Source organism: Amblyomma mixtum, chromosome 10, assembly GCF_055824585.1.
Source record: "Amblyomma mixtum isolate Tamu chromosome 10, ASM5582458v1, whole genome shotgun sequence".
Taxonomy (NCBI): domain Eukaryota; kingdom Metazoa; phylum Arthropoda; class Arachnida; order Ixodida; family Ixodidae; genus Amblyomma; species Amblyomma mixtum.
The window spans coordinates 22,779,871-22,924,049 of record NC_143021.1 but is presented as its reverse complement, the minus strand read 5'-3'; the positions used below and the strand labels follow the sequence as shown (position 1 = coordinate 22,924,049).

At 47.4% G+C, this 144,179-nt stretch overlaps 2 protein-coding genes, 1 long non-coding RNA gene and 1 pseudogene across 4 annotated transcripts; 1 reads left to right on the top strand and 3 right to left on the bottom strand.

The window, feature by feature from the left end:
- Positions 1 to 16,110: 16,110 nt before the first annotated feature.
- LOC149325347 (uncharacterized) lies at positions 16,111 to 18,319 on the bottom strand. The gene is made up of 2 exons (XM_089564239.1): positions 17,603 to 18,319; positions 16,111 to 16,129 (listed from the first exon to the last, which is right to left on the bottom strand). Exons 1-2 carry the CDS (start codon positions 18,316 to 18,318, stop codon positions 16,111 to 16,113), a joined length of 735 nt encoding a protein of 244 aa, XP_089420365.1. The 5' UTR covers position 18,319.
- A 20,955-nt stretch (positions 18,320 to 39,274) lies between these two features.
- On the top strand, positions 39,275 to 105,960 carry LOC149325345 (uncharacterized; annotated as a pseudogene). The gene is made up of 3 exons (XR_016286067.1): positions 39,275 to 39,691; positions 102,421 to 104,803; positions 105,224 to 105,960. The product of XR_016286067.1 is annotated as an uncharacterized LOC149325345 (transcript).
- LOC149325346 (uncharacterized) lies at positions 63,703 to 75,195 on the bottom strand. The gene is made up of 3 exons (XR_016285968.1): positions 74,771 to 75,195; positions 74,005 to 74,095; positions 63,703 to 64,159 (listed from the first exon to the last, which is right to left on the bottom strand). It is a non-coding gene; the product is annotated as an uncharacterized LOC149325346 (long non-coding RNA).
- A 19,413-nt stretch (positions 105,961 to 125,373) lies between the features above and the next one.
- On the bottom strand, positions 125,374 to 129,699 carry LOC149325344 (uncharacterized). Its single transcript, XM_089564238.1, has 3 exons — positions 129,229 to 129,699; positions 128,847 to 129,141; positions 125,374 to 125,378 (listed from the first exon to the last, which is right to left on the bottom strand). The coding sequence occupies exons 1-3, from the start codon at positions 129,697 to 129,699 to the stop codon at positions 125,374 to 125,376; spliced, it is 771 nt and encodes a 256-aa protein (XP_089420364.1).
- Between the last annotated feature and the right edge of the window lie 14,480 nt (positions 129,700 to 144,179).

The window sequence follows — 144,179 nt, the reverse complement described above, 5'->3', positions numbered from 1 at the left end:
TTGTAGCTATACCTGTAATAGTCACTTCTTTCATTGAATGTGTGTTTGTTTTTTTGAAATGCGGCATTGCTAACCCTTTAATTGGAGTGTTTTACCGTCCTCCTGACATGTGTGACGGTTTTGCTGAAGAATTGCATCGCCTATTAGGTGAAGTGTGTGCGCGTTCCCCGAATTCTATTTTGCTCATACTCGGTGACTTTAATTTTGCTAACATCAGGTGGGATATGTTGTCTGCCCCTCCTAGTGACAAAGAAGCCCATTCCTTCATACAGACGTGTCTCGACTTTTCGTTATCTCAAATTATCTCTCAACCTACTCGGTCATCGGTGCATTCTTCAAACATTCTGGACCTCTTCTGAGCCAGTGACCCAAATATTTGTTCAGATGTCATTCATCATGAAGGCCTTTCCGATCACGACATTATCACCGGGCACATCAACTATCTGTTCAGCGAAAGGAAAACTGTTCCAAAAAAGATAAGATGCTACAACAGGGCTAACTTTCACAAAATGAACTCCGAATTAACCTCCTTCTCAGTGCAATACCTTTCTGATTGGTCCTCTCATTCTGTTGAGGAGAACTGGATGCTGCTCAAAACTACACTTACTAACCTCATCAATGAGTGCATTCCTCTTATATCGATAAAGTGCTACCCAAGTGTACCCTGGTTTGATCTCAGGCTTCGTAGAGCTAATAACAAGAAAAAACGTCTGTACAGGCAAGCCAAAGCGCATCGAACTACTCATTCTCTTGAAAGGTATAAGCGAAGCGATAAAGAATACCAAGTATTACTAAAAAAAACCCGCAGGGAATTCTTCAGCAATATTTTGCCAACAATCATCACCAATAACCCACGAAGATTCAGGCGCGTTAGTAATCCCCGCAGCTCTGATGACATTATCCTTACTGACTCGAACAACACTCCAATTCCTGCATCCGAATGTGCTCAGATGTTTCTTTCAGCATTCTCATCCGTATTTACTTTAGAAGACATCGCTACAGCTCCCAGCCTAGATCGAATTCTTGAGGTTTCTATGCCTCAAATAGTTATTAATGACGAAGGAATTAAAACCCTCCTGAATAATGTTAAATTAACTTCTAGCTCTGATCCGCTGGGCTTTAACAACAAGATTCTGAAAAACATTTCTGAGAGCATTTATCCAGTATTGTCATCACTCTTTTCTCAGTCATTATCATCTGGATCGATTCCTAGCGATTGGCGCGTAGCTAAAGTAATACCCATATTCAAATCTGGTGACCACTCTAATCCCCTCAACTATCGTCCAATATCCTTAACTAGCTCCATATCTAAGCTAATGGAACATGTTGTTTACACTAATATTATCAGCTATCTTGAGCACCACAACATCATATTCAAATACCAGCATGGATTTCGAAGGGGTTTTTCATGTGACACTCAACTTTCCGGCTTCACTCACGACCTCTTTTCATCAGTGGATGCAGGCAAACAAGTCGATGCGCTATTCCTTGACTTCTCTAAGGCATTTGACCGGGTCCCCCATCACAGACTTTTGCTCAAACTAACCCACTTGAACATTCATTCCGATGTTATTGCCTGGGTTAAAGCTTTTCTTGCATGTCGATCTCATTTCATTTCTGTCAATAATCATCTTTCGTCCTCCTCACCCGTTTCGTCCGGTGTTCCCCAGGGAAGCGTTTTGGGACCTTTACTTTTTCTAATCTTCATAAATGACTTACCCGCCTGTGTATCATCCAAAATCAGATTATTCGCTGATGACTGTGTTATATCCCGTAGCATTTCTAACGACTCTGACCGCCAATCTTTGCAAACTGATTTAGATTCCATTAGTAACTGGTGTTCTTCTTGGTTAATGACCCTTAATTCCTCTAAAACTAAACTTGTCTCTTTCACTCGCAAGTCTTGCCGCATCTCGACATCTTACACTCTCCTTAACAACCCGGTTGAACTTTCTACTTCTTACAAGTATTTGGGACTACACCTTCAGTCCAATTTAACATGGAATTACCATATTAGCCATATTCTTGCAGCTGCTAACCGCTCTCTGGGTCTTCTAAAACGTAACCTTAAACAAGCGCCTTTTCACCTAAAAAAACTAGCATACGTTACCTTAATACGGCCTTAAATCGAATATGCGTCGGCCATCTGGGACCCGGATCAAGCATACCTTATAGATGACTTGGAATCTTTGCAAAACCGTGCCGTTAGATTCATCTTTTCTGATTATTCTCGTCATACTAGCGTCACCGCACTAAAGGCTCGCGCCGAACTTGATACGTTATCACATCGCCGCAAACTATCACGCTTGACCCTTTTCCATAAACTTTACCATCATGTTCTGCTCCATAACGATTTTTTTCAATCACCTGAATCTTTTTTTCCACGTCGCGACCACCCGCTGAAAGTTAAACGCATATCATGCCACACTTCTTCTTTTGCTAACTCTTTCGTACCACGTACTATAGTCGACTGGAATAATCTACCATCACACATCGCTTCAGAAAGGGATCTTAACAAGTTTCACGACCTTCTAACCCAAATGTCTGTTTAGCTTTACTAATTGATTGTACCACTTTCTGCATTGAGCTGTTTTATTATTTTGTTTTGTTCCTGCGATTGTTATTGCCTCTAAAACGCTATCTGTTCTTTTTTCGTGTAAATTACAATGTATACTACAGGTTTTTGTTTGTTTCTTGTTTTGTTTTCTACATGTGCTTTTTGTATTTATGTTTTGCACCTTGGTGCTTGCTCATTCTTATTTTGCGTTGTGTGTCAGCGCTCGTCTTTGTGTCCTCTTCCTTTGTCCGTCGTTTTGTTTCGCGCTGTTCCCTCCCACGATGTATCATTGCTCCCCCCTATGTAATACCCTCGATTGAGGGCCTTTAGGGGTTTATTGAATAAATAAATAAATAAATTATCAAATGCAGAGCTCGACTGATATCTTGATAAACATTGAGATGACACTGGCAGCAGTTATTTTTGTCACTCGTTTGGAGAGCAACCGGCCCTTGTATGCCGGTCCCGTAGGAGGGCTTAGAGAGTCTCGTTGAATCTCGTCAAGTCTCGTACGGTGCCCGGATGTTCTCGTTTCAGAGCCGGGATGAGTGGAATTCAGTGCCCGGATGAGTGGATTTCAGTGCCCGGATGATGGCTCTCGGTCTCGGCGTGACGTGACCACAATGCCGACAACGGGAGCTAAAAGCACTTCATGCTTAAAAGAAAAAAAAAATGCTGTTACCAAAATATGTTCGCTTCATGGAGTACTAGGGAGGCTTGGGAAAAATTAAACTCACCAGGCAATATGATAGAACCGATCACAAAACCTGCCCTTGGCCCAACTCGTCTGTCAGCGCATAGCAACTCACCGTCATCACGAAATCCTTTGCCTTCATGTTTCACTCCCGGCTAACGCGCTAATACTTATTTCTTGCTACCGCGCACCCGACTGCGATAATTCTTTCGTTGATGAACTTCACTCTGTCATTTTAAACTTGAATTCCCGCTTTTCTCGTGCGACCTACTTATTGTCCGACGACTGCAATTTCCCTGATATATTGATGAGATTCACTGGTCACTGACCATGGTGAAACAAAAACAAAAATGACGTTTCGGGAGCGCTACGGCTCCCTTGTTCAAGGGAGCCATAGCGCTCCCGAAACGTCATTTTTTTTTGTTTGACCATGGTCAGTGACCAGTGAATCTCATTATTCAAGGGAGCCGTAGCGCTCCCGCTCCCGAAACGTCATTTTTGTTTTTCTTTGACCATGGTCAGTGACCAATGAATCTCATCAAGCCATGATTCCTGACCAGACGGTATGCCGTCGAACCCTTGACTACATTCCCTGATATAGATTGGAATAATTTCATTGCTAAATCCACCCTATCAAAAAACTTTGTCGACCTTGCTCTCACGTTCAACTTCACTCAGATGGTCACTGTGCCAACTCGTGGTTCTAACATTTTGGATTTGTTTCTCGTCTCTAATCCCGAGTTAATTAAGTTAGTTCAAAGCATAAAGGGCGTAAGCGATCACAACATTCTCTTATTCGACCTCTTCATTACGTTACAACATCGCCAACCTGAAACCAAGTACATCAGGGTTTACAACAAAGCCAATTTTAACAAGATAAATATAGAACTAGATGTCTTTCTTCAACATTTTAGCCCCCTTCGCTAATTATAGAACAGTTGAACAAAATTGGTCCTCATTCAAACACAAAATACTCTCTCTCATCGACAGGTGCGTTCCCCTGGTGCGCATTCGAGGGGATGCCAGCAAACCTTGGTTTTCTAATTCATTGCGAAAACTAGCCAGAAGAAAAAAGCGTACTTTTCGGGAAGCTAAGCAAGCGGCTTCTCCCCAGAAGTGGTCTTCCTAGTTTAAAGCGCTACGCGAATACACACGGGCCAATGGAAGCGCTCTAAACAAAAGTTCTTCCACCAAGACCTTCTAACTATTCTACGCGACAAACCGCAAAAATTTTGGAGCATATTTATCCCGAAACGCTGCCCGCCACACATGTCATTCACCAATTCTGATGGCTCGCATGTACCAGGTAACCAGTGCGCTGAAGTCATGAATTCGTATTTCGATTTTGTGTTCACTCATGAACCCACTTCCGACGTTCCCTTCCAGCCGTGTTTTAACTACTCCGAAATGCAGCCGGTCACAATCACATTTGAAGGCATAGCGTAACTAATAGATTGCCTTAAGATCTGTAGCTGTCCAGGCCCTGACAACATATCGCCTAAAATTCTAAAAGGTACCAAACTGGTTTCCAGTTTGATTTTACAGATAATTTCCAGTCAGTCTATCGCCACAACATCAATTCCAAGTGACTGGAAAAATAGCACCGTAACCCCTGTACACAAATCTGGCAGCCGTTCTGACACTTCGAATTACCGCCCCATTTGTTTGACGTGCATCTCTTGCAAACTGCTACAGCATGTACTGTATTCAGCCATTGCATCACACCTTGACGAAAAATTCTTTTTTCTTTCCGAATCAGCATCGTTTCCGTCGAGGCCTTTCATGCGAAACACAGCTATTCGAATTCACAAGAGACCTTCACCTTAATCTCGACTCCGGCTTTCAAACTGACGTCATTTATCTGGACTTTTCTAAAGGATTTGACTGCGTACCCCATCGTCGCCTCATGGCCAAACTTTCGAGCCTCCATCTTGACCCGCTGGTTTTATCGTGAATCCACTGTTTCTTTTCTAACCGTTCGCAACGCACTGTAATAGACAGCCACCATTCTTCAGCTACAAACGTCATTTCGGGTGTTCCTCAGGGCTCCGTGCTCGGCCCTCTTCTTTTTTTGTTATTTATTAACGACCTTGCTTGCAACATATCATCGTCAATTCGCCTATTCGCAGACGACTGCATTTTGTATTTATTTATTTATTTATTTATTCATACACAGTACCTACAGCGCCCTCACTGGGACATTATTGTAGGGGGGAAACATCATAAATAAGAAGAAACATCTTGTACACAATAAATTAGGCAAATGATGCGGTCTACAGAGAAAATACAGAAAACCATTGTAGAAAGGCAAACATACCCTAAACACACACACACACACACACACACACACACACACACACACACACACACACACACACACACACACACACACACGCACACACACACACACACACACGCACGCACGCACACGCACACGCATACACACACACACACACACACACACAAAAAGATACATTTTAAAATACAGCCCTGCTTAAAGAATAAAGGTTTAGGAATAATCAACTTTGTAAAAGTTTCAAAAAAAGCAACATGATACACTCGGGCAAGAATTATTGCACTTATATTGACAGGTGGCTTTGCAAATCGGCCAGAAACGATGTAGGAGGAGCGGTAGCGACCCGAGAAGGGAGACAGTTCCAGTCATGCACTGTTCGTGGGAAAAAACTATATTTGAATACGTTTATACGGCTATTGCACTCGCGCACCTTAAGTGGGGGCGGAAATGTAGCTGGGTTCATTAATGTATTTCTCTTTTGGAATTCCAGTTTTATTATTAAGCACATTATAAAAGAAAGAGAGTCTCAAACATTTGCGCCTGTTTTCAAGTAACAGCCATCCGAACTTCTCGCGCGAACCAGAAAAACTTTTTTGGAAATTGTAATCGGCAGACACAAACCTAGCAGCCCGTTTCTGGACGCGCTCCAGCTCCTCAATATTCAGTTTTGTATGCGGGTCCCAAACCGTGCAAGCATGCTCAAGTATTGGACGTACAGTAGACATGTATAATGTCTCCTTCAGCGTAAGGGGAGCGTCCTTAAAGTTACGTCTGAGAAAGTTTAATGTGCGGCTGGCTTTAGCAGATATGTAATTTACGTGTGTATTCCATGATAGGTCAGTAGAAAAAAAGACTGCCAAGTACTTATAAGTTGAAACCGTGGATAATTCAGTGCTACCAAGGAAATAGTCTGTTTCGAAGAATTGTTTCTTGTTTGTCAACCGGACCAGATTACATTTGGAGATATTTAGCGCCATATTCCAGTTGTTGCGCCAAGAGAATACAGAGTTGAGGTCATGCTGTAGTGAAATTGCATCTGCTTCAGAAGAAATGTTGCGGTAGATACAACAGTCATCAGCATAAAGTCTGATTATACCTGAAATGTTACTAGTGAGGTCATTTATAAAAATGAGAAAAGAAGAGGGCCCAAAACCGACCCCTGCGGAACACCTGAAGTTACACCCACACTTTCCGAGCTGACACCGTCGATAACCACGCACTGTTTCCTTTCCGCAAGATACGCTTCAATCCAGGATAAGAGTGAGGTAGGAATATTTAATTCTGGAAGCTTTTGTAGCAATAGGTTGTGAGCAACTAAATCGAACGCTGTTCGAAAATCTAAAAATATACAATCTACCTTACCGGCAGAGTTTAAGGAAACAGAAATGTCATGTGTGAATTCCACGAGCTGTGTTTCACATGAGAAGCCGGACCTAAATCCATGTTGTGTCGAACAGAAAAAACTATTGTTTTGTAGATGGCTAATTAACTGAGTATAAATGACATGTTCCAGTGTTTTGCACGACACGCTCGTCAGCGATATGGGCCTATTGTTTTAGTTTTGTCACAACTCTTATGAATCAGAACGACATTGACACTTCTCCAGTCAAGGGGTAAAGAAGAATTCTCTAACGATTTCTGAAATAATGCAACTAGATACGGGGCAACCGAAGTCGCACAATTTTTCAAAACGTAATTGGAAATGTTGTCAGGCCCTGGTGCTGATGTAACTTCAATTTTCTGTAATAAAAGCATGATCCCCCGTTCAGAAATTTCTACGTCATTCATTCTGGTCAGGGTGCTGGAAGATTGAAAGTCAGTATGTATATTAATGGGATCGGAAAACACCGATTGGAAATAAAGATTGAAACTTCTCGCTTTACCTTTTGAATCCCTTCCAAAATCAGTTTCGTCTAGTATATCAGGCGCAGAGACCCTGCTGTTTCTCTTATTTTTAACATATTTCCAGACTGCCTTCGGGTTTGTCTTTAGTTGTTCGCCTATATAGTGTGCTGAAGTATGCCCTTTCTGCTTTACGGATTTCTTTCGATAAGTTCTTAGTTTGCTTTTTCATCTCGGAGTGCAAAGTTAGTGCGGGCATATCACAATATCTGCGAAACAGCCGTTTCCGCCGGTTGATCATTGGCCGCAACTGTCTATGCATCCAATGCATATCGTCACGACGCTTGGTTGAAATCAAGCGGGATGGGATGAAAGTCTGCGTCAGTGACAAAATTTTAGTTTTAAACAAGTTCCAGAAGGAATCAATATCCAGAGATGGCCGATGTGAAAGAAACTCAGGAAAAAATGCGTGGAGTTCCCGTGATAGCGAAGCATAATCCCCTTTTTCATAAAAATACACTGCGTGGTTGGGTGTCGTGGGTCTACATAGCATTACAAGATACTTTTGCTAAAACTACATCGTGGTCGCTTATGCCTGGCAGCGTTATGACAGACGAGACTAGGCTAGGGTCATTGCAGAAAAACAAGTCTAATACATTAGCACTGCTAAGGCCGAGTCTGGTAGGGGTTTGAACAAACTGGAATAATGAGTGTGCACCAATTACTTCACGGAAAGCGGTATACAAGAGCGATGCAGTGCGAATTACTGGTTTAAAAGAAGACCATTCTACGCTGGGCATATTAAAATCACCGGCAAGGATAATATATGTTGCGTCTAAGGCTAATAATGTGTTGCTAAGTTCAAAAAATGGCTGTGCGCAGGTTGAACCGGGCGTCCTATAAAAAGAGCCAATTGCGAAAGAAGTACCATCGCCCAGCTGTACCTTGCACCAGACACCTTCACAGGAATCGTTTTCTAGGTTAACAGACACGCTTCTCAAACTGCTATGAACGAGTATGAACACACCTCCACCGCGTACATTGCGATCCTTCCTATACGTGGTATAGGATGGAGGAAATATTTCACCATCGCTTATGTTGCTGTCCAGCCATGACTCGGTTGCAATCACCACATGTGCGTTTGTCATTTGTAAGAGTGAGGAGAATTGGACAGTTTTGTTTTTTGACTGCGACAATTAACGACAATACAGACAAGTTCATTTTTAAAAGCAGTTTGTGGGCTAGCTAAAAGCCTCGGTGATGGCTATTGGTTTACGCAAGTGATATAGTCTGTCTCAATGTTGTACATATAGGTTTTGTTGTCCAGGTTTAGCTTATTAAACCGCAGTTTCAACTTTCCGCCGCATGCCTTAGCAAACTGCATGAGCTTTTTTCTTTGTTGCCGTACCTTGGCCGAATAGTCCTCGCTTATCGCCGAGTCAGTATCTTTTAGTTTGGCAGCATTTGAAAGAACACGATTCTTCTCTTTAAAGGACAAGAATTTAACGATAAGCGGTCTGTGCTTGTCAGGCGCATATCTTCCTAGTCTGTGCGCTCTTTCAATAGCAGCGGCGTCAACGGAAAGCTTTAACTTTTCAGCGCAAAAAGAAATAATTTTAGTCTCAGACTGTTCCCACGATTCGGTTTCTTTGTCATGGATGCCGTAGAATATTGTTATTTCTTCGTGATTGGTTCTCCAGGTCATTGTGCGATGACTGGAGAGCCGTGCACGCAACAGCAAGTTTCTGGGAACTTTGAGATAATCTTTCTACTTCAGGCTTTAGCGGGAGCACCAGTGACACATTATCTTCAACGCTCTTGACTTTTTCTGCGAGTTTTGTTAGTTTTTCTTCGAGATTCTTTTGCTCAAGCCGAATGGAACGTAGTTCGTCCAATATTTCGGTCTGTTGCTGTTGTATGACAGGTATTGTCATGATAGTATCGAACATCTGCTTTTCCTGCTCAGCAGACAGAGGCCAAGGGTTTTGCTCTACGTCTCCCGCAAGCAAAAGCTTTCTTTTAAACAAACCTATGTATCCTGAACAGCTCGCGGACACACCGTACAGAGGGCGTAAAAACATGTACACAGCAAAATTGGGATCTGGCGTCGACTTCCTATATGGTTTGCCATTAACAGAAAGGTAAGAGTAACAAACCTGAAGAAGAACAGGATGTAAGCGTCTGGCTGCCATGTCGGCGCCAGATCCCGGTGTGGCTGGGTACAACACCTGCTTATGTAGGTCATGTTTGTGCTGAAGGTTCCAGGGTTGCCAGTCGATGAAGCGTTCGAGCGCCGGTAGCGCTGTGTGGTCCAACGGCGAAGCGTCACTCAAAAATGCCAGGTCAGCAGGACAGACTTGCTCGGTAGAAGCGGCCCCGTTCATTGGAAGGCACGTCGACATCGCGGCAGGATCGAAAATCGCCATCATTTGCAGCATCTGTAGAAGAACTGGATGAACAGGATCGACGCATATCATCAAACAACGATCAAGTCCTCCTCCAAAATGACCTCAACGAAATAACCAACTGGTGCACCCGTTGGCTGATGACATTAAACTTTTCAAAATGCAAGTACATGACAGTATCACGTAAACGCAATAGCTTAAATTACCAGTATTCTTTAAGGTCAATCCCCCTAACAGAAGTCGAGTCCTATCGGTACTTAGGAATAACAATCACTAGCAAACTTTCATGGTCCGATCAAATCTTAAACATATTGTTTACACAATATGTTTAAACAATATGTTTAAACATATTGCCACGCGCCTAACGCGCCGCGCGGCCTCCGCGCTGAATCGAAGACGACGACGAAGCGGCGGTGGACTCTCGCGGCGCGCTTGTTCTGTTTGGTGTCGTGGAAGCTGGCTCTATAATTAAAAGAAGGCTCCCGCTCCCAGTCTTGGGTTCTTGCCGACGCCTACCTTCGCGGCTCCTCTGGTCGTGACACTGGTGGAGGTGCGACCGATGCTCCCTACTCCTGAGGACGACTCGACGCGCCCGCCTCTTGTGACCACCCCCGTCCATCGTGCCAGCCGGAGGATCCGAGGCCTGTCCCCCGAGGCCCTCCGTGTTGTCAGCGCGCCTTCAACTACCATTCCACTCATGGCGACGCCACTGCCCGCCCTGCCTACAACCGTCCCTGCAGCCAGCCCCACCTATCTCACCCTTCAGACTCCACGCACGCCTAAGCCCTTTCACGGTGACCTGTTTGAAGATGCCGAAGACTGGTTGGCTCAGTACGAACGGGTCGCGACCTTTAACTGCTGGGACGACGCTACAAAGCTGCGTAACGTGTACTTCAGCCTTGAAGACTCCGCACGAACGTGGTTCGAAAACCATGAGACTACTTTCTGTACGTGGCCGGACTTTCGACGTCAGCTCGTGAGTACGTACGCCAACAGCGACCGCCGGGAGAGCGCAGAGCGTACACTGTCCTCTCGAATTCAGCTTCCCAATGAGGGTGTTGCTATGTACGTCGAGGATGTGACGCGTCTTTGCCATCGCGCCGATCCGGCCATGCCTGAAGAAAAAAAGCTGCGGCACCTGATGCGCGGCGTAAAAGACCAGCTCTTTTCCGGCCTCGTGCGGAACCCACCCAACACCGTCGCGGAGTTTCTGGCCGACGCCGTGCACATGGAGAAATTGCTGCAGCAGAGATCCCATCAGTACGACCGGCAACTGCGTGAAACTTCGACTCTATCAACGTTGGACCGGTTCGACCATGAACCCAGGCCGAATCCGGACTCCCTTCGCGAACTAATCCGTTCCGTGGTCCGCGAGGAGCTGCAGCACCTTCAAGCCACCTTTGCCCCTCGCGTCGATTCCGTCACCAGCGTCATCCGCGAGGAAGTCCGGCAGGCACTCAGGGCACAAGACTCTGCAGCTGTGCCGGCGCCGCAACCGACCCCATACGATCCCGCGCCGTACCCGACTCCTGTCCAGTCAGTCACGTACGCGGACGTCGTGCGCCGCGCGGCCCCACCTCCTGGGCCTTCGCCTTACACCGCACCATTGGTCGCGGTGCACTCTGCCCAGCCGACTCCTTACTGGGCGGATCGGCGCCAGGCACCGCGGAAGACTGACCTCTGGCGGACTCCGGATCAACGCCCGCTCTGCTACCACTGTGGTGAGGCCGGCCATCTCTACCGGCGGTGCCCCTATCGCGAAATGGGACTACGCGGTTTTTCCATCGACAGCCCCCGTCCACGCCCTGGCGAGCGCCCTCAAGACATCGCTGAGTATGTCACCCGCCAGCGTAGTTCACCGTCTCCTCCGCGCCGCGAGTCGCGATCGCCCTCTCCACGCCGGTCTTCGCCCTCTGGGTCCCGTTTCGCCCCAGGACAACGTGGTTCCTCGAGCCCTCGTCGGGAAAACTAGCTCCGGCGGCCTTTGGAGGCGAGGCCGCCGAACGCCGTTCCGACGCAAAGCTTCCACCGCCGCAGCAACTGAATCGCCCCGACGTCGCACGCCGCATCGCTGCACAGTTTTCCCCGACGCGCCTTTCGTATCGCCGCGATGCCGCAACCCCGATCGCCGACCCGCTTCCGCGGCCGCACCGACCCAATCGCCCCGACGCCGAACGCCGCATCACCGAAGAGTTTCCCCCAACGCACCGCTTGAATCGCCCCGACAGCGCAACCCCAGTCGCCGACCAGGTTCCGCCGCCGCACCGACTGAGTCCTCCACAACAGCCATTGACGGGCCGTGCTGAAGGCAGGGTCTCCTTGGATATCCCTGTTCTCGTCGACACAAAGGAGGTCAGTGCGTTGGTCGATACGGGCGCAGATTACTCTATCCTTAGCGGACGGCTTGCGACGGCCCTGAAAAAAGTGACGACACCCTGGGACGGCCCCGACATACGCACGGCAGGCGGACATCTTGTCGCACCACTCGGCATGTGTGCGGCCCGGGTTACGGTTCGAGGCTGCACATTCGTTGCCACTTTTCTCGTTCTCCGCGAATGTTCTCGCGATGTCATCCTTGGCATCGACTTTCTTCGCGAGCACGGTGCTATCATAGACCTGCCGAACCGCTTGGTGACGTTTTCTACCGCAATGGCCACAGAAGAACCTGCGCACCAGGGTTCTCGGTCCGCCCTGCGAGTCGCCGACGATAACGTTACGGTGCCACCACGTGCCAGCATTCTCGCTAGAGTTACCTGCGACGAGCCACATAGGGGACTCCGGGTTGTCGAGCCTAATGTCTCCCTCGTGCTCACTAAGGGGGTTGCGGTGGCACGGGGCCTTGGATCCCTTCATGACGGTTGTACAGAGGTCCTTGTCACCAACTTCTGCAATGAGCATCGACATCTGTTCCGTGGCACAGCCATCGCTTACGTCGACCATGTTCAGGAAGTGGCCGAATGCTTTGCTTGTGCGGAGGACAAACCTGGAGCTGACGCCGAAGCGGTCACCAGCGTAGACATAAATCCTGGCCTTCCACCCACTGAAAAGAGGCAACTCCAGGACCTCTTGCGGGAGTTTGGTGCGTGTTTCACGTCGTCGTCTAAAGAGCGCCAAACGTCGATAGTTAAACACCGCATTATCACGCATGAAGGAGCCCGCCCCATCCATCAGCAGCCCTATCGTGTGTCCCCTCGTGAGCGAGATGCTATTCAAACACAGGTCGAAGAGATGCTCACAGACGGCGTCATCCAACCGTCAAGCAGTCCGTGGTCGTCTCCTGTCGTCCTCGTGAAAAAGAAAGACGGGACACTACGGTTCTGCGTCGACTACAGGAAGCTGAACAGTGTGACCAAGAAAGACGTGTACCCGCTCCCGCGTATCGACGACTCCCTCGACCGACTTCGTCAAGCCAAGTACTTCTCTTCGGTCGACCTCAGAAGTGGTTATTGGCAGATAGAAGTTGATGAGAGGGACCGTGAGAAAACCGCCTTCATTACACCGGACGGGCTGTATGAATTTCGCGTCCTCCCTTTCGGGCTCTGCTGTGCTCCTGCCACGTTCCAAAGAATGATGGACACCGTTCTCACCGGTTTGAAGTGGCAGACCTGTCTTGTTTATCTTGACGATGTCATCATTTTTTCCGCAACGTTCACGGAACATCTGCACCGCCTCAGGACTGTCCTCAAAGCCGTTCGATCCGCCAACCTCTCCCTCAAACCAGAAAAATGCCACTTTGGGTTCACCGAATTGAAGTTCCTCGGGCGCGTCATTAGTGCTGACGGAATCCGCGTTGACCCAGAGAAGCTTGCTGCCGTTGCTGCCTTTCCGGTCCCCTGCCACAAAAAAGCAGTCCGACGTTTTCTGGGCCTGTGCTCCTATTATCGCCGCTTCATTAGAAACTTCGCCCAGCTCGCCAGCCCTCTGACGCTCCTAACCCGTGATGACGCGTCATTTTCCTGGGGCAACGAACAACAGACTGCCTTCGACGAGTTACGACGCCTACTCCAATCACCGCCCATCCTGGCACATTTCGACGAAGATGCCGACACGGAGGTGCACACGGATGCGAGCAACGTCGGTCTTGGCGCCGTTCTAGTTCAGCGGCAAAACGGCGTCGACAAAGTAATTGCCTACGCCAGCCGCGCACTGTCGCGTGCTGAGTTGAACTACTCTACCACGGAAAAAGAATGTTTAGCGGTAGTCTGGGCCGCCGCCAAGTTCCCCCCATACCTCTATGGCAGACCGTTTTGTATCGTCACCGACCACCACTCGCTGTGCTGGCTGAAAAATTTAAAGGACCCTTGCGGCCGCCTAGCACGTTAGGCATTACGCCTGCAGGAATTCGATTTCACCGTCACCTACAAGTCAGGCCGGAAACACACCGACGCTGATACCTTGTCACGCGCTCCCGTCGAACCTCCTCCGCAAGACACCACCGACGATGATAGCTTCCTTGGAGCGGTCAGCACATCTGAGCTCGTTTCCAGACAGCGTGCCGACACTGAGCTCCGTCTGCTCATCGAACATCTCGAAGGTGGTTGCCCTGAAATACCACGATACCTAGCTCGTGGACTATCGTCGTTTTGCCTGCGGAGAGGGGTGCTTTATAAAAAGAACTCTACTTCCAGTCCGACAACTTACCTGCTCGTCATACCGTCTGATCTGCGGGATGAAGTCCTCCTTGCCTGCCATGATGAACCGACTTCCGGCCACCTTGGAGTTACCCGCACCTTATCCCGAATCCGGCAGAACTATTACTGGCCCAACCTAACTTCAAGTGTCAAGCATTATGTCCGGACATGCCGGCAATGCCAGCGGCGAAAAAAACCTGCGCTCAAGCCTGCTGGACTGCTTCAGTGCATCGAGCCGCCACAAATACCTTTCGACAAAGTCGGCATGGACCTTCTGGGGCCATTTCCTCTCTCGTCTACCGGCCACAAGTGGATCGTAGTCGCCACAGACTACTTGACCCGCTACGCTGAAACGAAGGCCCTTGCGCGAGGTACTGCCGCCGAAGTTGCCCACTTCTTTATGCACGACATCGTGCTTAGACACGGTGCCCCATCGGCCATCATTACTGACCGAGGCAAGGCGTTTACAGCCCGACTACTACGTGACATCTTAGCGCTTAGCCATACTGCTCATCGACCAACAACAGCGTATCATCCCCAAACCAATGGTCTAACGGAACGGCTCAACAAAACATTGGCGGACATGATCTCGATGTACGTCGACGTTGAACACAAAACCTGGGATGAGGTCTTGCCGTACGTCACCTTCGCATATAATACCGCGACGCAGGAAACCACCCAGTTCACCCCGTTTCGTCTCGTGTATGGCAGAGAGGTCCGCATGATGCTAGACGCCATGCTGCCGTACGGCGACACAGAGCTTCCCCCTGAAGCTGGCCACTTCGTGGAGCAAGCAGAGCAGGCCCGTCAGCTGGCCCGCTTGCACATCAAGGACCAGCAATCCGCCGATGCCCGAGACTATAACCTTCGGCACAGGGACGTGCACTACGAGCCCGACGACCACGTGTGGGTGTGGACACCCGTGCGCCGCAAGGGATTGTGCGAAAAGTTTATAAATAGGTACTTTGGCCCGTACAGAGTCCTGCGCCGTTTGAACAGCGTCAACTACGAAGTTGTACCCCATGGAACTGTGATCGTCGGCCCTCAGCGTCAACGGCCTGAAATTGTGCATGTAGTGCGCTTAAAGCCGTACTTTTCGCGTGACTGAGCGCTGCGTTCACGCTGTGTTTCTTACCTTTTTCCCCTTACCCCACGTGTGACCTTGACTCTCGCCGCATTTCATTTAGCGCAAGTTGTATAGTTCACCTCACCCCTATTCTTCTTGTTTTTGCTCCTCCTCCTCTCACTGTACATACCCCATTCCACATCGAGACGATGTTTCCTTTCGCGGGGGGGGGGGGGGGGGGGGGATAATGCCACGCGCCTAACGCGCCGCGCGGCCTCCGCGCTGAATCGAAGACGACGACGAAGCGGCGGTGGACTCTCGCGGCGCGCTTGTTCTGTTTGGTGTCGTGGAAGCTGGCTCTATAATTAAAAGAAGGCTCCCGCTCCCAGTCTTGGGTTCTTGCCGACGCCTACCTTCGCGGCTCCTCTGGTCGTGACAATATTGTTTAAACATATTGTTTTGTGGACTGCAGGACTCTTGTATAACACCCTTTTGCAGCATATCCCGAACTTGTTGATTGATGACCTGTCGTTCTGTTGGGGACACTCTGTACGGCTTCTGTCGAATGGGGTGTGAGTAACCGGTGTCAATCCTATGCCGTGTACGTGACACGGGAATGCTACGGGTACCACTGGGCTCTGAAAAGTCAAAGATAGACGAGTATTTGACCAGCAAGGCTTCTAAGGCATCACGCTCGACACTGTTCAGAGACTTGCTGATCATCCGACGCAGCTGTGAGTCAGTGGCTGGAGTAGCAGCTACTGCGTCTGGTGCGTCAGCAACCAAAGCCACTGAGGCAGGGACATCTTGATTGCACGTGGCGATCTTCATGTGAACTGGTAAAACAACTGGTTGCGAAGAACAGTTGATGGCCCACAACTGGGTCCTGCCTGGAACACTGACACCAGGCAATGTGGAACCAGAATGAGTTTCTTAGCGCAGTTAGAATATAGAGGCGCCACTGTGGCATCGAAGATATCGGAAGCACGGCTGGAGCATGAAACTGGGACGCACTTGATAGAAAGCGGGGGCACACTGGTATCCTCGGATACACAAAACACATCTTGTCGAGCCGGCGTCTCTTCGAAGAGTCCAGATGGAAGGGAACCATCAACGCAGAGTTCCCCAGAGCGACAGTCAACAGTTGCGCCACACATTCGTAAAAAGTCAATACCTAAGATAACGTCATGCGTACATCTCGGAAGCACTGCAAACTCCGCTGTAAAAACGGCTCCGCCGAGGTACACCACAGCACTGCATATCCCCAAGGGGCACAATAACTCACCGCCCGCGCCATGAAAATTAACACTGCGGTCCCAAAGAAACATAACTTTGCGGCCTAACTGGTTCTTGAATGACAAACTCATAATTGAGACAGTTGCACCCGTATCCACTAACGCCATTGTGGGCACACCATCTACAAGCACATGAACTGTGTTCTTCAGCATAACAATTGAGGGAGGAATTTCTAAACGCAGCGCACAGTCTCCAGCGGCCTCACCTCCTGCGGCCGCGCTGACTAGTTTCCCGGCGAAGGCGATGGGGAACGTCGCCGGGGTGACGAAAAACGGCGCACAGAAGAGGAAGGGGGTGGTGTGAAACTTCGGTCGGAGACGGGAGAGTGGCTGCGTTGTCCGTCGGGCAGAGGATAGTCGCTCGAGGTCAAGGGCCGTTGAAAAGGAGGGTCGTACGAATTGTTGACCGGCGGAGGAGGATGGACGGGCCGCTCGTATCGAGGTGGTGGACGGCGGCGGCAATAGCGAGCAATGTGCCCCTCGATGCCGCAGCGGCGGCAAACGGGAGCGGTGCGACGAAGAGCTTGTTCTCTTGAAGACTCTGACGAGGCGGGAAGCACTGAATACCCACGCGCGTCCTCAGGCCTTCTGGCTGGGCGCCGGAAGGAGGGTGCAGGCGGTCTTGAACGATGTTCATAATCTGGATCGTAGTTCAATTCGAAGTCCGCCGAGCGTGGGTAGGAGTGATAGGGATGACTGGGTCCACCGAACCTGGACGTGTGTGCAGTGTTTACAGAACTCAGCCCAGGCATCGAGGGGACTACTAATGGAGAACTTTGATAAACGGGAACTTCAGACGGCACAGTTGGAGGACACCGTGCATGGGGCTCGAATCTCAGAAGTTCCTCGCGAACGATCTGGCGGATCGTCGTTGAGAGATCCGTAAAACGCTCTTCGACGCTGGCCACAGTTGGAACGTTAGCCAGTCGCCCAAATTTAGGCGTAATACGACGAGTCTTCAACGTCTCGAATGTGCGGACGTGCCGAATGACGTCTGAGACGGCCCCCAAGTCATCTTTGGTGATTAGAAAATTGTACACATCTTCTGCAATTCCTTTCAGAAGATGGCCTACTTTATCATCCTCGGTCATATTAGCGTTCGTTGTTTTGCATAACTTAAGTATTTCTTCTACATAGGTCGTGCAAGTTTCGCCCGGTAACTGAGCCCTGTGTGCCAGCGTTTGTTCGGCCCGCTTGCGGCGCGCGAGGCAATCGCCAAAACACTGTCGCAGTTCAGTTACGAAGCGGTCCCAGGCGGTGAAGGAGTCCTCGTGGTTCTCAAACCACACCAAAGCTGTATGGGTCAGAAAGAAGACCACGTTGGCTAGCTGAGTGGCGGCGTCCCAGCGGTTATAGCGGCTCACCCTTTTGTAATGGGTCAGCCATTCCTCCACGTCCTCGCCTGCTGCTCCGGCGAAACTGCGAGGCTCCCGATAGTGCTGCGTTGAACCGGTCGCTGTGGCCACACGCTGGTCTGAAACTTGGATCGCAGCGTCACTTCGTGCTGCGGATGGCTCTTCGGGAGACTGCATGGTTTCGGTCAGCGGTTTCAGCGCCGTTTTGTTGCTGAGATCGTTACCCGGAGCCTCCACCAAGATGTTACGGCTATAATCTTTATAGCCGGGGTGTTCTAGCTGGTTCAACAGGCCAGCGGCGAGAGGTTCGATCGGCGAGCGGGAATCAGCGTCCAGCGGGGCACAGCACTCTCAACCTCTTCTTCTTTTGTTCTCCGGCCTTGCCCTTCCTGCGTTTCTCCAATCCCGTAACAATATTAGCTGAAAGTTCAAAATCGCTCAACAGACTGAGAAGGTACCTAGCCGTGTCCCCTCCATTCATCCGCAAACTCGCTTATGAAACATTCATTCGTACTAAACTAGAATATGCCTCACCCATTTGGAATCCGCACCAGTCATACCTAATTGAAACATTAGAATCAGTACAAAGTCGTGCAGCCCGATTTATTACTTCATGTTACGATCGCAGAACCAGTGTTTCTGGCATAAAATCATCGCTTGACATACCGCCACTGTCTTTTCGCCGTAAAATTTCCCAACTCTGTCTTTTCCACAAGCCGCCGCGGTGGCTCAGTGGTTATGGTGCTCGGCTGCTGACCCGAAAGACGCGGGTTCGATTCCGGCCGCGGCGGTCGAATTTCTTTGGAGGAGAAATTCTAGAGGCCCGTGTACTGTGCGATGTCAGTGCACGTTAAAGAACCTCAGGTGGTCGAAATTTCAAGAGCCCTCCACTACGGCGTCTCTCATAGCCTTAGTCGCTTCGGGACGTTAAACCCCATAAAACCAAACCAAACCAAACCTTTTCCACAAGATATACTACAGTTTTCCTCAATTGCACTGCACACTTCTACTCCCTCCCAATAGAACATCTCGTCGTCTCTTTAACAGCCTGAGCCTACAGCGTTTACATGGTTCCACCAATGCCTTTCAAAAGTCCTTCCTGCCATCCGCCATTGAACTGTGGAATGAGCTGCCTGAGGCAGTTGTAACTGAGCGCGATGCAAATAAATTCAAAACCCTGCTTTTATCTCACCCTTTTCGTTAGCGCACTTACAGTGTAATGCCCGACAATTTTCAGTACCACCTCTGCACATGTTACAATTTTGCACCCTTGTCTGCTAATCAGTGTTCCCGTTTTCTTCCTGTATATATAGCGTGATGGCCACAGTGTAGCTGTGATTGTTCCCTTTTTCATTTTCAATGCTCTTTTAACAATTGTTTTGCCTTCTTCACTGATATATTTCAAATGTTCCTATTGTTTGTGATTTCGTATTTTTGCTCCCCCTTTATGTAATGCCCCACCTAAGGGTCCTTAAGGGAAAATAAATGATGATGATGAAACTCGAAGGACGTGAGCTAGCTGATGCTCCTGTCCTGTGTGCAGTTAAACCTTCGTCGTACTGCCCTGACTTTACACCCATGCCATTTTGAAATAAGTTTACCATACTTTTGGATCCGGTTTCAAAAGGCGAAGCCTTAACAAGAAAAGGTATGCCTGTGATGCACGAGCGTCGAAGTGTGCGCTAAAGACATGAATTTCACGTGCGTCTACTCACCGCGATGCGAGTGCCAGCCAGTGTGTGTGCGTCTTTGCAGACGTCACCAATGAAACTCATTGTATTATGCCATCATCAACCTTCATTCGCGCTTTCCCTTTTGCTCCCCTTCCTTTTCCCCAGTGCGGAGCAGCAGGCCAGGGCCATGTTACCACCAGGCCGACCTCTCCTCCTTTTCCTCTCATTAAAATTCCTTTCTCTCATAACTCACGAGCGACGTCACCAGCTACTGGGTGCCATTTGGTTGTTCTCCAGGCGTCGGTACAGCGTCGGTCAGCTCGGCTATCTGTGCTTGTGTTTTCGTTATTCTGAAACCAATGTGATGGCGGTTCCTGGCTCCAGCGACTGTCCGTGGTATTTGGCTAGTTTGTGCGATGCGGAGAACAAAGATATTGCGCAACAATCAAGGCGTGGATCTCTTGTCCCTCGACGTCGATCTGTGGCCCCGCGTCAACATGTGCGATATCCACGAATATCTTGTTCTGAGGACAAGTTAAGGCTTGCAAATCCCTGGAAACGCGTAATTATGTCACAAGCTGCTGTGTGAAGCAGCCGTGGCTGAAAAAAAAGCCATCGTCTTAAGTATGGCATTTAAGCGTGCATTATAACCTGCCTAAAACATTTCATGTCCACCTCTTCACCGATGGCTGTGTTGTTTATCAAGCCTATTGAACCCCACTGACCATTTAACATTATAAAATGACTTTACTCGCATACAGGATTGGTGTAACACTTGGCTCACGTCGCTAAATGTCTCTAAAACTGTCTTCATCCCCATCCACGTTGTCGTCAGTACGTTGTCACTGATTATAACATTTATAGCATCCAAACTGCAAAACCTCAATCATTTAAGTACCTCAGTGTGCATATCTCGCGAGATCTAAGGTGGCCGCGTCACGTTAAGCACATAATAAATTCTGCTAGATGTGGTCTAGGTTATATACGCTGTAACCTTTCCCTCGCCACTCCCTACATTAAGCATTCTGCTTTTTATATGTCTGTGGATTGTAACCTGAAGTATGCGAATGCTGTCTTTGACCCACACCACAGTAACCTTACTAACGCCCACGAGTCGATTCAGAACTGTGCAACTCAAATCATTTTGTTCAGTTATTCCTGCTATTCCAGCAACTGAGCGCTAAAAGCTCAAATAAACTTTCCCTCTCTAGCCTCACGCCTTAAATAGCGCGTCTTAGCCTTTTTACATTTGTTTCATTATTTTCCTTCTCATAAAAGGTATATAAAAACAACCCAGCGCATCACCAGCTCCAACCACTGTAATGCAGTGCATCCCCCACAAGTGCATACTGCAACTTTCCAGCAGTCATTCTTTCTGCCCACAGCACGTGACTGGAATGGCCTGCCCAACGAAGTTTGCACCATCACCTACCCAGGAACATTCAAGCTGATCATCGATAAAAATTTATCGTGCTTTCATAAATTTTTTTTGCCTTGTAACGACATCATGTATTGTCTCAACCTTTGAGGAATCAAATAAACAAATAAACCTGCTGAACGGCGAGAAGAGTTGTGTGACAGGGTGACGAGGAGTTTGCGTTAAAGAAAACTCACTGTTACTATTGACAAGTGCAGATTATTGACACGTAGTGGTGACGGCAGTCAGAAAGGCAGCGCAAAGGGCTTCTAGAGGAAAATGTTCATTGGGCAGACCTGCGCCCAAAAAGAACTGATTAACTCGGCCCCGGTGGAGCACAAAGTTTTATTGTGTAATGTCACACTAGGTTTATACAGACTGGTTGGTTCCCTCAAAATCAGACATGGCTGACAAACTCAAACAAGGCGGGGAGAGGAGATGGTCTCCGTGAGCGTACAAAGCATAGAAATACCATGAAAAGGCACATTTTCACCCTTTTAAGAACATAACAAAGTATACATAGAAAACGTGTACACGAACAATGAATATGCAGTGCCTGAACCGTCTGCAGTGAATACTGAAGAGTATCCAATGTCTGAACAAAATGCTCCCACCGGAGCTTACTCAAGAGAGAGAGAGAGAGAAAAATTCAGGGGGCACTTTGACTGTCTAAAGTGCGTAGAGGCGGAAGCCTTTTCCGCACCACCCTCGCTGTTTCTGTGGCACTGGTGGCGTCACATATATTTGAGTACTAATACTAAGTGATGACAAATCACTAATTAATTGTTAATTACTGATTAATGCCTGAATGCTAATTAACTGATAATTAATGACGCTTAAGCTTCGCCTTTAGAAGTGGAACGCGACAGCGCTTGTAGCGCTGCCAGGGAGTCCACGGAACGCCACCACCCGTTCGGCGCGATGCCTTGCCCTTTGAACGCAACGCTTTTTGAGGAAAGGAAATGGCGCCAGTAATTCTCTGTCATCTCGGTGGACACCTGAACCGCTCCGTAGAGGAAGGGAGGTGGGAGCGAAAGAAGATAGATAAAGAGGAGCCGTAATGAAGAAAATGAAAATTGTATTTGAGGAAAGGAAATTACGCAGTAACTGTCTCACATATCTCGGTGGACACCCGTCAAAATTCAGGGGGGCACTTTTTTGACCTAAAGTGTGGTCACTGATGTGTGGTTAAGATGTTAAGCTTCGCCCCTAAGAGTGGAACGCGACAGCGTCTTGCAACGCTGCCAAGGAGTCCACAGAACGCCATCGCCCATTCGGTTCTACGCCTCGCTCGTCGGTAAATTGGTTTTTGAGGAAAGAAAATGTATCTGTCTCTCATTTGTCGGTGGACACCTAAACCTCGCCGGAAGGGAATGGAGGAGGATGAGAGTGAGTGAAGACACCGTATTCACTAGACGCGCCTTTGTTCATTCCAAACCATCGAGCTGGCATGGCGGAGTGGATAGCGTGCTCGTCTCTCACGCCGAAGACCGGGGTTCGATTCCTGAACTCGATCAATTTCTTAATCGCTTTTATTTATTTATATGGCCTGTCTAGTAAAGCTAATTAGGCTAATTTGGTAATTAAGCAATTAACTCAGTCCCACTTACTTGGAGCATCACTATACGATCCCTTCAATTGGTTGTATGGTTACTAGCCAAAGTGCAATTGGCCCCGTTTGAAATTCGCGCACTGTGACGTCACGACCATTTCCACCAATTCAAAAAGGGTGACATTTTCTGTCGACAACTGCTGCTTACAACGATGAGACATTGGGTGCGTTCCAATACTCCCAAGTAGACGTCTACTTAGACGTCTTGCCGGACAGCGGCCATTTTGAGACTCGTTCCAATTTTCACGAAGCCGTCCAAGAAGACTGCTTCGCCGAAGTCCACATCGATGCAGGCTAACTTCCTGTCTAAAGATGGCGGAGCAGTTGTTGCAGTCAGAGCTGAGTGAGCCGTGCTCTTGGCGGGCACTGGAGCCCGGAGACGCACCATCTTTCAAGTGTCAGTCATTCCGTTAAGTTGATTTTTATAGGAACTGGTGGCAAATAAAGCCGTCTTTGTGGACCTACGATTATATTTGTGAATCGAGCGAGAGGAAATCGTGCGGGTGAGATCGTCTGCTATGCAGGTGAGATCGTCTACTGAAGCGGTAGCGATGAACGCACCATTATTGCAGAAAAAAAATAAAATAAGAACTAGCAAACTACTAACAGCGCGTTTTTAACTTGTTTTATTAAGAATTTTTAAGAACATAGGAGTGCAACTATTCCCAAATGTTAGTTCAGTTTATATGCCGCAAGGTGGCACGTGAAGTAGACACGTTCCAATATCTAGACATGTAGACGGCTTCCTAGACGTCACACTAGACGTCTTGTCGGACGTCTAGAGAATTGGAACGCACCCATTAAAGGCTTCCGCTTTAAAACTTTATTGTCGGAAAAGAAGGGTTCCTTGACGCTTAGCAGAAGGGCCAGGTAGCCGTTAGCTGATAGCTGGCGGCGACCTCTTCGGCGCGCTCGATGGCTCCTGCCTGTACGGCAGGGTCCGAGCTGCGCAGCACTTGTTCCCAGGCGTCTGGTGAGGGAGCTTCTATAAGAGCTTCCGGAGGAGGATCCTCCGGGCAGTCCCATAGCATATGATCGAGGGTGGCAGTGCTACCGCAGTGTTTGCAGGTGGGGTCTATGAGATCGGGGTGGATGTGGGCGTAAATGTACGGGTTCGGGTAAGAATGGGTTTGAAGTCTTCTCCAAGCCACCTCTTGATGTTTGGAGAGTGACTTGTGCGGGGGAGGATAGATTATTCTAGAAAGTTTGTAGAATTGGTAATTTCGTGGTACGAAATCACTGCCTCCATCTCGGATCCCCCTGGACGAGAGCCCACCGCTCGGACGACAAAACCTTGGGCGTGTTGGTGGGCTGCTTCGTTCCCTGGGTTCCCTGAATGGGCAGCAGTCCATACCAGTTCTAGTTCTCGTTGCAGTGTAATATTTGTGAGGATCTTTCTAGCAGTTAGGGATATTCTACCGCGCGAGAAGTTGCGTATGGCAGTCTTGGAGTCACTGAGAATGATGTCAGCGTCAGTATTTGCTATGGCCAAGGCTATGTCTGCTTCTTGTGCTTGATCCGCGTACTTGACCGTGACTGAGGCCGCAGAGATGCACTCGCTTCTTCCTGCTATGAATTTGTATGCGCAGATAGCGAAGGCCCCTTGGCTGAAATTGTAATCGGCTGCATCGGTGTATACTGCTCCAGGATGATTGAGGTACTTTCTATGCAGAGCACGCGCTCTGGCTCGTCGTCTGCCATCGTGGAAGCCCGGTACCAGGTTTTTGGGGGGCGGTTTGATGACTAGTTTGTCGCGCACTCCTCGTAGTAGAGGGCCCGGTCGGTTAGACATGGGTTCAGCGTTTACGCCTATTCGATCTAGAATCTCCCTTCCCGCTGTAGTGTTGGCCAGTGTTTGGATGTGCATCGCCTTCTGTGCAGTGATGAGTTCTTCTAAGGCGCGTTCACACTAGGCCACGAGACCCCGATGCCGACGCGACGGCGACGCCGACGATCGGCGGTCGCGTCGGCCAACCTGGTCGTTTCCCGACTAGCCAGTCACACTGCACCGACGAGGACGACGACGCCCCCAATGTTCAAGCTTCGTCCTTGTGTGACAACGTCGCCGACCAAAGATGCCGACGAGACCCGTCAGCCGACGTGTCTTGGGCAGATCGGTGGCCGAGCGAAAACATTCGCCGACCAAAAGCGAGTACCGAGCTCACAGCGCGAAGTGCAATCATTATGTAGACAAATAATGCACGCGCAGCAACATTCATCACGCCATATGACTACTTGGCCGACGTGCAGCACCGATCGTCGCTTGCGAACTGCCGCCCCACTGCAAGTAGGGACACACGGAGCGGTGAACATCGCTGCCCCGCTGTACCCAAGCTCCGCCCACAATCGGTGTCGCACTTCGCCGGCGTGCAGCAGTGCCTGTGCGCTGCTTGGGATGGTGTACAAATGTCACAAGAAAAGACAAGATCGCCTTGTCGTCAGAAAGACTGCTCGAGCAGCGATAAAGCATGCCTGCTTATGTTTCGAGCTTTCGGCAACGGCACCGCTCGCGGGAGCTCCGGGCGGCGAGCTCTGCAGCTGCCTGGCTGCCGTGGTCGTCGCTAGGCCTATAGCCTCTTTCGCACCGGAGTCGCAGCGGCCGGCGCTTCGGAAGTCGCCTGAGCTATAATAAAAAGGCCTACTCTACACATCGCTTTACTGTCAACAGCATCATCTCACAATAAAATAATAGTATGGTAAATTTCCGCGACGTCTTCAGCAACGAAGCGAGCGGGCGCAAGGCGAGCCGGACCCCAACGTCAGGCCAGCGGCAGCTGCGAGGCGGTTGTGGGAAGAAGTTTGCTCGTATCACAGTCGTTACCTTTGCCAACAGCTCAGTATTGGTCAGCGATCCTCAGAAATGAAACATTTTTCACATTTCTTATCACAGGGTTTAATATTTACGTCAAGAACACTCTTCAGCTCGTATTTATGACGCCGGCAGACGGGATCCAGGCTGGCCGGCCGGCCAGCCTGGATCCTGGGTTTTAACCTGGAGCATTAAACGACAGGTTAAAAACGCGGAAGTTAAAATTTGGATGAATTCAATGGAAAAGAAACATAGTGTAGAACTATATCGATTCTGGAAAAGGCAGATCAGGAAAGAATTTTTCTATGATAACTCAAGAGGCAGTGCCCTACTTTTTGAAGCTAGATCAGGGTGTCTTAGAAGGCGCAGCTACAAAAAGAAATTTAACGAAGAAGATGACACATGTGCAGTGTGTGGTAGATCTGTGGAAACAATTGAACACCTCATAATCAAATGTGATGGTATCCATCCGGATGTCGATGCAGGCACAGTCACTCTTTCTGAGGCCCTAGGGTTTAAAGATAACAATGGTCATGTAAATAAATCTGCAGTGGAAGTCAGCAAAAAGCGATTGGAGGATTGGTGGCTGAAAAGCAGAGATTTGCATAAGGTTAGAATTGTAGGAAACCGTAGGCAAAGGTGATGGAGAATCTTGATGAGAATTGCCAACAGAGTAAACAAAAAAAATAATAAATAAAGAAACGCTGAGCATGGTGGCAATTGCCACCACCCCGTTTCAAAGGGGGCGCTCCTATCTATCCATCCATCCATCCATCCATCAGCCGGCATGCTCGGCGTAAACATGCACTTCACGTTCGCACAAAAAAATACGAAACAGCCGTGAACCAGAAAGGATGCTTCCTAGATTAGAGCAACGATCATGTGCCTGTGCAAAAGTGGATCTTTCGGCAACGACACCGCCTGCGGCAACGCCGGGCGACGAGCGGCGCGCTGGTCCCAGGCTGCCCTAGTCGTCGCTAGGCCTAGGTGGTTTCGTATCGACTCCGCAGCTGACGGCGCTTCGGAAGTCGCCTGTGCTGTAATAAAAGGCCTACTATTCACATCGCTTCACTGCCAACTCGTCCCATAATAAAAGGTGTGTTCGATTTCCACGACGCCTTCAGCAACGGGGCAAGCAGACGGGCCGCGCGCACGAAGCAGCAGCGTCGAGCTGTCGGGATAGGACAACGTCGGCGTGAGATCGGCGCTGTTGTCGGCAGAGTGTGACACGCGGGTCGGCCGACGGCTGCTATGTCGCCGACGCGACGGCGATGCGCTCGTCGGGCGACGATCGGCGCTCGGTCGGCGTCTGCGCAGTGTGACAGGCGCGCCGACGGCACGAAAATCGCTGCCGCCGACCATCGCCAGACTGAAATCGGCCGATCGTCGGCCTAGTGTGAACGCGCCTTACAGTGTTGTGTATACCCAAGGATAAAAATCTGTCCGTGGGTGTGTTTCTAGGAAGCCCTAGACCAGCTTTATATGCCTGTCTGAGTAACCTGTTTAATCTGTCGATGTCCACCTCACCTTAAATAGTTTGAGGTATGGTAGAGGGTAGGTGAATCTGCTAATGACGAATGCATGTATAAGGCGACAGATGTCGGCCTCCTTCATACCTCTCTTCTTAGCAGTGATTTTTCGAATGAGCCTGACTATCTGGTTGACCGTTGTTTCCAGACGGGTGTTTGTAATGTTGCTCTTACAATTATTTTGAATGAGCAGACCTAGTACTCGAATGGTTTCGACCTCCTTTATTGGGAGACCTTGAAGGTTCACCTCTATGGTGTTTTCTCTCTGGTTCTTATGTCTGATTAGAAGGAGTTCAGACTTTGGTTGAGAACATTTGAGTCCTATGCTACTCGCATGCTCCTGGACTACTTGTACTGCATTCTGAAGAGTTTCTTCTATGTGAGCATCGGAGCCATTCGCACCCATAGGGTAATGTCGTCCGCATAGAGTGTATGACGTAAGTCCTCTATGAGAGAAGCCAACAGCCACAGAAACGAAGGAGCACAGGGGATTTTTTATTTAATTTATTATGTTTTTGTGGTATTGATCAAGTAAGAATATTACTGAATATGTTGTCGCTTAAATCTAATTGATTAGAAAAGCAGAAGTAAAAACAACCACATGCCGCCGGTGGGATCCGAACCCACGACCTCCGAATTACGCGTCCGGTGCTCTACCTCTGAGCTACGGCGACGGTTGTCAAACCTTCTGCTTTCGGGGGTATTTATGTTTACAAATAACCTAACCTTCAGAGTGTTCATCAGCGCCACCCACGTTCGTAAGCGGCGGACGTGGAACGTCCTGAGTTACCGCTGGTGTGACGTAGAACGCCATCGAACGGCGAGGGTGGAAGCTGCGTGAGAACCCTCTTATGCTTCCTATGACGTCAAGGCTGCCAGAACCGAGGCCCTCGCTAAGCAATTAAGCAAACAAGGGAAGGGGAATGAAGGGCTCGTTATAAATATGAGAGAAGCCAACAGCCACAGAAACGAAGGAACACAGGGGATTTTTTATTTAATTTATTATGTTTTTGTGGTGTTGATCAAGTAAGAATATTACTGAATATGTTGTCGCTTAAATCTAATTAATCAGAAAAGCAGAAGTAAAAACAACCACATGCCGCCGTTGGGATCCGAACCCACGACCTCCGAATTACGCGTCCGGCGCTGATGAACACTCTGAAGGTTAGGTTATTTGTAAACATAAATACCCCCGAAAGCAGAAGGTTTGACAACCGTCGCCGTAGCTCAGAGGTAGAGCACCGGACGCGTAATTTGGAGGTCGTGGGTTCGGATCCCACCGGCGGCATGTGGTTGTTTTTACTTCTGCTTTTCTAATGAATTAGATTTAAGTGACAACATATTCAGTAATATTCTTACTTGATCAACACCACAAAAACATAATAAATTAAATAAAAGATCCCCTGTGCTCCTTCGTTTCTGTGGCTGTTGGCTTCTCTCATATTTATAACGAGCCCCTTATCCCCTTCCCTTGTTTGCTTAAGTCCTCTATGGCGTTTAGCTTGCTAGGCAGCGATATGAGTGATAGGTTGAAGAGAAAGGTTGGCAAGACGGAGCCTTGCGGCGTGCCTCTATCTCCCAGCTGTATCCTATCCGACCTGATTCCCCCGATTAAGAGTTCTGCCGTTCTTCCCGATAGGAAGGAACTGACATACTTGTAGGTTCTGGCACCTACATTTATGCTCGAGAGGCCTCTTAGAATTGCTCCATGCGACACGTAGTCGAAGGCCTTTTCTAAGTCAAGTCCAAGAACGGCTTTGGTGCCGGTTTTATCCGGGGATCTATGACGTCGTTATACAACTGGAGCATGACGTCTTGGGTTGATAGGTGGCTCCTGAAACCTACCATAGTACTGGGTAATAAGCCATTATCCTCAGCATAGCCTTGCAATCGGCTCAAGATCACATGCTCCATGAGTTTGGCTAAGCACGAGGTAAGAGATATGGGTCTGAGGTTGGCAATGCTGAGCTTCTTGTTGGGTTTAGGAATGAACGTTAATATCGCGTGTTTCCACGACTGAGGAAGTTCTCCTTTGCGCCAATATCCACTCATTAAATCAGTAACTTGCAAGAGAGATTTACGATCTAGATTTCGCAGCATCTTATTCGTGACTCCGTCCGGTCCCGCGGCTGATATGCGAAGGTGACCGATTGCAGCCCATGTCTCCGCGTCCGTTATGTCTCTGTCCAGCTCCTCGCTGGGAGCACCCGTGTAGCTGTTAAGGGCGTCGCTTTTAGACGTGTTCAGGTATCTCTTTCGAAGTTCGTCTAGGAGCTCCGCATCTGTTCCGGGGAATCCGTGTATGATATCGCTCATGTGAGATCTGGTAGTAGATTTTGTTTGAGTGGGATCTAAGAGGTGCCTTAAGAGGAGCCAGGCTCTTTTGTTGCCTAACTGACCGTTTAGGCTTTCGCATATCTGGCCCCATTGTTGCCTAGATAAGTCGTATGTATGCGCTTCGATCTGCCTCTGTAGTTTGGCTGCCTTTAGCTTAAGTGCCCTGTTGTGTTTTTGTTTTTGCCATCTATTGAGGATGCTTTTGTGCGCTTCCCAGAGATGTAGAAGCTTGGAGTCAGCCGTCGGCTGATCTTCCGTCACTTCCACCTCCTTGGTCGTCTTGCGCACGTCATTTTTAAGCTGCTCTATCCAACTATCTATGTTTTCGATGTTGGTGGGAGCGGTATCTTCTCTAAGTTTTCTAAAGTTATCCCAATCCGTGAGCGTAGTGCTTGTTGGAATTGACTTGTGTGCGGACGTATGAAACGAGATTGTTATGATGCAGTGATCGCTGCCTGCCGTATTTCTGGTGTTATGCCATTTGGCTTCAGTTATATTCTTGGTGAAGGTCAGGTCGGGTGTGCTATCCCTGCTGACGCTGTTGCTTAGCCGCGTGCAGGAGTGGGGATCATTAAGTAAAGTGAGGCCGAGATCGCGTGAAGTTTCCCATAGCTTCTTGCCTTCCTTGGTGGATTTAACGTATCCCCATTCAGCATGGGGTGCGTTAAAGTCTCCGACTACGAGGAGTTGCGCTCCTTTAGTGAAGTGCATAGTCTTACGCAATAAATTTGGGACGGCTAGCCCTTTATCTTGGAGAGAGCTGTACACATTTAGTATGAAAAGATTTCTGTCTCCTCTATTGCGAGGAACAACCTCTATCAGAGTGTAATTAGCGGTTATGCCATCGAATTCGTGCTGGATAGGCGTGATGTTTCTTTGTACTAGAATTGCGGTTAATTGTTCTTTTTTGGTGTCCGCGCCTTTCTGCATGAAGCTTTTGAATCCCGCTAATTTGGTTTTTCCTCTATTCTCCTGGAGCGCTATTACATCCGGATTTTCTTCAGTATTCTGGATTAGAAGCTGCAGGTGATCTTTCTTGGGAAGAAAGTGCCTGCAGTTTCACTGCCATACGCTAATTCTCTGCGGACGGGGGGCCATATTGCCCATAATTTGGTTGCATTCCGTGTGTAGTGAACCTGGCCGCTAGGTTGGCCATTTCTTTCTTAATTTCGTCGATGATAACACTTTTGAATTCTGCCAGTGTAGCCGCGAATTTGGCATCTAGACGTTCTAGATCGGCCTTTCTGTCGGCCTCTACTTTGGAAAATCTGAGGTCCACTTTGTCCACTAAATCTGCTACTGTCGCTTCGGTTTTTTTCTTTGGAGGTGTGAGAGGAGTATCTGCCATCGAATTGGCCGTCCTTTTAGGTCTAGATGCCACCTCCACGTCCATAGCTTTATCTCCTAGCTTATCGTCTTGCTTGGGAAGAGCAAGGGATGTGTGTTTGATCACTGAGGGGCCTAATGGGGAAGGTGATTTGGGTTCAGGTGGAGTACTTGTGGTTGCAGGCTGCTGTAACACTGCCTTGTAGGATTTTGGTTGATTAGAAGTAGTTACGGCATGTTGGCCTATTAGCTTCCTCAGCTCGTCTATTTGGGACTGCAAGCGCTGGTTATGCATTCGAAGCTCCCTCACCTGTTTCTGAAGGGCTTCTTTTTCGGGGTCTGTGTGCCAGGTCACACTCTTGCGTCCCGGGCTTTCGCTGCGGTCGCGATATCGGCTGCGGCTGGCGGATCTGCTGGCGCTTCTCGACGAGGCGTCGCTGCCTAAGGGAGGGAACGATGACGATCCGCTGCGGTGGCGTCCCCCGGGTGGATGCTTGCTCCTGGATCGCGATTCTCTCTCGTCGGTTTGGTTTTGGCCCTCGCTCTTGTTGGCCCTCTTCATGTTGGCTTCTTTTACTTGCTTTTGAAAACGGAACTTGCAGTTGCGGCTGCCAGTGAAGTGATGGCCCCTGCAGATGATGCAAGTGGAGTTGCACGTACGTTGTTCTCCCTGCTTGGGCTGAGCGTGGTTGACTCCACATCTGCGGCAGAGTTCGCGGAATGGTTGTGGGCAGACGTCCATGCGGTGTCCAACCTTCCGACAGTTGAAGCAAGCTTCCACTCTGTCATGGTATGGATAAACGATTTCATCGAACATCAGATATCTGATGGATCTTGGGAGCTGATTTCTGGCAAATATGATGAAGACGTGCCTGGTCTGCCCCATTCTTCGAGCGTGTATTATGTCCTTGTCGGGATTTCGGGTGCGAAGTTCTGCTAGGATCTCGTCGTCCGTTTCTCTCGTGTAAGTGTTGAAGACGATACCTCTGACAGAATCTTCTGGCTTTGGTACGTAGGACTTAACCTCAAACAGCTGGTCTGCCATCTGGAAAGATGTCAGGCGACTGTAAGCTTCGGCACGTTGCATGTTTGGCGTGCAGATGGTCAGAGTGTTGTTCGACGGATGTACTCTGAACCTATCATTCTGGACTGTCTCCGCTGGAGGCAGTTTTAGCGCAGTACAGATGGCTTCGGCAATCTCCAATCTGGATGCCGTCTTCAGATCGAGTGGCGTTCGTGGTCGTACGACGATTATGTAGTCGTCTTGCGGGAGTTTTGGCAGCGGTTTGTCTCGAAATAGAGGCGGCGGACGCGGCTTGGGTGTAGCAGAGTTTCCATTCTTGGACGCCTTGCTGTGATCAGAGCTACGCCCCGGCCCGTCAGCGTCTGCTGCCGGCGTTCCGTTGGCGGCTTGCCTATTTTTCCTGTATTTCTTCTGCGCGGCGAGGGCGGCGGGGATCCATCCGTCATCCCGAAGCTCTGCCTCCGTTACAGCTTCGCCTTCTACGGCGTGGATCATCTTGCGTGACCGTACTCGTCACCGGCATCGCCGTTAGGCCTAGCCGGCTCGGTCGATGCCGTGGTCGCAGCTATGCCTAGCTGTCAACACGGCGTCCGAAAAATGTTTCCGTCGATTATTCGGCAGAGGACCCACTTGCCTGCTAGCGAAAGATATCCACGGAATCCGGATGGTGTTCCGCTTCGTCTGGTACCAGTCTTGGGTCAATGCGCTGTTTCGTTTCGCCGTGGTAGCGATAATTTACGGAGCCCATGCGAAGCGCGTCCGCATGGCTCGGAGTCTGTATCTTGCTGGGTCATGCCGGCATATGGCACGTGATGCGCACAGTGTTGCGCGTCAACCGAGAACGGCCTATATAAGCGCTCACAATAAACCCAGCGGCAGCATTGCCGCTCCCGGATTCGTAGTCGATTGTCAGTCCCTTATCAGCCTGTCTGGTGCTGATACATGGTGTCAGAAGTGGGATACATGGTGGAAGCAGCTACGACGCTTGGTTCGTCCCGGCAAGCATGGAACTACTGAAGCCACCGGACCATCTTCGTCTCACGGGAAATGCTCAGAAGAACTGGGAGCTTTTCAAGCAAAAGTTCGAACTCTACGTACAAGCAACACAGTCAGCAACGCCACTGACAGAAGCTGCTAAAACCGCCAGGCTCCTGACTGCTGCCGGGGACGACGCACTGGAAGTCTTCAACAACTTTACGTTCGCCGAAGGTGAAAACAAGCAAGACTACAAGACTGTGGTAAAAAAGTTTGAAGAGAACTGCGGAGAACAGCAAAACGATTCTACGAAAGATACGTCTTCAGAACAAGGACGCAAGATGAAGGTGAACCAGTGGAGCACTTCATACGAGACCTGCGCAAGCAAGCAAGGTACTGTGACTTCGGACTGCTTTCCGATTCAATGATTCGCGACCAAATCGTGTTTGGTACCTGCAGCAGTAAACTAAGAGAAAAAATGCTGAGAGAGAAGAATTTGACGCTCCAAAGGGCAGAAAAAATATGCAAGGCCGCAGAAGTGGCGAGCAAACAAAACGAAGCATGGCAAAGTAACGAGGCAAAAGTGGACGCTGCCGAAAAAGGGTATCCACGTCGCAGCCAAGGGCTGAAAAAAATACCGACGATTACGTTACTTCCTAATGCGAAATTTGAGCGCAGCAAATAAGCTGTTTCACCTTTTCGATAGATTGAGGCAAAGAAATCGAGCAACACATGTATGCGCTATCACAGAACGTAAAGTAACGTAATCGTCGGCGCTATCACAGAACGTAAAGTAACGTAATCGTCGGCGCGTCGACAACTGCGCGTCGGCAACCGGCGCGTCGGCAACTGAAGAGCACCCTATCCGCCACACAAGAACAGGGGGGGGGGGACCCTTTCCTCCTCTTTCTGCATGGCGGCGACGGTGTTCTATGCAGTCACGTTATCTTGACTCTCTAGCGGCGTCAGCGGCATCCAGCGGTATCAGTCGGTCGCTGCTAGCGCTGGGGGGATGAAAGGGGGGCGGAGCTGGTTACGAGGCCGACGACGACGCGAAACCCAGGAACGGACGCCAAAGAGCTGCGCTCTAAAATGCGTTCCAGTGCTGCAAGTGTAACAGAAGACACGAGCCAAGGAAATGCCCCGCCTTTGGCAAAATCTGCCGCGCTTGTGCAGGCAGAAATAATTTCGCGCTTTGCTGCAGAAAGCATGAGGTTGCCGGAGTGCAACACGAAAATGAGGATTTCACAATACTGGACGTCACCGTATGCGGAATCTAGGAAATTTACTGGATTGTTAATGCCCAAGTTGGAGAACAGCAGGTTGCATTCAAAGTGGACACTGGCTCCCAAGCCAATCTATTGCCACTGTCTGTGTACAACAGATTCCAAACGAAGCCACGCCTGAGGCCAAGTAATTACGTCTTGCGGTCCTATAGCGGGAATGCAATCATGCACTGCGGAGTGACAACTCAAGTAGTCACGATCAACGATCGTCGGTGCCTAGCAGACTTCTTCGTTGTGAAGCGGGGCCAGGCCATCTTAGGTCTGGGACTGGCCGAATCCCTTACACTACTGTCCCGTGCTGTGGATTCCGTGACCGCAGACAAGGTTGCCCCAGCAGTACAGCAATTCGCCCACCTTTTCGAAGGCACTGGTTGCGCGAAGCGAGAATATCGGATGGTGCTTCGTGACGATGCAGTTCCGGTGATCCACGCAGCGCGTCGCGTCCCCTTGGCGTTACGGGAACCCCTGCGGAAAGAACTCTTGCGCATGGAAAAGGCGAACATCGTCTGCAAAGTGGACGAACCCACTGATTGGGTAAGTCCTCTTGTTAATGTGAGGAAAAAAGATGGTAGCCTCAGGGTGTGCATGGATCCAAGAAATGTAAACGAATGCTTGAAACCGGTGCACTACCAGATGCCACAACGCGGAGATATTGAGGCGGAGCTATCCGGCGCAAAATTCTTCAGTCGCCTCGACGCTAACGCGGGGTTCCACCAAATTCCACTCGACGAGGCAACTTCAAAGATATGCACGTTCGCCACGACGTTTGGTCGCTACCGCTTCCCTAGACTCCCATTTGGAATCGAGTCCGCACCCGACGTCTTCCAGAAAACGCTTAGCGAGATTTTTGACCCTTTACCAGGAGTAAGGGTGTACATAGATGACATTTTGGTGTGGGGATCTTCTAAGCAGGAGCATGGCGATCGCCTGAAAGCCGCTCTATCTGCAGCACAACAAGCAGGGCTAAGATTTAACTTGGCCAAGTGCAACTTCGAAGTACAGGAAATAGCTTTCTTGGGCGATGTGCTTAGTCAAGCGGGAATTCGTCCGAACCCAGCATTGGTAGACGGTGTAAGCAAAATGCCCGTGCCAAACGATAAACTTGCCATTCAGCGCATGCTCGGCGTAATCAACTATTTCGGCAAATATCTGCCAACACTAGCTGAGAAAACAAAGCTTCTTAGAAGCCTCATACGGAAGGACACCGTGTTTAATTGGACAGAAAAGCACGCACAAGAATGGGAAACCATCTGCGACGCACTGCGCACTGCCCCGCTGCTGGCGATATTCGACCCCGCGAAAGAAACGAAGATAACGTCAGATGCTTCTAAAGATGGCCTAGGCGCTGCTCTGCTTCAGCGACACACCAGTGGCTGGCGTCCTGTCACCTACGCGTCGCGAGCGATGACCGAAGTTGAAAAACGCTATTCCCAGATCGAGAAAGAGGCCATGGGAATTGCATACGCCTGTCACAAGTTCCACCAGTTTGTGTACGGCAGGAAAATCGTAATAGATACCGACCACAAACCATTGATCGCCATTGCGTGCAAAGACATTGGCAGCATGCCCCCCAGGCTTGAAAGGTTTTTCTTCGTCTGTTAATATACGAGTATGCTCTACACTTTGTGCCAGGAAAAGACTTGACACTTACTGATATGCTGTCAAGGGCCACACCGGCAGAATGTGGAGACACTAGTGATTTCGGCGACATTCAAGTTCACGCAGTTGCTGTTCTGTCGTCCTTGGTAAGCGAAAGAACGAAACGGCTTTTGGCACAGGAGACCTATAACGACCCGGAGCTGCGTGCAGCAGCAGAAAACCTGTCTTCAAACAAAGCCATCGAAGGAACACTCAAGCCATTTGCGTCGGAGCTTTCAGTGATTGACGGAATTCTGCTGAAGGGCAGCAAAGTAGTTATTCCAAAGAAGATGCGTCCAGAAACGCTCAGGCGCATTCACGAGGGCCATCTGGGTCTAAATAAGAGCAAAGCGAAGGCAAGGCGTTTAGTCTTCTGGCCCGGTTTGAACTCCGACATTGCAGACGTTGTACGCAAATGTGCGGTTTGTAAAACCTATGCATACAAACAGCCGAACGAGCCTCTCATGTTACGACCCCGTCCGGATCACCCCTGGTACCGAGTCGGCTTAGATCTCTTCTACTATGCTGGATCCATGCATCTTGCAGTTTTTGACGCATATTCAAATTTTCCAGAGGCCGAAAAACTCCGAGACACGTCTGCAACTGCGGTCATCGACAAGTTGGCAGCCATATTTGCAAGATACGGAATCCCGGTGGAAGTCTGCACCGACAACGGCCCCCAGTTTTCAAGCCACCAATTCACCGCCTTCGCGAGACGGTACGATTTCAAACACATTACTTCGAGCCCCGAGTTTCCACGTTCCAACGGGCTTGCGGAAAAGGGTGTTCAGATCATCAAGCGGCTTCTTAAGAAGACCGGGAACACACATGAAGATTTTTGGTTAGGTTTACTCGCATACCGCTCTGCCCCATTGCAGGATGGTCGGTCACCGGCGGAACTTCTGCAGGGCAGGCGCCTACGCACCAGACTACCAGACTTCAGCCAGGAGCCCAAACCACCCGTAAAGAAGCGCCAGCAGCAGTCGTCGGGCAGGCCGCGGCACCAACTGCAACCAGGACAGATTGTTCGCGTGAGAGGCCAGGCGTGGACACAAAAAGCGAAAGTATTAGAAAAAGTAGCACCTAGATCCTACAACTTTGCAACAGAAGAGGGCAGAACGCTGCGACGTAACCGTCAGCATCGGCTGGCCACCTCGGAGGCATTCAGGCACTCCAGCTACAGCGACGACAGTGACAGTGACGTGGGAAACGCTGATGCCGAAGAGCCTCCGCATCGGTCTTCACCTCGTGCGACTACGCCGGCACCTAGAAGATTGTCAAGGACTACGGCTGAACCACGACGTTTAGCATACGGTTCCAACTTTGAACAAATCTCTTAGTGTCGCTTATCTCTGTAGCGTTTGTTTCAATATTTTATTGCTTGTCGCATTGTACTTTCTTTGCTGTTCTGGTAAAAAAAAGATGGGAAGATGTATCGTGCTGGGTCATGCCGGCATAAGGCACGTGATGCGCACCGTGTTGCGCGTCAACCGAGAACGGCCTATATAAGCGCTCACAATAAACCCAGCGGCAGCATTGCCGCTCCCGGATTCGTAGTCGATTGTCAGTCCCTTATCAGCCTGGGTGGGGCTGATACAGAGTCGGAGTTTCTCCGGAGCTTACTCAAACAAAAAAAGGGAGAGAGGGGGAGAGTGCCCCGTAAGGCACTGTGGGCGTAACCAGCCTGCCCCCGCCCCCCTCCCCCCCGAACCAAAAGGAACCGTATGTCCCAGCGTCCAGTTCCAGCCGGTCAGACAAGTATGACCAGAGGAAAAGACGCACGTTCTGTGACACCGGGTACATAGTACGGGCCGGCTGCCTGCGGGCTTCAGCAAGACACCGGCGCCGCCACAAAACAAACAAAGAAGAATAAAAGGTAATCTTCCCGAACAAACCCCGCGGGCTTCGGACTCCTGGTCCGGTGCGTACGGACACATGTGAAAAACCAAACGCGACATATTGCGTGAAACAGAACACTCCAAGAACACATGGCGCCTGTCATCCCTCGTGCCGCAGTTGGGCCCCACCTGCCACGACGCGAGGCGCACACTTGTTGGCAGCACGGCCCAGCGCCAGTCAAAATGGCGGACTTCGGAGGCCAGGCGACTACCTGCCCAAGAGGACCATCTCGTTGCGGCCGTTGGTCTTCCTCTCCGAGGCTAGCGAACATTTGGGCGATGCGGCACGCCGAGACCTCACTGACATGTACACCCGGTCGGTCGGCGTCTGTGGAAAGTGTTAGGCCTGAGGTTGCCCTATAAAATGGTGCGGGGCCTCTCGGCTCGCGGGCCAATGTGGCCGCCCGGGGGCGAGCGCTCGTCGGGCGGTGCTCAGCTAGTTGAGCAGCAGCGAACGCCCCGGGTACGCGTCGCTACCTACCAGCGAGGAAACTGGTTTCGCTCTTGAAAGGCGGCCATAGTAGCTGCGCAAGGGAGGCAGCTGACAGATGGTCCCCGAAAAAGGATCCCGCGAGGAAGGCCAGGCGGCCTGCTGTGCGGCGCGGCATAACCGCAACGCGAGCTCTGCGGCATATTATTAACGGGGTGAAATTGGCATGAGCAAACTCGAGTACATCAGACAGTGTGGAGGCGAACCACCCGACCGCACCATAGTAAAAATTAAAATTTTATTCATGTCATACACACCAAACTCATTCTTTCCGAAGACAATACGTGAGTGGAATCAGCTGCCAGCCAGTGCTGTGGAAAGTAGAGGTAATGAATCATTCGTAGAAAGCCTTCAGTTGTACTTGTAGACGCTTTGAACTCAGCCACGTCTAACTAAAATATTTTGTTATTCTATTTTTGCCAGTCCGCTCGTGCATTTCCTCGTTTTTTTTCGGTGACTTTCTGGAGGCAATCTTGTTGTACCTTTGTTTTTGGCATGCATTACTTTTGTCTATTGTTACGTTTCGCTTTCGTCGTGGGGAAGAAAACGGCATGGCTGCAGCGGAACGCCGACTGACCCCGAGACGCGCGTTGGGTGAGCGCCTGGATTGCCCACGGAAGCCGCGTCCGTCTGCACGGATGAAGTTCTGAGCGAGCGTCTCCCCTACACCGCGTGCGAACGCACGTTCGAACGCATGAAATGCGCGGGAACGCGGCTCGTGGACATTCCGGCGTCTGCGCTACGTGGATAGCATCGTTCCCCCTCTCCCAGCGCGTGCGGGCGGTGTGATCCCTCGGGAGTGTGTGTGTGTGTGATTGGTGCTACAGAGAACTTCCTTCCTCGGCAGGCCCGACCCCTATCTAGGGAACCGAGGGAAAGGGAACACTTTAAAACCTTGTCCCGCTTGTCCCGTCCACGTCTCCACTTTTTTTTTTGCGCTATAACTTCCTCATCATGAACTACCAACAGGCCCAAATTACTACTCTGCTGAATTTAAAACCTCGGCAGCGGTACGGCCGGGGGGGGGGGGGGGGGGGGGGGGGGGCTTTTTCATCAGATGGTATATCATGTGCTCTCCTCATGCAGAACTTGCTTTGGGGCTAGTTGGTTCATGATTGAAGTTCAGAATGGCGCAAAAGACACACACACACAGGTCATCCCCTATTTTTCCTGTGTGTGTGTCTTTTGCGCCATTCTGAACTCTACTCATGCAGCGTTCCAGCAGTGAGCGTCTCGTTACCGAGCTCCCTTGTAAATAATGTAAATTTACTTGTATAAAGTCTTCTCTCCATGTCTTTTCCCGCATCCTCGACTCCGACGTCCTTCATTCCCTCTCCGGCGCCCGACCATGCTACCTCATCTTTAACTAACTGGTTGGCAGCGGTGGGATACGAAACAACGGACGCCAGCGGAGAGATCTGGTTCAAGGGACGCTGAGCAGCTGAACGGCGAGTCGGAAGCAGTGCAACAAGCCCTGTGTGTTGACTGGTTGCCTGCAGCGGAACGACTGCGCTGGATTCTTGGCTGCGAGGTTTGGTGAGTGCGGAACTTTCTTCTGCTGAGTTTTGCCGGGCTTTGTTAGGGTCACAAACAGAGCTGGTAATTGGGGTTGTCATTGCTGCCGGGTTAGTTGCGGCAAGACAATAGCGGGCAGTAGAGAAAGCAGCACTCGGAGCAGCCATGGATTTGAAGACGCTGCGCAAACCGAAATTACTGGAGCTTGCAAGAGAGTTGAGTCTGGATGTCTCAGACATACTCAGAAAACCAGCACTGCTGAAGGCTATTCTTGCGTTGTAGGCTGAAGATAACCAGCTTGCGGAATGCCTTGAGACCATTAAGGAGAGGGAATTGGCAAAGAAAAAGGAGAAGGGACGCGAAAGAGAGCAGTGAGAGCAGGAACGCGAAAGAGAGCAGCGGGAACAGGAACGCGATAGAGCGCTGCGGGAACTCACGCGTGAACTTAACGCGATCAGAGGAATAAGAGCGCGATCTCGCTTAGGTTTTTTCAGAAAAAGCTAAAATTTCAGAAATTTTCTAGAAAATTTTGAGAGAATTTACATGGAGGAGCAGCTAGACCAGTGTGATTGGCCAGTTGTGTTGATGGGAACTTTACCGCGTGAAGCCGCCAATGTATTAGCGCGGTTGCCTGACGAGGATACCCACAACTATCCGATAGCAAAAAATGCGCTTTTCCGATACTTTCGAATTCCCGCGGAGGCAGATCTCGAAAGCCAAATTGACGGTGGTAAGCTACACCGCGAGGGTGTCAAGGACCGAGTTAGGAGCTCAGCTCAGTCGCCGGATGACACGACTGCTGCTCAGAAGTGGCGGCATAGGATAGGTTTGGTCCAGGAAAGAAAGGCCACTTCGGCAGCGAGGGCCGATGATTTCGGTCAAGAAGCTAGCGAACAGTGCAGATCTGCAAGCCGTGAGGGCTCGGGGGATAATGTATGCACTAAGGCTAGCAATGAGGAAGAGTGCAGATCCGCAAGCTGTGAGGGCTCGGGGGATAATGTAGGCACTGCTAGGAATAAGGAAAGGGGCAATTCGTTGGTTTTGTGCCCAGAGAAGCATGCACTTTCCGGGAAGGAGGCTGATTGCTGCGATAAAGAAGGTAGTATCCAGGACAATAACGCTACGTTAGCCGAACAGCGTCGCACAGTTCAAGTTCCGGGCAAGAGCGTTAGGGTAGTAGGTCCGAATAGCAAGCCTCAGGAGAGCAAGTTATGCTCAGCAGGAGGTAAAGTGCTATTGGGACAGCTGGCTACTGCGACATGCGGGGACTCACCGAAAGCACGAGACGATAATTCGAACTTAAGCGGGAAATACGGCTCGGTGCTGCATCACAGAGAAGATGCGGAGGGTGAGGACACCGCGAGAAAGGGAGGCGCGTAGGGCGATCTGCTAAGAAAGTTTCCAGAAGGCGGCCGTGCGAAGGGAGAGCCAGACCAAGGGGTGCTTTCGAGAGAACAGACAAAGTACCGGCCGAGGGCACTGTAAGGTTAAAGGCCGGCCAAGCAGTGTACTCGTCCAAGACGGTCACCGCGGCACTCCAGATGCGACAGGCACCGCACTAGGGCCAGACTGCCTAGGCGTGTACAGACAGCGCGAAAGCCACCTAACCCATTGTGGCGACGCTGCGGTAGCAAGACGCGTGAAACTTGAAGCGGCCCACAGAGGAGCGCGCACTGCTACCTCACGAGGGAACGCAGCAGAGCGCGCTCCAGTCAAAAAAATCTCTACCTCTCCCGTAACCGAGAGTAGAGTAAGCATGAAATGTTTACGGGCATAAAACGAAGCGTACGCGGACACGACGAGACGCAGGCCTGACAAGAATGTACTACATGCAACGCGTTCGAAACTGTCTAAAGTACGTAGAGGCGAAAGCGTTTTGCGCACCACTTTGCCTATGTGACACTGGTGACGTTACCACTGAATTACGTCACACATAATTGATGACGAAGTAATGACAAATTACTTATTAGTAACGAATCAGTGACTAATTACTGATTAATGGCTAATTAATTAACTGCTAATTGATGACTTAAGCTTCGCCTTTAGGAGTGGAACGCGACAGCGTGTTGTAGCGCTGCCAGGCGGTCCACGGAACGCCACCACCCGTTCGGCGCGATGCCTTGACCTCTGAACGCGACGCTTTTTGAGGAAAGGAAATTACGCAGTAATTCTCCGTCATCTCGGTGGATATAGGCAGGGAGGAACGCCACCACCCGTTCGGCGCGATGCCTTGCCCTTTGAACGCAAGGCTTTTTGAGGAAAGGAAATGACGCAGTAATTCTCTGTCATCTCGGTGGACACCCGAACCACACCGTAAAGGAAGAGAGGAACGCCTTCACCCGTTCGACGCGATGCCTTGCCCTTTGAACGCAAGGCTTTTTGAGGAAAGGAAATGACGCAGTAATTCTCTGTCATCTCGGTGGACACCCGAACCACACCATAAAGGAAGCGAGGAACGCCTTCACCCGTTCGGCGCGATGCCTTGCCCTTTGAACGCAACGCTTTTTGAGGAAAGGAAATGGCGCAGTAGTTCTCTGTCATCTCGGTGGACACCCGAACCGCACCGTACAGGAAGAGAGGAACGCCACCACCCGTTCTGCGCGAGGAGGAGGAGGATAAACTTTATTTTCGTCGACAGATGTATCTGACGGTGTGGGGTTATAGCCCCATCAAGTGGCCATGAGCCCGTGGCGTTCGGCGACTTCTAGGGCTCTTGTCACAACCCGGATCTGTGTGTCCGAGTCGGAGCTGAGCAATGCGGCCTCCCACTGGTCTGGATTCGAGAGCTGCAAGCCTCTAGGGGGGTAGTCCCAAGGGCAAGCCCAGAGTATGTGGGATAGAGTGGCATGTTGGCCACACATTTGGCAGGAAGGGGAGTAGACCCCAGGGTATATGCGGGCATATATCGCGGGGTTGGGGAAGGTGTTCGTTTGGAGTTGCCTCCACGCAACTTCTTGGGGTTTGGTGAGAGAACTATGTGCGGGGGGATATAGAAGTCTACCTAAGCGGTAGTGCATGGTTATGTCATGAAATGTGACCATACGATCTCTCGCAGTCCGCAGGACGGGCGACACCACAACCCGGTCGACGAATCCTCGGGCATAATTGTGGGCCGCCTCGTTGCCTGGATGCGATGAGTGCGCAGGGACCCAGATCAATTGGATCGGGCGGAGTTGAAGTTTGGTGAAGTGGAGGAGAGAGAGGGTGACAGGGGAGACCCGGCCTTTGGCGAAACTACGAATCGCCGATTTAGAGTCGCTGAAGATGGTTTCTGCAGAGGTGGAGACCATCGCCAAGGCTATGGCCGCCTCCTCGGCCTCTTCAGGCGATCTGACGGGAATGGAGCACGCAACTAGCGGCCGTCCACAGTAGTTTACAACCGCGAGCGAAAAAGCTTCGCGGTCGGGATATTCAGCAGCGTCGACATAGACTGCTGCCTGATCTGTTAAATATGTTTTGTGCAGAGACAGCCCTGTGCTTGCGGCGAGCGACATGATACTCTGGGTGCATATTTTTAGGAAGAGGGGTAACGATAAGGTTACTGTGGATATGGTGTGGAAGCTGGACCCTGTCGGGTGCGGTTGTTTCGAAGCGTATTCCAAGCTTGTCGAGTATGTGACGTCCCGTGGAGGTGTGAGTGAGACGCTCGTACTGAGAAGTGAGATGAGCTTCCGAGAGCTCCGTCACAGTGTTGTAGACCCCTAATGCCAGTAGTTTACGTTCGGCGCGAAGCTACCGGCGCTTGTATGCCGGTCCTGTAGGCGGGCTTAGAGAGTCTGGTTAAATCTTGTACGGTGCCCGGATGCTCTAGTTTCAGTGCCCGGATGAGTGGAATTCAGTGCCCGGATGTCGGCTTTCGCTCTCGGCGTGACGTCACCACACTGCCGACAACGGGAGCTAAATTTCTCAAAGCGGCCTTCTCTCAAAGCCCCTAACAGATCACGTATGACAACGAAGTGTATTGTGGCATCTATGTGCTTTTTGCACGCGTTATTAGAAGTCGGAAATTATAATTCCGTGCATTATCAAATGCATAGCTCGACAGATATCTTGATAAACATTGAGAAGACACTGGCAGCAGTTATTTTTTGTGACTCGTTTGGAGAGCAACCGGTGCTTGTATGCCGGTCTCGTAGGAGGGCTTAGAGAGTCTCGTTGAATCTCGATAAGTCTCGTGCGGTGCCCGGACGTTCTCGTTTCAGAGCCCGGATGAGTGGAATTCAGTGCCCGGATGAGTGGAATTCAATGCCCGGATGAGTGGGTTTCATTGCCCGTATGATGGCTCTCGGCGTGACGTCACCACACTGCCGACAACGGGCGCTAAAAGCATTTCATGCTTTAAAGAAGCGAAGGGTATTCATGAATCGAGAGAGTACACGCAGGCGTTTCTTTCATACGCGACCGTCAAACCCCTCGCATTCAACTGTTCAGACGTTGCTCGGATGTTGAAGACGCGCGACCGGGGTACAGTGTACTAGAAAGTACACTGTAACCGGGGTGCGGCGGAACAAATCATAGTTGCATGGCGTCTGGGGCTCGCAGGTGTCAAAGCGCAGTTAACGATTTTTGTCGATTGTCAGCTGCTAAAACCACTGTTAGTGTCCGACCGCGCAGGGCGCGGTTGAAGAGTAGGCAACCCCTTTGAGCCACGGCGCGGCTCGTTAGCAGCGGATTCCGAGAATGTCTCTGCTGTTTGCTTTTATGCGAAGCATATTACTAGAGGTACACTACAGCCCTTTGCCGTGGTTACGCGCCGTGCACACCACGTGGTACAGTGACGTCACACCACGTGACATACCACGTGACACATGACGTCACTACAGAGAAAGGCAGAGGTACACTACCGCCCTTCGCCGTGGTTACGCGCCGTGCACACCACGTGGTACAGTGACGTCACACCACGTGACATACCACGTGACTCATGACGTCACGACAGAGGAAGACGGAGGTACACTACAGCCCTTCGCCGGGGTTACACGCCGTGCACACCACGTGGTACAGTGACGTCACACCACGTGACATACCACGTGACACATGACGTCACGACAGAGGAAGATGGGGGTCCACCTCGCGGCGACGCTGTGGTTGCACGCCGTGCAGACCACGTGGTACAGTGACGACACACCACGTGACATACCACGTGACACATGACGTCACGACAGATCGCCGTCACGCGCTGGGAGAGGGAGAACGATGCCATCACACAGACACCGGAATGTCCTCGAGCAGCATTCCCGCGCATTTCGAACGCGCGTTCACACTCGGTGTAGGTGAAACGCTCGCTCCACCGGGCAGGCGGACGCGGCTTCCGTGGCAATCCAGGCGCCCACCCAACGCGCGTCTCGGGGTTAGTCGGCGTTCCGCTGTAGCCATGCCGTTGTCTTCCCCAACGACGAAGGCTTCTAGTGGTTGTATTAAAATGACCAAGTATTCAACCAAGGAAAGCCATGTATTACCAAGCCTAGCCATCAATATGCTTCGCATCTGACCAGGGTTAACCAAGTTAAGCCTCAGCCATTTTTTCTTTTTTTTTTTGCTTTCCTGCAGAAAAAAAGTTTTGAGCAGGAATAGGTTTCGGACGCATTGTTAACATTGGAAGCGTTTCTTTTGATAAAGATTGTTTTGAAACATGCACTAGTGGTGCCCATGTATAGCAGCGTCCACTAAAACGCGAAGTGCTAGCCAGAGGGGCCATTGAAGGCCACTAGCATAAGCGCCTGGAGTCGCTTGATTTTATGGCATTGTCTGATTTTGAGCGAAGCCTTGCGGGGTTATGCAAGGTCTACAAAAAGGGGAAGTCTCAACGGCAACGCCGATGGCTCAAGTCGAGGTTCCTAAAGCGAGAATCAGCACCAAAGTTGCTGTTTGCTGGTGTTGTTTTTCGTGATGTAGGATTTTGAACCAATTGGTTTGTTTTGTTTAGTGTTCCAAAGTAAGACGGGTTTTCTTGTGTAATGTGCAAATTTGTGGACACTTCCTAAGTGCTGCTGGACTACTCCCTGGGATTAGATGACTTTGTAAGGGGAGAGAGCCTGGAATTGCTTAGTGGGGATTGTGTCGTGCTTGCTGACTGAGCGGTTGGGTTTTCGGCGAGGTTCTTACGCTAGCGGAGCACTAGTCACTTTGCAGTGCCGTTGGTGAACATGGACATCCGAAGGAAGCCTCCAGGGTGCGCTGAGTTTCAGAACCGCCGAGACTAGACCGACTCCGGTTAAGAGCAGCCTTAGGCGACATCCCTCCGGGACAGCGGATGCAGTCCCCTGTCCATCGGGATCTCCTTCCCCCGGCGGGGCAGTCTGTTACGTTTCGCCTTCGCCGTGGGGAAGAAAACGGCATGGCTACAGCGGAACGCCGACTGACCCCGAGACGCGCGCTGGGTGAGCGCCTGGATTGCCCACGGAAGCCGCGTCCGTCTGCCCGGATGAAGCTTTCAGTCGAACGCATGGATGGATGGATGGATAAATGGAGTATGTGACGTCCCGTGGAGGTGTGAGTGAGACGCTCATACTGAGAAGTGAGATGAGCTTCCGAGAGCTCCGTCACAGTGTTGTAGACCCCTAATGCCAGTAGTTTACGTTCGGCGCGAAGCTACCGGCGCTTGTATGCCGTTCCTGTAGGCGGGCTTAGAGAGTCTCGTTAAATTTTGTACGGTGCCCGGATGCTCTAGTTTCAGTGCCCGGATGAGTGGAATTCAGTGCCCGGATGTCGGCTTTCGCTCTCGGCGTGACGTCACCACACTGCCGACAACGGGAGCTAAATTTCTCAAAGCGGCCTTCTCTCAAAGCCCCTAACAGATCATCCCTCCGGGACAGCGGATGCAGTCCCCTGTCCATCGGGATCTCCTTCCCCCGGCGGGGTAGTCTGTTACGTTTCGCCTTCGCTGTGGGGAAGAAAACGGCATGGCTACAGCGGAACGCCGACTGACCCCGAGACGCGCGTTGGGTGGGTGGGTGGATGGATGGATGGATGGATGGATGGATGGATGGATGGATGGATGGATGGATGGACGGACGGACGGACGGACGGACGGGAGCGCCCCCTTTGAAACGGGGTGGTGGCAATTGCCACCATGCCCAGATTTTCTTTCTTTACTATTTTTTGTTCACTGTGCTGGCGATTCTCATTAAGATTCGCCATCATCTTTACCTACGGTTTCCTACAATTCTAACCTTATGCCACATCGCTGCTTTTCAGCCACCAATCCTCCAATCGGTTTTTGCTAACTTCCACTGCAGATCTATTTACATGACCATTGTTATCTTTAAACCCTAGGGCCTCAGGAAGAGTGACACTGCCTGCATCGACATCCGGATGGATACCATCACATTTGATTATGAGGTGTTCAATTGTTTCCATAGATCTACCACACACTGCACATGTGTCATCTTCTTCGTTAAATTTCTTTTTGTAGCTGCGCGTTCTAAGACACCCTGACCTAGCTTCAAAAAGTAGGGCACTGCCTCTTGAGTTATCATAGAAAAATTCTTTCCTGATCTGCCTTTTCCAGTATCGATATATTTCTACACTGTTTCTTTTCCATTGAATTCATACAATTTTTAACTTCCGTGTTTTTAACCTGTCGTTTAATGCTCTTTCTTTCTCTGTCCTCATGACCTGCATACTTACTGGTTAGTTTTCTAGTTCTTTTCCGCCACTGTGAGTCAACGCTCTTTCTGTATAAATATTTAAATACTTTAGCTGCCCACCTGTTATCGTCCAATTTCCTCAGGTGTTGTTCATATAGTATTTTACTCTTAGCTTCCCGTGCTTCGAACGATGCCCAGCCCATATCCCCTTGTACTGCCTCGTTTGTGGTTTTGCCGTGGGCACCTAGTGCTAATCTTCCAACAGCTCTCTGATTTACGTCTAATCTCGACTGAACTTCTGCCCTTAAGCACAGAACCGCACTGCCGAAAGTAAGTCCCGGCACCATTATTCCTTTCCAAATATCTCTTGGTACTTCATATTTGTTGTACCTCCATAATGCCCTATGTTTCATTATCCCAGCGTCTCTTCGTCCTTTTGCCCTAAGAGCCTGTTCGCGCTTTTCCGTGTATATCTGCCCTTCGTTTAGCCATATCCCTAGGTATTTGTATTCGGCCACTTTGGGTATTTTGTGGCCTTGCATTGTAAGCACCTGGTCAGTAGTATCGTTAAAAATCATCAGAGCTGATTTAGTTGCGCTAAAACTCTCCTAGAGCGTCTCCTTCTTTTCCACAGCAAGTAACCAAAGTTTGTAAATCTTCCTGGCTATCTGCTAACAGTACAATATCGTCCGCATGCATTAAACCCGTGAGTCGCTGCTCAACTACATTTCCGCCTAATCTGTACGACAGATTATAACCTAGATTACTTTCTTCTAGCCTTCTTTCCATATTTATCACGTAAACAATGAACAGCAGCGGTGATAGAGGACAACCTTGCCTTAATCCTTTGTGCATCCCCACAGTTGTGGTACTTTTTTTCCCTTCCCATGTAATTTCAACTTCATTATCTCGGTAGATTTCCTGTAGAAAATCAATTACCTCATGACCGTTAGCAAAATATTTCAATATGCTCCACAGGAGTTCCCTGTTCACGCTATCGTATGCACCGCTTATGTCCAGAAAGGCTAAAACAGAGGTCTGTTTTCCGTCTTAGCTATTTCTATACATTGGGTAAGCACGAACAGGCTATCATCTAAACGCCTACCCCTTCTGAACCCATTCTAGAGCTCTCCGAGTATCCGATTACCTTCTACCCATGCCTGCATTTTTAATTTCACCGCCTGCATTGCCAGCATGTACATAACAGATGTTATCGTAATGGGACGGTAGGATTTGATGTTCATCTTATCTCCTTTCCCTTTATAAATCAAATTCATTTTACTCTATCTCCAGCTGTGCGGAATTTGCTGATTTGTTATGACTGTCTCCATTTCTTTTATCAGCGCTTCTTTGCTTCTTGGTCCAAGTTCATAAATCAGCTTAATTGGAATTTCTTCTATCCCTGCGGATGTGGTTTTAAGAATATTCGCTTCCGCCTTTTCCCAGTTAAGACTAGTCAGTTCTAAGCTGTTCTCTATTGTGCTGTCCTGTGTCGCCGCCTCACTTCGGGAGATCACCCCATTGTCGTTGCTAAAAGACGCAGCTATAAATGATGTAATGTCATTCACAGCATCGTCTCCCTCTAAACATTTTCCCTCAGCATCCCTAATCAGTTCCTGCGTTCTTTTATTTGTTTTTCCCAACCAGCTTATAAGGTTCCAGAATTTTCTTGGCGCCCTTTTATTTGCCTCGCGAAGCTCAGCCAGCCATTTATCACAGGACTGCTTCATTTTAGCCTGCACTAGGACCTGAACTTGCTGTTTCTTTTGTCGATAAGATTCCCATTTTTCGCCTATTTCCTCTTCAGATAACTGCGCCTTCTTTGCTTCTCTGTGTTCCCTTGAAGCCACCCGTCGTTGTTCGATGCCCCCTTAATTTCCATATTCCACCAGCTTCGTGGCTTCCTCTTTCCTCTCCAGCGGTTTACTCCTTTCACTTGTTTCATTTTTGTAGCGATGAGCAGTTCTAACTGATTATAATCCCACTTTTCCATGGGGCGTTTCTCGATTACTTCTTCTATTTCGGCTGATATTAGCGCTATTTGTTCATCGTTTAATTTTGCGTTGTCTTTTTGACTTTGTTGCATTTCTCTTTTGTCTAGGGCGCCCAACTGTAGACTAATACGTTTATGATCATTTCATAGGCTGTACTTCCCCTCTTCGTCTATTTCCATTATTGCGAGCTTGCTATAGATGGCCTGCGACATTAGACAGTAGTCAATGGTTGTTTGCCTGTTACGGGATTCCCACGTGATTGGTCCCTCACATTTAGTTTCGCTGTTGACAATAACTAGGTTGTGCCGCTCACACAAGTCTAGCATTAACTTCCCGCTACAATCTGTGTATCCATCCAGATCCTCGATGTGGCCGTTCATGTCTCCAAGCAAAATAATATCGACACCGTCTCCAATCTGCTTTATATCGTCATCCTTGTTTTCTAGATCCTTGTTTTCTTGCCTGAATTTGTCTCCGGTCCCTAAATAAACTACCCCTAGCCATGTCCTTTTGGCAGCAATTGTACCTGATACCCAGACATATTCTTTGCAAGTTGATTTTATTCTTTGCCAATTTGTTCCTTGATGTATCAGCATACCTAGTCCTCCTCCCTTCTCCGCTGTTGTTCTGTTGCACCCTTCCCAGATATAGCCATCGATTAAAGGTGGACCTTCTAGATCCCTCAGATGTGTCTCGCATAGAGCGTACACACCTACTGCTTCGTCCTTTAACTGCTGTTCTATTTCTAGCCATTTCGCTCTCTTTCTACCCCCTTGCATGCTTATGTAACTGATCCTGGCGTTAAATTTATGTTAGTGTTTATGTAACTGATCCTGGCGCATGAAAGACGCGGGAACGCCGCTCGTGGACATTCCGGCGTCTGCGCTACGTGGATGGCATCGTTCCCCTCTCCCAGCGCGTGACGGCGGTGTGATCCCTCGGGAGTGTGTGTGTGATTGGTGACACAGAGAACCTCCTTCCTCGGCAGGCCCGGCCCCTATCTAGGGAACCGAGGGAAAGGGAACGCTTTAAAACCTCGGCAGCGGTACGGCCACGGGGGCTTTTTAATCAGATGGTCTCATCATGTGCTCTCCTCATGCAGCGTTCCAGCAGTGAGCGTCTCGTTACGGTGCTCCCATGAAAATAATGTAAATTTAATTGTATAAAGTCTTCTCTCCATGTCTTTTCTCACATCCTCGTCTCCGACGTCCTTCATTCCCTCTCCGGCGCCCGACCATGCTACCTCATCTTTAACACTATACTTCATACCTCCCACTCCTGCTTAAAGCCTCACGTTGAGGCCTCACGTTGAGGTGGGCTGGGTGACTGCACCTCAGCGCACCGCTGATCTTTGCGATGCAGGTTAGTAAATCATATGCCTTATCTGCCACAAGATCAAGCAATTATGTTCTGGTGCAGTTCACGAGCCCACAGTGCTGTGTTGCCATTGCCGCCTAGTGTGCCACTGTTGTTCATTCTTTGCTCTTGTTATCAGGAGATATGAAAACTAACCCTGGTCCTAACGACAACAGTGCGGTACTCGCGGAACTCCAGAACCTAAGCGCAGGCCAAATCCAATTAATAGCCGAAGTACAGGGCTTCATATCCCAACTCACTACTATGGATAAAACCATAACCGACTTAAGCAATCGTATGGCCGAGCTCGAAACACACTACCAAGCACTACGTCCCCTTCGAAACGACATTGAAAAGATGCAGGCTGACACAAGCAACATTGCGCGCATAATACAGGTACTAGAAACCCGCATAGATGACGCTGAAAACAGGTCCCGCCGTAACGACCTCATATTGTATGGTTTCCCTGACACTACTGACAGCGAAACATGGGCTGAATCTGAAAAACTAATCACCGATGTTTGCCGCAATGCCCTTCATATAACTGTGGAACCTCACGAGATAGAAAAAGCTTGTAGCGTGCCATCGTGGTCCGGCAGCCGAACACAACGACTGTCCCAGTACGCCTGTCAAGCACGCGCAGACTGTATTTTCATGGCTGCTTAACTGCAAGGCCGGCGCAGCGCTGTTCTATCCCAGCCTGGCATTCGCCCCTTGCCGGCCCGTGTCACCGCCATCAGTCAGTTTCCCCGGCTCACCACCACCCGACAACTGCGCGAATTTCTTGGCCTCGCCAACTATTATCGGCGCTTCATTCCACGCTGCGCTGCAATACTGCAGCCTCTCCACGACCTTCTCTCGGGCCACGGCAAGCCGACCGCTCTTGTTGCTTGGACCGATGCCGCTGACCGCGCATTCAGCGGCATCAAAGCAGCCATTGTCGGAGCGACGCAGCTGGTTCATCCTAAATGTGACGCGCCCACGTCCGTCATGGTTGACGCATTGGACACTGCTGTCGGCGCGGTATTGCAACAGTTCGTCGCTGGTGTTTGGCAGCCAATTGCCTTCTTTTCCAAAAAGCTTGCGCCCCCTGAACGCCGCTACAGCACCTTCGGCCGAGAGCTGCTAGCCATATATTCAGCCGTGAAGCACTTCCGACATTTTCTCGAGGGACGCAGATTTCATATCCTCACTGACCACAAACCTCTGACGTCCGCGCTAGCATCCAGCAGTACCTCCTACGCTCCTCGCGAAATCAGGCAGCTCGCCTACATTTCCGAATTTACCTGCGACATTCGTCACGTCAGCGGCAAGTCCAACATAGTTGCCGACGCTCTTTCTCGTGCTGAAGTCAATGCGACGGACAATGGACGGCCAGTCATCGACTTCACGGCTATGGCTGCTGCTCAACGAGCCGATGCCGAGTTGCAACGGTTTCGCACGCGCGACACCTCTTTAGTGTTGCAGGACGTCTTGCTCCCTGACTGCGCCGTTCCCCTCGTTTGTGATACATCAACCGGTCGCCCTCGCCCCTACGTGCCTCCACCATACCGACGAACCGTCTTTGATGCCCTCCATTCTTTGGCCCATCCTGGCATTCGCGCAACACAGCGCCTTGTCACGGCTCGCTATGTCTGGCCTCGCATCAACGTCGACGTTCGCCGCTGGTCGCGCGCGTGCCTGAGCTGTCAGAAAAGCAAAGTGCATCAAAACACTGCGACGCCGCTTGGCACGTTCCCGTCCCTGGACGCCCGCTTCAGCCATCTGCACGTCGACATTGTCGGTCCCCTTCCTACCTGCGGGAACCACCGCTACCTGTTAACCTGCATTGACAGGTTCACGAGATGGCCTGAAGCGATGCCCCTTCTGGACATAACGGCGGAGTCGATCGCAAGAGCACTCATCACACTGTGGATAAGCCGCTACGGTGTCCCTTGCAACATTACGACTGATCGTGGTCGTCAATTTGACTCCACCTTATTTGCTATCCTATCTTGGCTCCTCGGCGTCAATCACATCAAGACGACCTCTTACCACCCGATTTTCAACGGTGTCATTGAGCGTTTTCACCGGCAGCTGAAAGCTTCACTTATGGCGTCCGCTTTTCCTTCGCCATGGATTGAGCGCCTACCCTTCGTCCTGCTTGGTCTCCGCACTGAACTTCGCAGTGACTCTTCTACCTGTGCAGCAGAGCTAACGTTTGGCACTACTCTCCGTGTCCCTGGCGAATTCTTCGAGCCCTCACCACCCACGCCTGCTGACGTGTCAGATTACGCCTACCGCCTACGTAGCGCTATGAGCAGTGTAGTTCCACCACGTCAACGCCAGTATTCCCGTCGTGTCCACGTCCCCTCCGACCTTCAGCGGTGCACTCACGTCTACGTTCGCCACGACGCCGTACGCCCGCCCTTACGGCCACCATACGATGGTCCGTACCAAATGCTGCGGCGTGCTCCTAAGCACTTTCTCCTGCTCATCAACGGCCGGCAGGACACAATCTCAGTTGACCGCCTTAAACCTGCTCATCTTGACACCGACGTCATCGCTAAGTGTGCCGCTGCATCCCCTCCCGACCGTGCCAGTCCTCGTCGCGTACGATTTGCGCCAAGCCTATCCGCTTTTCGCCATTCACACCTCGCTCATGGCTTCATCGCTAGAGGGGGGGGGGCTGTAGCGTGCCATCGTGGTCCGGCAGCCGAAGACGACGACTGTCCCCGTATGCCTGCCAAGCACGCGCAGACTGGATTTTCATGGCTGCTTAACTGCAAGGCCGGCGCAGCGCTGTTCCATCCCAGCCTGGCTGAGCGCGTCCAGCCCAATATATTTGTGGAGATCTGACGATGACTGGTGCCCACGATTCGTCTCCACAAGCTCATTGCCTCTGTCGTCTATCGAAAGATAAAAATCGTCCCATAATCATGAAATTAACGAGTAGAAAAACTAAACAATCCTTCCTGTCAAATGGGCGAAATCTTAAAGACACGGTTTATAGTGTTGGAGAGGACTTGTCGCATGCCGGCGTAACGCGCGAAAACAACTTGCTGCATTTGCTAAAGCCAGGCCTGTCAAGTTTTCCTTGCGATTTAAAACACTTCACACCGGCTCGAACCATTATATATTTGACACTTCATCTAACACCGTAAAGTAACTCCCGTAGCAATCGTCCCTTCACCCTGCACCAGTAAAACGCCAATGCGCGACATCCTCAAATCTTCTCTCGTTTTCCGTGATATTCAAAAACATCCGCAGCTTCCTCCGAAAGCGTGAACTCATATCTAACGTGATTTTGTCATCCAGGAGCAATATACTTATACTAACCGAAACTTGGTTGAACAGTAGCGTATCCGACGCTGAAGTTTTCACTGTCTTACCCGAATTCAACGTATACGGAAACGATCAAAAAGACTCGCAGGGGGGGGGGGGGGGGGGGGGGGGCGCTGTTCTTGCTCAGTAGCGTGGCTTGTTGGTACATAGTTCCAATACACTGTAGCGCAGCAAAAGACGAGGACACAAGAGACGAGAGCGCTCGTGGTGTTCGTCTCTCGTCTCTTGTGCCCTCGTCTTTTGCTGCGCTACAGTGTATTGGAACTATATACCATGCTCTATTGCACACGTCACATCTGATCTTTATTTATTTATTTCAATACCCTCAGGGCCCGAGGACGTTGCGGAGGGGGGTTGGGGTGACAATGCAGAGAAAAAAAAACACAAAAGTACAACGCGCCGATTTCTTAATAATCACAAAGGTGCAATTACAAAACATAGTCAATAAGTGCTGATTTGAAAGATGGTGTATCCACAGTTTAGACAATGGAGGGAAGAAGGCGGTTCCATTCTGTGCAAGGTTTGGGTAAAAATTAGTTGAAAAGAAAATTGGTGCGGGAACAGGCAATGGCGACCTTAAACCGGTGATCAATGCGGGATGATACATACGAAGGCTGAAAAAGAAGCTCGCTTTTCAGTGATGGGCACAAAAAAATTTCGATGGAACAGGCACAGACGAGAAAGTTTCCTGCGGAGAGATAATTCTGGGAGCCGAAGATTTGATTTAATTAAAGATACACTAGCTATACGATGGTAGTTGGAGGCAATGAAACGAGCGGAACGGTTTTGCACAGATTCAATGAGGTCACTTAACGTATGTAGAGCTGGATCCCATATTGCCGACGCGTATTCAAATTTAGGCCTTACTAGAGCTTGATACATTATCAGTTTGAGATGCATAGGTGCTTGAGTGAAGTTGCGGCGTGAATAGGCAGGAGTACGGTTAGCGTTGGTTAGCGTTGGGCGCCGCGCATGGACAGTGGGAATGTCGCCTAACAGACCCTTCTTCTGCCTTGTACGGGCTCTAGTGCTTATCTTTAACGGATCGCCGGGCAACTGCGATGCACAAGCTATCGACAGGTGGGTCTGGCAACCGTTCCCGCGGATGACGCACCGTTACCTGCGCACCAACATCACGACCGGAGCGCAACCGCCGAACTACCACGTGACATCAACAAATCCTGCTTTAAAAGACGTCCCGCAAGAATAACTCTTCAGTGGGCGCGGCGCATCGACAGTAGGCATGTCGCCTAACAGACCCTTCTTCTGCCTTGTACAGGCTCCAGTGCTCATCTTTAACGGATCGCCGGGCAACTTCGATGCACAAGCTATCGACAGGTGGGTCTGGCAACCGTTGCCGCGGATGACGCACCGTTACCTGCGCAAAAACTTCACGACAGGAGCGCAACCGCCGAACTACCACTTGACATCAACAAATCCTGCTTTAAAAGACGTCCCGCAAGAATTCCTCTTCAGTGGGCGCGGCGCATCGACAGTAGGCATGTCGCCTAACAGACCCTTGTTCTCCCTTGTACAGGCTCCAGTGCTCATCTTTAACGGATCGCCGGCAACTTCGATGCACAAGCTATCGACAGGTGGGTCTGGTAACCGTTGCCCCGGATGACGCACCGTTACCTGCGCACTAACTTCACGACCAGAGCGCAACCGCCGAACTACCACGTGACATCAACAAATCCTGCTTTAAGAGACGTCCCGCAAGAATAACTCTTCAGTGGGCGCGGCGCATCGACAGTAGGCATGTCGCCTAACGGACCCTTCTTCTGCTTTGTACAGGCTCCAGTGCTCATCTTTAACGGCCGCCGCGGTGGCTCAGTGGCTATGGTGCTCGGCTACTGACCCAAAAGACGCGGGTTCGATCCCGGCCGCGGCGGCTGGAATTTCTTTGGAGGAGAAATTCTAGAGGCCCGTGTACTGTGCGATGTCAGTGCACGTTAAAGAAACCCCAGGTGGTCGAAATTTCCGGAGCCCTCCACTACGGCGTCTCTCATAGCCTTAGTCGCTTTGGGACGTTAAACCCCATAAACCAAACCAAACCATCATCTTTAACGGATCGCCGGGCAGCTTCGATGCACAAGCTATCGACAGGTGGGTCTTGCAACCGTTGCCGCGGATGACGCACCGTTACCTGCGCACCAACTTCACGACCGGAGCGCAGCCGCCGAACTACCACGTGACATCAATAAATCCTGCTTTAAGAGACGTCCCGCAAGAATAACTCTTCAGTCGGCGCGGCGCATCGACCGTAGGCATGTCGCCTAACAGACCCTTCTTCTGCCTTGTACAGGCTCCAGTGCTTATCTTTAACGGATCGCCGGGCAACTTCGATGCACAAGCTATCGACAGGTGGGTCTGGCAACCGTTGCCGCGGATGACGCACCGTTACCTGCGCACCAACTTCACGACCGGAGCGCAACCGCCGAACTACCACTTGACATAAACAAATCCTGCATTAAAAGACGTCCCGCAAGAATTCCTCTTCAGTGGGCGCGGCGCATCGACAGTAGGCATGTCGCCTAACAGACCCTTGTTCTCCCTTGTACAGGCTCCAGTGCTCATCTTTAACGGATCGCCGGCAACTTCGATGCACAAGCTATCGACAGGTGGGTCTGGTAACCGTTTCCCCGGATGACGCACCGTTACCTGCGCAGCAACTTCACGACCGGAGCGCAACCGCCGAACTACCACGTGACATCAACAAATCCTGCTTTAAAATACGTCCCGCAAGAATTCTTCCTCAGTGGGAGCGGCGCATCGACAGTAGGCTTGTCGCCTAACAGACCCTTCTTCTGCCTTGTACAGGCTCCAGTGCTCATCTTTAACGGGTCGCCGGGCAACTTCGATGCACAAGCTATCGACAGGCGGGTATGGCAACCGTTGCCGCGGATGACGCACCGTTACCTGCGCACCAACTTCACGACCGGAGCGCAACCGCCGAACTACCACGTGACATCAACAAATCCTGCTTTAAAAGACGTCCCGCAAGAATTCTTCCTCAGTGGGAGCGGCGCATCGACAGTAGGCATGTCGCCTAACAGACCCTTGTTCTCCCTTGTACAGGCTCCAGTGCTCATCTTTAACGGGTCGCCGGGCAACTTCGATGCACAAGCTATCGACAGGCGGGTCTGGCAACCGTTGCCGCGGATGACGCACCGTTACCTGCGCACCAACTTCACGACCGGAGCGCAACCGCCGAACTACCACGTGACATCAACAAATCCTGCTTTAAAAGACGTCCCGCAAGAATTCTTCCTCAGTGGGAGCGGCGCATCGACAGTAGGCTTGTCGCCTAACAGACCCTTCTTCTGCCTTGTACAGGCTCCAGTGCTCATCTTTAACGGGTCGCCGGGCAACTGCGATGCACAAGCTATCGACAGGTGGGTCTGGCAACCGTTGCCGCGGATGACGCACCGTTACCTGCGCACCAACTTCACGACCGGAGCGCAACCGCCGAACTACCACGTGACATCAACAAATCCTGCTTTAAAAGACGTCCCGCAAGAATTCTTCCTCAGTGGGAGCGGCGCATCGACAGTAGGCTTGTCGCCTAACAGACCCTTCTTCTGCCTTGTACAGGCTCCAGTGCTCATCTTTAACGGGTCGCCGGGCAACTGCGATGCACAAGCTATCGACAGGCGGGTCTGGCAACCGTTGCCGCGGATGACGCACCGTTACCTGCGCACCAACTTCACGACCGGAGCGCAACCGCCGAACTACCACGTGACATCAACAAATCCTGCTTTAAAAGACGTCGCGCAAGAATTCTTCCTCAGTGGGAGCGGCGCATCGACAGTAGGCTTGTCGCCTAACAGACCCTTCTTCTGCCTTGTACAGGCTCCAGTGCTCATCTTTAACGGGTCGCCGGGCAACTTCGATGCACAAGCTATCGACAGGCGGGTATGGCAACCGTTGCCGCGGATGACGCACCGTTACCTGCGCACCAACTTCACGACCGGAGCGCAACCGCCGAACTACCACGTGACATCAACAAATCCTGCTTTAAAAGACGTCCCGCAAGAATTCTTCCTCAGTGGGAGCGGCGCATCGACAGTAGGCTTGTCGCCTAACAGACCCTTCTTCTGCCTTGTACAGGCTCCAGTGCTCATCTTTAACGGGTCGCCGGGCAACTGCGATGCACAAGCTATCGACAGGTGGGTCTGGCAACCGTTGCCGCGGATGACGCACCGTTACCTGCGCACCAACTTCACGACCGGAGCGCAACCGCCGAACTACCACGTGACATCAACAAATCCTGCTTTAAAAGACGTCCCGCAAGAATTCTTCCTCAGTGGGAGCGGCGCATCGACAGTAGGCTTGTCGCCTAACAGACCCTTGTTCTCCCTTGTACAGGCTCCAGTGCTCATCTTTAACGGATCGCCGGCAACTTCGATGCACAAGCTATCGACAGGTGGGTCTGGTAACCGTTTCCCCGGATGACGCACCGTTACCTGCGCAGCAACTTCACGACCGGAGCGCAACCGCCGAACTACCACGTGACATCAACAAATCCTGCTTTAAAATACGTCCCGCAAGAATTCTTCCTCAGTGGGAGCGGCGCATCGACAGTAGGCTTGTCGCCTAACAGACCCTTCTTCTGCCTTGTACAGGCTCCAGTGCTCATCTTTAACGGGTCGCCGGGCAACTTCGATGCACAAGCTATCGACAGGCGGGTATGGCAACCGTTGCCGCGGATGACGCACCGTTACCTGCGCACCAACTTCACGACCGGAGCGCAACCGCCGAACTACCACGTGACATCAACAAATCCTGCTTTAAAAGACGTCCCGCAAGCATTCCTCTTCATTGGGCGCGGCGCATCGACAGTAGGCATGTCGCCTAACAGACCCGTCTTCTGCCTTGTGCTAGTTTGTGGCTATTACTTAAGCATTGAGTTATTGCCTGCCCCTTTTTGTTTTGCCGTGCCCACAAAAGTGCTTAGAAATTGCCTCTGCTGTATATCGCGTGTGCGAATTGTTGCTCTGCGGCGCTGTCGATTTGAATCCTGGCCCTGATAAACCGAACACTCGCAAATTATTGGAACAGCTGGTGCAAGGTCAGGATAAACTAACATCTGAAATAACAGCGCTTAGGGAGCAGCAGGTTAATCTTCAAAAACACTCAGTTACCTGTGCTCTAATTTTTGGAATTTGAACAACATATAACTCAAACAGACACCCCTGAACAAACTGTGCGTTCACTGCAGAACAAGTTTGATGATTTAGAAGATAGGAGTAGACGGTCAAATCTGCTAGTGTTCGCAGTAAAAGAAGAACCCGATGAAAGCGACGATGATCTTAAGCAAAAAATACTCCATGCTATGTTTTCCGAAAAACGTGGAGTCTCGTGCTCTTCTGTAGGAAGAATCCATAGGATTGATAAATCAGGGAGAACACTTATACATGCAGGGAAATGCATGTATAAGCGCTCCTTCGCTAACACTACTGGAAAAAGAGCTGTCACTCCTGGGGGCTGATAATCTCCGCTGATTTCTAGCGCGCTTCTGTTGCTGTTGTCACATTTATGGCTTGTTTTTTTGTTTTGCACTTTGTATACCTTACCCTCTCTGCCGACATCTATGTATTTATACTTGTGTGATCAGCAATAAACCCTCAGTTGCTAGTCAGCGCTGTGTCGTCCATTTTCTTGTCTTTTGTGCTCGTCTTCATTCGCGCTGTTTATTCAAGATGCTTAACCAACTAGCCCGCCAAAACGTGTTAACGCAGCTAATTGTGTGTTACAGGAATAGTTTTTGCGAAATCCATGTTGTGCAGGGTGAAAGAATTTGTTACCATCCAGGAACTGCATGATTTCTGAGTAGATGATATGCTCCATGATTTTACACGGTACACTTGTGAGCGAGATAGGACGATATATTTAAAGGTGAATTTTTGTTACCGGATTTGTAGACTGGAACGACCTTTCCCTTCTTCCAATCATCAGGTATGGTGCCTGTGGAAAGTGGAAAGTGAATGATAAAACTTGTGGAAAAGGATGAGTCAGCAGATTTTCTGTCGCAGCTCGAGGTCAGGCAGGTTAGCTCTTGACTTCATGGTAGTCACACTAGGATGAAAACAGTAGTCGGATTGGATGAATCTAGCTGCACGGTTTTGCTCTAATTCAAGTGCCTTAGTTAGATACGAAATGTGAGGGTCCCAAACTGCGCATGCATATTCCAGCTTGGGACGAACCAACGTTATGTAGGCGAGAGTTTTAATAGACGAAGAAGCTACTGGAAAATTACGTCGTAAGTAAGACAGGACACGATTAGCTTCATTAGTAACGGCAGTGGTATGGGTGGACCAAGAAAGATCATGCGATATGTTAATTCCCAGGAACTCACATGTTGATGTCGGAGAAATAACGAAACCGCAAAGTACGTAGCATAGAGTTGGGTAAGTTCGTCGCCGATGAAAAGAAATTAACGAAGTTTTTCACTTTCAGGGACATTAACCATGTTTTTCACTAAGTTTCTATGTGTAAAAGGTCAGTTTGGAGGGCGTGAGCATCGGCTTGATTGTTAATAGGACGGTAATTAATGCAATCGTCGCCAAATAGGAGAATGGAAGATTGCATGTTTGAAGCTATGTCATTTATATATATTAGAAAGAGTAGAGGACCAAGGACAGTACCCTGAGGCACACCTGAAAGTACGGGAGACCTGGAAGAGGCGGTATTGTTAACATACACAAACTGCTGGCGGTTAGTTAAGAAATCACATATCCATTCATATATGCGCTTATCAAGGTAAAGACAAGAAAGTTTTAAAAATAGCCGTTTCTTATTAACCTTGTCAAAAGCCTTTTCACAGTCTAAAAATAAGGCATGAACGGGAATGTTATTATCGAGGCTAGAACTAAGATCATCAATGAATAATGCTAGCTGAGTGTCACACGAGCGACCCTTACGAAACCCATGTTGGTTGGGAGGAAATAAATTATTAGATAATAGAAAGTTTACGACATGCGAGTGAATTACATGTTCCATTAGTTTAGAACAAACGCAAGTGAGAGATATAGGACGATAATTACTGGGTGACTGTAAAGGGCCTTTTTTCAGGACTGGAATGACCTTGCCTACCTTCCAATCCTGTGGAACAGTGCTTGAAGAAAGGGACATTTGGAAGATATGAGATAAAATGATTCTTGAGATGTGCTTGGTATTAACTAATATTTTGGCATTAATTCCATCCACACCAGCAGAAGAAGTAAGCTTGAGTGATTCAATAAGTTTCAGGATTCCGCGAGGTTCAAATATTAAGTCAGGCATTAAAGGGTGATCAAGACACGGAAAAACTGGTAAGGTGGTATCAAGTTCACGCGTAAACACAGAGCAGAATGTTGAATTCAAAACTAGGGCAGCGTCTTGGTATGGTACAGTGGTTCCATCATGGTCGAGCAGAGACAAGGGCTTGGAATAAGTGGGGTTAATAAGTTTTCAGAATTTTTTTGGGTTATTACGTAGCATTGAAGGCAGGGTAGATGAATAAAAAGATCGTTCTCTTTCTTTTGCCAGGGAATCAAATGTTTTTTCGGCATCGTAATACTTGTTCCAAGCTCCTGTATTACAAGACCCTTTCGCACGGCGGAATAATCGTTTTTTCCTCTTATACAGACGGCTGAGAGTATTATCAAACCATGGGGATTGTGTTTTCTCGGCTACTGTAACAGTAGGTACATGCGCATGGATAAGAGCTTGCATTTTGTTCCTAAAAAGTTTCCAGTTGGTGTCAACGGAGCGCTGGTGGAAGTCGATTAGGAACCAGTTACAAAACTCAGAGTTCTTCATTAATTTTTCCATAATCGGCTTCACCGTACAAGGTAATTCTTAATTTTATCGGAATGTGGCATTCATAAGTTGCATGAATCGTTACATGGTCGCTAAGCATGGGAAGCTGCGGAACCGACAAGAAGTTATCTGGGTGTGACGTGAGAATGATGTTGAGAATGCTAGCTGATGTATTCGTTTGCCTGGTTTCGAAGTGTACCATTTGCGATAAACCAAACGTGAGACATCAATTTACGAAATCACTTTCAGAACTCTGTTTCGCTGTTGTTAGCGTCATATCCGTCCAGGTTATAGCGGGGAAGTTGAAATCTCCAACAATTAATATCGGGGCATGGGCGCGTAACCTAGTTAAGTCCTCGAGTGCGTTATGAAAATGCGCATTGAAGGAACTGTCAGCATCTGGCGGTCGGTAAATGCTGCTGTAGTTGTGGCTGGGAAAGTGGCGGAACAGGAGATCAAAACAGCCTCAACTGGGCAGGAGATGTCGAGGCTAGTGCACTGAAGGTTGCAATGTGCGGCTATAAGGACTACTGTGAGACATTCCAGCGGATAAAAAGAAAGGAACGAAGGTAGACGAGACAGGACGAACGCCGGACTTCAACTCAGGTTTATTTCACAAACAGCGATAATATACAAAAGGGGGCGCAAGGAAAAGTAATCCGTGACAAGATTAACCCATAATAAAAAAAAAATGCAGAAGGCTCCTTTGCCATGCCACTCATGTTTCCCACATCGGCGCACCTACTATTTATCGCCTACCTGGCTGAATCCACCCGTTTGCCTTCAGGTAATCTATTTCTTTTTTGCGTAGCGCCACAGAAGGGCTGCTGACGCAGTTTTCATTATCATTGAAAATACTGAACGCTTCAAAAATTTCTCGGCTCTTTTGAGTCTTAAACCTGCGTATCACACTTGTCCTTTCTAAAAACGCATTGCATGCTGACTTGTGTGAGCAACGGCGAATGTGGTCAGCTAAGTGACCTCCGCCAGATAACGAATGAGCTGTCCGGCGATGCTCTAGCAAGCGTTCGTTGAGGCAGCGTCCCGTCTGTCCGATGTACCGTCTGCCACAGGCGAGGGGGATGCTGTATACAACACCAACTTCACATTCAGATAACGAATGCCAGATAACGAATGAGCTGTCCGGCGATGCTCTAGCAAGCGTTCGTTGAGGCAGCGTCCCGTCTGTCCGATGTACCGTCTGCCACAGGCGAGGGGGATGCTGTATACAACACCAACTTCACATTCAACAAGAGGTTTGATGTGTTTAATTTTGCACATAGGCCTCTTTTTGGCATCATTCACCAGGCGGCACATGCGTCCCAGCTTTTCCGGAGCCGAAAATACTACACGCACGCCACACTTGTCGCCGACCTTCTTGAGGCGGTGTGAGACCTGATGCCATAGGGCACAACGACAGGGCACTGTTTGGTACGTGCATTTTCACTTTGCTTGCACCGCCCACCAGATTTCACCTCGCAAATCTGGGTTTCCACCACAGATGCCACATTTTCTCCTGGATACCCAGCTTTATCCAATCGACTTAGTTGGGCATGCACTGTAAAAAATAAAACACCTCTAAAGGAGTTTCCAGGTGTCTATAACTCGCACCCTTGCACCCGGCCCAGAAGGGTGTTTTGTGATTTCAATACACCTTTAACGTGGGGTGTTTCATGAAAGAACCAACCCGAAAATGATACAACTTGACCCAAAGGTGTTGAGGTGTATCACACGCTATTACCACCGAGCCACAGGAGTTTTATGCTTCTTACACCCCTACACCCTTCAGGAAAAAGCATGCAATGGGTTCATAATTTGTTCTCACTTTTATTACTTTTCTTAAGCGTTCTTTAAATTTACCATTATAATGCCTACGTATTGCAATATACCTGTATTACTGGAGCTCTTCATAGCAGTAAACAGGCTGTATGCACCTAAGAAAAACGTTTATTGACAAAACTCACAAAACTGCAGAAATGTTGAATGTTTTTATTAGAACAAAACACATCCATAAAACAATGCACAAGAAGCTTCTCCAATGAATTCCTCACTGCCATCCAAAGAACTTAAAATTTTAAGGTACAACAGCCCCATACCTGCTGTTATTGGGTTTATGGTGCTGCAAGAATAAGGTTCCATTGCACTTACTCTACCTCCTAATTTTTCAGAGCAAACAGAATGAAAAATTCATGCCTGTGCAGCCTTCTATACCAGCCTGAAGAAGGCTTGGACTGTGACGCTAACTCCCAGGAAAAACCAAAAAAGCAAACTTAAGGCAGCTTATGCTGAACACCCATATTCCTGACATTATGGCAGTTGTGGAGTGAGCCGCAGTGGTAAGCCTGCTGAGTAGTCATCCTCCCTCGACGAACAGGTTCTCAGTCACCTCAGGATTGTCTTCGGTGAACAGCATACATGGTGTGAGTCTGCATTTCAGACAAAAACAGTAAAATATTTCATATCAGTTTACACTGCTCAATGGTCCTTATAAATGCCAACATATTGCTCACTAACAATGTGTTTTATAATGCATGCTAACGCTAACAGAAAGAAGAAAATCTGTCCAAGTGGCAAGCAGGCGCCAGCTGTTATTTTTTGAACCATTCCAAAGAGTCCACTGTGGTTTAGAAAAAATAGCTCTAAATGGCATTATATAAACAATGTTTTAGCTAAAAAGCTAGATGTTATGAAATGGAATGAAGGTGGTCAGGCCATGCAATTCTGCACGAACTGCTACAAGCTAGTGCAAACCACTGGCCTGCCTGGCGGGTAAACTGATTATAAAAGGCACAAAACACCATGACAACAAAGGCGAAAATAGAGCACTTCAAAATGCTTTACAATAAACCGAATGACAAGTAATGTGCAACATTCACTGTAACAGAAAGCACAGTATCTGATCAAAGTCAGCAATACGACCCCTTCTATGAGAGTGGTCGGCTGCAACTAACGCAAAGCATGCATTCATTATTACACCAAGCAAGTGACATCTTGAAAGGCAGGCAACAGTGCTAAGTTAACATATCTCCCATGTCCGCAGCCAGTAAACTCAAAAATCCATGAAGAAAAATTTGCACAAGGCCACTAAACTACTACAAGAAAAAGAGCTCGGCCAGTTGGTGCATGAATCTTTGCAAAACCACGCAGGATAACAGGACACAGACAAGACAGGTGCAGCGATAACTTCGGAATTCATTGTTTAGTTTGCAATGAATACAGGAACCATCATCCAAAATACAAAGAAGGAAAGTCATGGAATCGTCATTTTGTCAAATCTGTCGTGATTATTTATTCAGGTAGTTGATTTCTTTTTCGTTAAAGTTAGTGATGATGTGCTTAAACAGGTTGAAAAATTCTTATGTACTATGCACGTCTCTTACATTTCCTCAGAATTTTACATTGTCAAAAGTGTGATATACACTCACAGTCCGATACGTGTCTTGGTAGCTTGCTACCATATCCTTTCTCAGTATTCCGACATGTTGCATTAGATAAATGTTAACATGCTGGCCTTATTTCCCAACACAGGACGCTCCGCGTGACGGAGGGATGTTGTAAACTAAGCCACTGTCGCATGCCATGAATTTGTCTCTGTGCTTCGTCTTATGCTGGGCTGTTTTTGAAGCACCTTTGCTAGGAGCATTGCATACTACGTTCAGCTACTTTCTGTGAAAAAGCAAATGAAGCCACTGCAAAGAACTTCCACAAGCTGCAAACGAACGTCAAGCCAACAACTTGACCAAACTAGGGCTGGTTGTGAAAAAGAGTTAGGGCCTATGCCTGAATGCCTTCTTTATGGCAACAACGCAATGATAACTGGCCTTTCAGAGTAATTGTCTCTGAACAAGGATCGTGGCAGCAACCCTTAGGGCAGTATCTGCAAGAATTGCTCTCCTTGCTCACCGTGGAAGACCTTTTCCTGGTAAAGAAGCCAGAAGTATCCGCATTCCTCTTGAACAGCCGTCTAGAAGGAGTGTCTTCTCATTGTCATCAAGGACTAACATTACACGCTGCCACATACCACCTTGTTTGAGACGGTAAGAGAAGGCATTGATTCAATGGGAGCAGCACGATTCCAGAACCAATGCAGAATTAATGCTGATAGATTCCTCGAGCTGCTAACCATCTATTATTTTAGTTTAATGACCTGCACACACAGTGGCAAGGAGTATGCACCAGTTCCTGTGTTGCACTAATTCTCATTGTCCTGCTAGCCTGTCAAGATAGCCAACTATTAAAAAGCTTTGCATGACACCAATTTGATAATGACCTTCGAATTCTTGGACGACTTCCAAGTAATCCACAAGCTTCATAAACAAGGGCAACACAACGGCATTGTTCACATATTCAAGACCTTCTCCGAAGTCCTTGCTGGAGGTACAGCTTCTCGATCTATGGCTGCACATCAGAGAGGCCCATATGTGCTGGTGTTATGTTCCACAGTCGAAAAAAAGACTGTTGCTACTGGCACACTAAAAAATGTCTCAAACAGATTGTGTACTGACTGTTGGCAGGAAAGCGTTGAGTCCCAACTAACATAGTTACCTGAAGCTAGTTTCCCGGATGACCTCGTCTGCAGCCTTCGCTTGAAGATAATGAAAGAAATTTGCTGATCCACCCCAACGAGGCTTCAGAAAGAAGAATGGAAGTTAGCTGTGACGGCATATGTATGTGCATGGTATCAGCCACGCGCAAGAGAAAGTGGTCAGGCGAGCTGGTGTGAACTTACTAAACAAGGTGCCTAAGTCACTGTCGCATGCTGCGGATTTGACAGCCTTCTTTTATACCAGGCTGTCTTTGAAGCACCCTAGCTGGGCGTGTTGCATACTAAGTTCACACCAGCCTGCCTGACCACTTTCTTTAGTGCGTGGCTGATACCATGCACCTATGACCTTAATCACCGTGTTGCCCACTACCCTACTGGCTTCCACGTACTCCTCTGGCTCCCTGCACACCATGTGGGCCTGGGTGAGAAGCTGCTGCCTCGTTGCGTGGTTCCTTACCGCGTCTTCTCTTCAGGCAACTGAGCAATGTGACCTATGAAATCACGTCCCTGCACTCCCGCACTCTTCTCCCGGCCCCCTCCACAAAGCTCGTGCACGTCACGTGTCTTAAGCCCTACCATTCACACCACCTTAGGGCGCCCAGGGGCTGTGCTTCCTTCCGCGAGGTGGAGGGGGTAGTGCTACAGTGCAAGTCGCAAGGCGAAGAGGACGTTGTTTTGACACTGGGCAGTTGATGACATCAGAGACGCTACAGCTAGCGCTCGGGGTGACTTGGTTTGGGGTGCCTTCTGAGTGCAACCTGTCGCGCCTGCTGCTGAGCTAAACCACATAATAATATGCTATGGCAGCTACGTTCCGTTCTTTCTGAAGCCTTTTAGAGGTAGATAGGCTAATTTCTTTAAACTGAAGCCAAGGCTGCAGATGAGGTCATCTGGGAAATCAGCTTCAGGTAGCCATGTCAGGTGGGCCTCAAGGCATTCTTGCTGACGGTCAATACACGAGCTATTTAGGATATTTTGCAGTGCGCCAGTAGCAACAGCCTTTTTTTCGACCCTGGGAAGTAACGCCAGCACATATGGGTCTCTACAAAGTACAGCCATAGATCGGGAAGATGTACCTCCAGTGGCATTTCTTTGGTCAGCTCAAAGTTAGCAAGAACTTCGGAGAAGGTCTTGAAGATGTCAACAATGACTTTGTGTTACCCTTGGTAATGAAGCTTGTGGATTACTAAGAAGTTGTCCACAAATCGGAAGGTCGTTATCAAACTGGTGCCATGCACATCTTTTTAATAGTTGGCTATTTTGACAGGCTAGCAGCACAATGAGAATTAGTGCAACACTGGAACTGGTGCATACTCCCTGCCACTGTATGCACACATCATTAAACTTTACATAGGTAGAACGGAAGTAGATGGTTAGCAACTCGAGGAATCTATCCGCATTAATTCTGCACAGGTTCTGGAATTGTACTGCTCCCATTAAATTAATACCTTCTCTTATCGTCTCAAACAAGGCAGCATTTAGCAGCGTGCAATGTAAGTCCTTGATCAGAATGAGATGACAATTCTTCTGTACAGCTGTTCGAGAGGAATGGGGACACTTCTGGCTTCTTTACCAGGAAGAGGTCTCCCACGGTAAACAAGGAGAGCAATTCTTACTGCCCTAAGGGTTGCTGCCTTGATCCTTGTTCAGCGACAATTACTCCGAAATGTCAGTTATTGTTGCGTGTTTTTGCAATAGCGAAGGCATTCAGGCATAGGCCATCACTTTTCTTCATAGCCAGCACTAATTTGGACAAGTTGTTGGCTTGACACAAGTTTTTAGGTTTCGTTCTTCACTGTTTGGCGCTTGACCTTCTTTTGCAGCTTGCGGAAGTTCTTTGCGATGGATTCATTTGCTTTTTTGCAGAAAGTAGCTGAACGTAGTATGCAACGCGCCCAGCAAAGGTGCTTCAAAAACAGCCCAACACAAGATGAAGCACCGAAACAAATTCACAGCATGCGACTGTGGCTTAGTTTACGAGATCCCTCTCTCATGCGGAGCGTCGTATGTTGGGAAATAAGGTCAGCGTGTCAACATTTGTCTAATAGAACAAGTTGGCAATACTGAGACAGGATATAGTAGCAAACTAGCAAGACATGTGCCGAACTGTGAGTGCACTCCACACTTTCGATGATGTAAAATTCTTAGGAAATATAATTAACAGCTCATGCCGAGATATAAGAGACGTGCATGACACATAAGAATTGTTTAACCTATGGAAGCACATCATCACTAACACCAACGAAAAAAGCAATTGACTATCTGGATAAATAATCCCGACAGATGTGACCAAATGATGATTCCATGACTTCCCTTCTTTTGTATTTTGGATGATATTTCCTGTATTTATAGCGAGCAAAGCAATAAATTCCTCAATTGTTAGTCAGCGCAGTACCTGTGTTTTCCTGTCAGTGCCCTGTTACCCTGCACGCTGCTTTGCTAGACTAATATACTATCACACATTACGAGATGAAGTCTACATCTGGAAAAAGACCACAAGGGGTTCCAAGCTGTTTCCTTTCTGGTGTGCATTCCCTTTCTTGGAGGCATACATGCACTACGTAGTGAACAAAAGTACAAAGTAGATAAATAGAAATGATCATCTTGCAAATATCACTACTGTAAAATGCTGTTCAGAAATGGCCACATTCATCCTTAGGACAGATCTGCATTTCATCTGTCACTACATATGAAACATGAAACTACCAAGCAGCCAGGTGAATGCATACATTTTTCCCAGAAATTTACCAAAGGTACACACAGTGATACCACTCCAGTGGATCAGTTGAGTATGCTGCTCAGGAGCAGCAATATTCATATGGGGTGAACGCTAGCAGCATAAAATATTGGCAACGCAATACAAGTTTGCATACAAGATGCGAAATAAATGGCATGATATGGAACCATTCCAATTATGCAAGCAGAAAAAATTGCATTCAACCTACACTGCAATATTAATCGAGCTACAAAAATAATATAAAGGCTTCTTCAAATCAGCGCACAGTTGGCATTTATATGCCATTGGGTCATTCCATGCCAATGTTCCAGGCTTAGCACTGAATCTTCGATTTCTTGAAAAAAATTCATGGCTTATTGCATTACTTAGGCAAACATTATCCCAGCTTGTTTTAGGCGGAGTAATTTTTTCGCGTCGTGGCCGCCATCTCATGTTTGAAAGTGATAGCCAAACGTAACCTTGCAAAAAAATTTGTAAAAAGAAACATTCTTACGCAGGACTATGAAGTTTCTGTTATATAAATTAAAGGTATTACATATCTAATGCAGTAAATTGAACTTATTTTGTTTTAAATAAAACATGTAATAAGTACAAAATATAAAAATTTGAAATCTTTTATCAAATTTTATGTTCTCACAGTAGTTATTCTATTTTCTAAGCTGTCGAGAAGGCAAAGGCGATAAAAATGTTTGAGAGAGCAAAACACGTAAGGCAAGCCAGCGAAAGCATTCTAAAGTCGAGAAAATTTGCTTTTTGTGACATATTCAGTAGTCTACTACATAATGAGGTGATCTTAATTAAATTATGAAAGATAGAAAGTTAAACAGTACTATTTAATGGCATTTATTTGGAGCTCTTTTTTTGTTTTAAGCGAGAAAACAACCTTAAAAGTTGAGTCCCTGCGTTCAACATCGACACTGCTCAGTGCTTCCTTTTCACTCCAGCACACTTTGCCACCAGCTGTAAATTACACAAAAACAGCACTCCGCTGCCCGAATACAATGGTGTGCTGGTCTTCGATGCCACCAGCTTCAGCAATAAAGAAACCTGCTGAAGGATAGATTTACAAAAAGTAAAAATGAAGTGGCCACATGGCAGGACGGCTCTCGTTCCTCGACACAAACAGTACTCAGCCGGGAAGCACTTTAACGGCATTGGTGGAAGTGTGACGCCCCCTGCAGCAACAGAAAGTATTCAGAGGCCATAGAAAGGTCAAATACTGATCCTCTATAAGCTGTTTACATGGGCGGAGAAAACCATTAAGAGTGTCGTAGCCCTCTGGGTGCTCCAACAAATGATTCAAGAAAATAAAGGTGAACTGACTAGGCAGTTTACAAAAGTGCTACCATTAAAAGGAATACGCATTTTTCACCACATCAAGCCTTTATCTTTCTCTCAATGGTGCATGCTGGACTTAAGTCATGCTCAAGTTTAAACTGACAAAATTTGAGCGAATATGCCAGCAGACTTCTCAAAACCAAAATATGAGGAGCATCCACATAGAGCACCGTGCAGCAAAGCTTTGTGTCTTCTTGATGCCGAATCTAGCATGCACCGCAGTGTCGAGCAAGCAGCCAGCAATGCTGGGGTTGAAGGTAGAGACTCAAATTGCGAAATTATTTTCTCGCCTAAAACGAAAATTGCTCCAATTAAAATTTTAGAAATGTCACAGCCATTAGAAAGTAAATGAGGCCAACCTCACTGTGCAACTGGTGGCTGAATATGCCTCAAAAATAGAATTTTTTTCAGCTGACTGACATGCCTCGAGTTTTTTTCATCTCTGAAACACTTTTATTCCATCCTTTGCCTTTTGGATAACCCAGAAAAATGGTTTAAATGACTTATGAGAACATAAATTGGATAAAAAATATCAATTTCCAATATTTTTGTACCTTCTTTCATGTTTTATACATGAGTCCAATTTATTGGATATGAAAGCACATCCTTTATTTACATGAAAAAGTTTCAGTCATGCGTAAAGCGTTTATTTTTAACATGTTTTTTTGCAAGACTTAGCTTTGCTATTGCTTGTAAACATAGGATGGTGGCCACGACATGAAACTTCTTTTTCTCTGCCAAGAACATGCTGGAAAAATCTTTGTCATGGTAATAAAATAAGCCATGATTTTTTGTTTCTTTAAGAAATCAAGTGCAGTCGAGTGCAAAAGTCTGGATAAGGTGGCGTGGAATCACCTTATTCAGTATTGCACAGCAACAAAATACACAGCCTACTTATCACTAGGCATATAGCAGCTTCCATATAGGTCAATATATTGGCTGGACTTTAAGAGGCTTCTGTAACACTAGAAAAATTACAATTGCAAGTTACAAAGACGACACCAATCTGAATCTTTACATTGTACAGATGTATAACCCTGACACTGAGAACTCCCACTCCCCTACTTCGATGGTGGCATTGTTCCTGCCAGTCTACCTAATATAGTCCCCGCAATATCATAATGAGTCGAGCATTTTGCCTTCTGTAGACGTGAGCAGCAAAGGAGACTTAATGCTGGTGATAACAAACATAAGCATCCGAAGAGTTTGGTAAGCTTGCAAAATTTAAGCTCGTTCGGTTCCAAAAAGATGCAATAGCAATCTGAATGGTCATTCATTCAAACCATGCGAATGCAATTGGTAAAATGGCTTCACAATGTAAAAAGTTACTTTCTTGAACTAGTCGGTACATGTTCGTCAGCATGAAGGGCACAGCATGGCAGTAATGGGATGAAAGAACTAGACAGACTCGGCGCTGACTGACGATCTAAAGATCGCCACAAAATAAACAAGTGAAAAAAGGGCACAACCAACATTTTTTTTGCAACAGTTTGCCTGCTTGCAAAACATGTGGCACTGCATTAAAGATTGTCTGCAAAGGGCAAAAATGCTGGCGAATAAAAACAAAAATAAAAGTGTTTAAAAATGTAGAAAAACCATTACTCTGCCGCCTAAATTGCTGAGGTAGCCTAGTTCTTTGCATGTGAGCACAACAGTAGGTTTGCTGATGCATTTGTCTTGCTCCTGACGGATCAAACGCATCAACAAATCTCCCGCGTGTGCTGGTCCTTATGTAAGTGTACAGTATGGTTGGCTGAAAGCAGAGGCGCAGTTTTCACACGACAGCCAATATATGACCATATTGCTTTCGGGAGGTGGTTTTAAGGAGCTCTTGTGTTCGCTCAGACAGTCGTTTAGGCATCTCCTGTTTGACTGATACAGCCCGTTCCACGGGATAGCTCACTTCTGTGCGCCACATTTTTGGGGCACGTGTACATAAGAGAATTCTTGGTTCTTTTCGCATTCTGCAGGTGCCAACCCTTCACAGTTGACACTCTTGCAGAGACGTTGCAATTTGCTTGGAGCTGAGAATACTACTCGCACACCGGCCCTAGCTCCTATTCTTTTCAAGTTGTGAGACACGTGTGAGACGAGATTGTTGTTGATGCGTTTGATCCATCAGGAGCAAGACAAGTGTGTCAGCAAACATTCTGTTGTGCTCACACGAAAAGAACAATACTTGGGGACAGCTTTCTGTGGCTATGCAGTGGAAGCTACGAGGGCAAGGCTTTTACAAGCGTGCCTCTTATCACACCGTCACGAGGGACAGAGATAGGTGTTTAAGCTGGCGGTGCATGCTCGTACCTTCCACTGCATAGCTACAGAAAGCTGTCCCAGACTATAGGCTACCTTAGCAGCTTAGAAGGCAGAATAGTGATTTTTTCAACATTTTTTATTCTTTTGTTTTTATTCGCCAATGTTTGTTTTGCTTTATGTAGTCAATCTTTGATGCAGTGCCACGTGTCGGTAGTGCTCGTTTTTCATCTATTTATTGCCCATGCTCTGTGCAGTTGAAATAATTGTGATGCCAGCTACTGCTACCTCAAAAAAAAAAGAAAAGTGGGGTTATGAGCCACACAGTTAGCTATTCTGCTTTAACATAGACCGGAGTGGCATAAGTGACTGTACAGGAAATAGAAGATGTATTAAATCCAAAAAGCCATTCAGCTTTCTCTTGCCTACATCTGTAAGTGTGCTCTTGGTGCCAGATGTCCCACAAACTAACCCTCTAGGCTTTCTATGCCACCGTTATCAATGGCTTTTAGTTGATTCTAGCTGCAGCTAACTAACTTGAATGCTGATGCTACAGTAAGGGTCTAGGTTTTTTTTTTAATTATCACTCTTGATTGTCTAAGTATTCATACCTGCTTCTGCATTGGGCTTCTGACTGGCTTATTTAAATGAGTGTACCTGCATTATATTTGTCATACTGAGACCCTTACATATGGCCACATATATTTAGTTACAAAAGCAGGTCTTAAAGTGAGCACCCAGTGAGTAGGGGTTCTGTTTTAGCACAGGATTTTATTTTGCAGCACTTTTTGTAACAACCCATTTTCCATTATCAACAACTGATAACGACAATGTTTAGAAATTCCCAACTTCATGACACACAAATAAAGATGCACCAAGAAGCTCTAGTTTTTGTCCTAATCCCATTCACATCATACAAAACAAACCCATCCACATTTGGCACTTCATTTGCCGTCTCTTGGAATCCACTCCGTTGGTCCTCAAGTGTAACGGAGAGGATTCTAAGAGAAGGCAAACGTAGCAGTGGGCGGCAGGAAGTTAGGTGGGTGGATGAGGTGAAGACATTATGCGGTAGCACACTTTTTATCACCAAATGCTAGTACCAAGTTCGCAGGGATATGGTAGCCGCAGCTGGCAAAGGCAGTCCTTTGCCCTGCAGTGGGTGTAATCAGGATGATGATGATGACGAGAAAACTATGTTCAACAACACTCAAACTGGTTTGCAATAACCCTATGCTGACAACGAACTAGCAAGGATGTACAAATAAATGAGGGCATGGTTAGGCTATGTACCCTGTTTCATGAAGCAGCTTGATGAAGGAAAGAAGGGAAAATGGCCCAAAAGAGAACCAAGCATACAACATAAAAAGAAGCTTGCAGCAAGAACTAAAATGCACCTTTGCTTCCATACTGCTCATGAATATTGCCCAGTGGCAACAAGGTGCAAGCTGTGGCTGTGGACTCCCATGTGGATGTAGATGTTTCCCCCTGCAGACATCCATTTAATACCATCACGATTACAGACCGCCAAAATTCAGAAATTAGGTCACTATGGCCAAACAATGAAGCTTTTAAAAACTTGAAAAAGCAAGCTAAATATACCTAGCTGGCACAGCACAGGATTCTTTTATCTGGATGACGTTGTAAAAACAATTAAAAACCAAAATAGATAGCAGCGTCAACAAATTTATGCAAAAACCTGGCCTGATGCAAAAACGACCAGCGGTCAGCGCCTGCAGCACACAAAATTGAAAGCTTATCTCAGACGTCCCGCTGACGCAACGCATTTTACGCAGAGATACAGAATAGACCTTACGCACGGGCGGAAAAATTACCATGTGCAGATAAACCGTAGGACAACGAATTTGACGAAATAGCGTTAAACGGCTATAAATTTGACAGAACACACATACTAGAGCTCTTAAGTAGCATGAGGCAGTACTTTGCAACATTCGTTTCGTCAAAACAAAAACAGCTCTGAGTAGAATGATTCTCGGCGAACTCTGTTCAGTGCTGCTTCTCTTCCTGGATACACGGAAAGAGCTGTCTGTCTGCAGATCTCGGCACTTTGGTAATAGAAGCGGCAAGCCTTGAGGCCGCTCTTCCGTAAAATATGCTTTGAATAATGCAAACCAGCATGCATGAAGACATAGGATTGCTTACCATTCGAGGCAGGTGCGTAGCCGTGCCGAGCTGAAGTACGTCTCCAAACCACCGCAACGCTCGAGTTTTTCATTAACGTTAACTTCAGGACAACGTTTCTACATTACAAATGCATTGCGGTGCATAAACACGCTCACATTATAACTTCGCCCTTGCTTCCTGATATCAAATCTTCAAAACGTGAGCGAGCGTCGGCCTTTCTGCCAATCTACAACAAAGAAACGCATTCGGCAGAGCCTCCAAAGGCTGCTTCTGTTCCGATACGTGAGATACGAGTACATGGACAGCAGTGAACGAACCTACGCACTACTCCAGTTATATATGCACAAAAAACACTTCAGTTCAATGCGGTACCTCGGAAAATGCGGTCGAAAACGCAGTTCACGTCAACCACTGAAGCCCGCACACCACGACGCCGCGGCCACACCACGTGACACAAAACAGGCGGGAACATGGAGGAAGGAAAGAAGGGCGGGAATAAATCAACAAAGGCCCGAAGGTACCGATGGCCACCTAGCGGCGGAAATGCAGTTTCAGTTTCAGTTTTGAATTCAGTTTATTGGGCTTTTTGCAGTGCGTACGTAAGCTAGAATGTATTTGCAGCACCGGAACAGCATACGCAACGATTGCCAACAGTTACCAGCTACGGAAAATGCGAAGTGATTAAATTAGATATATTTCTTCGGATTCAAAAGTTACCATGAATTGGCCCCCTTGCCGTTTTTTTCTTTTACGTTCACTCCAGCAGCTGCAATTCGGTGGTGGCAAAATATATATTTAAAAAAGTGTAGCCTACATAGTCGTAGAAAGTGGAGGGAGCATGAAATGTATGGCAGGCAGGTCGTAGCACATTTTAGGACGGCGGCCTCACCGTCAAGCGACACCTTCGAAGCGCCGCACGGGGACGGTGCCAGGGCATTCGTGGTGAGTTAGCTCAGAGAGGTAGAAGATGGGCGGGAGGGCGCTAGGTTATGATGGATAGGCATAATGCCCCTAGGCCTGTGGCATTGCTCTTCATAAAATTAAATTAATCAACAAAACGCAGCGGTGATTGAGAGCAACACATAAGGTCGAATGCGTACTGCAAGGTCTGATCGCGACAGAAGTTTCTGCGGTCAAGTAGACCTTCGGCTCCCTTGGCGCTCTCATGGGCCCGCACAGCGTGCTTCCATTCGCGGCGCGCCTGTTACAAGATCAGCGGGAGGATGGAAATGTTCGCTTAAGGTTCTAAAAGTTCTAGCTCATGTTCTATGTCCTGTGCGCTGCTGTGCGTAGACGATGTTCGCTAGTTTGTACAGAACGGAAACCAGAAGCACTAAATGCCTAATTGTCCGTGTGTTGTGCGAATGTCAGTGCTCGTTAAAGGACCCACGATTGCCGAAAATAGTATGTAGTCCTCCACTACGGTGTCTCCGATAGCTCAGGTTTAGCTTTCAGACATTAAACGCCGTATACCACAGCATTTTTTTGTAATGGGTTTGCACAGGTACCTTCTGCTACTCGTTCAGTTTTTGTTCTCCTCCCTTTGATCTTTGAGCTTCTCAAGCTCTTCTGGGAACCTAATTAACTTCAGGTCTCCATAGTTATCTTTCTTCCAGTTGACACAGAGGTTGCTTCAAGAAATTGCTAATTTGGGTCTTGTTGTTTGTGCGTAGTTTTGTGTGTAAAGTAGAATGATTTCGCGTAGACAGTACTCCGTTTGAAACATATACAGGGTGTTTCACGTAACTTGAACCAGGGATTTTAAAAAGCGGTACACCGCAGCCAGCTGAAACCAACGATGCACTGTTCGCCATTATGTGGCGCTCCTCAGAATATTTTTTATTGCGCTTAATTTGTTAATTAACTAAGATGAATTATGCAAATTTTCAAATATTCACTTTAGTGCCAAGACCGTTACGTTAGGTTGTAGAGCAGATTTATAAACAACCAATCCAGTTCATTGTAGCATCGTATCTCATACGGGGTCCTTTTTTCCGGCATCTAAAAAAAAGCCCGCGCGTCAGCACTTTCTGCAGCGGCGCGGCGGCCGTTCACTTCGCCACGGTCAGCGGGCACGCTGCGTTTGCTCGAAACGCCGTTGAGAGCGCTGCAATTTGGTAGCGCACGAGCGTAGTCACATGGTATTTTTTCATATTTCGCGGGCTTTCTTTAGATGCCGGAAAAAATGACCCCGTATGAGATACCATGCTACAATAAACTGGATTGGTTTTTTATAAACGTGCTCTACAACCTAGCGTAACGGTCTTGGCACTAAAATGAATATTTGAAAGTTTGCATAATTAATCTTAGTTAATTAACTAATTAAGCGCAATAAAAAATATTCCGAGGAGTGCCACATGATGGCGAACAATGTATCGTTGGTTTTAACGGGCTGCAGTTAACCACTTTTTTTAAATACTTGATTCAAGTTACGTGGAACACCCTGTATTATCGCAAGACATTAACGTAATGATTTTTCTATTCACTGCTATGCAGTCGTAACAGCTTCACCTTGATATGGATTCAGTACAGGAGCACGTTATTATCAAAACAAGCAATGAGCGCCCACATTCGTGGCATAGATATTATTCCAGCAATTTTTATTGGCCTTTGTAATAAAATCAATAACTTTTTTTTTCAGCTGCGAGTGAACCAATATTTTTCTCGCCACTGCATGTATGTTCTCGGCTGCGAAAGATGTAAACCATGCCTAAAAGTGCAATCCTCAAAAGCGCATACTATCGCCCCCGTCAGAGCGTTTGTACTGCCTTCATAATTAGTTAAGTTGGGATCGCCATGTGGAATGTTGCCGTAACAATCGCGTCGATGCATCAGTGAAACGTGGATAAAATGCCGAAAACGCATGTTACTGCTTCACACGTGCACGTGTTGTTGTCACAGGAACCACGCCAACATATTTTGTCCCATAAAACACACGAGCTACAGCTATATTTTGTTTTTTACATTTCCCTTCCCCAATTAGTCCGCCATGCATAACTGAGGTGAAGCCAGCTTTACATTTTTTAAAGGAACACCCTTGCTTGCACTGGGGGGTTTTTTGGCCATATGCACCCGCCCCTAAAATGCTAGGTTGCAGGACGGGTGCAGGACGGGTGCACGAGTAACAGAAACTCCTATTTTTTCGGGTGCGGGGGTGTGTTAGTCAGTTTGTTCCCTTTAAAGGTGTGAAATTTTTTACAGTGTGGACGCTGTCACGCACTTGATGCTCGCACGACTTGGCAAGAGCAGACCGGAAGCAATTTTTCGCTCTAGCTCTTTTCACGAGCTTTCGTTTTTTCCTTCCTCCATGCTTCGCCACCATGGAGGAAAAAAAACTAAGGAGGGAGCGTGACGTCACGCGGCCAGCGTTCGCAAGCCGAGTGTTTTGAAGTCGTTTTCTCCCTCAGTTTTTCGCTCTCCGAGTCTGTCCTTTATGTTTTGATTCTGGTATGTTTTAGTGCGCGCGTATGCGCGACCCGCAGCGCGGGCGTCTAGAGCAAGGAAGTTGATTCTACAGTTAGTCTGCCGCGCTAATCGGCGCATGCGCGCGCGCAACAAGGCTAGACTTTACCGCACGCTATCGCGTGGTGCGGTCACGGGGGGACACACTCTCTTTTTTTTGCTATATCTTTACTTGTTAAGACTAGGCTTCAAGGTTGTCGCCGGACGCTCCCTCAGTTTTTTTTTCCTCCATGTTTGCCACCATTCTACATCCACCTTGGATTTCCGCCCACCTTTTAAGGAGCAGTAGTGATGGCAGTAGCGATGTGGTTGTTCAAGTTGATGACGAGGGTGGTGGCCAGAGGCAATTCATATCGAGAAAAGGCAGGGCCGGGCAGGAGTGCAGTGCGTCGGGCGGTGCGACCAGAATGTTCCAGCGATGAATCGGCACTGTGTGACGTGGAAGCTCAAGCTGCAAGCGGGACGTTGTCGACTGGTTTCCAGGGTAGGGTTCTTCTGCAGCGTTCAGCAGAAGACAAGCGGACATCTGCACAAAAAGCAGCAAAGGCAGGTGAGGCGTATGCATCGTGGCTGCGCTGCTGAGCCCACTGAGGATGGCAGCTGGCATACTTCAGGCGCTGTTTGAGGTCTTTGTGCAACTTATTGCTCTTCCTTGGCCGACGAGTAGAGTGTATTAAGTTTTAAGGTTCGTTGTTTTGTGACAGCATTGTTAACCAAAATTGTTTCGCGGGGATAAATGATGTGGCCCGCGACGATGACGAGGTGTCCTCGCAGCAGCACTAAAATGGCACCGTTTAATTATATGGTGTAGCGGTGCTGCTTTCGATTTTGTGTGAAGAGTGGGATATATTTTAAGCTCGTTGATGTGGAGCTGAGGAACTTTGCTGCACAGACGGTACAAACGATGGGGACGTTTACGTGCATTAATTCACTTATATTTCCAACAATTCACTCTAATAGTATACACAAGAATTTGCATCTATCTGCGGCTGTATGCATTACAACTCTTTGTATTTATAGCCATTTACATTTATAGAATTTGAGTTTATTTGCTTGACTTTGCAGGTATTTACAGTCTTAAGAAGTTTGCACTGTAGCGCAACTACTTTTGTACGTGCGAGGAGGACAAAGCATCTTGTGCGCTAGCGGAGCTTAACAACAATCAAAACACATCTAACGCCCGGGTGGAGACGCCAGTTAGTAAGCCCTCATTTGTTTGGTCGCCCTATCTTGCGGCGCCGAACGACGCCGGTAGAAGAGACGCTGCCTTGTGGTTCGGCCGTTGCGATGACTGCCCCTGAACACGTGCTGAAGCGGACTTACTTTCCGTTTTATTAATGTCCTTTTGTTTCAAGCGTTTTTTTTGTAGTTTTGCATCGTTTTATTAGTGCTTGGTTGTAGTCTGGACCAGGCAGATCTTCCGACATGCTTTGGCAACAGCTGCTGTGCCATGTATTTGCGAATGAAGTTTATTTTTCGCTTCTCAAAACAATCGGCAGCTTAGCTAAAATACCTATATGATTCGACCAAGCTACCACTAGGCTTTCGTCGCAATGCCAACGCCGCTGCGCCGCACTCTCTGTGACTATTTCTAAAACCAGCGCCTGTAACAGCTCCACGATGACCAGCGCCGCGGTTAGCCGCGCCACGAACTGCGCGCTCACTGACGCGTCCATACCTGACAGCCGCGTGATGATCATGCGAGATGCAGAGCGCCCCCTCACAAAGAAAGAGACGACGTTTAGAAAATTGTTTTTGTCCGCTTTCCGTCGTCTGGCGCCACCCTGATGGTGCCCTCCAGCACATACGCATAGCAGGCGCGAAGGCTAGCCGACGGAGGAGAGCAGGAAAGGAGAACTGGAGAGGGTTCTGGACGGTCGGATCGGCCGTACTCGGCAGGCGTTGCAAAAATAGAGGAGGCGCTGGTTGGGCTGACATCGAATATCTATTTCTGCCGTTGCCGGAAGCGATTTACCGACGACATGGCCGGCGGCAGTATACGTCTCGCAAAGGATGGCTCGATGTCGGAAGCATTGAAGACGACGTCTTTCGGAGAATGTTCCGTTTTAAGAAGGAAAACATTGATGAGTAGTGATCTGCTCTCGGAATTCTGTCTCCTGACTATCTCGCGACTTCTCGTCACTCGCGAGGGTGACCCAAGACGGCTTGGGGGCCCACGCTAATTTTCGATTTTTGAATCTTGGGTTAACGCGAACGCAGGAGCCCGAGGCTGGCTTGGGTTCTGCGCATGTGCACTTGCGGCCGGTAATTCTCTTGGGGCCCCTAGTCGCTTGGGCTCCCAATTCTAAAACTTTCTAATAAGTTCGTGTGGCGCAACCGGTTTTCAGCGTCATCTCACTTCTGGCCTAGTCGGCGTTGTTTGTGGATGCCGCTACATTTTCCGGATTAGATTCGACTGATTTTTTCCAGTGTGTCGACCCGCGCTGAAAGACGGCGGACCGAGTCTTCAATGTTTGTTTGAGCAGAGCGGATCAAGACAAGCTCTGCAATTTATGTTCTCTGAGAAGATTCAAGGCGTGATATGGCTTCTGAAATAGATTATAGAGATGGCGGAGCATTCCTTTCGTTTGGGCCTGGGTTCAATTCGACGTCTCCGGATAATATCAGCAAGAGAAAAGTCAGGTGGGCGTGGAGGAAGAAGGGGCAAAAAATATACAGCAACTTTTTGCAACAGTCAACCTTTTTCGTTAGCCTCCACGCTTCCGACTGCCATTCAAGATCTCAGAGAACCTGCCATATGTGCTACACCCAACGCTCATCGTTTGATAGTGATGATCGGCTCCTGTGGTAAAGAAAATGCCAAGATATGGTGAAGAAAAAGCCAAGAAAAGTGCTTATGAGAAAAGCTAGTTCAGGCCCGTTGTGAAACGCAATGCATGTCGTCTAGGAGGCGCAAACCACTTGCGTAAAATTGTATATAGGCACAACTGGACGCTGAATTCATGATCGTGCACTGAAACACGAGAAGTTTTGTCCGCTGTGGATGGCTGACCTCCTCATTGTAGGGCCTCTTAAACATGTCGGCCACAGCCGAGTGAGATTGTGATTCTGTGTGACAAGCGCGGGAACGAAGGAGAGCCTAATTTGTAAACAAAAAGGGTCTCGATATTCAAGTTAGGCTTTCGAGATAACGCTGCGTCTTTGTCGCGTGCTTCAATTTCTTCCTCAGATGTCCCGTCTCCTCTCTCCGGTGTGTAGAAGTTTACTGAGCAGCCACCTTTTTCTTTCCTGTCACAGCGAACTACCACCAAAGACGCCGAACATGCGGCTTAAAAATCTTCTTTCCGCTCATAAATGCAGCATTGATGCATTGAGCACTGCCGATTTTTCCACTGGCTATGCCACGCGACAAGGACATTTGCTGATAATAACGCCGTTAACGCTAGAAAAATCGCGCCTCAAGTTGTCCTTTTTTTCTAGATCTATCGATGAATGGAATCGTGTTTCTAACGAGATCATGATTATTCCCGTCACTTCTGTTTTTTATGTACCGAGTACTAATATTATTCGGAAGTACTTGTATTTGGGCGTGTTGGTTCATAACTTCTACGTCTTCTACGTGCGGCTTGCTATGCCCAAAACCAGGAGTGGCTCGCGAGTATCAGACACCGCCAATCCATGAAGCTCGCAGCCCAAACAACGGAAGTTTGGTGGAAGTGCTCCATCAACCAAGCGATAAGACGCCTGGAATAATTGAGGAAAGTCAAGATGAAGGCACCGGAACGCCAAGATGTGCTAGTCTTGGGAGGAGCCGAAGTACCGGAAGAGTTTGCGTCCGTCCTAAAGGAGGGGCCGAAATTCAGCGTCCCAGCCATTCTCAAGCCTCACGAATGGCTGTCCCTGAACCGACGACTTGCCAACAGAACGGCGCAAGAAAACCAGTAAAGGTGCCTCCTGGACGGCATCGACTCCATCACGAGGTCAGTCGGTAACACGAGTACTCCAAACCAGCGGTCCAATCCGACCGCAAGGGTTGTTGCTTTTTTCAAAGCCACTTCTCTCGAGCTTATGCGCGCAGACAAAGAAAGCGGTTTCGTCATTATTCCTTCAGGCCTTTTCAACGAAAATGCAGTTGAAGCCGTCACGAAGTCTTTTAAGACAATGAAAGTGAAAAGATCTTCAGTGACGAAAAGTGCCATGTCACTCTGCGAGAAACTTCAACTGCACAGACTAGCCGGCGCCATTGGGAAGGCTGAAGGGAACTGTTTATCAGTTTTTTTCACCGCAAAAACCCACAAGAGCGGCATTCCTTTCCGGACCATCGTTAGCGAAAAGGGTACATGGCAAAAGGAAGTCAGTCAGTTCCTGCTCAAGCACCTCAGGACACTGCAAGATGCGGACCCTTATGCCACTAAGAACTCTGATGAAGTGATAGCCTTTGTTCAGTCTGCGAGGAATATTAAGACCGGTTTCTCAATCGATGTTAAGGATCTTTTCTATTCTATTCCACATCAGCCCCTGTTGACCGCGGTGCGTGATTGTATAGATAGAAATGGTATCACCGCGTTTCAAAATGCCACCGGCTTGAACGTGGACAACTTCATGTCATTACTAGAGCTTTACTTGAATGCCACTTTATTGAATTGAATGATCGTACCTATCTTCAAAAGCAAGGTATTTGCATAGGCTCTTGCGTAGCCCCGGTTCTATCTACTATTTTTTTATCGCAAGTTGACCGCTCTTTGAGTGAAACTTTTGACACAGACCGTATAGCTCACGTCTTCAGATATGTAGATGACTACCTGGTTCTGTTAAAGGAAGGTGATTTTAGTTTTGACGAGGCTGTAGCTGATGTTTTAGATACGTTTGGAAGGAAAGGCATGGGACTCACCTTTACCCATGAAAAGCCAAGCAGTGGTAACCAACTGCAGTTTTTAGATATCACCTTAACATTTCACCCTTCACATGTTTGCTGGCGGTATTTTCCGCGCGCAAAGAAATATTTGCTACTATTTCATTCTGATCATTTTAAGACGTTCAAAAGGGCTATCGCTTTACAATGTCTTTCGTCTGCACTAACGAAGTCCTGTCACCACGCTGTGCACGCTGGCTTCTTGTCACAGGTCTCAAGGCTGGCAAAGGCAGGCTTCCCTGATTCCCTCATTCTTGCTGTGACGCAGTCCTTAGTCAAAAAATTGAAGGGCAGCAAGCAGAGCAATGCGAAAGACCCAACGAAGTGTTCAAGGCCGGAGGTGGTACCATACGTACACAGAACTTCCCACAACATCGAGAAGGTGGCCGAGAAGTACGGAGTACAAGTAGTTTTTTCTGCTCCGCGAAAGTTGTCCGGTCTGTGCGCACGCATTAGAAGAAAAGAAAAAAGGCAAGAGTGTGGCGTAAAGCACCGTAAGCCCCACGTAACCTGCAAAAAAGGAGTTGTGTATGAGTTCCCGCTCACTTGCGGGAAGGTTTACGTTGGGCAAACTGGACGTTGCCTCAACCAGCGCCTTCTGGAGCACAAGAATTCTTTAAAGAAGACAGGCTCCCATCTCCCGGACCATTGCCAAGAATGCACTAAGAAGACTAAGGTCGCCTGTTTTCCCCGCTTATCGGACTGTAGAGTATTGTTGAGAAGCCGCGATCAGATTGAACGGGAACTGGTGGAAGCCTATTACATCAGAAAAAAAGGAGATAACTGCATCAGTGATTCATCTGTGATACTTCGCCGATCTGAAATGGTTTTCTTAGCTAGATTTCTGTAATCGCCTACCTTTGGATTTATTTTGGTGTTTTCTGGTACCCACGTGCTTGTGATTCGCACAGTGGCGCTTGGGTAAGCGAAGGTATTAATATACCTTCTAATATTATTCAGTGCTGTAACCCTTTTTTTGTGTGTTTCGTCGCATTTTATCTATTGAGCTCCTTCGTACATAGCGAATACCCTTATGGGTTTTCAGTTGCCTAAACCTGGCTGTTGGACACTAGGCTTTGGATTATGATTTTTGTGTCAGCCTTAGAAAGGCCTTGAAACCAGGGTAGCAGCAAATAAATGACTAAATGATGGAAACTGAAGCACGGCGTCCGTTTTCTTCCCCCGACCGCTTGGTGCGCTCCCCTTACGCGGTGTCGCCAGTTGAGGCCATCAATTCAGCGCTACGCTTCCGCTGCGTGTCGGCGCGGAAGGTGCTGTCAGCATATCAACAGCGCCTTAATTGTAGGCCGTTTTTTTCCAGCGAACCGGCCGCGCACTTTTTAACTAGTTCTAGCCGGCGAAACAGAAATTCACTTTCTCCACTCTTTTGTTGCTTGTGTGGCGCGGCGGCGGAGAAGCACGAGAAGAAGTAACCGTGTGCTGTCGGCTGGAATAAACACGACAGCGCGCCTTTGAGCTGTCGCAGGAGCAAATGAGGCGGCGCGCCGCAGACGTCGAAGCCGTCACGCGGCGGGGACACGGCGGCGCGGAAGAAAGAGGAACGTCTGGCGGCACGGTGTGGGCCGCAGTGCGCGTTTGCCGGGCAAGGACGCTCCTCTTCCTTCTCGGCTCGTTCGCCAGGGCCGCGAGATGGGCTGCCTCCTGCTTCTCCCCCTGGTGCTGTTCACGCAGGTGAGCCCCACATGCAGAAGCGGACATTCGCAGTTCACACTGTCTAGGTGAATGGCGGTCGCATGGGACGACAACCGCAGTGGCAACCATTCGCGAATGTGCGGCATGGCCTAGCCCACACTGGAGGTTCATCTCCTTCGCACCGTGTGCACTCGCATACGCGTGTGCGGGAGCTGCTCCAATTCGCGGACCCTTCCGATTCATAAATAATTTCACCCCTGCATGGAAAAATGAGCTATGATGCCAACCGGAGGGGCGAGAAAACAGATCACTTCAAAGTGTGCTCATTGTCCCGTGAGCGGAAATCGTGTCATTTGCGTGGTGTTTCTTTCGCTCAAAGAGATATGCGCCGCTGTAGTCGCTACCGTTTCAGCTGCAGCCGAAGGGTTGAAATGCGGGCCAGTTGGTACATTGTACACTGAAAAAAAAAACAGTAACTAAAGACAAGGGACTATCACTATCACCATCATCATCATCAGCCTGACTTCACCCCCTGCAGGGCAAAGGCCTCTCCTATGTCTCTCCAATTAACCCTGTCCTTTGCCAGTTGCGGCCACCGTATCCCCGCAAACTTCTTTATCTCATCCGCCCACCTAACTTTCTGCCGTTCCCTGCTGCGTTTGCCTTCTCTTGGAATCGACTCCGTTACCCTTAAGGACCGGCGGTTATCTTGACTTCGCATTACATGCCCTACCCAAGCCCACTTCTTCCTCTTGATTTCAACTAGGATATCATTAACCCGCGTTTGTTCTCTCACCCACTCCGCCCGCTTCCGATCTCTTAACGTTACACCTATCATTTTCCTTTACATAGCTCGCCGCGTTGTCGTTAAGTTAAGATGAACTCTCTTTGTTAGCCTGCACGTTCCTGCCCTATAGGTGAGTACCAGTAAGATACAGCTGTCGTATACTTTTCTCTTCAGGGATATTGGTAAGCTACCATTCATGATCTGAGAGAACCTGCCATATGCGCTCCACTCCATTCTTATTCTTCTAGTTATTTCACTCTCATGATCCGGATCTGCGGTCACTACCTGCCCTAAGTAGACATATTCTCTTACTAGGTTGTTGAACATTGCTAGGTTGCTAAGTTGTTGAACATTACTTTGGTTTTCTTCATGTTAATTTTTAGCCCCACTGTTCTGCTCTGCCTGTCTAACTGATCGATCATGATTTGTAGTTCTTGTCCTGAGTGGCTTAGCAAGGTAATATCATCAGCGAATCGCAAATTACTCGTGTATTCTACATTAACCCTTATCCCCAACTCTTCCCATTTCAGGCCCCGGAATACCTTGTGAGCAGGCGGTGAATAGCATTCATCATCATCATCATTTATTTACCCTTAAGAACCCTTGGCTTAGGGCATTACATGGGAGTGGTCTTTTCATAATACAGTTGTCGGTAACATCAACAAGAAATACAAAGTACAGGGTTCATGGTCAACATTAACATGATCAACATTACCAAAAGTATTAACATAAGAACGACACAGAATCTTAAGAACTTGGAGAGAGATAAAAACACACGCACACACACACATGCACACACTCACAAGGACGAGAAATAATTTAGCCATTGAAATCTGATGCTAATAACTGCCTGAATTTATTGGGTTCGGTTTGAATAACTATGAAATCGGGTAAGTCACTCCACAGTGTAATAGAGCTAGGTAAAAAGATTTATTAAATGAGTTTGTGGAGCCGTGTATGCGCTGCAGACTTCAAGAGTTAAAAAGTCGTCGTGAGGTGCGAAGCGGCGGGTGAAATACAGAGTTTCTTAGCTGTGGGGAGGTGCAGTACAATTTGTAAACAAACAGAGCTGTGAAATATTACGCCGAAGTGCCAGGGGTTGCAGATCAAGGGATGCCTTGATAAGAGTTACACTGTGTTTCCGGCCGTACTGCGATGTGACAAAACGGGCCGCGCGATTTTGGATGGCTTCAAGCTGATCCATTAAATATTTTTGATGCGGATTCCAGATCGCCGATGCATATTCGAGTTTGGAACGGATGAATATAACGTAGGCGAATTGTCGGACAGAATGGGGTGAGAAAGCAAGGAATCCTCTGATAAACCCAAGCATTTTGGAAGCTTCTGTACAAATTTTTGCAATGTGCTCAGACCAGGTTAGTTGGTTGTTTATGATGATTCCAAGATACCTGTATGATTCTGTTTCGGAGAGTGGTGTGGAACTTAATGAATACGGATAGCTGAAGTTATTTCGCTTTCTGGATACATGCATGAAGTTGCATTCGGAAATGTTCAGTTGCATGAGCCATGATGTACACCAGGTTTCTATGAGGTTTAAGTCGCGTTGAAGCAGAGTCTGATCATCGGGAGTAGATATGCGGCTGTAAAGGACACAATCGTCTGCGAAGAGACGGATACGAGATGATATGGCATTGGGAAGATCATTTATAAATATCAGATTGGCAAGATCGTGTCTCCCTGCCTGACACGTTTCCGTATTCGAATTTTATTGCTTGCTGTATGGAGAACTATAGTAGCTGTGCAATCTTTATAAATATCTTCCAAGATTTTCGCATAACCCTCTTCCGCACCCTGATTCTGCTATGCCTGCATGACAGCTGAGGTTTCCACTGATTCAAATGTTTTCTCGTAATCAGTCAAGGCTATATATAGGGGTTGGTTATATTGTGCGCTTTTCTCTACTACCTGCTTGATCGTGTGAACCTGGGCAATTGTCGAGTATCCTTTACGAAAGCCTGCCTGATCATTTCGTGAAGTCTAAGGTAATTGTCCTGATTCTCTTAGCGATTAGGCAAAGCCGCCGCGGTGGCTCACTGGTTATGGTGCTCGGCTGCTGACCCGAAAGTCGTGGGTTCGATCCCGGCCGCGGCGGTTGGATTTCTTTGGAGGAGAAATTCTAGAGGCCCGTGTACTGTGCAATGTCAGTGCACGTTCATGCGGTAGGTGTTCACATAAGACTCTTCTACACCTCTATTAAGCAGTCTATGCAGGACTGCTGTGGTTTTCAATAAGGCAAATGCTTTGACGTAATCAATGAACGCTGTATATAGGCGTTGGTCATAATCTGCCCATTTCTCTATCACCTTTCTGATAGCACGACTTCTATTGTCTAATATCTAATATCCACAGGTATTGAACTCGTTATCACACATTGCTTCTTTAAGACCTAACAGTCATTATTATTCAACGCGCCATCCTGAATTTTGGTTTGTGCCTCGTTCACGGACCAATTACGGCGTTGAAATATTGTGCACAGTCATTCCAAGTATGTTGAATTCTTTCAAGAAAAAGGGAATTATAGAGAATCTGCCATTAAAAGCACTAAATTGTTTGTTTCTGTCATGTATCTCACCACATCCATAAAATTATGTAAATGCTCCAACATGACACCTGTTGTGTGCATTTGCTATTACCAGTGTTTTTTTTATTTCAAACTTTGTTTTATTTATTTATTTTTTTACAATTTCACTATGGGCATTTGCTAATACCTATTTTTTGTTTTTTTGTAAACTCTTCTTTCTTTTTTACTGGTTGCAGTTCAACCATGTATTTGTTTGCGTCATTGACATGTATATTAATTGCTGATGCTCTGCTCTTGCATAGGGGATGGGAGCCTAGTCAAGCTGCATTATAGCGGCTTTTCTCCCATCTCTTCATGCATGTGTATTACATGAAATAAATCAATTCAGTTCAATTCAATTTATGAAAGCCTGCCTGATCATTTAGTTTATTGAAGTGTAAGGTTCTGCGGACTCTATTAGCGATTGCCTTGGTAAACGCCATGTACCCAATGGAGAGTTAGCGGATCGGTCTAATTTTTCAAGTCCTTTTTCAGTGAATTAAGATTACTTTTGCGTTCTTCACGCTTTTGCTACGCTCGAGGTCATTGCGTATATAGGGTGGCTAGTTTTCCAGCCCAGTCTCCCCTCCCTCCTTACACAGATCTGCTCATGATGGAATTTGTGGGCGCGAACAAGCAAAACACAGAGAAGATACCACAGGACAGGCGCCTTTCTCACAACTAGTTTAATGAACAACCTACAACTAGCACAGCTTTTCATTCTGTTAAACAGATCTGCTGTTGCCTGATCCTGTAGGATCAGGCAAAAAGGCAAAAAGAAGAAAGGAGCGCGCAAGTGCGGGCCCAAGTTGTATGAAGTGAAAGATGAATAATGAAAGATGAATCAGGTTGCGTACAGCAGGAACAAAAAAATGCAGACTCAGAAAGAAGCACACAGAAGGTGGACGAAGCTGAGTGTCAACTAAAAATTTATTGGAAAACCCGCGCTTTTTGTTTACTTGTCAAAATTACCTTGCTTTCATCTCACGTGGAGTCATCGTCATGGAAAGGTATACAGACCAAGTAACATGTGAAAACCTTGAAGTATGGGCGATACAGGAAACAGAACAGCAGCACCTCTATCAAGAAAAGAAATTTGCTTCTTGAATCAACTCCACGTGAGATGAAAGCAAGGTAATTTTGACAAGTAAACAAAAAGCGCGGGTTTTCCAATAAATTTTTAGTTGACACTCAGCTTCGTCCACCTTCTGTGTGCTTCTTTCTGAGTCTGCATTTTTTTGTTCCTGCTGTACGCAACCTGACTAAGCCCTATCAATCAAACCAAATCAAATCACATTTATTCATCTTCATTTAGTACATGAGTTTTCCCGTCCAACCTAAGCACAGCGTGCTTGTTGGTTGTTCAGGCAGTACAGTGAATCACCGAATGTGTACAAAAAATTATGCACAAAACTATAAATTTGAGAACACTAGTGCATGCATATTATACAAAAGTTATGTATGCATATTGAGCAAATAGGAATGCAACTCGAGAAAAACGAAAACAAACGTGAACAGACGTCATCATAACTTGAAATGAGCCATCTAAACAACTGAACAAATCTAAAAGTATCTAAACAACTCTAAAATCTGAAGCAAAAACTGGGAAATTAGATTATAGCAAAAACAGAGAAAGTAGATTATAGCATGCAAGAGGCCATCAGTGATTTATCTGCAAGGATGAGCACCATTTTCTTATTGCTTTAGTCATTTTACGTTTTATTTTGAAATTGTAAAATTCTTCACCAACTGTATTGAATGCGTGTGGCACGTAATATCTCCGTATCTTTTTCCCATAATGCGTCAAGCAGCGCGGCTTAATATAAGCTTCTGTCTTTCTTAAGGCAGCGTTTTTCTTGACGGGTATTTTGAAAGCATTTGTAAAGTAATGACGTGTGAGCACTGTGGAATAAAATTGTTTGTTTGTTTGTTTGTTTGTTTGTTTGTTTGTTTGTTTGTTTGTTTGTGGGGTTTAACGTCCCAAAGCGTCTAAGGCTATGAGAGACGCCGTAGTGGAGGGCTCCGGAAATTTCGACCACCTGGGGTTCTTTAACGTGCACTGACATCGCACAGTACATGGGCCTCGAATTTGTCCTCCAAAGAAATTCAGCCACCGCGGCCGGGATCGATGTAATAAAATAGTTCCCGCATTTCCAGTACACCTGGTATACTGCATGGTACTGTATAGTACCATAAGTTATACTGTTTACAGTTCTTTTAATTATGCGATTTATGGATCCCATTTTGTGATCAGAGCAGGTGCCATATAATGTAATGCCGTAGGTTACAATAGATTCAGCTAGGCCTTGAATATGACGCGCCTTAAGTGCATCGAAGTCTGACCTCTGAGGTTGTACATCATCGCGGACACGGCTCTAAGCCTGTTACATATATACTGCACATGATTAGTCCATGTCATATGCTCATGAAATACTATTCCGAGATAATTTACTGAAGCATCAGATGGTATGACATTACATGTGCACGGATCACAATGCGAGACATGTAAAAAAAGTGGCTCATTTAGGAGTACTCGCTTGTGGGGGTTTCTAAAACAGAGAAGTTTCTTTGTTTGCTGGTTTAAATAAATTGAGTTTTGAGCAAGCGAGTCTATTACCTTGCTATTATTCTCTATTATCCTTCTGAAAGCTTTTGCTTGCAAAATGAAGGTCAGTGAATTCTAGTGCTAGCGCTGTGTCATCTGCATACTGAAAGATTCTCGACGTTAATTCCAAAAAACCGAGTTCAGAGACGTGCATATTGAATAGTAATGGGCCCAGTGTACTTCCTTGTGGAACACCAAATTTGATCGCCTTAAATTCACTGTATTTATCATCAATTCTAACGCACTGTGCTCTGTCTGTGAAATAGCCCTGAAAGAATTGATGAAATAGTCCCCGGAAACCCATGTTTTCTAGTTTTTGCAACATTAGTGCGTGATCAATAGTGTCAAAGGCTTTCGATAGGTCTAAAAATAGTGGTAATGTAAGATGATTGTTTTCAGTTGCGGTGTTAACGTAATCTGAGAATTCTTAGAGCGTAGTTGTGTTCCGGTCCTTTGTAAAGCCGTATTGTGCCGGGTTATTTAAAGAAAACTTATTGCAAAAAGACTGCATAACTAATCCCACGTGTTTTTCAAAAATATGCGCAAGGGCAGATATAATAGAAATCGGTCTATAGTTTGCGCAGTCATTTCTTTTTCCGCTTTTATACACAGGCCTCACTATCTATATTTTCAATTGTCTGGACATTATTCCGGTTTCTAATATGCCGTTTAGTATTTTGAGGATCACACCTTTTAATATGTTAAAGTTGCAGTACAGATCGCGCACACGGATCTTATCAAAACCTGGTGGCTTGAACACCTTCATTCTACGTATGATGTTCCACAACTCTCTGTTAACTCGGGAAGGTACGCTGTTTGTGCGCATCTAAGTATTGGCTTGTATTCTAGACGTTTTCTTCCATGAGCGACGCGCAGCTTATCTGTTGCGTGAATGAATGTGTCGTTAAACAGTTCACACAATGACTTTGTTTCTTCCTTCGGAAAGTTTTTTTTCGATCGTCTTCTCAATCGTAGACTGTTTGACCCGGCCCATTAAACTGTTTGCTAATTTCCATGTCTTTTTTCCATCATTCCTGTTCAGTGCAAACTGCTGGGATAGGTATCTTCTTTTAGCCAGTCGCGTTTTGGCTGTTACAAGATTTCGCAATGTGCGAAATTGCTGTCTAAGTGCGGTGTTTTCAGGGTCCTTCCTACAGTTTTGCCAGGCTTTATCCTTTAAGTAACACAACTCCATAATTTCCTGCGTTATCCAGCGGTTGTCTGGTTTTCTTTGGTTAATTTTGACAGATTTGTTTGATGTCAAGTATATTAGGTGCAACTTTGCAAGAAATGTATTATACAAAGTCAAGTGATCCAGAGATAACATCGCATCCCAGTTTGTGTGCTGAATTGCATTGTCTACATTCCTGTCGTCTAAAATTTTTCTAGCTATAGGTCTTATGTTCGCACTACCTTCGTGGTTGGAAGTTTCTGTCATGGTTACTAGTGCCACGAAGTAGTGATCTGCGAGTTTCAGTTTAGTTACTTCTGAAGAGCAGTGTTTGTCTGCCATGCGAACAACTATATGGTCGATGCACGATGTCGTTATCTTGGAACCTTAAAATTCCCCTCTAGTACATTTATTAATAAGGTTAGCTAAGTCAAATTCTGCCAGTAGATCAAGATAGTCCCTGACTACCCTCTTTGACTCTTGCATTGTATCTATATTTAGATATCCGGCTAAAATAAAATGCTTCTCGTTCATTTATGTTTTTACTAGTGAGCTAAGTTCTTCCAGGAATAAAGTGGTGTTCTTGCTGGGTGGTCTGTATATTGCACACACAGTGTAAGTTACATTCAATTTGTTAAGAGAAGCAACAACCATTTCTGCGTTGTCTATGGATACCTGAATTTCGTATGACAGCCAGGTATTATTAGCAAACACGATCACACCTCCTCTTTCTCTGTTTTCTCGACACCAAGTGTAATGAGAGTAACCAACAAAGCTGTAAATGTTTTGTTGGGTTGCGTCTAGATTAACCTCGGTTAGGACAATTGCATCTTCTTTCTTCTGCCGGCTATTCACATAAGCACATTGCTGATCCGAGTTTTTTTTTTATGCTACGTATGTTTACATGCAATAAATTTAGTTCCTGAATCAACCCTTCTTTTGAAACCCGTTTTACATGAGAATCCCACTAAAAAAAAAGACATGAACTCAGCCATTAGTTCATTTTTTCCAAATCACTTTCTATTGCAATGTTGATAGCAGTACTTCCTTCTTCCCACCTTGCAAAGATTTTGCCATTGCGTATCCAGACAAACTTGTAGCTCTGCTGTTTGCCCCTCTATTTACTCTGCCAAAATAACTTCTTTTGTGCTCGTGTCAGACTTTCATTTATGTAAATGCCATCAGACTTCAGTGCATACTTCTTCGAAATCCAAAGGTCACGATCAGCCAAGTCCTTAAATCTGACAATGTTTGGGGGTATCTTATCTTTCTGCTCTTTTAACCTGCGAACGGCTTCTAGCTAGTGACGCTCGACTGTCGCTCTTTCTAGCTTTGCGCTCAGTTACGCTAGAACTTTGTACAGATCTTCGCCCAGCTTATAGGAACGCCATGCAGCTCGACGTTTTTCCGCCTTGAGTACTGTTCAGCACTCTCAGCGTCTTCCTTCAATCGTGCGATTTCAGTGTCCTTTTCTGAAAACCTTTGCATCAGCTCTGCTGAAGAGGTTTTTAGTTCAGCAATATCCTTTTCTTGCCTTGCCATGGTGGAGATAACTTCGTCATATTCATGCGACAGGAGTTCCATCGATACTTCTATTCGTGCTCTTGTCGTGCACTGGCTGTCTGCCTTTCTTTCCAGCACTTCCAGCCGACCCAAGACTGCAGCCACCTTTTGGCTAATCTCCTCAATCAGTTTTGCTACATGACTCATTCGAATTTTCTTTCCTCCCCTTCGTTCTCTACTTAATTCTGTGTCACTGGTTTCTGATGTTTCTTCCTCTGTGCCCTTCTTTTTACAGCTCTCACACATCCAGCGGTAGATTTCGCGTGCTGTCATGTTTTTAAAAGTTTTTTTAGTCATTCCCGCACATTTACCTGCATGGTATACTTTTTTGCATTTAGCACAGGATACACTCTCTTGACCGTTTTCAAGCAACTTTGAACATTTCGTGCAATATCGCGGCGGCATGGTTCAATACAGGAATGCAGTCCAGTGGAGCAAAGAAAGACGTCTGAACTCAGCGGAAAGGCCTCTTACCTAGAAGTAAGCAGCAAGATCAGCACGTAGCTCGGTGCTCCACCGGATTGAACCCCAGCATCGTTTGGCTCTTCGTTTTGTAGTCTTCAGCTCCTTCCAGGCCCCTGACGTCACCGCTGCCGTTGAACATCAAGCGATGATGTTATCGCTGGCCCGCCCACGCTCGTGGCTTAGATGTTGCGCCGTGCGTATTCCGTTGCTCGCTCGTTGATCAGCCGGCAAGTAGCCGGCAGGCGTCCAAGTGAACGGGGGCAGCAGGCGATCGCGAAGCAGGACCTAGAAGTAAGCAGCAAGATCAGCACGTAGCTCGGTGCTCCACCGGATTGAACCGCAGCATCGTTTGGCTCTTCGTTTTGGAGTCTTCAGCTCCTTCCAGGCCCCTGACGTCACCGCTGCCGTTGAACATCAAGCGATGATGTTATCGCTGGCCCGCCCACGCTCGTGGCTTAGATGTTGCGCCGTGCGTATTCCGTTGCTCGCTCGTTGATCAGCCGGCAAGTAGCCGGCAGGCGTCCAAGTGAACGGGGGCAGCAGGCGATCGCGAAAGCAGGACCTAGAAGTAAGCAGCAAGATCAGCACGTAGCTCGGTGCTCCACCGGATTGAACCCCAGCATCGTTTGGCTCTTCGTTTTGTAGTCTTCAGCTCCTTCCAGGCCCCTGACGTCACCGCTGCCGTTGAACATCAAGCGATGATGTTATCGCTGGCCCGCCCACGCTCGTGGCTTAGATGTTGCGCCGTGCGTATTCCGTTGCTCGCTCGTTGATCAGCCGGCAAGTAGCCGGCAGGCGTCCAAGTGAACGGGGGCAGCAGGCGATCGCGAAGCAGGACCTAGAAGTAAGCAGCAAGATCAGCACGTAGCTCGGTGCTCCACCGGATTGAACCGCAGCATCGTTTGGCTCTTCGTTTTGTAGTCTTCAGCTCCTTCCAGGCCCCTGACGTCACCGCTGCCGTTGAACATCAAGCGATGATGTTATCGCTGGCCCGCCCACGCTCGTGGCTTAGATGTTGCGCCGTGCGTATTCCGTTGCTCGCTCGTTGATCAGCCGGCAAGTAGCCGGCAGGCGTCCAAGTGAACGGGGGCAGCAGGCGATCGCGAAAGCAGGACCTAGAAGTAAGCAGCAAGATCAGCACGTAGCTCGGTGCTCCACCGGATTGAACCCCAGCATCGTTTGGCTCTTCGTTTTGTAGTCTTCAGCTCCTTCCAGGCCCCTGACGTCACCGCTGCCGTTGAACATCAAGCGATGATGTTATCGCTGGCCCGCCCACGCTCGTGGCTTAGATGTTGCGCCGTGCGTATTCCGTTGCTCGCTCGTTGATCAGCCGGCAAGTAGCCGGCAGGCGTCCAAGTGAACGGGGGCAGCAGGCGATCGCGAAGCAGGACCTAGAAGTAAGCAGCAAGATCAGCACGTAGCTCGGTGCTCCACCGGATTGAACCGCAGCATCGTTTGGCTCTTCGTTTTGTAGTCTTCAGCTCCTTCCAGGCCCCTGACGTCACCGCTGCCGTTTAACATCAAGCGATGATGTTATCGCTGGCCCGCCCACGCTCGTGGCTTAGATGTTGCGCCGTGCGTATTCCGTTGCTCGCTCGTTGATCAGCCGGCAAGTAGCCGGAAGGCGTCCAAGTGAACGGGGGCAGCAGGCGATCGCGAAAGCAGGACCTAGAAGTAAGCAGCAAGATCAGCACGTAGCTCGGTGCTCCACCGGATTGCACCTCAGCATATAACATTCCATTTAATGGCCTGTAGCGAGCAGCGCGGCCAGCAGCACCAAAAAGACGACAAAGTGTCCCTAGCACACGAGAAAACGAGCTAGAGAACGCTAGGGACCGTGGCCTCGGCCGGACGCTGCCGCCGCTGCTCTACCTCTATCTCCTCTCTGGCAGCCGTCAAATAAACGTGGCCGCGGTCGCCTCCTGGGCGGCCTCCACAACCCGCTAGTTCCACGAAAGGACTCCTTGGCTGGCCTCACTGGAAAGGCGTTAGCGGTAAACGTTGCCAGGTTCAATTTCCACCTCTGGCCTGCCCGGAACCAGATCTTCTTAGCACTCTGCGCTGCCTCGCAGGCCTGACCGCCGCCTTCGTCAGTTGCTCCGTGACCACTGGGGACTGAGAGCCAAAGGCTTATTGGTTTCTTCATAGCGGGTTGGCGCCAAGTACTACACCACGTACGGTGATTAAATCCTGCTCTTGTAAGGGAGTGCGTTGTCGGTTCTGTTTGCCGAGATCAGGCCGCCCCTAGGCCTAGGCATGCAATTGCACAGGCACGCGGAGTTTTTTTTTTTAACCCGGTGGGGCTAAAGAAAACAAGCTAAAAGGGTTCAGCTTAAGTTAACGACAACGCAGCGCGCTGTGGTAATAAAAATGTAGATGTAACGTTAAGAGCGCAGTATGGATGAGGGTACAAATACGGGTTAATGACACCCTAGTCCAAATCAAGAGGAATAAATGGGCCTGGACAGCAATGCAATGCGATGGCGAGATAGCCGCTGGCTCCTAAAGGTAACGGAGTGGATTCCAAGAGAAGGCAGGCGTAGCAGTGGGTGGCAGAAAGTTAGGTGGGTGGATGAGATTAAGTTTTCGGGGATACGGTGGCCGCAACTGGCAAAGGAAAGGGTTAATTGGAAAGACATGACAGGACTAAACAGCGCACAAAGGACGAGGACACAGAGAAGAAGCGACAAGACACGAGCGCTGGCGTCTCCTTTGTGCGCTGTTTAGTCCTGCTTCAGTCCTGCCATGCACCAACTAGCACAACTCTCCGTACTTCTACGGAACGACATGGAAGAGGTACACAAGGCGGGTTCTCTTCTTCCACACCATCGCTGAGACTTTTCACCACCATCACCCTAAATGATGAACCTAAATGCTCTCCCTTAGAAAAAACTAATACGTTTGAAATAAACGGTGGGCTATTTAGAGGGTATTTTAAACATATTTTGTGTTCATGAGTGCACTAAAAATATGTAGAAAATATGTTCCTGAAAATTCAGGCTTGGTATTCGAAATATTGCCACGTATCACTACAGTGGCCGTTCGTTCGCCCTCAAGGCCGCAGGAAAGGGGTGTTGTCATTTTTGTTTCAAGAAGAGTTTTCTGGCGTGCTAGTTGGTGCTTTTCGTTCATGATTAAACTGCGCGAAGAAAACACGGACAGAGACAGAAAACACGTACACACACTGAGCGCAGAGCACAACACTGCGCTCAGTGTTGTACGTGTTTTCTGTCTCTGTCCGTGTTTTCTTTGCGCAGTTTAATCATGAACATTTTTGATTGTGACGCGAGAAGCGACTGATTCATCGCAGGAGAGAGCTGCATCTACATAGTATATAAGTGAAATGCGCAACAACTTAGACACAGAAAGAAACACATACAACAGTTCACTGCATCTAAGTTTTTCCAGATTACTGTAGATGATCTTGACCTGTTATTTAGAAGTTTCCTTGCCGGCTTTAAATTGAGCGATGCCGCGAGGAGCGGGCATTCGTAGTTCGACGACTGACGAGCAAGTTGGTTGCTTACGCCGCCGCCGAGTGATTCAGTTCTTTTGCGGGCGCAAGTCAGCCCATATAAAGAGCTTCGTTTACAAGCCTTGTTGCTGTATTCCTGACCGCTGGACTGCCGTTACTACAACGTGACATCTGGTGGAGGTGCTGGGTAGCCTTTCATGTTCCGGACACCCCCTACAAGTCGTGACGCCAGCTCTCTGAGTCATCTACCGCAGGACCTGAGTCCAGTTCACCGCGCAAGCCGACGCCTGCAAGGGGACGTTCCTGAGTTCGGGATTCTGTTGGACCCTACCCGGAAGCGAAAGCCAGCAGCAACGTCTACTATGAGCTTGGCCCAGACGATGACTCCAATCAATCTTCAGCAGCCCCGGGTTCCACCAACCTTCGACGCTTCGCCTGGCGCCCACCCCGAAGAATGGCTGGAACAGTTCGAACGGGTGGCTGTCTTTAACAACTGGGACGATGCCATGAAATTTAGGTACGTGTTTTTCGCCTTGGAGGGACCAGCAAAAGTCTGGTTTGAGAATGAGGAAGCTAACCTCACGAACTGGGAAACCTTCAAGGAGCGGCTTCTCAAGACTTTCACAAATGTCGTGAGAAAAGAGAGAGCCCAGCAGCTGCTACAGTCTCGCATTCAACACCCAAACGAGACCGTTGCAGTCTACACTGAGGAAATGAAGCGTCTCTTCCGTCGTGCCGACGCGAGCATGAAGGAAGAAGATTAAGTGAAGTTGCTTATGCGAGGAGTTAAAGAACAACTCTTTGCCGGCCTCGTCCGCAACCCAACAAAAACCGTCGCGGAATTCGTAGCAGAGGCATCCACGATGGAAAAACCTCTTGATGCCCGAGCCCGCCAGTATGACCGGAGGCAGCGCGTTTTCTCCGCAAGCTGCCTGGACACCGCTAACAACAATAACCTGCGGGAGGTAATACGTCCATATCGGAAAGCGTACCCAGTACAGAGCAAGGCTTATAATCATGCGCCTGGGTAACTTCAATGAAAAAAAAAAAGGAAATGCTGCAAAAGAAGATAAAGCTAAAAAAAATCTCGGCCTCTCCCGTAACCGAGAGTAGAGTAAGCATGAAATGTTTACGGGCATAACACATTGGTTGTAGATGGAACTAGTCAAAATCTTGAAATGGGGCTAGTGTTCAACACACCACACCACACCACACTCTTCTTGTTGCGTCGAAGCGATCGCCTGCAATAGAGCGGGCTTAGGTAGGCAGCCGCGAACCGTGGCGTCCTTGTCGCTTTCGGGAGCGGCCGCATAATCATGGCGTTGTCGGCAGGGGCGAGCAGTCTTCTGCTGTGGCGTATCACTCGCAAAGCGATGGCCTTCCGCAAGACGTTTCCTACCTCTCCTTTCATTAGGCTCCATTGCTGGCCTTAAGCAAGCAGCTGTGACGGTGGTGGTATTGGAATGCAGGACGATGCAGAAGCGTACGCGGACACGATGAGACGCAGGCCTGACAAAATTTCACCAGCGCCGCGACTAGGAACAAGAACAGAGAAGGAAGACAAGGACAAGCGCTACTAACAACTGAAAGTTATTTCGTTACGCTGCCAGAGAAACTTTTCCCCGAGAAGGCTAGGAATTCAGTTGCCAAAAAACTTTAAGCCTGTGCGTACCAGTGCCCTTAAGCAAAAAGGCGAGGCGTTAAGGCTGGTAGGTGATATGAATTTAGTTGGCCTGCAAGCATCCATTAAGAAGGCGAGAGGCAATTTTTTAGAAGTGTTTTTTGCTGCCAAAACTCACAAAACTGACATCCCCTTCCGTTGCATTGTTAATGAACGGCGAACTTGTCAACATGCTGTTTCAAGTTTTTTGCAAAGTAATTTGTGTTGACTGACTGTAGAAGACCCGTTTCTTGTATCTAATTCCGCGGCGGTTGTGCGATATCTGAAACTAAATAATCCTGGTGGGTGTGATATGTTTAGTATTGATGTGCAGGATTTATTCTATTCATTGCCACATGATAGGCTCCTCCAGTGTGTTAAGAAATGTATAGTAGAGGATAATGATGAAGAAGCATTCATTTCAAAGTGTGGCGTTTCTGTGGGCTCGTTTTTGGAGCTTGTGTCATTTTATCTCAAAATGCACATTTGTTGAATGGGAAGGCAGGCTATATGTTCAAAAAACAGGGGTGTGCATTGGCTCAAAAGTGGCTCCAGTACTTAGTAATATATTTCTTTCCTATGCGGATAGGAGCATTAAAGTTAACTTAGACAACCGTGTAAAACAAATCTTCCGGTATGTAGACGATTATCTTGTTTTTGTTGAATACCATGACTTCAAGGAAGAGGTGGATGACGTTTTAATGACTTTTGAAAACTGCGGGTTTGGTCTCAAATTTACTTTTGAATTACCGGAAGAAAATCAGCTGCAATTCTTGGATATTAGATTGGAGAAAAAGGTGAATCATGTTTGTTGGTCCTTCCTACAGCGGTCGGAAAAGCCTTTGCTAAATTATCAGTCTGGGCATTCGAAAATAGTTAAATGCGACATAGCAGTGTCTTGTTTAGGATCTGCACTTGTCATGTATTCATACTTTAGGCAGCAGTTTCGATAAGCAGGTTCAAAGGCTAAGGTCAGCAGGCTTCCCCAAAGATGTGATAGCGCTTGCTAGCAACAAGGTCCTGAAGAAGATGAAGTCGTTTCCTAGACATGAAGCACAGGAAAATTCCGGCAATGATAGAACGAAGTATGCGGTAATACCCTACATTCATCAGTTATCCCATAGGCTTAAGCAGGTTAGCACTAGATATGGGGTAAAAGTGCTCTTTTCGGTCCCTAATAAACTAGGCAAGGTTTGTGCTATTGTTTACAAAAGAGCCCGGGAACAGAAGCAAATAAGAAGAAAACGAAAAAATGCATGCCAGGTGGATCATGAGTCACCCTTTGTGCCATGTGCAGAGAGAGTGGTATATGACATACCTTTTAAATGCGGCAAGAATTACATTGGGCAAACCGGCAATTGCATAAATACACGCTTACGTCAGCATAAAACCTCTTTGAATGGTGCTCCTTCATCAAATCTGTCCCTTCATTACAGAGATTGTCATCTGAACAAACCCGGTGTGTCTAATAAAAAAGCATGGTTTCCACTGCTTAACAGCGCTAAGATTAAATTCAGACATCCAGATCAGCTGACTAGGGAGTTGTGTGAAGCCTATCACATTCACAAGAACAGCGACACGTGCGTTAGCACACCATCTGTACACTTACATGAGTGTGAAATTTTGTATCTAGATTGTTAACTTTCTTTTGCGTGCTTTTACGGGAAGCGCAGGCGCTTTGGGTTGTCAGTTGTGTGCATATAATCTGTGTATTTTCAAATAAACTTTCAGTTGTTAGATTCGCTTGTCCTTGTCTTCCTTCTCTGTTCTTGTTCCTAGTCGCGGCGCTGGTGAAATTTTGAAGATGTACCAACTAGCTCAAACCACCATTTTGCTCCAGGCCTGACAAGAATGTATATGAAGCGCGTCTGAAGGCCAAGCGGCTGGTCTTTTACATGCGTGAGTGTGGGACCGCTGCGCCATCCTTGGGGATAGGCGGAAGCAATTTTTCTGCCAAAAGCCCTTCTCGCCCTGGAGCTCCCCTCTTGCTCTCGTCTTGTCTCGTTAAATCTCGTACGGTGCCCCGATGTTCTCGTTCCGGTACATCTTGAGAAAAAACAGCGCTTGCAGACAAAGGACCAGAACAAGAAGGACACACAACTGCGCTGTTGTGTGTCAGCGCAGTTGTGTGTCCTTCTTGTTCTGGTCCTTTGTCTGCAAGCGCTGTTTTTTCTCAAGATGTACCCCAACCAACTCGCCCAGCAACACACCTTGCTCGTTTCGGTGCCTGGATGAGTGGAATTCAGTGCCCGGATGTTGGCTCTCGGTCTCGGCGTGACGTCACCACACTGCTGACAACGGGAGCTAAAAGCATTTCATGCTTAGAAAACATAAAAACCAACTAACGCGCGAAATCACTGAAGCAACTTACTACTCACGGCTCAAGGAAGGTTGCGTAAGCACCCCTTCCATCTCATTATCTGAAGAAAAAAAAAGAAATCACCTTTATCTCTGGTTTTGTCTGACTTTACTTGGGCAATGAAATCTAGAAGAGTGCGGTGAGGGGCCAGTTGGTACGACATTATGAGAACAAATAATAACTGCGCGAAAAGGACGGGACAACAGAAAGAGATTCAGACGGGACAAACGCATTTGTCCCGTGTGGTTCTCTTTCTCTTGTCCCGTCCTTTTTGCGCAGTTATTATTTGTTCTTTTAAAGAGCACACTGCATTTTCGTTCTAGCCGTGTTAATTTTTGGCGCTCACCCTTCGTATCGATTACCCTTTTACCGTGTTCTCGCCTTCTCATGTTTTTTTAGCAAAATTTGCGCCCTCAACTCTGTTTTTCCTTTTTTCCATTTGCGCACACTCAACCCTGTTTTTACATTGTCTTGTTTTCCGCTTGCCATTCGTGCTTCATTTCATGGCAGTCATTGTACAGTGCGATTCTAGTTATCTTTTTAATGCCCTGGACATCGTGTTGGTCCCAATTCGATCGCGCGCCTTGATTACACCCCCTGGTGGAATTTTACCCAGTATGGGTATATAAGTGCGGGTTCAGTTTTGCTCAAATAAAAGTTGGAAGTTCAGCGCTCTGTACTGTCTTTTCCTTCTTTTTCCTGTATTGTGTTCGCGCTCCTGATACACATTGGTCGCAACCAACTAGCCCGGAATATGGTGTTATTCTAGTAGCTAGATTGCGCCGCTTCTCAAAAATGGCGGCGCCCACGGAAAAAAGTTTATAGGAATGGGCTGTGCGTCACCGCGGTGGCGTTGAACCCCAGGCCACTGAAGGGTCACATTGGTGAAGGGTAACATTATCGCGTATAACCTTCAGGAGAGAAATGGATTCTCCCCCGAAGTTCTTCAGCATGCCAGATGCACTGCGTCACAGGTGTTTAGTTAAGAGGTGCATTGTTTTTCTGTATTTTCAGTTCCTTGCCTCTGACGCCACGTGCCACATAGACCTTCAGGTATGTATGGTTTCTCGCAACCACGGTGTTGTTTTTCAGAACTCTAATTCTGCACTTGCGCGAGATGATGAATAGTACCGCAGAGAGGTACATGAATTAAAAATGGAGTCGCAGAACAGTTATGGAATCAAATATGCCTACATGGTTGAACTCCAATAATTTTCCAAGCAGCAGGTTCAAAAACTCTCCGTTTGAAGTGCGTAATCAAAGTAAACAAAAGCAAGGTAATGCGGGGACGTTTTTCGGTCAATTTTTTTGCCGAAGAAGCGCAAATGCCGTCGTCTGTCGCCGTCCACTCCTCAGTGGTGTTACCATGATCTCGCCTCACGTCAGCAATAGACCAGTGTAGTGAGGTATACATCAAGGAAGAAAAAATAAATTTCTTCCAAAGATGCGGCGTATTCAACCATTCAGATCGCGAGTTGAGCACGCAACCAACCCATAGGCTACAATTTTTATTTCTTTGTTGCATGGAAGTTAATCCCGCTGAGCTACCGAATTGTTTACGTACACACGTACTAAGTAAGTAAAGTAAGTAAGCAGTTAAAGTAATACCCCTGTCACACGGGACGTTGAATATCATTCGCAGCGAATGACATTACGCGTTAATCGCTTTTTTTTCTGCTACACGGGCACAGTCAACGAGATTCACAGCTAACGACATTCGCCCATCGACTGAGTTTCCCGAACTCATGCAAACGCGACCTGCGCAATCTTACCGACAGCGGCTCGGTCAAATTTTGCAAAACTTACAAGTGAAATAAAATATAATCAAAGTAAACGTTTTTATTAATTGTTGTAATAAACTTTTCAATCATTTTTGATGCAAAACAGGGAATTTGAAGCAATATGCGCAACTATACTCTTCTTCCGCGTCGACGGCTACTTCAGAGACGGGCATGTTTATTCGCAAACCGTTTTCGCCGTCCTCCATCTTTCTTTGAGTAGCGTGGTTATAGATTACATTTACCATCATGGTAGACAACTACGCAGCTTTGCCAGCCCAGCAGAGTGCGCACTGAAGCGACGACGAAACGCGGCCGCTGATTGAAGTGTGGCAAGAGCACCTCAGTGATTTGCGCCGCGCGGAGCGCAACATGCTCGTATATATTGCTATCGGTGAGTGCCTGCGTGCGCAAGGTGCTGACAATAGCGTAAAGGAGATAAAATCCAAGACTGAAAACCTTGGAAATATATAGCAGTAAGTGGCGCCTTTCATTTTATTTTGCCTTGCAGTGCTCTGCTCATTCACCGTGCTGTTTTCAGAGGCGAGGGTGCACACCTTTTTTTTATTTATTTATAAATACTGCGGTCTTGAACTACACGACCATCGCAGGTGGGTACATGATTTGTGTAATACCCAAGGACAATGAAAAGGAAATACAGCAGACAAGGCGTCACAGCAACGAAATTAGTACATCACACTGTACTGTATCAAATTCACAACCTCAGAATATATATACTGCAGTCATAGAGCCAAGCATATAATTCAGTAAATCTAAACAAATTACTCATCAACCGAACATTCAAAATGCATCGTCACACGCTGTTTAGCGCGGAGTATACACCGATAGACGCAAGTGAGGTTGATGTTTTACGCGTGCCGAACCTCTGTGGGTATTGAGCTACTTGCGCTATAGCGCCACCTTTTAAAACAGTACGGAATATAGTCGTCGTTTTATGTTTCACCGTTCACTCGGCGGTAATTAGAATTAGTGTGTCATTCTATATTCAAGCCTTTAGGCCTAACGTGTTTGAACATACACTGCTACAGAGTAGTGATATCTTCGTTTACTTCAGCCAGGTTTGGAAATTCTTCATGCATTTGTGCTGGGTTTTTATCGCACTACTTCCGTTTTATTTTGGCATCTTGGTTATACCTTGTGCGTCAGATGCCAAACTTTTTCTAAGCCGTTGCCCGTGGTGATTGCCTGGTGCATAAACATGTGGACACGTATTCGATTTGCGCAGAAGCATTGCGCTACCAAAATATTTACTTGGAATTCACTCCCCTTGACTGGTCCTAGTGGAGGCAGTAGTAAGAGCCTAAACACTGAAAGTACATACATGCAACACATTGCTGGCCAGGTCAACGGTGACTGCATGTTGAGAAGAGGCGACGGTTTTCCTAGCAGCAGTCATGTAGTGTCCTCTGCAGCTTATAAACACCATTGCTACAAACTCATAGATTTCAAGCAGGATGCATAGCCGAAAAACAACAGGGCAAGTCGCCATCACATTGCGTTTTTATGAAGAAATTGCCAGGTTCCTTCGCCGCCTGCCAGTCAGTGACAGGAACCTTGTGGAGGAGACCATGGGCGGCGATGGTGCCACTGTAGAAATGGTAAGTACGCTTCTATAGCTCAATGCAGGGCTCCTAGCTGTGAACCCAGCGTGAGGAAGACCTATTTCGTTTTGTGAAACTTATCTGGAAGCAGATGCGTTGATCCTCTATGGCACGACACATGTAAACATAGCATATTCGTTGATTAATTACCTACAGCGCCTCTTGCGGCTGAGCAAAAATGTACACATGAATGAATGTTGCACATGAGAAATGTCACAGTCACCACAAAATGCTAAAGTAGTGTAGAATATTTACTATAGGAATGGGTTTATTACGCCTGTTCAGATTGTGAAGGCTGCATGCAACAAGTAATTATTTCTCAAGTAGTTAGAAAAACAAAGTGTTTGCGTGAGCTGGATGTGTATCCTTGGAAACGCAAATATGTTTACATGCGGTATATTTTTTTTGCTTTCACAGATAATTGATAGTAGGCAAAATGGGAGAGCAGCATCATCAGTTGATGAAGAGCGCAATGAATGCCACTGCTGGTCTGACACTTCTGGCACCAGCACATGAAGTGCCGTTCAAGTCTGCTGCACTGCCCTCGACCTCTTCACCACCAGTAACAACGGACACGCAGGAGGGCGGCAGCAGGGCCCAACCAGTGGCAGCAGGCCGCCAAGCAGCGAAACAAAGCCGGCATGCCACTCAAAAGTCTGCTGGCCGAACTGGTGACCACAAACCGGCAGTTGTGCTCTGACATTAAAGAAAGCCGAAAAGAAGCAACAGAGCTGAGGAGAATGGAGTTGGACAGTCTTCTCGAATCAGCCGGAACAGAAAAACGTCTCACTGAGGGGATACTCAAGTATCTAGAACAATAAAGCATTTTCTTGAGCTACATGTGTATCACCGAAATTACTGGGCCAGTTTCCAGTTTCACAGAGCATGATTCGTGCTACTGGATTTCCTTCAATTACTGACACAGTCGTCTTCAAGTAGACCCTCTCCACTTATTTCTTCAACTGTGACCTGCCGTAGACATGGGCGTCATAGCACATTCCCGGGCTCTCCACGTTCAAGTACAGGAAACGGTAGCGGTGGTCGACGATTGCCAGCAGATTGATGCTGTACATGCATGTAACAAGATATTTCAAGCACAATGCAGACACTTGTCATCAGCAGCATCATAAGCCTAACTACGCCCACTGCAGCGCAGAGACCTCTCCCATGTCTCTCCAATTAACCCTTTCCTTCGCCAGTTCCGTCCACCGCATTCCCGCAAATTTCTTAATCTCATCCGCCCACCTGACTTTCTGCCGCCCCCTGCTATGCTTGTCTTTCCTTGGAATCCACTCTGTTATCCTTAAGGACCAGCGGTTATCTTGCCTTCGCATTACATACCCTACACAAGCCCACTTCTTCCTCTTGATTTCAACTAGGATATCATTAACCCGCGTTTGTTCTCTCGCCCACTCCGCCCGCTTCCGATCTCTAAACGTTGCACCTATCATTTTCCTTTCCATAGCTCGCCGCGTTGTCCTTAAGATAAGCAGAACTCTCTTTGTTAGCCTCCACGTTTCTGCCCCATAGGTGAGTACCAGTAAGATACAGCTGTTGTATTTTTTAATTTTTTTATTTGAACATACTGAAAGTCCCTTCTTGGACTGTTACAGGAGTGTATTTATAAACAACAAAGATGCAAGTTAACAACCCAATAATACAAAAGCCAGCAATCAGGTTTAAAAGACAAGAAATCCGCATTCATATGCGGAATCACATGGAATGAAAAACAGAAGACGGAAGAAAGCCAACTCTTGCCTTCGAAACATGTGTTCAAACACGTCTCAAAGTATTCCTTAATACAATCATACACTTGGCACATTATCGAGTGAGCAAAAAAAAAGACAACATAAGACCAATACAGACTATGGATGGTAATCAAATCTGGCTTGATGACAAAACTGATGAGGCTGCAAGCTCCATGAATTTTTCTAAGGAATGCTGCGCAGTTATAGATTTATCTAGGGCGTTCCATTCCCTTACTGCTCGGGGAAAGAAAGAAAAATAATATGCGTTGTTAGCAAATAAGTATTCATTAATCGTAAAATCATGCTTGTGACGTGTTTCTCTAGAACGGTTAAAACTAATGTAAGTAGTAGGATCCATGTTGAATGCATTATGAGTTTACTGATATAAAAACTTGAGTCTATGAAGTGTTACGCGACTTGATAATGTGTATAGGCCTGCGCGGGAAAGCAGCTCCGTGGGAGAGTCAGTGCGCCGGTATCTGTGGTAGATAACGCGAACCGCTTTTCGTTGAACTGATTCGAGCATGTGTACATATTTTTGCATATACGGAAACCAGACGACGTTTGCATATTCTAAGATTGGGCGGATAAGGACCTTATACGCGAGTAACTTCGTATCTGATGTTGCAAAGCGCAAGGCGCGTTTAAGGAAGTATAAACTAGTCCATAACATAAGAGTAGCGCAAAACCAGGACGACGGACACAAGGGGAGAGAACACACACCATCAACACAGGCGCTAACTTCCGACTGACGAAGAAAACCAAACCCAACCAAGTGAACGGAACCTGAGCAAAAGTAGCGTATGCGCTGACCTAAGATAAAAAATCGAAAAAAGGTGCGAAAAATGCGATAAAAAATGTGAGATCACGAATGTTTTGAACCCAAGAAGGCCAGCTCTCGTTTAGACAAGGAAATGGACGGAGTACTAACGCAGTTATCTTGTAAGGCAGCAATCTGTGCAGCTTCCACAATTTCGCGAGTTAGCTTATCTCTACTCTTAGCAACGACTGCGCATTTGTCCAAAAAAGGCACGCACTTGCAATCTTTGAGGTGCAAAGCTAGATTGCTGCCGGTATAAGTCGTCATGTTATTATTGTGCTCTCGAAGCCTATCGTTCAGGCATCTACCGGATTACCCAATATACTGCTTGCCACAGGAGAGCAGAATGTTGTACACAATGCCCTCAGTACATTTAACAAATCTTTTCCTGAGGCGAATGGTACACTGCTGCTTTTGGGAGCTATGTGTGGAGGGCACGGACCTTTTGCATAAAACACTGAGCTTTTGTGGAGCTGAAAACACCACGCGAACGTTTGCATTTTCCCTATTTTCTTGAGATTGTGCGCGAGACAATGGACGTAAGGAATGACAGCCACCTTGCCTCTCGTTTCTTCTGTAGTGTTAGGTTCTTTCCGGAGCTTCTTTTTCAGGAGGTTTTCGGCGACTGAACCCACGAAATCTTTAGGGTACCCTGCTTCGAGGAATCTCGCGAGTTGTTCATGAAAGCTAGATGCGGATTGATGGGGGCATGACTTTTCAAAGACGTTTTCCATGCAGAGGTTAATAATGCCTCGTTTCACGAGTTTAGAATGAGCTGATGTGTAAGGTAGAAGCGGTTTGTTGGCGCGAGGTGAATAGCACCAGCAAACGTGGCTGTCCATGAATTTAAGCCGAATATCGAGAAACCTTAACTCTGAGTCAGTAGGCATTTCACTAGTCAATAGTAGCGGGTGTAAGCACCCTTGTACAATGGTCAAAATTTCTGAAGTAACGGCCTCGAGGTTCGAAGGTGTGCAGTTAACAAAGAAGAGAAAATCATCAACAAATCTGAAGATTCTCACCACACAAGAATTAGCAAGTCGGTCTTGGAGGATCCTGTCAAGGTGTGCAAGGTATAGGTTACTAAGTGCGGGGGCCAGGTAGGACCCAATGCATATTCCCTGCTTTTGAATGAACCCAAGAAGGCCAGCTCTCGTTTAAAATTTATGAAGGTGGAGCGGAGATAAAACAACAGCAATTCTAAAAAACTATCAACAGACAGCCCTGATTCATTTTGAAATGACACCGCACCTTAATGAAGGATCGATTCTTCAACTATGGTAAGTAGGTTATCATGAGTCAAGGAGTAATACAAATCTTTAACGTCAATGGAGAAGCCGAGAAGGCTCTTGTCGGACAACAATTTCACAGCATTAACAACTTGTTCTGAATTTCTTACAAGATACGGGTGATTGACAGGCAAAATATTAAGTTTTTCTTGGAGAAACAGAGCTATTGACTTCTGCCAAGTGTCTTGTTCAGAAATTATTACCCTAAGGGGAGCATCAACCTTGTGAGTCTGCGCTGAAAAACACTTCTAAGAAGAGACGCTTGCTATTTTCAATGCTCTTTGCCACTTTTGCAAGATTGAGCTTGTCACATAGCTTCATGGCTTGTGCCTTAAGCTTGGGAAGCGAGACCTTCTTACGAGCCTCAAAAACCTCTGTCACAGCACGGTGGGCTTTCTCATGGAATGTATCATGCGAAAATACAGCAAAACCTCCCTCTTTGTCAGAGGGGAGGACACAAAGTGATTGTTCGGCTAGAAAGGACAGGACACGATTCACATTGACTTTCGAGGGGCGAGGCTTACAGTGAGAAAGGACGTCCACACCATCGGCGATGCACCGACCAGAGTCCTCTTGGTCGGCCAGGCGGGATACACGTCGCACCATGGAGAGCAGTTCATGCGGAGCTTTCGGAGATTCCCTTGTAAACTTGGGACCAAGGGCCAACGTCCGCATGACGTCCTGGGGAATCGTGACGCCGTCAGGGACGAACAGTTTGTTCACGTTGCTGGGGCACTTAGGGGGGCACCGGGAGCGAAGATCCTTCAGATGAACTTGCCAGAGGGCTTCGGTTGTACGGTCAGCTAATAGCAGATGCTCACGAAGCTGGCGTTTTGCGGAATCTGGTTCCAGTGTACGTTGCAGTTGCACGGCTAAAATCACTCTCAAAAGGCGTGCGTAACGGTGGCACTCTGACTTCATTATCTTGCAGACCCTTCGGCAGTGTCCAGCGGAAGGACTAAAACCAATAAAAAGACGGCTCACATCGTCAGGTAGAATACCGGAGCGGATGCAGAAGGCAACAGACCGTGCTCTGCAAAGCGTAGCGGCAATCAGGGATACGGTCACACTTGGGTTTTGGAAGACATGTAGAAAGATGCCCGAGGAACTCGAAATATGATTCACCAGGCTGGAAATTTGGGCAAGTCGGTATTGATCCATAACATAAGAGTAGCGCAAAACCAGGACGACGGACACAAGGGGAGAGAACACACAATAGGGAAAAAGGCAAACGTTCGCGTGGTGTTTTCAGCTCCACAAAAGCTCAGTGTGTTATGCAAAAGGTCCGTGCCCTCCGCACATAGCTCCCAAAAGCAGCAGTGTACCAGCCGCCACAGGAAAAGATTTGTTAAATGTATTGAGGGCATTGTGTACAACATTCCGCTCTCCTGTGGCAAGCAGTATATTGGGCAATCCGGTAGGTGCCTGAACGATAGGCTTCGAGAGCACAGTAATAACATGAAGACTTATACCGGCAGCAATCTAGCTTTGCACTGCAAAGATTGCAAGTGCGTGCCTTTTTTGGACAAATGCTCAGTCGTTGCTAAGAGTAGAGATAAGCTAACTCGCGAAATTGTGGAAGCTGCACAGATTGCTGCCTTACAAAATAACTGCGTTAGTACTCCGTCCATTTCCTTGTCTAAACGAGAGCTGGCCTTCTTGGGTTAAAAAAATCCGTGATCTCACATTTTTTATCGCATTTTTCGCACCTTTTTTTCGATTTTTTATCTTAGGTCAGCGCATGCGCTACTTTTGCTCAGGTTCCGTTCACTTGGTTGGGTTTGGTTTTCTTCGTCAGTCAGAAGTTAGCGCCTGTGTTGTTGGTGTGTGTTCTCTCCCCTTGTGTCCCTCGTCCTGGTTTTGAGCTACTCTTATGTTATGGATCAATACCGACTTGCACAAATTTCCACCCTGGTGAAACTTATAAACTAGTCATGGCTTTTTTGGTAATGTTTTGTACTTGGGTTTTGGAGCTGAGATAGTCAGATATCATCACACCAAGGTATATCTTTTCAGTTACTGTTTTAAGAACTTCGTTGCCTGCGCCATAAGGAAAGCTAAGTTTTGTTTTCTTATTTGTGACTGACATCACTACCGTCTTTTCCATATTTATCACCATTTGCCATGTATTACACCACCGTATGACGTTGCTTAGAGCTGTGTTTAACTTTTCTTGGTCTGCTTGAGTGTTTATTTTTGATATAGCACGCAATCATCAGCAAAGAGACGCACCTTTACATCCACGTTATATGTTATGTCATTTATGTATAGAATAAATAAAAATGGTGCAAGCACAGAGCCCTGTGGCACACCAGAAATAACCGGAACAATGCCAGAGGCATGGCTATTGTATTGCACGTATTGTCGGCGTTCCGATAAGTAGCTGGCTGTCCACCTCGTAACGGGACCATCGCCAAGTACCTTATTTACTTTGAAGTTCAGTTTGGCATGTGTTACACGATCAAAAGCTTTCGAGTAATCAAGGAATATTATATCGGTTTGGCTTTGGTCGTTGATTCCCTGCGGGAGGTCATGAAAAATTTCTGTGAGCTGGGTAACAGTGGACAAGCCTGCTCTGAAGCCATGCTGGTTATGCTGAATGATGTTCTTGGTCTCGGTGTGTTCTTTAAGAAATTTTAATAAAGTATGCTCAAATATTTTGCAACAGGTACATGTGAGGGATATAGGCCGATAATTAGAGGGGGACGTTACGTCTCCTGATTTGAGAATGGGAACTACTTTTGCTATTTTCCATTCAGCTGGCAGACAGCTGTCCTCAAGTGACTTGGAAAACATTAGATAGAGGTATTCGCTAATAGGTTCAGCATAACGCCTAAGAAAGCAGTTCGGAATTTTATCAGGACTGCAACTCTTTTTCTCACTAAGGTTCAATAACAAAGAAGAAGGATGGATAACTGGGCGAGTTTGTACTGATACATCCTGGGAGGGAACAGCGCGAAACAAAACGACAGACAAAGCAAGAGGACACAAAGACGAGCGCTGACTCGAAACTGAATTTTTTAATGAAAAACGAAAACATATATACATCACAATCACGTGAACAAACAGAGCAACGAGCATTGGTCTAGCGGAATCAAGACCATCAAACGCACAATATGCCACGTGGTGAACTCCGAACAAAAGCACCCCTGAGAACCGAAATGAAGCAAGTCACGAATTATCTAAAAACGATACTTCTTTGTCAACTAATGCCAAGGAAGGCTGGCTGATACACTGTGATTCTTTCTTCCGTATGAAATAAGCTTCCATAATCTCCCTTGGCAATTTATCCCGGTGTCTAAACAAAATTTTAGTTTTTATGACCAACTTGACAGTGAAAGCGCTCAAAAGGACAAGGACGACAGAAAAGGAAAGACATACAAAGCGCTTACTTTCAACTTACCTTCTCCTTTTGAACGCTTTCACTGTCAAGATGGAAAACCAAATGGCCCACTCAATTCCATTATTTTTGTGCCCAAAGGGCGGCACTTTTTCTGTTTTTTATCATTTTCCTTCCCACACTCGCAGCAATGATCTTTCAGATGAGAGTATCTGGTGTCTGATAGTGAATTAAGATGTTCCCTCAGGCGAACCTTAATACATCGGCCTGTCTGACCAATGTATACTTTTTTGCACGAGAGTGGAAGCTCGTAGACTACAGAGCATGCGCATTCCACCAACGGTGACCTGTGAGCAACACGCTATTTAAATGGACTAACTCATAGTACATTTTCACTACGGTTTCTGATGGCCCGGCAAAGCCCGCTCTACTTACAAGGTTCCGAAAAAACAACTTCGACTTCAAACCTACACGCTACATTTTTTAGATTATGGGCTACTTTGTGAATGTAGGGGATGACTGCCTTTTTCTTACATGCCTTGACCCTCATTTACTTGACGGAATCCGTCCCCACCAGCCGCACCAACTTTTCGCACGTTGCCGAAATAACCAAATCAGGGTACCCTGCGGTTTTCAGCCTGCTGACCTGTAACAATACACTCTCTTCGATCCGGTGAAAACAAGAATTCTGTAAGCTCGAGCGGAGGGCAGACACAGCTATTACATTTTTTACATTTTTTGAATGTCCGGAAGAATAGTGCAAAACCTGTTTCTGGGATTTTGGGGAGTAAAGCCAACAAACATGGTCGTTCTTGAAAAACAACTTAATACTAAGAAACTGGAGAGAATCCTTCAAGGGCACTTCAGAGGTAAATGACAGGCCATCTGCGCACTCTCGAAACAACTTCAAAATGTCTATCATCGTCCTATTGAAGTTGTCTCTTTTTGTCAGTACCAAAAAGTCATCCACATATCTGAAAATCTTCGCCACCATTCCCTCACTGTGTCTACTAATTTGTTTATCAATCTCACCTAAGAAAATATTGCTCAAAACAGGCGCGACCCTAGACCCGATACAGATCCCTTTTTTTGCACATAGACGCTGCCTTGCCAGCCTACATGAGTTAACCTTAAATAAAACGATAACAGTTCAAGAAAGGTGTCAAGTGGAACCCCGCACTGACCAATAAAGCCTACTTCGTCATTGTCATCAATGATGCACTTTTTTACTGCTTTCATGATCCCATTGTGAGGAAGTGAATAGTAAAGATCTTCAATGTCAATGCTGAAGCCTGTACAACCACCTGGATTGTTATGCTTTAGAAAAAGGGTTACCTTGTCTGTATTACTAACTAGGAAAGGATCAATCAACAACATACGAAAGGTGCTTTTGTAGATAACCACATGCACAGTGCTGCCAAGTGCCAGTTTCCGAAATGATAGCTCTGAAAGGAATGTTAACTTTATGAGTCTTGGCGGAGAAAAACAGATCTAACTTATCGCCTTGTGCTTTTCTAACAGCCGTCGTCAGCGGTACAAGATTACATTGGTTCAGTAACGAAACGGCCTGTTCCTTAACACTCTGGGGATCTACAGCGACACGATTAAAGCACTTACTTACAGCCAGTGAAGCCTTTTGAGCAAAAATGCCTTCGGGTATGACAACAAAATGACCTTCTTTGTCAGATAAAACAAGCCGGAAATTATTGCACTCGAAAAAATCCACTAAAGACCGTGAGTCCTTACGTCGTCGAGGCGCCCTTGTGACTCAACCAAAGCGTTGACGCTCTCTTCAAGGAATCTCGGGCGCACCCCTTCAACGACTTCCCTGGAAACGGTTATTGACAGGGCCAACCTTTCCACCGGTAAACACTAGCGGTTCGTTGGCGTACTTTGGTCCGCGCTCAAGGGCCTTCAGATGTTGCGCAGGAAGTTGCGCGTCGCCCAAAAGCTGTACTTTACCGGCAGGAACCTCCTTCTTCTTCCTAGGAATGTGTGGAAGGGCCGATGCCCACAGAAACTCCGTAGTCTGCTGTGAAGTGTCGAACCATTCCCTGTACATCCTGACTCGCTGACGTTCGTCGCCATACCCACCACAAGCACTCCTTGAAGTAGCGAGCTTGACGCCAAAGTTCGGAGCGCAGAATACGGCACATCCTTCTAGAATGCCCCGTTCAAGGCTGTAAAGGACCGCAGCAGAGCTTAAGTTCCAGTGGACACAAGCCTCTCTTGAAGTGCCAGGCAAAAACTCGTGCTCTGTATACACACACCGCATAAAGCGTTGCTACACACGCTGGGTTAGCTAAGTTGAAGTTGGAACACTGAAAAGGGCCGTGTGCAATAGAAATACATTGAAGAAGGATGGATAACTGAGCGAGTTTGTACTGATACATCGTGGGAGGGAACAACGCGAAATAAAACGACAGACAATGCAAGAGGACACAAAGACGAGCGCTGACTCGAAACTGAATTTTTTAATGAAAAGCGAACACGTATATACATCACAATCACGTGAACAGAGCAACGAGCATTCGTCTAGCGGAATCAAGACCATCAAACGCAAAATATGCCACGTGGTGAATTCCGAACAAAAGCACCCCTGAGAACCGAAATGAAGCAAGTCACGAATTATCTAAAAACGATACATATTTGTCAACTAATGCCAAAGAAGGCTGGCTGATACACTGTGATTATTTCTTCCGTATGAAATAAGCTTCCATAATCTCCCTTGTCAATTTATCCAGGTGTCTAAACAAAATTTTAGTTTTTATGACCAAGGGGCGGCACATTTTCTGTTTTTTATCATTTTCCTTCCCACACTCGCAGCAATGATCTTTCAGATGAGAGTATCTGGTGTCTGATAGTGAATTAAGATGTTCCCTCAGGCGAACATTAATACATCGGCCTGTCTGACCAATGTATACTTTTTTGCACGAGAGTGGAAGCTCGTAGACTACAGAGCATGCGCATTCCACCAACGGTGACCTGTGAGTAACACGGCATTTATTTGAACTAACTCCTAACACATATTCACTACGGTTTCTGATGGCCCGGCAAAGCCCGCTCAACTTACAAGGTGGCGAAAAAACAACTTCGACTACGGAGTTTCTGTGGGCATCGGCCCTTCCACACCTTCCTAGGAAGAAGAAGGAGGTTCTTGCCGGTAAAGTACAGCTTTTGGGCGACGCACAGCTTCCTGCGCAACATCTGAAGACCCTTGAGCGCGGACCAAAGTACGCCAGGGAACCGCTAGAGTCACCGGTGCAAAGGTTGGCCCTGTCAAGAACCGTTTCCAGGGAAGTCGTTGAAGGGGTGCGCCCGAGATTCCTTGAAGAGAGCGTCAACGCTTTCGTTGCGTCCCCAGGGCTGCCTCTACTACGTAAGGACTCACGGTCTTTAGTTCATTTTTTCTAGTGCAATAATTTGCGGCTTGTTTTATCTGATAAAGAAGGTGCTTTTGTTGTCATACCCGAAGGCATTTTTGCTGAAAAGGCTTCACAGGCTGTAAGTAAGTGCTTTAGTCGTGTCGATTCCCAGAGTGTTAAGGAACAGGCCGTTTCGTTACTGAAGCAATGTAATCTTGTACCGCTGGCGACGGCTGTTAGAAAAGCACAAGCCGACAACTTAGATCTGTTTTTCTCCGCCAAGACTCATAATGTTAACATTCCTTTCAAAGCTATCATTTTGGAAACTGGCACTTGGCAGCACTGTGTATCTAGTTATCTACAAAAGCACCTTTCTTATCTAGTTGTGGATGATCCTTTCCTAGTTAGTAATACAGACAAGGTAACCCTTTTCCTAAAGCATAACAATCCAGGTGGTTGTACAGGCTTCAGTATTGACATTGAAGATCTTTACTATTCACTTCCTCACAATGGGATTATGAAAGCAGTAAAAAAGTGCATCATTGATGACAATGATGAACTAGGCTTTATTGGTCAGTGCGGGGTTCCTCTTGACACCTTTCTTGAACTGTTATCGTTTTATTTAAGGTCAACGCAAGTAGGCTGGCAAGGCGGCGTCTATGTGCAAAAAAAGGGGATCTGTATCGGGTCTAGGGTAGCGCCTGTTTTGAGCAATATTTTCTTAGGTGAGATTGATAAACAAATTAGTAGACACAGTGAGGGAATGGTGGCGAAGATTTTCAGATATGTGGATGACTTTTTGGTACTGACAAAAAGAGACAACTTCAATAGGACGATGATAGACATCTTGAAGTTGTTTCGAGAGTGCGCAGATGGCCTGTCGTTTACCTCTGAAGTGCCCTTGAAGGATTCTCTCCAGTTGCTTAGTATTAAGTTGTTTTTCAAGAACGACCATGTTTGTTGGATTTACTCCCCAAGATCCCAGAAACAGGTTTTGCACTATTCTTCCGGACATTCAAAAAATGTAAAAAATGGAATAGCTGTGTCTGCCCTCCGCTCGAGCTTTCAGAATTCTTGTTTTCACCGGATCGAAGAGAGTGTGTTGTTACAGGTCAGCAGGTTGAAAACCGCAGGGTACCGTGATGCGGTTATTTCGGCAACGTGCGAAAAGTTGGTGCGGCTGGTGAGGACGGATTTCGTCAAGTCAAAGAGGGACAAGACATGTAAGAAAAGGGCAGTCATCCCCTACATTCACAAAGTAGCCCATAATCTAAAAAATGTAGCTGGTAGGTTTGAAGTCGAAGTTGTTTTTTCGGCACCTTGTAAGTTGAGCGGGCTTTGCCGGGCCATCAGAAACCGTAGTGAAAATGTATTAGGAGTTAGTCCATTTAAATGCCGTGTTACTCACAGGTCACCGTTGCTGGAATGCGCATGTTCTGCAGTCTACGAGCTTCCACTCTCGTGCTAAAAAGTGTACATTGGTCAGACAGGCTGATGTATTAATGTTCGCCTGAGGGAACATCTTAATTCACTGTCAGACACCAGATACTCTCATCTGAAAGATCATTGCCGCGAGTGTGGGAAGGAAAATGATAAAAAACAGAAAAAGTGCCGCCCTTTGGTCACAAAACCTAAAATTGTGTTTAGACACCGCGATGAATTGACAAGGGAGATTATTGAAGCTTGTTTCATACGGATGAAAGAATCACAGTGTATCAGCCAGCCTTCTTCGGCATTATTTGACAAAGAAGTATCGTTCTTAGATAATTCGTGACTTGCTTCATTTCGGTTCTCAGGGGTGCTTTTGTTCGGAGTTCACCACGTGGCATATTGTGCGTTTGATGGTCTTGATTCCGTTAGACCAATGCTCGTTGCTCTGTTTGTTCACGTGATTGTGACGTATATATGTTTTCGTATTTCACTAAAAATTTCAGTTTCGTGTCGGCGCTCGTCTTTGTGTCCTCTTGCTTTGTCTGTCGTTTTGTTTCGCGCTGTTCCGTCCAACGATGTTTCAATAACAAAGAAAGAATCCCGTGTACACTTATGACTGGAGCGCCTAAAAGTTGTGTTGACTCATTGCTATGACACGAGAATTTTCCTAAGACATTATTGTCGGCAGTGAAAGTGGATCGGAAGTAACTCTTAAATGAGTCAGCTTGCTGTTTTCCGTGTATAGGTGAAGTAGCAGTCAAATTTTTTCTGTTTATATACCTCCAGAACCTTTCCGGAGAATTTTTGGTGAAGTTGTTTAGTGTAGTGACACAAAATTGTTTTTTAGCCTCAACTACCTTATTCTTTAGTTTTTGTTAGCTTACTTAAGTTTACCTTTAGCTCTAAGCTTGCTCTTTGTCTATTTCTTTGCCTTAACCTGCTAATTTTTCGTTTCATGTGAATTATATCTCGAGTAATCCACGAGTTGTGCTTGCTAGTGGCCTTCTTTGTCAAAGGGATAAAAGTTGTGATGCAGTGCATCACATGCTCTTTACACTGTGCCCACAAAGTGTCAACAGTAGTACTACTATGGACATGCAGATCATAAAAATCATTGAATTCATGAATGAGCTAAGTCATGACAGCCGCATCATTCGCTCTATTGAATGCGCGCTCATATTTTGTCGGGCCCAGCAGACGGTCCGATTTAGGCAAGTTTAGTGTAGATAGTACCATTTCTTGATCAGAAATACCTTTTGACACTTGCACTTTACTATCGTCTATGTTAAAATGGTTACTAACAAACACCAAGTCCAGTATTGAACTGGATGTTCCTTGCACGCGAGTAGGCTCACTAACAATTTGTACAAGTTCCAAAGTAAACAGGATATGAAACAAAGCATTGCTTGTTTGATCAGCTGACTTAAAGTATTCCAGTTAACAAGTGGCAGTTGAAATCACCAGCTAGTATGATAATAGAGCCATAGTTATTTCCCTCTCATGCTCCGTATCAGCTGTCACTACCTGCCCTAAATAGGCATATTCTCTTACTACTTCCAGCGCCTGGCTAGCAATTGCGAACTGCTCTTCCCTTGCTAGGCTGTTGAACAATACTTTGAGGAAGAAGCTACAGAAGCAGCTTGACAAGTCCTGAACATCCTGAAAGAAAAAAAGGGCAGCGATGGCGTAGAGGTTCAGCATCCGCATCGCGTGCAAGAGGACCGGGGCTCGAATCCCGGCGTCATGCAATTCCCCACCGGGTTTAAAAAAAAAACTGCGCGTGTCGATGAAATAGCATAAGCAGGCCTGTAATGCGGCCTGATCTCAGTGACCAGAACCGACAACGCACTTCCTCACTAGAACAGGATTTGCCCGTCCTAGTGTAGTACTTTGCCGCAACCTTCTAATTCTATGAACAAACCAATTAACCCTCGGCCCTCAGTCCCCACCGGCGGCGGAGCAACTGACCAAGGCGGCGGTCAGACATGTGACGCAGCAGAGGGTGCTGAGAACCACTGGCTCCAGACAGGCCGCCATTCGAATCTGAACCTCGCAAAGTTTATCGCCAGAGCCTTATCCAGTGAGGCTAGCTTAGTAGTGGTGCTGGAAGAATTAGCGGGTATTAAATGCGATTTCATAGGGCTTAGTGAGGTTAGGAGGACAATAATGAAAATGAGTGGGCGAGTTGGTTTTCCATCTTGACAGTGAAAGCGCTCAAAAGGACAAGGATGACAGAAAAGGAAAGACATACAAAGCGCTTACTTTCAACTGATTTTATTTCATGCGAAAAACAAGTTTATACTCATGGTAATCACCTGCGCCTGCTTACAAGAACATTACCAACGAGTGATAGCTGGCACGTTCTTTCAGACAACCGGCATGCCCGATGTAAGATTGGACATCTCTTTTCCGACAACAAAATTGATGGAGCGCTTACGCAATCATCGCCCGCTCGTGCTATCTCAAGAGCCTCCACAATCCCTCTCGTTACTTGACATCTACTTTCAAAAAGTACCTTACAACTGTGAAAAACGGGACGGCAGCCTTCCTTGCTTTTCTTGCTTTTCCGTTTGCACTTCAGACAATGGATACTCAAGTGCCCACCTCTTTTGTTTTCCACGTTATAATTATGCTCCCCTAACCTCTCATTTAAGCACCTTCCCGTCTGTCCTATATAATATTTGCCACATGTCAAGGCCACCCTGTACACGACGCCTTCTACGCAACTTACAAATGGCTTTGGTGCCTGATTGTGCAAGCGGCCTTTTCCTGGTTTCCAGAAGTGCTTTTCTTGCATAGGGCGCTCAACTTATTTGGGGCTGAAAAGAAAACGTTTACGTTTACCCTGTTGCCAATTTTTCTCAGGTTGTGTGATAGCTTATGCAAGACCAGGATAAGACAACTGACAAAAGAAAATTGGGTGTAATTCCATATAAGCATAGACTATCACAAAACCTGAGAAAAATTGGCAACTGGGTAACCTAAACGTTTTGTTTTCAGCCCCAAATAAGTTGAGCGCCTAGCAGCAGTCATGTAGTGTCCTCTGCACTTCTGGAAAAGCACTTCTGGAAACCAGGGAAATGCCGCTTGCAGTGGGGATTGCTGACTAATCGGTTGGGTTTTCGGCGTAGTTCTAACGCTAGCGGAGAACGAGTCACTTCGAAGTCACTTTGCAGTGCCCTTGTGAATGTGAACGTGCGAAGGAAGCCTTCGGGGAGCGCTGGACTCAGGAAGCGCCCAGAGACGACCGCATCCTCGAGCGACATCACTCCGGACAGCGGATGCAGTCCCCTGCCCATCGGGACCTCCTTCTCCCGGCGGGGCAGTCTGTTACGTTTCGCCTTCGTCGTGTAGGAAAAAACGGCGCGGCGGCAGCGGAACGCCGACTAGCCACGAAAGGCACGTTGGTTCAACGCATGGATTACCCACGGAAGCAGCTTCCGTCTGCCAGGAAGAAGTTTTCAGCGAGCGTCTCCCCTACACCGCACGTTCCACCTAGATAGAGAAAACGTTGTAAGAACTCGGCTGCGAGTACGGCCGAGTGGTCTCATCATCGCGCGTTTCAGCATCTAGCGTCTCTTCATCGAGCTCCTTTGTACATAATGTAATTTAGTTGTATGAAGTTTTTCTCCTTGTCTTTCCCGCAGCCTAGTCTCCGACCTATTCATTCCCTCTACGGCCCGGCCATGCTACCTGATCTTTAACAAAGGACAGAGGAGAGATTTTGCTAGAAAAACTAGCCACTCTTTAAGCACAATGCCTTGTGACCTCGATCTTAGTATGAGCTTGGAAGACCGTTAACATTATCTTAATTCCTAACAAAGGAGACGTCAAGGACTTGAAGAATTACAGACCGGCCAGCTTATTGTTGACACGTACAAGCGCAAAAAAAAAAAAACACGGACAGAGAAGAGCCTTGGACAACACGAGCGCTTACTTCCAACTGAAGGTTTATTGACACACAAGCAGAATTATATACACTTTACTGCATGACGTCCAACTGACAGCCCTGCCGACATCACGTGGCCGCTCCCAAAAACATTATTTCCTTTTTAGTCAGTGTGACAGATGGCGCGCTGCCGCAGTATGGACCGGCTTTCCTAATCAAACCTGCCTCTATTATCTCTCTCACATCCTGACAACTATGTTTGGACACAATCTTGCATGCGCTGAAGACAGGTTTGCATGGTTTCTTATTCTTTTCAACACAATCATGACAACGTCTCTATAATTGCCTACCTTCCTCCTGTGCTCCAGTAACTCAGACATCGGCCAGTTTGACCGATGTACCTAGAGCCACACGATAGAGGAATTTTATAAACCATACCAGAAACACATGCTACAAAAGGAACTTGGTGCTTGATACCGCATGGTTCTTTAGGATTTTGAAAAGGATTAGTCAACTTGACTAGTTTTTCCAACTTCTAAGGCTCCGAGAGCACTATCCTGACGCCACTGCGTTTCGCAATCTTCTTTAGGCGATGCGAGGTGTTGTGCAAGTAGGGAATGACTACCATTCTGCTTCTATTTGCCTCGCTCTGGTTCTTGCCTTTTTTCTTTACGGTTTTCAACATTCCTTCAGATACGGACACAATGAGGCTTGTCGGATACCCAGCTGACTGAAGACGCGTCACTTGCTTTTGGAAGCCATGGCTAAGTGAATGGCAACACGACTTTTTTAGTGCATTATTTAGGCATTGCTTAGCGATTGCACTCTTAAGTTTTGTATGAGAATGAAACGGTAAGAGGGGTTTTTAGCGCTTTCATGGTAATACCAACACGTACATTTCTCAGTGAGAATTACCTTCAAATCTAAACACTGTAAAACACCATCTCTTGGAAGTTCATTCGTCAGTACTAAAGGATTAAAACACACACCAAAAAGGGCTAAAAGCTGATTGACAGTGGTCGTAAAATCACTGCACCCGTGTAATAAAATTAAAAAATCATCAATGTATATAAATTTCACATTTTTAAAAGCCCTCAGGCGGTCAGAAACGACCCTGTCACACTGAGCTAAAACTATGTCATTAAGAACCGGGGCAATAGAAGAGCCTATACAAACCCCTTTCTTTTGAATGAAAACCTGGTCATTACATTCATTGTAAGTTGACCTGAGATAAAATTAAAGCAATTCCAAAAAAACCGAAGGACAAACCTGCTGCATTTTGAAAAGCTATTGACCCAAAACAATGAATGCACTCTTCCACACATCTGAGCAGTTTTTAAGGCGGAAGCCTTTAATGCCTCATCGTTGTAAGCAGGAGCTGTCGACAGAAATGTCACGCTTTTCAATTGGTCGAAACAGTCGTGACGTCACAGTGTGCGAATTTCAAACGGGGCCAATTGTAGTTTGGCTACTAACTATGCAATCAATTAAAGGGATCGTATAGTGATGCTGCAAGTAAGTTTGACTCAGTTTAGTTAAAGACCAGATAAATAAATAAAACCGAGTAAGAAATTGCCCTAGCTTGGGAATCGAACCCCGGTCTCCGGAGTGCGAGTCGAGCACTCTACCACTCCGCCATGCCAGCTCGATGGTTTGGAATGAACAAAGGTGCGTCTAGTGAATACGGTGTCTTCGTTTACTCCCACCTTCCTCCCTTCCCGTTACGGCGAGGTTCAGGTGTCCACCGAGGTATGAGAGACAGATACATTTCCTTTCCTCAAAAACCAATTTACCGATGAGCAAGGGGTATTTGTCGTGACGTCACCGCGCGCGAATTTTGACGGGTGTCCACCGAAATATGTGAGACAGTTACTACGCAACTTCCTTTCCTCAAAAAAAAAATTTCGACTAGTGTCTACTGAGATATATGAGGCAGTTACTACGTAATTTCCTTTCCTCAAATACAATTCTCATTTTCTTCATTGCGGCCCCACTTTCTTCTTTCACTCACACTTCCTCTCTTCATGTACGGTGCGGCTCAGGTGTCCACCCAGATGACAGAGAATTACAGCCCGATTTCATTTCCTCAAAAATCGTTGCGTTCAAAGGGCAACGCATCGCGCCGAACGGGTGGTAGCGTTCCTTGGACTCCGTGGCAGCGCTACAACACGCTGTCGCGTTCCACTCCTAAAGGCGAAGCTTAAGCGCCATTAATTGGCAGGTAATTAATGCACCAACAAAATTTGCAGTGAACAATCGCGTAGCAGAATGCAGCACTCAGGCTTCCGCCTTTCATCACTTTAGCCGCTTAAGTTCATCGTAATTTTTCCTGTGGCACGGAGTAGTATAAATATTTTATGGCAAAAGAGGAGGTCTGAATACCTTTGTCATGATTATCCTTCAAGAACTCCAAAACTTTTTCAGAACATCGAATCTGAAAGCGATCGTAAATGGTTAAAAGATTTAGTTTTCTATTCAGGAAGACTGCGACTGATTTTTGCCACGTGCCACTTTCCTATACAATCACCCTTAGGAGACACTCCACTTTGTGCGTTTTAGCGGTGAACAGGATCTATAAAAGACAGCATTGTTTCTTTCGATATTTTTGGCCAATCTATCAAGGTTCAGTTTCTTACACAGAGCTTTGCCTGCCAGCCGTAGTTTCTTCCCAGATGCCGCTTGCGCCTTTTGCATGGCTGACAGTACGACTTCCATGGCTTTCTTTCCAAACGGAACTCTTGTTAACAACACAAACCTACCCTCTTTGTCTGAACAAAGAACGGACAAATTATCCCTTCTCAACTTTGAAGCTAAACGACTTAGCTAAATGAAATTTGACAAGGTATGTTGGTGGGCGAGTGGGTTGCGATATTTTATGACTACAGTGCAACGAACGGGACAAGACGAAGGACACAGGCAGAGGCAGCGCTGTGTTGTGTCTCTGCCTGTGTCCGACTTCTTGTCCCGTTCGTTGCGCTGTAGTCATGGGACTTAGGGAAACACGTGGAATTACACTCCTACCGCGATTTAGGACGTCCACCCCCTCCTAAATGCACCTTTCGGCTTCACTGATATCAGCAGACCGCGAAATACGTCGAACAAGGGACAACTAACTGTTCCGGGGCACTGAACTTTGGCTCAATGGTGAGCTTGGGTCCAAGACCGATGATGCGATCCATGTGATCCGGGAGATGAACTTTGCCAAATGACTTAACTTCGCACCTCGTCGAGGGGGGCCGTTTCGGTTGGGCGGCCCGAAGTTTCCTCAGCTCCTGTTGCCACAAGCACTCAGTGAGGCGGTCCACTGACATGAAGATGAAACGCAGGTCTTCATTCCATTCTGTTGGCTTTGTGGTATCCCGAAGAATCGTGTAGAGTAGATCTCTGTACAGACGCGCTTGACGCCGCCACTCTGATCTGAGAATTTTGCATATCCTCGTGGAGTGCCCAACCGATGGTATAAAACCACCAAAAGACATTCCGACGTCATCTGGTAGAAGCTTGTTCTGTATGCAAAAGGACAAAGCACGCACACGGCATTCGGGTTTCGAAATCGAGAAGCGATGAAGCAAGGTTGTAGAGACAAACACGAAGAAGGAAGGCCCGATGTGCGTGAAATGAAGCTCAAGAGCACAGACACACCTTTGGGCTAGTAGCAGACACGTACAAGCGCCCCAGTTCTTCGCGACATAGTTTTAGCTCATTGTGACAGGGTCGTTTCTGACCGCCTGAAGGTTTTTGACAATGTGACTGTTTCTAGATACGTAGATGATTTTGAATTTTATTACGAGGGTTCAGTGATTTTCCGACCACTGTCAATCAGCTTTTAGCACTTTTTGGTGAGTATTTTAATCCTTTAGTACTAACGCATGAGATTACAAGAGATGGTGTTTTAGAATTTTTAATTTGAAGCTAATTCTCACTCAGAAATCTACGTTTTGGGAGTACCATCCAAGGGCTAACAAACCCCTCTTACCGTTTCATTCATCTCATACAAAACTTGTTAAGAGAGCAAGCGCTAAGCAATGCCTAAATAATCGGGCCCTCTTCGTGTTCGTCTCTACTACCTTGCTTCATCGCTTCTGTGATTTCGAACGCCGAATGGCGTCAGCGTGCTTTGTCCTCTTTCATCCGGAACCAGCTTCTACAAGATGACGTCAGAATGTCTTTTGGTGGTTTTATACCATCAGTTGGGCACTCCACGAGGATATGCAAAATTCTGAGATCAGAGTGGCGGCGCCAAGCGCGCCTGTAAAGAGATCTACTCTACACGATTCTTCGGGATACCACAAAGCCAACAGGATGGAATGAAGACCTGCGTTTCATCTTCATATCAGTGGACCGCCTCACTGAGTGCTTGTCGCAACAGGAGCTGAGTAAACTTCGAGCCGACCAACCAAAACGCACCCCCCGACGAGGTGCGAAGTCAAGTCTTTTGGCAAAGTTCATCTACCGGGTAGCCAGGATCGCATCCTCGGTCTTGGACCCCAGTTCGCCATTGAGCCAAAGTTGAGTGCCCCGGAACAGTTGTCCCGTGTTCAACGTGTTTCGCGGTCTGCTGATATCAGTGAAGCTGAAAGGTGCAATTCCGAGGGGGTTGACGCGCTAAATCGTGGTAGGAGTGTAATTCCACGTGCTTCGATAAGTCGTTTAGCTTCAAAATTGAGAAGAGATGATCTGTCCGTTCATCCTGCAGATAAAGTAGGTGGGTTTGTGGTGTTAACAAGAGATGAGTTTGGAAAGAAGGCCACGGAATCCGTACTGTCAGGCATTCAAAATACGCAAGTGGGATTTGGGAAGAAACTACGGTTGACAGCCAAACCTCTGTGTAAGAAACTGAACCTTGAAAAATTGGCAAATATCATACAAAAAACAATGCTGTTTTTTTGCACATCCCGTTCACCGCTAAAACACATAAAGTGGAGTGTCCCCTAAGGGTTATTGTATCGGAAAATGGCACGTGGCAAAAATCAGTCGCAGTCTTCCTGCAAAGAAATCTAAATCTTTTAACGATTCACGATCTCTTTCAGATCCGATGTTCTGGAACAGTTTTGGAGTTCTTGGAGGATAATCATGACAAAGCTATTCGGGCCTGCTCTTTTGACATAAAGAATTTATACTACTCCGTGCCACAGGAAAAACTCCTCAGATGTGTGGAAGAGTGCATTTATTGTTTTGGGTCAATAGCTTTTCACTATGCCGCAGGTTTGTCAGTAGAAGGTTTTTTGGAATTGCTTTCATTTTATTCATATTGTTACGGGGATGTTATGGCGGTAAGTCTGTGTTGGCGGCTGCTCTGAGATGGCCAGCACTCAGCTCAGACACCGAGGGCCCAGCTACCAACGGTCAACGTCGTCGTCGTTCAGCGCACCGCCACTTCTTCGTTCACGGTCCATCGGTAACACTATCCCCCTCGGCTGAAGGCAACGTCCCGGTGCGTGTTAGGCGTGCGATGTCGATGGTGGGTGATAGGGCTTGAGGCGAGCTACATGAACGACTTCGGACTTCAGTGGAGCGGACGTCGACTTTGGGTGCAGCGGCGTGATCTCATAGGTTACGTCGGTCACTGCCCGTAATACACGATAAGGACCTGTGTAGCGCGGCAGAAGTTTTTCACATAACCCCACACGACGGGATGGGAGCCACAGCAAGACGAGAGATCCGGCAGGGTAGCGCACATCACGGTGCAGGCCATCGTAGCGGTGTTTTTGAGCCTCTTGGGAGGCGGAGAGCTTGTGACGAGCAACCTGGCGGGCGGCGTCTGCTCGGGCGATAGCGTCATGCGCATATGTAGTGACAGGGCCGGCTGTGGGCAGCAGAGTGTCGAAGGGCAGTAAGGGGTCTCGTCCAAAGAGAAGATAGAAGGGCGAGTAACCAGCGGTATCATGGCGCGAAGAGTTGTAGGCGAAGGTGACAAAAGGCAAGCTTATGTCCCAGTCCCGGTGGTCGTCGGATACGTACATGGCGAGCATGTCTGTAAGCGTGCGGTTGAGACGCTCCGTTAGGCCGTTCGTCTGAGGATGATAAGCAGTGGTGAACTTGTGACGAACGGAGCACGAACGAAGGATTTCGTCAACAACTCGGGAGAGGAAGCAGCGGCCACGGTCGGTAAGGAGTTGACGGGGAGCGCCATGGTGTAATATGACGTCGTGCAGAAGGAAGTCAGCGACGTCAGTGGCGCAGCTGGTTGGAATGGCGCGAGTGATCACGTACCGCGTGGCATAATCGGTGGCGACGGCAATCCACTTGTTCCCCGAGGAGGACTCCGGGAAGGGCCCAAGTAAATCTAGCCCAACACGAGAAAACGGGTCGGTTGGGATGGGAATCGGCTGCAGGTGTCCAGACGGCAGGACAGCGGGCTTCTTTCGGCGCTGACAGACGTCGCAAGCGGCAACGTAGCGTTGGACGGAGCGGTAAAGACCAGGCCAGAAGAAACGCCGGCGCACGCGGTCGTACGTACGGGAGACACCAAGATGACCAGCCGTAGGTGCGTCATGCAGTTGTTGGAGGATAGTGGAACGTAGGTGTCGGGGAACAACGAGCAAGTGCTCAGCGCCATCAGGTCGCATGTTGCGGCGGTACAGCGTGTTCCCGTCGAGCAAAAACCGGGCCAGAGAAGTGTCGCGCCGGTCGGTGCTCACGCGGTCGATGAGAGAGGTGAGGGCGGGATCCAAGCGCTGTTCGTCGGCAATGTGGGAGAGGTCGGAGATGGAGAGGACACAGGCATCCGACTCACAGTCTGTAGAAGGAGGATCGACGGGATAGCGTGACAGGCAGTCTGCATCTTGATGAAGGCGACCGGACTTGTGAACCACGGAAAAGGTGTATTCTTGCAATCGCAATGCCCACCGGCCAAGACGGCCAGTAGGGTCCTTAAGAGAGGAGAGCCAGCACAGGGCGTGGTGGTCGGTGATAACAGTGAATGGGCGGCCAAACAGGTATGTGCGGAATTTTCCAATGGCCCAAACAAGAGCCAGGCACTCGCGTTCTGTGATGGAGTAATTCTTCTCGGCGGAAGAAAGAAGACGGCTGGCGTACGCAATCACGCAGTGCTGGCCGCGTTGTCGCTGAGCAAGGATGGCGCCAATTCCGTGACCACTGGCATCAGTGCGAAGTTCAGTCGGGGCAGACGGGTTGAAATGGGCCAATACAGGAGGGTTAGTGAGGACGGCGATAAGGCTGGAGAATGCAGTAGCCTGCTCTGGTCCCCAGGAAAAAGGAACGCCTTTCTGCAACAGATTGGTGAGAGGGCGAGCGACGGCTGCGAAGTTCGGGACGAACCGGCGAAAGTAGGAACAGAGACCGATGAAGCTGCGGACATCGCTGGGCGAGCGGGGACAGGGAAAAGCACTGACGGCACGAACTTTATCAGGGTCAGGTTGTATGCCACTCGCATTCACCAAATGGCCGAGGACTTTGAGTTCGCGGCGGCCGAAAGTACATTTTTTTGAGTTGAGTTGAAGACCTGCGCGGCGGAAAAGTGCCAAGATGGACGAAAGGCGAAGCAGGTGGGTTTCAAAAGAGGGCGAGAAAACAATTACATCATCTAAGTAACAAAGACAGGTCGTCCACTTGAAGCCCCGGAGTAACGAATCCATCATCCGTTCAAATGTGGCAGGGGCGTTACAAAGGCCGAAGGGCATGACCTTAAATTGGTAAAGGCCATCAGGGGTGACGAAAGCTGTTTTCTCGCGGTCTCTTGCGTCAACAGAGATTTGCCAATACCCGCTACGAAGGTCGATGGAAGAAAAGTAGCGGGCACCATGTAAACAGTCCAGGGCATCATCTATGCGCGGAAGGGGATAGACGTCTTTCTTCGTGACCTTGTTGAGATGACGATAGTCGACGCAAAACCGCCAAGTTTGGTCTTTCTTTTTCACGAGCACGACAGGAGATGCCCAAGGGCTGTTTGAAGGCTCAATGATATCGTTGGCCAACATCTTGTCCACCTCCCGCTGGATGACCTGGCGCTCTGGTAGCGACACACGATAAGGCCTCCGGTGTATAGGTCTTGCATCGCCGGTGTCAATGCGGTGAGTCACTACCGATGTTTGACCCAGAGGAGCAGAAGCGAAGTCAAAAATGTCGGTGTAGGACACCAAAAGGTTGTGAAGAGCCTGTGCATGCTCGGGGCTCAGGTCAGAAGCAATCATCGCACTCCGTGGTTCGACGGGACGATGGCTGGAGGGCATGCCCAAGTTGGCGACCTCCTGGCGGACGACAGCTTGAATAAGGGATATTGTGGCCAGGGTGTTGTCCGACAAGGGCGCGTTGGGCGTAACAGGAGCCAGGGCCTCCAGTTCACGGCGCACGATGCGAGTCACGTTGTCGGGGTTTGAAGGCTGCCTCAGTGTCGGCAGATCCTCGCACGTGGAACTGGCAGCGGTGTTAGGCAGGCGATCAAAGCGGTGTGCAATGCGCCGGTGCTTGGCCTGCTCGAAGCGTCGACACACCTGCAGAACGGAGTCAACCGTAGAGCAGTCCCGGCATAGAAGAAGGTGGAAGGCATCGTCGGCAATGCCTTTAAGAATGTGGCCTACCTTATCGTCCTCGGTCATGTTGGGATCGACCTTTCGGCACAGTGCCAAGACGTCTTGAATGTATGTAATATATGATTCGGTGGCCGTTTGGGCGCGAGCTGAAAGTTCTTTTTTGGCAGCAAGCTGACGGCCAACTGGTTTCCCAAACAGGTCGCGGAGCTTCTGCTTGCAGGCATCCCACGTGGCAATCTCTTCTTCGTGGGTTTCGAACCACACGCGTGCGGTGCCGGCAAGATAAAATATCACATTGGCCAGCATCAGCGTGGCGTCCCACCTGTTGTGCTGGCTAACACGCTCATAGAGCGAGAGCCAGTCCTCGACATCCACGCCATCTGTACCGCAGAATGTGCCCGGGTCGCGAGGGTGGGCTACGACGACAGTTGGCGTGGCAGGCGCAGACGGAGGGGCCGGGTCGGTAGTCATCTCGCCCGTTCGGCCCGTTGCCTCGTCGGCTCGTCGGGTCGTCGGCATGTCGGCTCGAACCCGCGACCTCCACCAAAAGATGTTACGGGGATGTTATGGCGGTAAGTCTGTGTTGGCGGCTGCTCTGAGATGGCCAGCACTCAGCTCAGACACCGAGGGCCCAGCTACCAACGGTCAACGTCGTCGTCGTTCAGCGCACCGCCACTTCTTCGTTCACGGTCCATCGGTAACACTATATAAACTGCGCGAACAAAACAAGGACCGAGCAATAACACAGTAACATACACAAGCGCTTATGTGTGTTACTGTGTTCTTGCGCGGTCCTTGTTTTGCTCGCGCAGTTTTAAATATGAACGATTCAGACCAACTAGCCCGCCAGAAGATACTTTTTAACTATATTTCATTTTATCTCAGGTCAACTTAGATTGAATGGAGTGACCAGATTTTCATTCAAAAGCAAGGGGTTTGTACAGGCTTTTGTATTGCTCCCGTTCTTAGCGACATAGTTTTAGCTCATTGTGACAGGGTCGTTTCTGACCGCCTTAAGGTTTTTAACAGTGTGACGGTTTTTATACACGTTGATGATTTTTTAATTTTATTGCAAGGTGCAGCGATTTTCCGACAACTGCCGCCGCGGTGGCTAAGTGGCTATGGTGCTCGGCTACTGACCCGAAAGAGGTGGGTTTGATCCCGGCCGCGGCGGCTGGAATTTCTTTGGAGGAGAAATTCTAGAGGCCCGTGTACTGTGCGATGTCAGTGCACGTTAAAGAACCCCAGGTGGTCGAAATTTCCGGAGCCCTCCACTACGGCGTCTCTCATAGCCTTAGTCGCTTTGGGACGTTAAACCCCATAAACCAAGCCAAACCATTTTCCGACCACTGTCAATCAGCTTTTAGGCCTTTTTGGTTAGTGTTTTAATCCTTTAGTTCTGACGCATGAAATTCCAAGATCAAGGCAGAAAGCTGGGCTAGTTTGCGTGACATAGTTAATTAAAAGACTAGCGCATAAAACAAGGACAAACACAGAGACGAGCGCTAAACATAAACTGAAGGTTTACTAGAACAAACAGGTACTTAAAAACACTTCAGTGGCACATGCGCACACTGGGTTACAAAGAGCTCAAACTAATCAAAAAGTGGCAAACTGTTTCGAAGATACATGGTTTCTTTCCTGGTCAGGGCAAGTGACGTCATGCTGACACACTTGTCACCTTCCCTGTTAATGTGATAAGCTTCACAAATCTCACGACCTAACCTTGTGCCTCCCCTACCAAGCACACACGTGGCATGAAACGCCGGCACGCACCCGCATCGCTTACAATGCGTAGCCAAATGGCTGCCCCCCGCCAACGAATCCACCAGCGCGCGATGCTCTCGTAGCCGTTCATTTAGGCAGCGTCCAGACAGTGCCACGTAGCATCTGTCGCAGGAGAGGGGTATGCGGTATACAATGCCAGCAGTGCACGGAACAAACTTGCACTCGTGGTTTATGGTGCATACCGGTTTCCTCTTCTCATTGACGGCTTTGCACATGCGCATCTGCTTTTCGGGGGCGGTGAACATGACGTCCACACCGCACTTCCCTCCAACTTTCCTCAGCCGGTGCGAAAGCTGGTGCACGTACGGTATGGCCGTACGCCTGAGCCTTTTGGCACTTTCTCCGGCGGCCACGCCAGGGCGGCCACCTGCCCTGACTTCCTTCAAGAGGCATTCCGCCACAGCCATCACTGTGTCGTTAGGGAAACCGGCCTTCTTCAACCGGTGCACTTGCGCTTGCAAGCTTTCCTCAATCTTATGCTGGCAGGACACCTCGAGAGCACCCCGCAGGCAACTTTTTGCAATTCCCCGTTTTACTAATTTAGAATGGGCCGAATTATACGCTAAAATATCTTTTTTGTGCGAGGCTGGTACGACCAACAGATGTGCCCAGTGCCAAAGAACAAACATAGCTCGAGGAACTGGAGGCACCCGTCCACTGGAACTTCATGCGTGAACCTCAGCTTGCCAGAAGAATCACCGAAAATCTCTAGAACAGTTTTTACAACCTGTGGTTTGTCGCTCTCGTTGTTAACATGCATAAACACAATAAAGTCATCCACGTACCTAAAACACATCACAACACGCTTTTCGTTACTATGCACGCTTCAACGCGCTTGTCAAACTGTCCTAAAAAGATTTCACTAAGAATCGGGGCTATGCAAGACCCTATGCAAATGCCATCTTTTTGCACAAACAATTGTTATCAAAACAAATGTAAGTGGATGAGAGGTAACACTTAACTAAATGACTTTGTAGCCTTAGTTTTTGTTCAATGTATATTCTGGGGCCGTTTTTGTTCAACGTATATATTAATGACGCTGTTGAAAATATAAAATACTGCATCATTGGTCCTTTATGCTGATGATACCCTATTGAAAATACTGAACGTGGATTCTGCGTGCCTATCTTTGCGTGTTTATTGCCACGCACATTGTGACGATTGAGCGAGGTCGCAGAACGCGAGACATATTTCACACAATTTGCGCAAGCCGAGCAAGCTCGCAAATGCGACACATCTGTCACATAAAGTGCGCAAGCCGCGTAAGGCTCGTACAGCAGGAGACATCCTCGCGTGATATGCGCAAGCCGGGTGGGGCTTCCAGAATGTCCGAGAGCCAAGGGTGAGTCCCAGAATGTTCAAGAGCCTTGTCTGGCTCACAGAGCACTAGACAGTGTCAAATGGAGTTACCATCATGATACCGATAATACCTTGCATGGCTGCAAGGCTCCTACATCACTGCTCAACACGTTACGCCAATGCCCTACCTAAAGGCCTCCTCACCTGTCTGTCACTGCCTCATTCAGCATGCATGTTGTGAGATAACAAGCTTTGCAGCAATGGTGCTTCGTGGGATGACTCTCATGTGTGTAGCATGCTTGCAAAAGGACATAGATAAGGTCACCTTAACTGGCTTTATTAATGCCACATCCCTCATGACGGGTGCCACACAGTGGCTAAACAATTTCTTCAGCTTCTCCAAGTCCAGCAGGTTGGCGTCTTGATCCAGGTTCTCACTATGCAGCACCTGCAAAAAGGTAGCAGTATATGCAAAAAAATTCAGTTAATTTGTTTTCTCGAAATTCCAGAAAAGGGCACAAGTAGTTCTTCCATTAATGAACTAATGATGATTTCGAAAAGTATCAGGTTTGAAATACAGACATTGGAAAACCCGACTCAAGCACGCAGGCTGCTCAGCATCAAACCTGCACAAAATCTAATAACCGTGTCACACAGGCATTTTGAAGGCTTTCAAATGGCCATCAAGTCAGTGGCACTTGAATGCAGCTAAATGGGCATTTCCAATAGCCACAGAGTCCCTAGAACAGTGTGGACATCTATCAAGATTTTGAAGGCTTTTCAGTGGTAGAAATTTCCACTCAGACATGGAGCACTCGCAACTTACACTAAGGAATAAAATCAAAGCAATTTAATCGCTGAAAGAATACTCAACATGAAATGTACAACTTATTTCACTGAAAAAAAAGAAGGCTGGCCACAAAACACTGCAGCAAGCGTATTATCACTGTTGCCAATAGCACAAAAACAATGAATACCACCTTTTCAGAACTGCGTGAGTGCTACAACAGCTTCCCAGCAAAATTATCAACTGTGACAGTGGCTCCACAGCAGTTTGGTGTGAGATGATGAAATATCTCTACGGCGATCAAGTATTCTGTGTAGCAGCGGCATAACTCCCGAGTTGAAGTGCAAATCTCAAAGCTCAATCTCCCACCTTAACTGTTATCTTTAAATACATATTTAAATTCATTGCAGCATGCTGCAGAAGTATGTGGTCAGATCATTCGAGAGGATACCTGCAAGCTATCTCAGGAGACGAAAGATCTGATGAAGAAACGCCAAAGCATCAGGACGTCTAACTTCAGAGATAGAATAGGACTAGGAGAGCTATCGAAGTTAATTATAAGTGCAAGGTAGCCAACATAAGAAAGTTTAACATGGAGAAAACCTAGCATGCTCTAAAGCATGGAGGTAGCCTAAAATCAGTGAAGAGAAAACTAATCACTGGTAAAAACCAGATGTATGCGCTGAAAGACAAAGAGGGCAATGCCATAAGCAATATGGATAAGATAGTTAAAGTAGCCGAAGAGTTCTACACAAATCTCTACAGTAGTGAATGTAATCAGAAGGTTACAGAGAGAGGCAGTAGAGCACAGCAATGGGACACCAGCCAGTAACGAGGGAGGAAGTAAAGAAAGCCTCAGGAGCAATGCAAAGGGGTAAAGCAGCTGGTGAGGATCAGGTAACAGCAGATTTGTTGAAGGATGGAGGAGAGATTATGCTAGAGAAACTAGCCACCCTGCATACGCTTGCCTCGTGACCACGAGCGTATCAGGAGCTTGAAAGAATGCGAACATTATTTTAATTCATAAGAAAGAAGATGTCAAGGACTTGAAGATTTACAGACCGATCAGCTTACTATCCATTGTCTACAAGGTATTTACTAAGGTAATCACTAATAGACTCAGGACAACCTTCGAATTCAATCAATCAAATGATCAGGCAGGCTTTCATAAAGGATACTCAACAAGAGACCACATTCATGCAATCAATCAGGTGATAGAGAAATGGGCAGAATACAACCAACCCCAATATATAGCCTTCATTGACTACCAGACAGCAATTGACTCGGTGGAACCACAGCTGTCATGCAGGCATTGTGGAATCAGGGTGTAGAAGAGTGTTATGTGAAAATATTGGAAGATATTTATAACGACTGCACAGCTACCATAGTTCTCCATAAGGTCAGCAATAAAATTCCAATAAGGCAAGGTGTCAGGCAGGGAGACACGATTTCACCAATGCTATTCACTGCCTGTTTACAGGAGGTATTCCGGGGCCTGAAATGGGAACAGTTGGGGAGAAGAGTTACTGGAGAATACCTAAGTAATTTGAGATTCCCTGATGGCATTGCCTGGCTAAGCCACTCAGGATATGAACTGCAAAGCATGATGAATGAGTTAGACAGGCAGAGCAGAATTGTGGGGCTAGAAATGAACACGCAGAAAACCAAAGTAATGCTCAACAGCCTAGCAAGGAAACAGCAGTTCACAATTGGTAGCGAGGTGCTAGAAGTAGTAAGAGGATATGTATACTTAGTGCAGGTAGTGACCGCTGATCCGGATCATGAGAGGGAAATAACTAGAAGAATAAGAACGGGGTGGAGAGCATATGGCAGGTTCTCTCAGATCGTGAAAGCCAGTTGCCAATATCCCCCAAGAGAAAAGTCTAACACAGCTGTATCTTACTGGTACTCACCTATGGGGCAGAAATGTGGAGGCTAACAATGAGGGTTCAGCTTATTTCAAGGACAACGCAGCGAGCTATGGAAAGAAAAATGATAGGTGTAACGTTAAGAGATCGGAAGCGGGCGGAGTGGGTGAGGGAAAAAACGCGGGTTAATGAAATCCTATTTGAAATCAAAAGGAAGAAATGGGCTCGGGCAGGGAATGTAAGGCGAAGGCAAGACAACCGCTGGTCCTTGAGGGTAACAGAGTGGATTCCATGAGAAGGTAAATGTAGCAGGGGGCGGCAGAAAATTAGGTGGGCGGATGAGATTAAGAAGTTTGCGGGGATACGGTGGCCACAATTGGCAGAGGACAGGGTTAATTGGAGAGACATGGGAGAGGTTTTGCCCTGCAGTGCGTGTAGTCAGGCTGCTGCTGCTGCTGCTGCTGATGATGATGACAGCCTGAGCACACCTACAAAGTAAAACTGTGAACTCGACCCAGCAGCACTTTACTGTGTTGAAAGAGAACAGGTACAATTGAATTACTGCATTACCTTGTTATCATTAAAAAGTACAGGGCTCTAAGGACTTCCTAATTTACATCGAAACGAATGGTTTACAGTGAACTTTCACGGATTACACTAACAGGCACTGAAAATCCAACACAGCTGCCCAAGAGAATATTAGGCAGCCGCGCTAGCCTTCTTTTGCGCTATGCTACCTGATACCAGATTAAGATTCGAGAGCAATTTACTCATACTCTAGCACTGGGATACGTTATGCCCCAGACTGATGCAGCTGTCTTACTAAAGGCAGAGAAGCTTTCAGTGTGGGTCATGTGTGCTGTGGCGTGAACACATGCACAGGATCGCCTGCTACCATTCAAGTCCTCTGTGTACACAAATGCAGGTGCAATAGAAAACCCACATCACAAATTTGGCTAGTCTGGTCGGCCAAGCATGGGCCAGCTGATAGCACGAAGCAGCAGGTGCGACACATACCATCATCATCAGCCTGACTAGGCCCACTGCAGGGCAAAGGACTCACCCATGTCTCCACATTAACCCTGTCCTTTGCTAGGTGTGGCCACCATATCCCCGTACACTTCTTAACCTCATCCGCCCATCTAAGTTTCTGCCGCCCCCTGCTATGCTTGCATTCTTTTGGAATCCACTCCATTACCCTTAAGGACCAGCGGTTATGTTGTCTTCCCATTACAAGCCCCGCCCAGGCCCATTTCTTCCTCTTAATTTCAAGTAGCATGTCATTAACCCGCGTTTGTTCCCTCACCCACTCCGCCCCCTTTTGGTCTCGTAATGTTAGACTTATAATTTTTCTTTCCATAGCACACTTTGCTGTCCTTATTGTTTGGCACGTGTTTTTTTCTTTGTAATAAGGCATAAAGTATTATACATGAATTACCACATGGCATCCTCCTATGACCGCTAAATAATTTATAATCAAATTTCTTTCTCCTGCTGTATTTGTTTCGGTTTCGACAGCTGAATGATGGCTGTGACGTCAAAGCGAGGTTATTGGTCACGTGAGGCATGAAAAACTGCAATACAATTGGTACTTCTGGCTCTTAAGGAATGCTGGTGTCAGCGCTGTAGCGAATTAAAATGATGAAGCAGCGATTATAAGTGCAGTTTTACCACGCCTCACGTGACCTATAACCTCTCTTTGATGTCATAGCCATAGTCAAATTGTTCACCGAAACAGGATGGCAGAAAAAGTTGATTATAAATTATTCAGCGGTCTCACGCGAATACCAGATGGTGATTCATGCATAGTAGTGTCTTCCGCAGCATTATAGAGAAGAAAACATGCCACCAAGATTAGGTGTCTATACTCTTTTAAGCTGAACTCTTTTAATTAGCCTCCACATTTCTGTCCCAAAAGTGAGAAACATGCAGGCTAAAGAAAAGATTTCAGCTTAAGTACCAAAGTGGCTCTAATCACACGATGAAGCGGAAAAACTCTCGACACTTGAACAGAGAACAAATAGGAATACCAACAAAATTTTAGATTCTTGTAAGGCTATCAAGCATTTCTGAATATTGTAAACTGCACTTTCACACATACAGTACGCATGTATGCCAAGCTCACATTCAGTAGCCCTGTTTTCCGGCTGTAATTATCACGGTCTGAGCTCAGTTACAGATTTAAAACCAGCCAAAAGATGCAACACAGGAAAAGAGAAGAAAACAGGTTGGACTATCAATTGAATTTTTTGTGAAGGAAAAGAAGGCTCGCATGAAGATGCGCCACACATGACCCACACCAGCGAAAGGCAGGACAACAAATAACTGTCACTGATATACAAGCACGTCATCTAAAAGAGAAAATTCTTTCCGTTGAAGATTGACTAATGGCTTCGCTACTCATACAGCCATTGCCTTGGAGATATGCATCAAATACCTTACAGATTTGTTTACCACTTCTATACACCACTGAAGTGTCACAGAAATCAGGCGTACACACTGATGGGTCATCTTATGATTTACACTCACGACATTGGCACTGTAGTGCCAGATTAGAAGCTGCCTTCCCCCTAACGAGTTAGTGCTCACTCAGGAACACATTAAAGACACCTGCACATATCCCTGAAGTAGTTTCTTGCACAAGCTAGCGGAATGTGATAAACCACTTCCTGCAAGTCCTGAACCTAGTTTTATGGGATACCATACTGCTATCCCGGGTTTTAACAGCAGCGCAAAGGCCATCAACACAATGATTGGCGCAAAAATTACATTTAAAAATTTTCCCGACACTCGATTTGAACTCATGAAGTCTACACAAAGGACTCCATGATAACCGTTCTGAGGTGAATGGCAGTTCAGCCTAGCCTCTGGAATCTGTGCCAAAAAAAACGGAGTCAGCGCATCGCAATTTATTTCCGATATCAGCCAGTGCTGATGACAATTGTATATTTTGCTTTCTCTGGCTTATAAAGCTCCACTTTCAGAAAAAGTGTCGTCTTTGTGGTTAGGATGCGGAACTTCATCATCACAGGTCAACTTCAGCTTGCCATCAGTGTCCTTTTAATGCCTCAAAGTTGAACAATAGCTCCATTCATAGAGGAGGGCTGTGCATAAATTTCGACCACCAAAGATTCTTTAACATGCACTGACATTGCATAACACACGAGCAAATATGCATTTCGCCTTGTCGAAACGAAGCCACCACAATTCAATCCCGCGTCTTTGGGCTCAGTAGCCGAACACCAATGCAGTAGGCCACAGCAGCAGGTGAAAAACAAAAGAGAGCCCTTAATAGGCAACCTAACTTGCAAAAATCAACATAACGAGGGGTCACACAAGTAGCAGTGGACTAGGAAAATAAAAGCTACTTGTGTCGGAAGATGTCTTCAGTGCTTACCTCAAAAGCCTGCTTGCTTGCTGGGCATCCTAGCACCAAGTGAAAGGCTGGCACAGCTATACTGGAGAGCTTGGAAGAGGCATTGCTGGTAAAGCTATGTGGAGCTTGCTGCAAGGTAAAAAGACACATTTAACAGCAGCACAGTGCAAAAAATGGACTAGAATCAAGCATGTAAGGCAAAATGCAAGGCACAAAAAGGAGCCGGTCGCAGAATGGAACACGACTGTTTAACCACATTTCGAAGTGGGCCAGGCAACAAGAAATTCATAACCACGGCAGTCATTCACAAGCTAGCCTCAGACGAGACATCACTTGCATATCGATATCCAGCATCGTTTCTACAATACATGCCACCATTCAAAAGAACAGACCACAGCAGAACGATATTTTCAGTAGAAGGCTGGTTTGCTTCAAATTCTGCATGCGTCCCTCAATTTGAAATCTGGCATGATTAGCACTGATTTCACATTCTCACAGGTATGATGAATTAATAGTGCCAATTGCAGAAAAACCACACTTTTTCCTTTAACATCAAATAAGGTATTGGAGAGGTACCTCAGCATATTTAAGTCAAAGTCAGATTTATTTGCGCCATTGGTTATAATCATGAAACAATTAAGTTTATTCTTCGTACATATTAAAGGCTCAATTACCCTTAAATTTCACTGCAACTTCGGGATTTAGGCCAAATGGAGCTAGGGCACCTGTGTGCATTTTGCAGTTGTTTGTACCATTTCAGCTCCGAGCCAAAGTATGAAAAAGCGAATGCCAAAATAGAGGCGAAAAACTTCAGAGCAATTTGTTTTTATCTCACCGTTCTGCTATTCAAGGCTCGACTACACTGGCTCGGCTATAAGTACGAACGCAGCTGGATCATACGGAGCTTCGTACCTTAAATACACAATTTATAAAAGTACAAGTGAAATACAAGTGAAAGAGGAGGAAGCTCAATCCTAAGGCATACAGCTGAATCGCAGTCTACGTAGTTATACTGCTCGAGCGCTGTTACTTCAATTACAGCGTAACATGCGGCGAGAATGCAAAGCCCGGGCCGAAGATCTATTGGCGGGCACATATTCCATTCTCGGCGAGAGATGAATGGCAGTACGGCGGCAGTACGGCGCCGATATCGTGCACCCCGCGATCGGATCAGCTGTGCATATTTGCATGGCATACTGACCATGACCGTGTGACCACTGACACTACACGCGCATTCATGCCCGTGTGCCGCCAGCAAACAACCTTTCAGCGCTGCGTGCTGCCGCGATAGGCACTGCGTCTTCGCGTCTCTGTACTAGCTGTGTTGACGTGGCCAGTTGTGCGCAAAGGCTTTGAATTAATGAACAGGTTCGAAGAAAATTAACTTACCCCCAAGATGCGAGATGTCACCCGGGTAGTGGTCTCCCACCAGCTGCTCCGCCATGGAGGAAATGAGCCCCGCCGTCAGCATAGCGTTTCCAGTGAAGGCGCGCAAAGGACGACGCGCTATCCGTCGAGCCCGCTGACGCAGCCTATAAACACAGGTTTAGCGAATTTCACTGCTGTCGGCACATCACATATCGGAAGAGTGACAAATGCTCATTCCAGCGATGGTTCACGCCCTCGGCACCACAAAGGAGGACCACGACCGACCACGACAAACGTAGCAACGCTGTCCGCCATGCTGTCCCTTCCCAGACGCTGCGTTCGTTGGCTAGCGCTTCGGCCAGTTCCGGCTTCCTTCGGCCCGTTTAGAAAGGCATCGCCTCCAGGCATTCCTCCAGGTCGTCTCTTTCTGGCTCTATGCTTTTGGGCAGTGCGATAGCAAAGGATTAAAACCAAATGAAACTTTCGTTACAAAAATAATTAAGTTCTTGTGCACATATTAGCATTAAAAACTTGAGAAATTTGTGACGCGTGGACGCATGAATATGCGTGTCGGTACATGCGTGCGTGCGTGCGTGCGTGCGTGAGTGGGCATGGTCTAGCGCGTCAAATCCAAAGCCTATCCGACATGCTGCATGGTTTCTGAGATCACCGCCGTGAGCTTCGCTTGTTTTCTCGTGCTGCTGCTGGGCGGTCTTGTGCGCCGCTGTTACTGTGCTGGAATCGCAAAAGAAGAAGGATTACCGGTGTGTGCTGCCGGTGGGCGCGCTCTCATCCAAGAGTAGTAGCAGCTCCCAATTAAGCGATCCGTCGGGGCATATGTGTTATGGTTGTCTGGTCGACAACGATAATGAGGTCAGCAGTGCGGTGCCGTCGTTTGATGAGTCGAACCTTTCGGCCTATTGCTCTGCTAACTTCGTTGCAAAAATGCCTGGCTCATAAGCAGCGACAGTGGCCATTGTTTCTGTGGTGTGTTTCGATTACAAGACGGCGCCCTTCTACAGTGTGGCTTCCTTGGAAACTTAGTCGGCGGTGTGCCTGCAACGCCTGTCGCTGTCAGCTCAAACTGACCGCCTGCGAGCGCTGCCTTCTTTTGCGATGTGAACGGTGACGGGACACTTACTGCCTGTGGCCGGAGCTTATAGCAAAAGCGAAGAGTGTTTTCTGTGAAGGTTTGACGAAGTGCGTGTGTCAGTCTGGACCCTTAGCAAGTCATACGAGATGCGACATGCAAAAGTGGTCCACCAGTCGCTTCAGCAGAAAGGAGTGCGGATGTTTTTTACGTTACTTCAATCTAGAACTGCCCATGCAAATATTTCAACTCGTCTCTTGCCTAAACAGCATAGTAAAGAAGCTAAAGCAACAAAACTGCTGTTTCCATGCTGTATATTGATTCCGCACTCGTGCTAGAGGTGGGAAATATGTAGCAGTTATTGGCGGAGTTACAGCCTATGAAGCACGTGCAGCTTCATGTAACTGCAGGTTAGGATATGCGCCTTACTTGGTATTGACTTTGTGACCAGACATAGCCATTTGTCAACTAAAAGAAATTTTCTTGCTATAGGATTCTGCAGCATTATGTATGCTTCTGGACACTGAATACCGGGTGCGTCACCTCTCTTGAAAGCACTCAGATTTGTGTACTTATCAGTACGTTTGAGATGAGAAAATTTTATCAGCTTCTTTTCTTTATTTTATAATTAGCTACACAGCATGTTGCAAAAAAAATGTTTTAAGGAAAAGTATTTCAGTTTAGAGTAGAACAGTTCAACAAAGTTGTTTTGGGCATTCTGGTAACTTCAAGATGGTATTTGATGGTTGCATACAGACGCGCAAGTCAAACCTCAAAGGGCATCAAACTTAACAGTACCGCTGAGCTTATCCTTTCGTGCTTTTTATGTGTGTGTAGATCACGTGGGGAAGTTCAGTATTGGATGTTGGATTTCATAGTTCTGCTACAACTTTTATCTTCCTTTCTACACATGAAACATGACTGAACTTGATTACATTCCCCAAGCAAATACCTGACGCCTTACAAGCGTTCCTTACTGTGCACAGTTGTCCCAGTGCATTATATCCACTCATGTGCAGCACACTGTTGTGTTGCTCTTGGTCTCCAAATGTGACTCTCAGCAATATGATGGAATCATAGTCCATCCAGATGGTCTTTGTGGTAGTGCAAATTTCAAAACAGATTGAAGAAGAATGAAGAGTGTGATACTTCGTCATGCATCATGCAATGCTGGTGCTAATCAGGCAACATGTGTGGTATATATACTTCGCACATTTGAGATTCATTGGATTTGTTCTGGAGCCATACTGGGAATTAATTAATCGATCTGTGATTTGTCACTGAAATTGAGAGAGGGCACTAATTTCTGAACTTTTGACACCAACTGTGAATTCAAAACTGTCTTTTCATGTAGGCTTACATGGCTTTTTTACGTGTATGTAAATTTATGCTAATGACTTTGGAAATTGCTTTGGAAATGGTTTTAGAAATTGCCTCGTAACATTCCTGTTACAGCTCACAATTCGCTTTCTGCACGTCATGTTTGATTGAACCTGATTATATCCCCAAGCTTGTTTGTTGCACCTAACAGACACTGTTGCTCTTTCAGAGTTATTCCATTGATTGACTCCTTTCGAGTGCAAGCAACAAATGGTTGTGTTGCTTCTGATTTCGAAATATGGCTGTCTGCATGACGGGCGACAATATAAATGCTCTGGATGGCTTTCATCATGCATCTATAAGATATCTGTAACTTTCAGAATTGGTTAAAGGAAGAACTGAAGGATGCTGTAAGAGTCGTTAGAAGCTTGTTTTTTACATTATTTTATAATGAACTTGCAATGTTGACAAGTTCTTGCTCAGTGTGCATGTTGTCATGTACAGGTCCCTGCAGTTTCGAAGGGAACCATTTTGCACTAAAAGATAATTTTTTGGTTATTTGTTTGCTGAAGTTGAAAATGATTAATGGGTACTTACGCTAAGACGAAAATTATAAAACAGCAAAACGTGAGCTTATTGCTCATTATTGAGAAGTAATCATTAACTGAATGCTCGAACTTTGTTTGCTTTCACCCTAAATGGGCCTTTACAGTCTCGACAAGTTGCTACTAAGCAAGCAAACGCACACATGGCCACACGCAGCCTCACTGAGCTTGCTGAGTGTGCACATAAGCACGCACAGCTTCGGCAAGCCCCCTCTCAGCACGCAGATGTCCACGCACAGAGAGTTGTCCATGAGAGTCCACGATTTTTTACACACAAAGAGTGTGCGTGTACGTCTTTCAGCTCACAGTACGCGATCATGTACACACAGGACGCACAGAATGCGTACAGGTAACGCACAATTTCTGCGCATTCGTGTGCAAAATGAACGTGATCGTACAAAAATCACTGTTCTCGTGCAAACTCACGCAGAGTTTTTTCAATAGGGTATGAGCATGTTTGTTTCTGGCAAACATATTAGTGCAGTTCTAGCGGAAGCTCAATCTGAATTGCTGAAAATTTGGGATTGGTCCAATCTTAATGGACTAAAAATTAATACAACTAAAACTAAAGGTCTACTGTTCAAAGCCAGAAACAAACATGTGGACATAAACCACCCTTTTGTACTTGGTCCTGAAGTGGTAACAATAGTGGATAAACTTAAAATATTGGGTGTAACCTTCTCCGCTGATATGACATGAACTAGTCATATTGAATCAATATCAAAACACCTATCAGCAGCAGCAGGTGCAATATCACGATGCTGGCAGCTCCTACCAGTGAAAGCCAAACTCCAAGTTTACCACGCTCTTTTTGCTTCTCGAATTAAGCACTGTACACTTGTGTGGGCTACAACGAGCCTTAAGAATCTCTTCTTTCTTCGTCGTTTGCAACAGAAAGCTTTGCGCTACACTGGCAATTTCCCACGACTACATGCAACCGGCCAGTTATTTACAGATTTCGGCATTATCAATGTGATGACTGTCTTTGAATTCCGCTTAGCCTACTCGTTGTTCTTTTCAAGTGAAGATTTTAAAGCATTTTTAACCGCTTCTTCTTGCTTAACTAGTCAAAGGAGTGATCCCCGAACCCATGCTTCAGACAAGTGGTTTCTACCGCATCGTTGCACGGGATACTTACTGCAATCACTTACATACCAGGTTCCCTTTGGGCTGAATAAACATGAAAAACTGCGTGCCGATTTCACTACTTTTACTCGGAGACAAGTTCGCGAATATTTCGTGAAACGTTGAAACTATCCTTTTGATGCTTTGATTGTATCCCTCTGGTAATACCATGAGATTGCACGTGTATTTCGGTTTATCTGTGCTTTATACCTGCGTTTATACTGCGTTTATATTGCGTGTATACCTGTTTTTATCCCTGTGTTTATGCCTGTAATATGTTCCATGTAAAGCAGCTTCCTGCTAAAACTGTCGCCTGCTGGTGTATGCGAGGGCTCTCGGCACTCTCAAGCAGTGAGAAACTGCTTTTTCGCTG

What these genes read in the sequence shown, in the direction of transcription:
- LOC149325344 (XM_089564238.1), bottom strand. Translation starts at nt 129,699, where the DNA reads ATGCCGACGACCCGACGAGCCGACGAGGCAACGGGCCGAACGGGCGAG. An exon ending in ACATGACCGAGGACGATAAG is followed by an intron (nt 129,142 to 129,228) that starts GTAGGCCACATT and finishes TCCGTTCTGCAG; the next exon opens with GTGTGTCGACGCTTCGAGCA.
- LOC149325347 (XM_089564239.1), bottom strand. Translation starts at nt 18,318, where the DNA reads ATGCAGTCTCCCGAAGAGCCATCCGCAGCACGAAGTGACGCTGCGATC.